At 44.0% G+C, this 144,179-nt stretch overlaps 1 protein-coding gene across 1 annotated transcript; it reads right to left on the reverse strand.

Annotated features, from left to right (window-relative positions):
* Positions 1–17,090: 17,090 nt before the first annotated feature.
* On the reverse strand, positions 17,091–97,754 carry CHRNA9 (cholinergic receptor nicotinic alpha 9 subunit). Its single transcript, XM_069205856.1, has 5 exons — positions 97,520–97,754; positions 89,786–89,931; positions 86,132–86,286; positions 52,406–52,938; positions 17,091–17,743 (listed from the first exon to the last, which is right to left on the reverse strand). The coding sequence occupies exons 1-5, from the start codon at positions 97,752–97,754 to the stop codon at positions 17,157–17,159; spliced, it is 1,656 nt and encodes a 551-aa protein (XP_069061957.1). The 3' UTR covers positions 17,091–17,156.
* Positions 97,755–144,179: the final 46,425 nt, after the last annotated feature.

Below are 144,179 nucleotides of genomic sequence, written 5' to 3' on the forward strand. Positions count from 1 at the left end.
AGTCAATACAGTGCCAGACGGAGAGGGAGAGGTTTGGGACTCTAGCTGATAACCCACATCCAGAATGTTCAGCACCCACTGGTCCGGCGTTGTGAGGCCCCAAGATGCCCAAAACAACCAGAGTCTCCCACCAATTATAAGTAGGACTAGGGGGGGGTGTCAGCGGCATAGTCAGGACCTCTGCAACTCGTTGCCGGGTTCCGAGCAGGATTTCTTCTGAAATTTCACCAGAAAGCATTTTGCCTGAAACTTCCGATTCCCCAAAGAGGCTGGCTGACGTCAAGAAAGCCGACAAAAAGACCTTGAGGCGGACCCCGCAAAAGAAGATTTGGGACGCTGATGTGTGTGAAAGGACAAAGAATGCTTCCACACCTTAAAAACACAATGCAGCTTCTCCTCCAAATCTTGACCAAACAAGCGAGCCCCAGTACAAGGTAAACGCAGGGACATGGAGCGCTGAGCAGCATCTATATTCCAACCTTTTAAGAATAAATGACGTCTGGTCGCAACAGATGCACCATAGGACAGAGCTGACGTCCTCACAGAGTCAAAAGCAATATCCATAGAGTCAAAGAGGTCAAGGCACTGTCCACCGTCCGGCATTGTGGCAAAAAGGGTCTTGAAATACGATAATAAAGACTGTGCCCCATATACCCCATAAATGTCAGCCCTCAAGGCCAGATGGGTCCCTACATAAGCCTTCTTCACAGAAGAATCCACCTTCTTGTCAGCTACATCCTTCACAATGTTCTCCTTAGCCGTGGAAGGCCACCCGACCAGGCTAGCGACAAAGGAATCAACATGTACAGAGTCCGGTAACTTCTCCTCTATATCCTCCAAAGGGTACAGCTTGGCCATAAATCGAGGCACAGCAACACGTTCAGGATTTTTCCACTCTTGTAACAATACACCCATGACATACTAATGAATTGGGAGGGCTGCACAGGGTAGCTTCTTGAACTGATGCAACACCATGTCCCTGGACATACTGGGGACAGCGTCCGCAGGAAATCCCATATTAACCCCAATATGGGCCAGCAAGTCAGGAGGCAACTCTTTAGAAATGTAATTCTCTCTCAGGTCAATGCCCTCTGAAGAGTAATCAGAAAAAGAGCGCAAAATATCCTGACAGAGCTCCTGCACGTTAGAAACACTAGAATCCTTCTTCTGCTTATGAAGTGAAGACATGGTTTCCATAAGAAGTTGTTTCAATTGGTCCTTCTTTTGCACCCAAGCCTTTTTAGGTGGAGGGGGAGAAGGAGATAACGCCAAGGCAGAAGAGGAATAGCCTCTGGAACTCGAAGAACAATGCCTCTATTTAGCAGCATGCTTACTAATCACGACTAGACAGCTTATACTCAAACAAAACAGTCCAAACTGAGGACCAATTTAAAGCACATACACGTGCCACCACACATCTGAAGTACATTCCAGAGGCGACCCCGTCCCCAGGGGAAAATGAAGGCCTGACACAAGCAGGCGTCCACAAGCCGCACTGCTTATGCTCAGTCATCCTCATGAGAGCCTCAGAGAGAGGGCATATCTCTCCTGCTCTCCCCACCCCGTGCCAAAACCCTGAAGGCAAGCGAATTGTCGAGACTTGAGTCCCCACACCGCTCTGGCCAGCAAGCTGCTACACCAGAATGTAAGGAAAAAGCGATGGAACATCTAGGAGGCAACAGGACCAAACGCCGCTGAACAGAGACAGGACCATGGCACAGTTGAAATCGGCATCCACACGGGAGGTCCATCGCTATCCCGCCGAAATATGTTGCTCTCACGACAGCCTTAGGGTCCCCCAGAGCTCAGCAGAGGGGGGTCCCCCTTGACAAGGTGGAGGTGAAACCCCGGCAGCCACCTCAGCGTTGCCTACAAATTGCCATTGAAGACAGGAAACAAAACAGGAAGTGCTCCAGTGCGGTAGGTGTTTTATGCCTAGAATAGAGGGTGGATGGGGCTAGGGAGCATTTACTGTTTTGTTCCCTGTCTGGGAGGGGCTTAACCTCATGTTGTAAGGATTGGGTCGAGCACGAGGGTTGTAGAGGTTCTGAGAGCGTGAATTTTATAATACGTTTATTAATGGTTTTCGTATTAATAACGAGTGATGAACTAATGTGTAAAACGAGAAAACTTTTAAAGTTGTTGTTTCTCTGTTCTTGGCTGAGCAAAATTATATTCATATGCTGTAGTTATTTTCCATGATTCGAAGCTTCAAAATAACAGATGTTTTCAACCTTGTGTAGATTTGTCCACAGCTACCCCTAGCGGGTTGCGGTGACATGTCTTACAAGGTCATATATCAACAGAGCGTTGCATAAGTTGAAATGTTCTATTCTTTGAGAATGTTCCTAGTATCTGGTCTTTCTTCGAGGATTGAAGTTATGTAGCAGAGAAAGTTTCTTCCCGAGAACAAGATATGCGAGAGGCGTATGAGACAATGGAGTTACAGACGAGACGGAAGGAGAGTATATCTACTGAAAGAAAATGTTATAGTTAGCGTAGGTTTGTCAAGTTTAGGTCATCAAATTAGTTGTCGATTGGCTGAAATTAAAACACCCCATAGATTGACCAATCAGGAGTTCATGAGATATTAGTATAAAAATCTGTATAGACTAATTAAGAGGAAGAGATAGCTTGGAGTTTGTTGGGAATGCGTGAAACGTGGGTTTGTTGTTTCTTGAGAGCAGACAAGTGTCGAGATTAGCTGTCGATAGCCCTAAAACTGTTGATGGTGTCCTCAAGTGGAAACTGATCATTTGCTGTTACTACTATTGTGGTAATGTATGTTTTTAAATGTGAATTGTGTCTCTCTTGCTTTTCAGGTACCAACTGCAACTAATAATTATATTGCTGAACATTATTAGTTTTTATATATTGACATCATTGAGTTAAGAGTTTTTCTAAATTTGTGTTTCTAAATTCTTTTCACATGAAGCCCAACATGTAATGCTAATTTGTGGTTAGTTAGGAGAATAATCATCTATTGCTTATGATCTGGTTTGAATTCATTTGATGCTGGACTAAATGTATTCTGTACCATCATTACCAGTTTTTGTGTTATTAATAAGTCTGATTCTTTTAGAGATAATTTGTGTAACTGTATTATTCAAATTGAGATCTATACGCCGTTTCAATGAGCCGCTATTGATTCTATATGCTTATAATTTGTGTTTGAGAGTTATCTTCGTGACCTTAGCATTGTTAATATAGGGAAATAAACGTATGTATTCTTGATACTAAACTGGTGTGATTATTGACTGAAGCTTTATAATATTGAATATTGTTTTTTTGTTATTGATTTATTGGTTCTCACAATTCCCATTGGTGACATCCCCTCAAACCTATGTCGCTTCGATGCATCGTCCTCTAGCGCAGGATCCATTATATAGTATTAATAAAAGTTTTTATCTCGTGGCGCGTTCGCAAGGTAATGCTTGTTTACTTCTGGTCAACTTCTGAAAACCGTTCGTGGCAGATGACTGTCCAGTCCTATTTCACAGCAAGCTCAGCCCTACAATTTATTGAGGTGCACAGAGTATAAATGTGTGTTAAAATGACCAATTATTTAAATAATAGTGCCATAGAATGTTCTGCATTAAGCAACATCCCTTGTTCATTCTTGCTTCATAATTTAGTTAAGCCTGCAGCCTAATTTGGCCCTCCATTACTGTATATTGCTAGTTGACCTCATACACCTCTGGCTTCCAATCAACTCCATATCACCCAACCTGGATCTCTCGTACATGGAGATGACTAATGCCAGGGAGCTCGGGTCTCTCACTCAAACCTTGACGCAAATCTCCATCCAAAAGTAAGAGAGTGATCTAGCCCCTAATCATAGGACATAAAGATATTAATACAACTGAGTCATATATTGTTCTGCTGTATCCCTCATTTCCCACAACCGTGACCATATTTTTATTTATTTTCCTTATTTAATTTACTCGCCTCCACATCCAATTTAGATGTTACAACCAGGGCATCGAACCAATCTATATAGGAAGGGGAAGAAGCTGATACCCATTTCCGACAAATTTCCCTCCTGTCAAAAAGTATTGCATAGAATAACACTGTCCTTATTACTCTATTACATGCTTCACTCTCCTCGAGTATACCAAAAATGACTAAAGGAAGAGTCAGAGAAATACATTGCTTAAGAATACTTGAGATCGTTTTACATATTTTTACCCAAAAAACATATATCACTGGGCATTCAAAAAACAAATGGGTATCAGACGCACTCAGCAAGCCGCATTTTGCACTATTAACTCCCCCCCCCCATCTTAGATAGTTTACCAGGGGAGAAAAAAGCCCTATGCACAGTAAAAAGATGATTCCTCCTCAATGATACACGTTTAATTGCCTCACGTAGCATACGCACTGATGAGCCCAGATTTTGATCTGCAATGCGTGTAACTTCAAGGGCCCGATGACCCCCGCACTGATCTCCGGAACCGACGCCTGTGATGCCAGCAACGCCCCATTCCGGATCTCATTGCAAGGACATTTCAAAGGTACTGTTTGCGGGTCTTCCTGACACCGTAGCCGGCTTGCGATGCCTAAACTGTTGGATTTGTTGTTCATGACGCCGTGATAGCCCCAGATGGAGCTATCAACTTCAAGGACCTGTATTTGTAAGTTAAGTCTTGCAAAATATATATCTTTATTTCTGTCAGTTGGATTTTTCTCGTTTTTGGTCTTGTTTTACATAGATAAATATTAGCTATTTTTCAAAAACTGTTGTGGTGTCCTTTTGTAGTGTTTTCAATGTATTACTGTGTGTTATGTGCAAATGCTTTACACATTGCTTCTGAGATAAGCCTGACTGCTTGTGCCAAGCATCTAAGGGGGTGAGCAGGGGTTATCTGAGCTGGGTATCTCCCTTACCCTGAATAGAATGAGGGTCCCTACTTGGACAGGGTGCAAACTGACTGCCAACTATAGACCCTATTTTCAACACTCCAGAAGTAGGGATACTCTGTACATGTAGAATAGTTGTATTCCTTCTTGTGATTGGAAAGAAAGCTTGTGATAACATAGCAAAGCAACTACTATGGGAGTCCCTGCAGTGGATGGATGTTCCACAGGCTCCTCAATTAATCATCTGATTGCTTGGTAACAACTTTCAAAACAGAGACCCCAACATCATTTCCAGTGAATTATGATGTTAGACAGTATATGTGTGGGGCTGACACTATTTAGTCTCTACATTATTATTGTTGTGAAGCCTATTGAAAACTGTGTTAATGATGCCCATATTCTAGCATGGTTAGCAACACTGGTAATCGTCGGTTACAAGCATCTAGTATCACATATTTCCAATGGACAGTCAAAACATATTTAATAAATACTTCAAAAGTCATGGTTATGGTGTACAACGTTCACAAGGAATTTAATAATTGTCTGTAGAAGCAGATTTTATAATAGATTATATCAGCATTAGGCAATCGCACTTTGTGACAGAAGCCACTCTCAGAAGGTAATATTTTGTGGTCTATGGAAACGGGCTACAGCTTGATTTGCAAGGAAGCAAATGGGAGGCCGCATTTGACCATTGCTGGAGGTATGTAGGGCCCAAGCTTCAAGAGGTGATTGAAAACCGATCAGTGAAAAATATGTTGTATCTGCCCTCATGCACCCTTTATTAGAACTGTGCCTATGAGATATATAATATGCATCACCCAGTTGAGACTGTACCTCCTCTGTGTAAAAGGAAATGAGGCCACAAAATGTGAAGTGCCTTTACAAGATGTACTTTGCGTGAAGGGTGGCTTCTGATGCTGATGCATTCTGATGGCTCTTTCTGAGCTGGAAGCGCGTGAGGGGAAGACACTTACTCCTGAATAGGCAGTGCCTTTCTCCACACAAAGGGCTGATCGTCTGGAGCCAGTGCCGAGGAAGAAAGAATACTTGTGCACTTTAAAGACCCTTCTTTGAAGTCACACCCACTTCAAAGGCACTTTTGGGTATAAGTACTGGTTCTCTGACCCCACCAAATCAGACACTTCTGGACCTACAACTGGATTCTGTCAGAAGAACTGTGGTGCTGCACAAGGACTGTTGCTCTGTTGGACTGCTGATCTGGAAGGACTGCGTTTCTGCTGTGCTGTCCTGCTGCTCTCTGACCTTGCCGAGGAAGAGCTGGACCCTGCCTTCCACTCCAAAGTGATCTCCAAGAACTTGCTGGCTTGCCTCCTGTTGCTTGAGACTCAAGGATATCAAAGTCTCTAGCCCTGCGCTTGGTTCACTGGAAGTGGATCGAGATACTTGCTCCAGCGAGAATCAATGCATTGCCTACTGCAGAAGGTACAACGGACGCATTGCGGCTGTTGCAGGAGTGGAACCAGCACTTTGTCATCACACCGTTGCCACATCAGAACCACAGCATCACTGCAACTGCTGACGGAAGATCAGCACATCTCTTCACAGCATGGAGAAATCTGGTGCATCAGCTTCTGAACCAACACATCAACATCACACCAGAACCACTGCATCACCTCCATCCCTGAAGGAAAATAAACGCATCCTTTCACTGCGTGGAGAAACCCAGCACATCAGATTTGGAACCGATGTATCACAGCACAAGCAGTTCGCCCTCTGAACCATCACATCGCCAGACATGCGTGAGGAAAATCGATGCATCTTGTGACTGTGACCAGGATTAGAGTACTTTGCTCAGCGGGCCCTGCGTGAGTCCAGTAGTCGACCTGCACTCTATCACAGGCAGCCTGAACTCTTGACTTTGTCCTGGTTCAGCGAGGTCTTAAATAACCCCTAAAGCTCCATTTGCTGTGAAGTGGTAGAACTCTTTTATTCTTCTAAAATTCACATCTTGACTTCTACTCATTGGATTTTTGTTATCCCAATCTTGATTTATTTCTTAAATAATAACTTATTTTTCTAAGCCTTAGAGAACAGATACATCGTCAGCACTACATGAGGAAAACAAACGCATCTTGTGACTAGAATTATGGTACTTTGCTTATCTGGCTCTGCATGGGCCCTGTAAACGGCCTGTGCTCTATCGCAGGCAGCTTGAAATCTTGACGCTGTCCTAGTCCAGTGTCACCTTTGGTAACCCCTAAAGCACCTTTTGCTTCCAAGCCCTAGAACTCTTTTATTCTTCTACAATTCAGATCTCGACTTCTCTGATTGGATTTTTGTCATTATGATCTCGATTTATTGATAAAATAACTTATTTTTCTAAACCTGTTTGCCATCTTTTTGTGGTATTTTCATTGTGTTACTGTGTGTTGCGCAAATACTTTAGACATTGCCTTGGTAATTAAGCCTGAGTGCTCTTTGCCAAGGTACCAGAGGGTGAGCACAGGTCATTTTTTAGTGTGTATCTGACTTACCCTGACTATAATGGTGGTCCCTAATTGGACTGGGTGCATACCCCTGGCAACAAGAGACCCCATTTCTACCATTGGTGATCAGCGGTGTATATAGTAATTGTATTTGTGCAATACTATATAGTAGCTCAGTACTCACTACAACTCTATACTAAGACCATTTTGATTATTTTTTTATTCCTCCCTGATTGGCCTTTTGAAGTTTTCTGCTAAATTATGTCTCTCTCTGGAGAAGCAGCACCTGCAGGAATTGAGATTGAACTGGCCAGGTTTGAAGTCTACACTGTGCCTCAGCTGAGAAATTTCTGCAAGAATTGTCAAGTTTCTACAAGAGGCTTCACTATTAAGGTGAAGCTGCAGCAAATGTTGAGAGCCCGCGCAGAGATCCAGGTTACAGGGGATGACAATCTAGAGGAGGAAGAGCTGGAAACTCCTGAGGATTCTGGAGTCAGATGTGGCCCTGGAACTACCTGGTGAGGGGGCCAACAAATGTGCTGGAAGCTGTGGCGATTCCCAAAACAGGGAGCATTGTCTCCTCCAAGAACCAGTTTGCAGAGGGGGTGGCAACAGGAGGGAGGAAAGGAAATTAAAGATGGAGCTTACCAACTTGAAGTTAGAGCAGGAAGAGAAACTTGCCAAACTGAAATTTGAAAAGGAACAGGGACTTGAATAGAAGAGGTTGGCTCTGAAAGAAAAAAACTAACCCAGAAGTTAAACCTCAGAAAGCTGGATATCACAGCACTACAAGTACAATCCAGCAACATCAGTGGTGGCATCATACCTGCAGTGTCCACTGGTGAGTCAAGAGCCTGAATACCCAAGAACTTTGTGTCCAGTAATGTGGTGGGGATGACATAGACTAGTGATTTGCAGCCTATGAAGTGGCTCTGACAGTGCACAAGGTCCCAGAGGAGTTCTTGGGTGGTAGTTTATGGAGGGACATGCACACGGTGGGAAGGGAAACACTTCTCACACTAGAGGTGTGGGACCATACATGTACACTGCAATGAAGGCTATCTTGGTCACCTGGTTTGGGCTGACACATGAGAAGTATCGACAGAAGGTCAAGGCCAGTCACAAGATTTCATCACAGAGCTAGGTGAATGGCTTAGACATTGCTAGCAAGGCACTGAAGGGCTGTGTGAGGGTCAGCAAGATTATACAGGGCTGTACAACTTAATTTTGAAGAAGCACATACTTGATCTTTGTTTTACCAAGCTGTGCTAACACCTGGTGGATAGTAAGCTTTCTGACTCCATGAAGCTTGCTGAGGAGGCGGACATCTGGATTAGCACCAGAGTGTCCAAAAAGGTACCTGATGTGACCTCAAGAAGCGTGGTTCAGGCTACCCCCAGCAGAGGGAGGGGGAGGTTAAGGAAGACCCAGAGAAGTCTTGGGATAAGGGGGATGGAAACTGTTCTCATGCCCTTTCTGAGAAGAAGGAGGGACGTGCTGGTGGGCGGTGGCCTTGGGTGCCCTGTTTACAACCCCAATGCTGTGATTGTTCTCAGCTAGGCCAGAAAGCAGGGGGACTCTGTCTGTCCCACTGGTGGGAGCTCTACAGGAGTGGCCCATGTGGCCTTAGGGCAAGGTAGTCCCCTGAGGCAGGTCATAGAACATGCCATGATCTCCCTCAGCTGGGAGATAGCTCAGAGGGTGAGCTGGTGATCTCTGATGGTAGGAGTCGTGACTTCCACCAGGTGGGAGTGAATGGAGTCCTAGGCAGTGCTCTGAAGGACACCGGGGCTAGCCACACCATGATGGTGGAAAGGCTAGTTTCCCCAGAGCAGTACACCAGACAGGGGCCCGATTCACAAATGTAAACTTTTGGTCTAAACTTAGGGCAAAAATCTAGGTTTACGACTTTGGGAGTTCACAAAGAGCATTTACGAGTACTATCTTTATGTCCGCATTCTATGTCATATGATTCTGAATGGGTTTTTCATAGTTCTCCAGTAGGCAGTCTCTTTTGTTGTTCCTCGCTCTCTGCTGTGCTATTTCCATGGTTCTCTTGTGTTAACCCCCACTTTTCAATTTGTAACTCAAATTGTCTCCAACCGCATCAAAGCTAGGTAAGTCAAAACTATTTTTTCTGTGTATTCTTTAAAATTGTCAATCAATCAATCAGGGTTTGTAAAGTGTGAATATTCACCTGTAGGGTCTCAAGGCGCTGAGGGTGGGGGGAGAGCATCCATGGTTCAGTCTAAGAGCCAGGTCTTGAGGTCCTTCCTGAATTGAGGCAGGGGTGGAGCTTGCCTGAACAATTGTTAATTATTACATGCTATTCTCTCTCATGGTTTTGTACTTTTTATGTGCTGTGGTCAGATAAGCTGTCTTTGCCTCTAGTCCTACTTTATTGCTTCATTTGGGATACTTTTGAAGTGTGGTTGTTACCCTGAAATGGGGCTGCACACTGTACATAGCTCTGGGTTAAGCATTGAAAATAGCGTTGAAAGATTGATAAAGACTAGCATAAGATAACAATTTCACAATTATTTACATGAAAGTGTACTTGAAGGGAAGGGGGGAATTTCTATAAGTAAAGGGAGCATACATTGTATTTAGCTGATTTATGAATAAACTTGGGGGTTCCCAGATGCTCCTTATAGGGCCAGTCAAAAATCAACATGACTGCAGTGCAAGTGGAGGGCATGGCAGGACTGCCCATAAGATGGTTGCCAGACTCTGAAGCTCCCGGAGCCCTGGAGGCTTTGCTGAAGTTACCAATGTTTTCTCCTCCTCACTAATGATAGAAAAGAGCTGCAGCACTTCTGGAATCAACAAGAAGCAGACATGTGAGTTTTTAGACCATTTGACAGAGTTCAAGGACAATTATTTTGGTGCACCGCTGCTCCTCATAACGGACTCTTGTGGCTGCAATTGTGAGCTGTGCTGTGTATTTAGAATGTTCAACAGGGAGGCTACTATAAAAAAAATCATGAATATGAAGAGGATGAAAAATGGAGAAAAGATGTACTACTTTCAGCAACCTGAGGGGCCTCACAACTTATTTCTTTGTACTTACTATGATATAACTTACCTCTGCTATTTGAATGGTCCAGTGCCTTCCTCATTCAGCATCAATTCCTATTGCATTTAATGGACTTATGATGATACCTGAGCAAAACAGCTAAAGGAGCATTTAACAAGTTCCTAGGTGCCTATATGGACCTCGACAATACAGTTGTGCTTATCATTGTTTCCTTGAGGTGTAATGTTTATTAAAATGGTCATAACTAATTTGTAACACTTTCTTCTAATCTTACTTCCTACAACCCAGTTTTTCTAGTTATGGACTGTTCTGTTCTTACAGTTCACAAGGTATTTGCTTCACCTACATCCCACTCTTCTCACAACGAGTCAATAGGTAATATCAACAAATGTCAAAAAAGGAACCAGTATCTCTAACAAAATCTCCTCTCCCACTAACCTCAGAAGATTTAATGGACAAAATCAGGAACTTAAAGCCAGGTGTTGTGCAAACAAATATCACTTTACAGGGGATTGAGGAAAAATTGTATAATCTTGACTCAGAAATCAGAAACGGAACAACGAATCAGCAATGTTCAAGATGTTGTGAAAAAAGTGTTGTCTATGTCTAAAGAACTTTCTATCCTTAATCTACAAACAGAAGATTTGGAAAATCGTAATCAGTGTAATAATCCAGGAATTTATGGAATTCCAGAGGGTATAGCGAGTCAGGATATAGTCTCCTTACTAAAACTAATATCCCCAAGATAGTAGGCCTCAAGGAGCATTCTAACCTAAATATACAGCAAGCTCATGGTGTGGATCCCAGGCTTTCACCAACATCACCTTCGGCCAGACATCACAGAATTATTGTCCTTTTTCTGCAATATTCTAGCCTTAAGAAGGTTCTACCAACAGATAAACAAAGAAAACAAATGTTATGGTCAGGCCAAAGGGTCTTCTTCGCCCAGGACGTGGCTTGAGAGATAGCAAATAGACAGAAGGAATTTCTTGCATTCTACCCAGCAGCTTTGAGAGCTATGAACGTTTGTTATGGCATTGTCCATTCTTGTTATTTCAAGATTACATACAAAGAAAAATCTATCACTTTTGAATCTCCTGACAAGCTTAAACAGTTTATTTATGCACACAAAGGAGAGGAGTTGGACCTTGGGAAAACTTGAACTTTGGAGTTACTCTGTGCTTGTAGTCTACTCCTTCTTTCTGTATGTTGACTTACTGTTTTTTATATTATATTCATGTTTTTTTCTATGGTCATATAGAAAAATATCTATATGACACACAGGAAATGTGCTTTTTAATCATTATGGATTGATGTCCTACATGTCGTTGTTTAGTCCATTTCTGTCTCTCAAATATTGCTTGGACTAAATCTCTCCTTTGTTGGTAAGTGTTTTTGTTTCCCTCAATGACATGTTGGTATTGTTTTTTCATATGTCACAGGTTCTTCTTCCCTTTCGCTTTGCTCATCGTGGCTATGGGGCCCTCTCTTCTGCAGTTTGCTGTCTCTGCATTTCTCCACTTCTCAAATTCAGTGGAGTTTCCTATTTTCATTCTTTCGTATCATAGTTAAAGCTCCTTAGCTTTTTACCATCTCTTTTGCTTTCATCACAGTATGTTCTATTTTCTACCCCTTATATTATCTTCCCACTATTTATATCTATTCTTTACTGTTTGATTTTGTTAAAGGCTGTATTTTTGGTGTTTTCGGTGTTTATTATTATAGTCTATGTTTTTATTTAGTTGCATATATTTTCTTTACTTATATGCAAATATGACAAAGAATATTTGTATTATTTCTTGGAACATTAAAGGGTTACATGTCCCTATCAAGAAACAAATAATTCTTTCCAGACTGCTATGATAAATTGCCTTACTACAGTAAACTCATCTTATAAACAAAGATTGCAACTCTCTTAAAAACAAAGGGGCAAGCATGTTTTTGTTCCTCAGCAAAAAATCCTAAGGATGTGGTTATTATTATAATGTATACATCTCTCAATCCCATAATTGAAAAGGAAGTTAAAGATGAGGAAGGTGGATGCTTATCCTCCAACTCAATATAAATAATATACGATTATCTCTATTAAATGTTTATGGTCCCCTGGGGGTGGATGTTTATTTTTGGGAACAGTTCTCCTCTGTGCTTACACACTGTTCAGATGATAATTTGATTGTTGGAGGAGATTGTAATCAATTTATGGTTTTCTTTTTGGATAAAAGTCCTAAATTTAATTCTGTCCCTACCAGGTTGCAAAAGGCTTTCCAAAAAAACTATACTCTCTAGGGGGTTAATTGATACTTAGGGAGCTTTTAATCTAGATTATTTGAAATACACTTTCTATTCACCTACTCATCATTCCAAATGTAGGATTGATGATGTTTTCTTGACTCACAACTTACTTAGCGTCTTATTCAAAGCCACTATAGGGCCCATTTTGATTTGAAATCACACAACAGTTATTGTCGAGCTGGATTTAATGCCAGCTGTCTCCCAATCTAATAGATGGCGTTTCAATAACAGTTTGTTAGCTAATAAGATTTTTGTGGAAAAGTTTGGATTGTTTTTAAAAGACTTTTTGATAATAATATTTGTTCATAAATTACTTTTAGTATTGTGGGGGATGCTTTAAAAGCAACAACCAGATATTATATTATTGACTATGTTGCTGTTAAAAAAGAGGACTCATACGTAATCTTCCATGTTATTCAAATCCGATGTGGAGCAGTCTGGCTTTGTAAACGGCAGATATATTACTGATAATTCTCTGGCAAACCTTTTAAAAACCTTGAGCTTGACTACTACGACTCCAGTCACGACACTACAGGTAAATGGCTCATTCAGGCAAATTTGTAATTTTATAAAACTTGAGACAAAATATTATGGTGGTCATAACAGAGCAGGTAATCTTTCAGCTAATTGAAAGTAAAGAAGAAGTCAAAAATGTATATCATTCAGGACCATTCGGATACTACCCAGTAAAAAGATTCTGAAAATGAACACTGTTTTAAGGCGTACTATCACCATTTATATACATTGGAGCAGTCGCCTTCTGAGGAGGCATTGGATGCTTTTCTCAATTCCATTTTTAGTCACATGAATCAATCAGTTGGTCCATCATCCTTAGATAGGGATATTACTATACTTGAAATTAAAGCTGCTGTGGCTAAATAACCTAAGGATACGGCTCCTGGCCCAGAAGGTTTCTCAGCAGAATTTTATTTGCATTTTTCACATACTTGATTACTGCATCTATTACCATTATTCAATTGTTTTCTCTCCAAAAATGAAGCCTGTGGTTCCTTTATGGAAGGCCTATTTCTCTTATTAATTTAGCCTGTAAGATCTTTGTGAAAATGTTATTCCTTACAACTTATCGACTATATCCTGGACTTATCCGAGATGGAGCAGTCTGGCTTTGTAAACGGCAGATATATTAATGATAATTCTCTGGCATTACTGGATATCATTCATCTCACTTCAAAAAGTACTTTTCCCATTGCAGCCATTACTTAAGGTGTGGAAAAGGCATTTGATCATGTTAATTGGAACTTTATGTTAAACGCCTTAATATGGCACAGGTTTGGCCATGGTATCTTGAAACTTATTGATTGCTTTATGCCTCCCCTACTACACCGAGTTTTATTGGCTTACAATTCTCATATTTTAATCTTTGAAGAAGCACAAGACTAGGGTGTCCTTTGTCCCCATTATTATTTATTTTATCCTTAGAATATTTTTTAGAAACTCTTTATAGGTCGTCTTTTTTCAGGGCTATAAAAGTGGAAAAACAGAAGTTTAATTTACAACCTATGCCAAGGATATTTTATTTCATGTTTCAGAGCCCAACACCTCCACTCCAACGTTCCTTAAGCTACTCAAAGATTATTTCATGATCTCTGCATACAAACTAAATATTGATAAATAGGAATTCATGTCACTAAATAAATATTGTCTTAAAGAAATGTTCTGCATTTACGTGGAATTCTAAGGGCATCAGATATTTAGGGAATGAATATTCTAATTCTATAAAGGATACAATTCAGCTCAATTTAGTTGCTGTTCTTAACAAATTATCTACCTTTTCTGTGACATGGTCACCCTTATTTCCATCCTGCTGGGGCAGATAGGATGCAATTAAGATGATCACGCTCCCAATCATCATTGTTTATCTTTCAATGCTACCAGTCAAACTGCTTTAGCACTTTTTTTAAAACCATAAACAGTTTGCTCTTCACATTTTTATGGAATAAAAAAGGCATGTATATCATTGTTAGAATTAAGAAAATCTAAGGAATGGGGCAGGGTGAAGTTTCCTAACTATTCCAAATATCTTTCTGCCTTTGCTTTGAAACAAATTTAGCCTGTGGTATCCAGAGAGGATAATGCTCCCTTCACAGTTTGGCATCTTTTGGAATCAATCAATCAATCAGGGCTTATCAAGTGTGGCTACTCCCCAGTAAGGATCTCAAGGTGCTGGGGGAGGGAGGGTCGTGTAGCTTCCATCAGTGAGGTGGTTCTTCAAAAAGCCATGTCTTCATCTCCTTTGTGAAGTTGAGATGGGAGGTAGTCTGTCTGAGGTGTATCGGGAGGGCATTCCAGGCTGTGGCTGCGATGTGGGAGAAAAAACGTCCCCCTGTTCTTGTTTTCCTGATGCGGGGTACTTCAGCGAGAGTGAGCAGGTCTGATCGAAGGGTCCTGTGTGGTATGTGGAAGTTGAGTCGACTGTTCAGGTAGGCTGGTCCGGTGTCATAGAGGGCTTTGTGTGCGTGGATGAGGATCTTGAAGGTGATTCTTATTTCTATTGGAAGCCAGTTAAGTGTTCGCAGGTGTTGAGAGATGTGGCAGTGTTAGGGCAGGTTGAGGACCAGTCTGGCAGCGGCATTCTGGATGTTCTGTAGTTTGCGGGTGAGTTTCTTGTTGACCCCGGCATAGTGCGCATTGCCGTAGTCCAGTCAATTGGTGATGAGGGTGAGTGTGACAGTCTTTCTGTGTTCACGAGGGTTCCATTTGAAGGTCTTGAGTAGGAGGCGTAGGGTGTGGAAGCAGGTGGATGTGACTGAGCTGATTTGGCGGTCCATGTTGAGTCTGGAGTACAGGATGATCCCGAGGTTTTGGGCTTGGTTCGTGGGGGTGGGCGTGTTTCTGAGGGTGGGTGGCCACCATGAGTCATTCAACGCGTCGGGTTGGGGGCCCATGATGAGAACTTCTGTCTTGTTCACGTTGAGTTGGAGGCAGCTGTTTTTCATCCAGTTGGCTTCTGCTCCCATGCCTTCGCGGAAGTTGTGTCTTGCTGTGTTTGGAAGAATTGTCAATTTTTCCATTAACTATTAGACAAGCGGCCTTCATATAACAACAACCCGAGTCTTCCTCTTCTCCTACTCTGGGTAATTCAAGTGTTTTAACCAAACTTGTTGTTGCCATATATTTTCCACCATTGCAGACATTTTAGAATCCCCCATCTGGCAAACAAGTCTATAGGTCTGAGAATGAGTTTTGCAGTCAGCTTTGCCGACTGCCAGACCCATGGTTAGGAGATTGCAGTCGAGGTGGCGGTCTCCCCACCAGCCCTATAATACTTTCCCACTGGGTGATGGGCGGGACCCAGGGTTCTCGCTAGTCAGCATAGTGGGAAAGGAGCAGCAGCATTGCTGCCGGCTCATAATAGAGCCAGAAGCAATGCTGCCGCACACAAGGGGCACCAGCATCCTCAAAATGTGCACTGCTACACAGCAGACAGTGCGCATTTCAAGGGTGCTGGGCAGGGGGGCCACTGCGCTGCCAATGCATTGGCATGGGCAGTTGAGGGCCCCCCCTCCGTAACCCTCTGCACTTGTTCTCCACCAGCCTTTTCATTGCGGTTGAAACACCATGAAAAGGCTGGCGGAGAACAAGGTTGTAATCAGCAAAGAGGCACTGACCTTGGGGAGCTAGTGTTTCTTGTGTGAGAGACATTGGAGTATCATGTGGGGTTGCAAATGTGTGAGTTTGGGACTAGGATCATGGTGTGGTGAGATGTAACCTAGCATATGACAGACTAACAGGTGATTGCATATCTGAACCAGCCACACCTCTACTCATCACCCTTTGATCTGGTTACTCATATGATAAAACCCAGTTTCACATTTTAAAGAGATAGTGTTGGGTACCAAATTTTTTGTCATGCAACAGCCCTGTCTCATCATGAAAACAAAAAATTCAGCATTAAAGTAGCAATATGTCAACAGCAGGGCATACAACAATGGATTAGGTAGCGTGACCCCTAGGTTTAACATGACTTGGAGTGCTGACTTAGGTCGCTAGAAGCAAGTTTTATGCTTTTCCTTTCCAACTTTGTTGCCCCACTTAGCCAATACTCATTCACAAATTGATGTGTATAGGGTACCTGCTGTACTCACTTCTTTAGATGCTGCTCGCTAAACCTAATGCTCCACCTCTACCTCTGTTGGCACTCTATCCCAAGTACTTTCAGAATTTGTCAAATGGCAAAAAGCTGTGAGGCCTTTAAAGTAAACTTTATTCTGTTTTCCCTTGTCAATTTTCTCTGTTCAAAATACTGATAACCTGTAGTTACATGTGGGTCTAAACTGCTGGGTAGTTCTATTGACAACTGCTCCACCTGTCACTTTTAGAAATTCTTGAAGGAGTACCCATGCCTGTTCATACATAATGAGTATCCCATCTTTACAGTTTCTTTATAAGCTTCATACAAAACTAGGTAGAGCTGAAACAATGAGAAGAGCTGAGGTCACCTAGAGCTTTATTTAGCTGAACAGGAACAAAAATGTTCTACGGTCAGTCAAAGGGCATCACGGAGCCTTCCCAATTATTAAAAGACTCATAAAAAATACCATGAGGAAAAACACCCACATGAAAAACCTATCCATCACCTTGGCTACCTTTTTCCACTCAATTCCTTTGATGGTAGTTGCTCTGTGTTCCCTAAAGCAATTTGTGATATATTCAATATTCCTTGTTAATATTTCATAATGCGGGCAGCAGTAACCATCAACCTTTTCTAGGCTTCCACCCTGTGCAATCCCATCCACATGTCCATTTTGCTCCTTCTGAATGACAACATCACAGACACAGTCTTCATTCTTGGGCAGTTGCATCTTCACGCCTTTATAGGACTCATGCCCATTGGATGTTTTTTCGTAAGGTTTCAAGCCGTCACTTTTCAGGTTGCACTCATGCTCTCTTCTGTTGGGTGGGCCTGTACAGTTCTCACCCACATCATACACAAAAAAGATCTTTGACATGTAGTCCAGTATAACCACCCTGGCCCACTGGGGGACAGGTTTTGCTTCTGCCCCGCAGTGGTGTATGTTCATGATAATGATGGTGAGCGCAGTTGATGCAGTGATCATTGTCATTGTTGCTATGTAATATTTACCTGAGAAACATAAATGGAGAAAATTATTGGTCATATTTAGGGACCCTAAAGAAAGCAGTCAGCATGACACAATCAAATGCAGAAATTCTTCTTAAACTTGTTCATAGTACACTATATCACCCTGTACCTTTTGAAGAAATATGCATTTATTAGGAGACTACACTAGGGGTTTACAGTTTGTATTGTTTGTACCACACAGGTTGTGAGTCTAGAAATTATGGAAATTCAGTAAATATTTTAAAGGCAGTACCATTGGTATACACTAGATCATATTGGAATAGGCTTGATGAATGAAAAATTGGTAACCGATTGTGTGTCAGAGGTGAGATTCATGTCTTAAGGTGTTTTTCATTGTTTTTAGTATGTACAAAAGTCATTTTTGGTTAAATTTGACAACGTTTTTTGCTGTTATTTTTTCAGCCCTTAGATGAAGCTGGTCTTTGCGGAACATGGTCGGCTGTTTGGTGTTACGTCTGTTAAAGGGATTCTATTGAACATTGATGAAAGAATTTAAGAAAGGTATGTGTAATAATGGATGTATATATATTTATATTTATACATCGTCCTTGTGTGTGTAGCTGTTCATCAGTGTGCACTTAACCAAGGGGGTATCGGCAAAAGCAGAGATGGCTCACTCTGTATAATTCACTTAATTCCAGCTTTAGAGACCAGACGTCAACACTTTCAGAGGCTTCAGGCACAAAAAAATCTTTATTGGCAAACCGCTGTAATGCATTTCAGTTGCGTTAATGACCTTGCTCAAGCATAGGAATGCCATTTTTCCTTTCCTTTTTAAACGTTCATGTGATATAAGAAAATCATAGATATAAAGAACAGTTTATTTGTTTTTGTATTACACATACCAAATAAAGTGCACAGTGCTTAAATACATTCAGGCAAAGACAGCTTAATACCTCAATTTATATAACACATATTAGATATTGTTGAATATAGGTAAACCAAGCCGCCTACTCCACTCCAACTCAAAAATATATATTGTATGATAAAAATCATAACAAAACTAAAAAGTCAAACAAAGGGAGAGACACCTTCAGTGATGCCTAAATTATTTTACCCATCAGAATTTACAATGCCTCAATTTAAACATAAATTACAAAAAAGCAAGTTCATGTCATATATTTGCTTTTCAATCTGATTTATACTTATCTATCACAGCTTAAAAAATGCAGAAAATAATTGCAATTATATTTGTGCCGCTTTACTGTTTCTGTATCTCTCACGTAGGAAAATCTGAGGTATTTGTCTTCTGCTTGTCCAGTGTACCCGCAAATGAACCCAAAAGTGTCACTTTCTTCAAAAGGTTTCCAGTTTTCATTGCAGTTTCCATCTGAAGGTATCAAAACTTTTTAGACAGGACTACAGATCCTCTGCTGTGTTGAGCCACCCTGGACTCTTAATATCAAGCTCTTAGATGTATTTTGTTTTCAGTTGCCTCAGTATTTTTTCTCTATTCCCTCCTCTAAAATGTCTGGCTACAGAGTCGATCACAAAGTATTGTAGAACCTTCTCATTACCTACATGTACTTCCTCAAAGTGACATACTATCAGGTATGCTTTGTCCTTGTTTTTGACAGCCCTCACATGTTGTAGAAAAGGTTTAATGAACTTTGTATATAGTGCTCCCCAAATACAAGAAGGTGCACATGTATATTAAAATATACATAGCAAAATCTGTTCTGCAGTTATATGCACCAGGTATGTTAATCGCTTTGCTTTGAAATGGCAAGGACAACTCATTCTTATTCATACCATACAGGCAAGCATTGCTTTTCTTTTATTTAATAAACCCATGCCTCTTCCACTCATCTCAGGATTACATTTCACTAGCTCATTTTTCATGGATTTTACTGTTTTATTTGTTATGACCAATTTTTTAGGTACTAATTTCCCAATTGTTGAATCATTTCTGATGGCATTCAACATCGATGCCATCTTGTTTATGAAAATACCTCATATTGCACGTCCAAGTCCTATGCTTATTTCAGGCACTCAGAGCTTACACCACCATTTATAAATTAGATCCACTTGAGTATTTCCTCCGCACCGCTATAGTTTGTAGTCCTGTGCTTTTTCTGATTTTTGAAATGATCTGTGGTCATCACCCATTTCTATCAATTGCAACTCGCACTAGAATGTATACCTCTCATTCTCCAAATTAGTGCCATCTTGAATTATCAATTTTGGGTATTCATACTTCTTAAGTTGCACTATTTTAAATCATAAGATCCGGAATGTAGTACTCCTATATTTAAATTCACTTTAGTATTTCAACAGTGTCTTTCATTCCTTTGTACTAATTAATTGATATAATTAAGGACAACTTTCAAACAGTTACCCAACGAGTCCTCTATCACTTGATATTTTATCCAAACTAGCTCTGCATTTAACTGTATTTCTATAAAAACATAGCATGTCTTGTGATCTTGAAGCACCTTGAAAGTTAAAGTACTCAAATAATGGATCAATTTTGTTTCACACTAAGATAGCAACATTTCACGATAGCCCCTCACCTCAGTATGACAATTTGATCCACTATTGGAAATGCATCTGTGCCACAGAGTGGTTCTGAAACTTTTTCATATTTGCTGAAACCCATTGTTTTTCGCCACATCTTTTAACACTATACAAATTATAAGTCTCAACTGGACTGTAATGTATGTAGCCAACTCTATATAGGTTTCTCATTCCTCTAATTGTCTATGTGATGCCTAGTATGCTTGATGTTTTTTATTTTTTAAATCGCAAACGTAGCATACCTTGTTGTAGATTTTACACAGTAATGCAAATTTCAAAGTGAGCCCTTTTTACTCTGGAGATGGCCAGTTTATAGTTACACTGATAGATATGTCAGGAAGTTCAGTCTGCATGTAATTTTACTTTCTAGCCTTTCAGGGCTATGTTATGATTCATGAGATGGGCTCCTTTTCAGAACATGCTGTGTTGTTAAAAGCTTTAGCAGATTTGACTTCTATTTTGTGATGGAAGCCAAATCATTAAGGGGAATGGTTGCGAGATGGAATAGGTGATCAAGGATGTCTGAAGAGCAATGTGAACTGGGTACGGCTATGTCAGGGAAAACCTGCACAATGTTATTGTCAAGTAGGATCTTGAGATCTTTGGCCCAAGAGGTTGTGTTGCTAAGTGGTTCATCTACCACCTTTGTATTGGATTCAATGGACAAAGACAAATGGACCATAGAATGAAAAGATAAAGGACCAGGGCTAGTATCTAGTGATAATTAAGAAAACAATGAATCCCACTGAACTTAACGATCTAGTGAATGGGTTTTCAAGGAAGCTATTTTAAAGGTTGTTATGGAGTTGGGAATATTGATGGAACCTGACAACTTCCAATTGTGACTGCAGATGTCATTGCTTCACTAAAACTTCAGTGGCCCCAGCACTTCATAAAGCGGTCAATACTACGCCAACTACAGACCATTCTCCCTGCTGCCATTCCTGGCCAACATCTTAAAGAAAATCATCAACAGACAATTCACCGAGAACCTGAACGACCTCCAATTCCTCCACACCGGTCTGGTTTCAGACCCAACCATAACACAGAAACTGCCCTCTTCACTGCCAATGACAACATCCACATGACTCTAGACAGAGGAGACAAGGCAGGCCTTATCCTGCTGGACTTCTATGCAACATTTGACACAGCCACCCACTCTATCCTCATCCAATTCCTACACAACATCAGATTCCAAGAACATGCACTCCAGTGGATCTGCTCTTTCTGACAGGAAGGACCCAGCCGGTCAGCCTTGCACCATACACCTTGGACACCCACGACCTCATCTGCAGGGTTCCAAAAGCATCCTTTTTTTACCTGACCCTCTTCAATGCTTATGTAATCCCTCTAGACAGCATAATTTACGCTCACAATATCAGTGTCCTCTCTTATGCTGACAACACGCAACTCATTGCCATCCTCACAGACAAGACATCCAGTACCCAGATCAAGTTCAATGCCTGTATGACTTAAATCGCCCCCGCTGGATGAAGACCAGCTGTCTACAGCTGAACACTAACAAGACCAAAATCGTGGTGGAACTCCACCTGGAAGCTAACAGAGCTAGGAACGACACCCATCCCCACCACTCATGCCAAAAACCTAGGCATCATCATTGAGAGCAAACTCAACATGACCACTCAAGTCACTGCTGTCACTGTTTCATGCTTCAATATCCTGACAATGCTGAGGAAGTTTTTCAAATGGCTCCCAGTCAGCACCCAGCAAACCATCATGCACACCATAGTCACAAGCCAGCAGGACTATGGGAACACCCTCTATGCCCGGATCAACAAAAAACTCACCAGAAGTCTGCAAACCATTCACTCTTTTCCTCCCATACTGCACTCACATCACACCCCAACTGAAGGAGCGCCACTGGCTTCCCATTCACAAACGAGCCCAATTCAAACTCCTTACCCACACTTTCCAGGCACTAAATAACACTGGCACAGCTTGCCTCAAGAATCGCATCTGCTTTCACAAACCTTCCAGACAACTCCACTCGTCTGGACATGCATACAAAAAAACAAATCCGGTGGCCAAGCCTCCTTCTACATCACTCCAAAAGTGTGGAGAGACATGCTGCTACACATATGAACCTCCTCCTCAATTCTTGAATTTATCAAGAAGCTGAAGATCTAGCTTTTCAAATATTCTGCTAGACCCTAGGAATGCCGAAACTGACACCTGCTCAGTGCCAAGGTACCTTCCCAGGTGATAGTGCACTCTACAAATCAGCATAACATAACAACATAAAAGAAGACTTTAATGCAAGGTGCAGCAACAGGACTACACGAAGAGAACCAGAGGAACACCCCAGGAAAGCCAGTTTAAGAACTACATCTATCCCTAAGAGAGACGTGGGCCAATCTGTCATGTCTGATTGACCTAAAATCTGAGAGGAATCAGAGGCCTCCTCAGTGTTCTGTTATGTTATATATTATGTTATGTTATGTTTGGAGACACTTCAGAATACCACCCACGGGGCAGCACCCAGCATCACTGTTGCAAGAGTTATGGAATTTAGGGACACTTATTAGATCCTCTGTGAATCATGGTATATGTCAGTTGTTCATTAATCAAGCCTAGGGCCACTGCAGGTAACACATATTTAGAGATTGGGCATAGACTGTGACCAATGGAAGCAAGCCCTGCAAAGAAGTTAAAAAGAAGGTCGTGGTGTAAAACTTGAAACACATGCTGATGTGCCCTGCCAAATTGAAAACAACATATGATTGGAAAGCACACTCCTATAAAACACCGAAAAAGAGGATTGGATAGAAGAGACAAAGCTAAAGATGTTGAATACTGGAAAAAGATGAATAACCTATGGTGGGAAGAACAGAGGAAGCACTAAAGGATGAGGGACTGCTTATGACAGCATATTACCACAAAGCGAGACAGAATATTGCCTCTTGAAGTGGTGCTGCATGAGAGTGTGCACTTTTGGATGTTCAAAGGATGTCGGAAAGAAAAACAATTTTCCTGAGTGAGTTGATACCTTGTTTAAGATATTGCTTTTCAAAGGGGACTGAAAACGACATGTTTTGACATGTGCATGCTCTTTAAATAACAACAATTAGGAAGCATAAAGTGGATTGGGATGAGAAGAAACTAAAGAGGAAAAGGGGCAAATACAACAGGCTAAAGGAAAGATAGGGGCAGGAAGGCAAACAAAAAAAAAAGGAAGCAAGATGAAAATTATTCAGTGAAAAACTATCTATCGAAATGGGGTTTTCAAAAATAAAATTGCATGTAACATATATAGTTCGACAAAACAAACTTAACAGAGCAGCTTCATCTTAATGTATTCGTCAAATAAAAAAGTCAGACTCCCATAAAACAGGCTGAACAGGTTGTCTAATTAATTGATCTGCATGGATATATGTCTGTATGACAGGACTGGCTGAAAGGACAATAATACTGGATCTTAAACAGGGTTTTTCAGCAAAGTCCAAAACATATTGGCACAGACTATCTCAAAAGTATATGCATTTGTGGGAGATGTAACTATGATGATGGAAAGGACAGATTTTTGTTTTACCATGCTTTCCAAACTCCCCCCATACTGTATCTGTATTTTTCTTCAATGCCTGTTTCTTTTAAGTGGGAAAGTGAATAGGTTCTAGGTTGATATATCAGCAAATGAGGTATAACTCATTATTATAATTCAATAAATCAGATCTCAGTATTAATACGTGAGAGGTTTAGTTAGCTGCAGATAAAAAGAAAGATCACAGGATACGTGAGAACATTGTTGCAAATAAAAAAAACAAATCACCGACTGTAGAGGCATCTGAGATGTACCTTGGTCGTTTCACTCCAACGTATGGCTGATCATTTTCACTCAATAGTGATTCTGCAAATAGACCTGTATCATTGCAGCAGGATATTACTCAGTTTTCAAAAACTAGGCTGCAGCTAATTCAAAATCTGCAAAATCCAAGCCCCTGAACATCGTTTTACAGAAGTATGTAAATGTAAAGATAATATATTGGTCCCACCCTTGACTAGGGTATTTTAAAGAATAGTAAAAATCTAGAAAGAAGCAGGAAATTATCTACCTTTTCTGACAAAGAATGTATACTTATACAACATAGAATAAACCAATAAAACTAATATTTACTCTAGTCACGTTATTTGGTAGGATAACATATGTGACAGAAATTTGGCATAGTTGCCAACGGATCTATGATGATCCACGAGATACAGCTCAGGGTTCACCCCAGCCCATCCCTCGGAGAATAAAGACAGAGTATATCAGCTAATGATCCCAACATGTATTGTCTCAAAATCTTCATTAGAAAGGAAAACTTGTAAAATCCATTCATGAATTTAAGAACTGTTAGACCTGGCATCCTTGGCGTGGTGTCCCCTGTCTTTTTGCCTCTGCTTCCCATGTTTTGACTGTGTGCTGGATTCTTGTTTTGATATTTTTGGTACTCTAGGCACTTTACCACTGCTGACCAGTGCTAAAGTGCAAGGGATCCTGTGTAAGTTGTATGTGTAATTGGCTTATTCCTGATTGGCATATTTGATTTACTAGTAAGCCCCTAGTAAAGTGCACTAGAGATGCCCAGGGCCTGTAAATCAAATGCTACTATTGGGCATGCAGCACTTTTGCCACCCACCTGAGTAACCCTGTAAACATTGCTCAGACCGGACACTGCAGTGTCTGTGTGTGCAGATTTAAGCTGCCAATTCGACCTGGCAAGTGTACCCACTTGCCAGGCCTAAACCTTCCCTTTTATACATGTACGACACCCCTAAGGTAGGCCCTAGGTAGCCCCATGGGCAGGGTGCAGTGTATGTCAAAGGTGGGACATTTACTGGTGTCTTTTAAATGTCCTAGCAGTGAAATACTGCCAAATTCGGTTTCCACTGTTGCAAAGCCTATCTCTTTCATAGGTTAACATAAGGGCTGCCTTGAAATAACTTTGAAGTGCAAATTCTCTTTGGCAACAGATAGAAGTATGGAGTTTGGTGTCTCTGAACTCACAATTCAAAAATACATCTTTTGGTAAAGTTGTTTTTTAAATTGTTAGTTTGAAAATGCCACTTTTAGAAAGTGGGCATTTTCTTGCTTAAACCATTCTGTGTCTATGCCTGTTTGTGGATTCCTTGTCTGGGTCAGTTTGACAGTTGGGCTGTTTGTGAATCCCCTCTAGACAGTGGGACAAAGGGAGCTGGGGAATAGCATGCATATCCTGATGGGCCATCTGTGTTGGAGTGGAGGGAGGAGTGGTCACTTACACCTGAATGGGCTGTGCCTGCCCTCTCACAATGCAGTCTCCAACCCCCTGGTGTGAGTCTGGAGCCTGCCTGGGGAAAGCAAGATCTTGTGAACAACAAAGAGACTTTCCTTTGAAGTTTGCCAACTTCAAAGGCAGAAAGAGGTATAAGTATTGGACCCAAAACCCCTGAAGATTAGATTTCTTCAAGGTTTCAAGAGGAACCTCTGCCAAGGAGAAGCGCTGAGGAGAAGTGCTGCCCCTACCTGTGACTGTGCTTTGTAGAGCTATCCTGCAGTTGCTGCTTCTGCCTATGAAAGGGGACAAATACTGGACTTTGTTGGGCATTCCTGCTTGAGGAGAATCTCCAAGGGCTTGAGTTGAGCTTCCCTCCTGTTGTTGAAGTCTCAGGACCATCAAAGACTTCCTCTGCCAGCACCTGGACTCTCTGGTGAGACTCCTGCCCTGCCAAGTGGTGCCCTATTCAGTCCCTGGGCCCTTGAGAGGTGAAGCTGTTGGAAAAGGACAGAATTCCACGCACAGACAGCCATGCGGGTACATTTTCTACGCACCATCGCAATTTAATAAATGATACGCAGCCGGCATCGCTGCTAAAATCGATGCTCTGTCTGCATTGCGGCTGGAAAATCGACGCATCACAGCTGGAGAAACGACACACAACACCCGCTTCCGGCTGCTGATAATGACACAAACCCCACGCAGCGCAGTTTCCTGACACCGTGTGACCGGATTTCAAACGCAACATTGCTGGGTGTGAAAAATTGACGCACAGCCTGCCCGGACCCTAGGTGCCCGTCCGGAAATCGACAAATCACTCTCTTGCAAGGGAGGAAAAACGACACATTGCCGACCCGACCGAAACAGAAACGATGCACGGCCTCCCTTGCGAGGAAGGAATCAACGCATTGTTGCCTTTTCCAACGCACGCTCGCCCGTGTGGCTTTATTTTTATGCTAACCAGGTACTTTGTGCTAAATCATCCTTTCCATTGTTTTTTATGGAGTAAGACTCATATTCTTTTGAAAAATTCATATCTTGACTTGAGTATGCTGGATTTTTGGATGCACTTTGGATTTTTGGTCTTGTTTGATTTAGATAAATATTGCCTATTTTTCTAAACTGATGTAGTGTCCATTTCATAGTGTTTTCACTGTATTACTGTGTGTTTTGGTACAAATACTTTACACATTGCTTCTGGGATTAAGCCTTTCAGCTCATGCCAAGCTACCAAGGGGGTGAGCGGGGTTACCCAGGTGTGTTTCTCCTTTACCCTGACTAGATTGAGGGTCCTGTTTGGACAGAGTGCAAACTGTCTGCCGACCAGAGACCCCATTTTTAACAAGAACCACTTCAGACTTTGCAAACAGGTGTCTCATTTGATCGACCCTGTCCCATCTAGTAAAATGACCTAGAATTAGGATGCTGCACCATTGCCCACCATGAACAAATTCTGCATATGTAAGACATGCAAAGCTCATAATAGTGGACTAATTTGTATTGTAAAAAAAGGGGTTCTATCAGAGACGTATTTTGCTACCACCTTCATTTCATTGTTCTCATATAAATAGTATATTTACTTTCCTTGGTGAATCCCAATTAAAGTTCCAAAAATCTAGAGCGTGAAACTCCTAACTCCTAATGTTGTTCTACTTGCTAAAACCCACTGTGCTTTCCAGTGGTAATTACTGTGTTTCAAAGCCTTTTCACGAAGCAAGACTTGAAACCTTAATACATTCAAATCAAACATATGACAGTCAGTAAATAGAAATGTTTCATGAGTGGCATAATTGAGTCTGTGGATCATTTTTATCATGAAGTATGACACTGTATTCTTTCAGGAGACATAGACTTGTGATAATCATTGCCTTGCTGGGTACCGCCCTTACTCTGTACCTGCTGTTCCATCCTTGGCAAGCAGAGCTAGGGCTGGTCTCATGGCATGGGCTAGAGTAACCCTTGAATACAGTATCAGTCTGGTCCCCTCTGACAGGACCTTGTTCCATGCACTTCTACTAAGATGGATTTTCAGAAGGCGATAACATAACTCATTTTCACAAGTTATATGATTTTATGGTGGATTTAAAGGTTAAACTTGCACATTTGCACAAAGGATTTGAAATTATCCTAGGGGAAGGACTTCAATGCAAAAGTTAGGTTGATGCAGCAGCAGGTGCTTCGGGACCCCTGGGGCTCCAAAAATGGGATTGGAATGTTCTTCTCCAAAGGGACTGACGAGGGGATGTTTTATCCCAATTGATCAAGTCTTTTGACCAGGTCATTGTAAAATATGTGACCCCAATTACGGATGTAATCCCACATTGGAGAGAGGTGAGTATTCTCTGTAATTTCTTACATCTTTGTTGCACAGGACATGTTGGATAGGGTAACTGATGTGTCAATTATCCATAGTGTCTTTAGAGACCATAATCCCCTGAGTATAGACCCTTGTTTACCCAGCAGTGGAGGAGTGGGGGGTGCAAAAGAGTGCAGTTAAGACCCAGGGGCTGTATTTGGTTTGGAAAAATGCAGATATGCATGTCCTTTTTGCTAGGATGTGTTTGAATCATCTGCCCTGGTGTTTTAATACCTTGTTACTCTGGCAGAATATAGGGAAAGGGCTACCTCATTTGTTTGGATGAACCAGGAGGTGAACAATTTTTGGACAGAGGCAAATAAGATCAGATCTCTGTGTTCCAATTCCAATTCTGTTGTCTCATCCATCAGCCCGGGTAGGTAATTTCTTAGCAGTGTATAGTTTAAGTGCCAACTATCATTATGAAAAGGTGGAGGTGACATTCCCATTAGACTTGGAATTCACCTGTATTGAAATTCTGGAGGCAATTAATAAGAGGCCCCCAAATAAAGCCTCCAGCCCGAACGGTGTCCCCATGGATTTTTATAAATCTGCTCCTGACCCTTGGCCTCCTCTTCTCTGTAATGCTTTTAAGGCTACGTGAAAAGTGGGCATCCCACAGACCTGACACTCTGATGTTATCGTACCAATTTTCAAGAAGGGCAATCCACAGTCCCCTGGGTGCTATCAACCCATTTCCCTGCTGGATTCAGCTGTTAAAGTGGGAGGATTAAGGATCTGACACACTGTCAGAGGTGCAATATGGGTTAGTGAGGGCCTTAGCACAATGAAACAATGCCTAAACCTCCATCTATTAGTCAGTAAATATACTGTTGCTAGGCAGGGCAACGTCTGCCTGGCCTTCATGGACCTCTTTTTCGCCTTTGACAGCGTAATGAGGTCAAAACTATGGGAAATCTTAACTGACCTTGGAGTCAAGGCTGACCTGGTGCAGTTTTTGATGGCCCTTCATTATGATTTGTCAGCTTCTGTGAGGTTTGGTCCATCTGGTGAACGGACGGGGAGTTTTAAACTTGGGAGTGGGGGTACGGCAGGGTTGTGTTTTGGCCCCTATTTTGTTCCTTCTTTATATTAATGGCCTTAACGCAGTCCTTCTTGAAACAGTTTCAATTTCGGATGCTCTGCTTGTTGGTAGGAAAAAGGTCCCCATATTGCTATAGGCAGACAATGAGGTTCTTTTTATCCCAAATTCCGAGCGGCCTTTACCTGCTGTTCCAGGAATTTGTATTTTTTATGGTGACCCTAAGGGCTGGTCACGAAACAAGCTAAGACCTTCATTATGGTATGTAAGCCTAGAAATTGTAAGTTGCAGAGAATTTGTTTGCATGATCAGCCGGTTACTCAGACCGAGGATTTGTCATATCTGGGCATTGTTATGGATGCCTGGGGTAACTGGGTCCTCTGTTTAGCCAAAGTGAGGCAGAAATTCTTAGGTGCGGTGGGTTTTATTTTTAACTTGGCTAAGCCTATCAGGAAAAAAACACCCCTCCTTTATAGTAGGAAGTGTCTCCTGGCTCTTACTGATGGTGCAGGGATCAGGGGCCATTCCAACATAAGCTCACTTCCGGTGGAACAAAATAGGATGTTAGGCGACTTGTAGGAGTCCCACCTTCATGCCATACTTATATTTTACACCAGGAGTTAGGGATGAATTTCACTGAAGATATTAATAAACTTGCCCCCTTGACTTTGTGGTGCTCCACCTGGGCGGACCCTCATGCCTTGCTAAATAGAGAGATTATCATTGACTTGCCTAAAGGTTGAGAAAGGCATGAACATCCGGTGGCTTGATTCCATCAATACTGATTTCACAAAGTTAGGTAAGGCAGCACATTTTACCAGCCCTTCATCAGTTTGCAAAGCAGATACACTTTAGGTAAAATCTGCATTTAAGGAAATGTTGAAAGCTCTTAGGATATAGAACTAAAAAAAAGGTCTAAAAAAGAGTATGTAGAGGTTCAAACATTTTTTCTTTGGAACTATATCTAAAGTGGATTTATGGCTCATGGGACAGGTTATTACTTACCTGGTCCAGTTTAGGCTTTGTAAGGTGGCATTTTAGTTTTTCTCTTGGCCAATTTGAGCCCTCCAAACTCCTGATATGCCCCTGTGATGAGTCTTCACCGCAAAGTTTGTTGCATTTTGTTCTCTTCTGTAAGTTTTATAATGACCTTACTAAGAGGTTCTCAATCCTGAGTTTACACAACAAAGGGCTCAGATCCTTGAGACTAGCCTTACTGTATCTGCAACAGCTTGATTCCTCTACTAACTGTGCCAGTATATGTTCCTTCCTCAAATGTGCAATTAGCAGTAGAAATTATCTGGTGTTTTAATTGATAGATTAACCTTTTGTCAGATAGTTACAAGTATTTTGCTGAATTTTAAATTGTATTTTTGTTAACATATTTTGCACTTTACATGGTTTAACTGGTCATGCAGTGTATGCCACTTTTTAAACTGTGGCTTTTAATTTTATGCATGTTTTTGTAACTATGGAGCTTGTTTGGCTGTTTATTTTAGCTTTTTTCAATCTGTGCTTATATGGTACATTTTGTGTCTGAAATAAAGCTTTGATTGATTGATTGAGTCAGTTAAATATTCATGATTATCTTGCATGAAGATATTCAGACCACTTATCCTAGGGTGAGCATAGTAGAACAAATATACATGTTATGAGGGCATTCTTTGTTTACATGGTCCTAGTCTTTACACTTGGTTATGGCATAAAGGAAAGGTTGTTATGCTAAACTAATAGGTAGAAATAAGACAGATTATTGGTGTCATTTCTAGAAAAACATGTGGTGTGCCATTCATCAGAGGAGTGGAGGGCAATGCCCTGGCTGGACTATTACCCACCATTTCTAGGAATCTCCTGTAAAGATCTGTATGCCATTCAGGGAGCTGTGGCCACAATAGCTCCCATTTGTGTTTTCCAAAAAAACAAACTCCTAAACTACAAGTTTGTTTTAAAAAAACAAAAGATTAATGACCCAACACTCTTAAAGTTTTATCCTAGGGTGTGTGTGTCATTTTTTGTGTCCTGAAAAGAAAAAAGTACATCAAACCATCTGCTCTAAATTGGGCGCACAGTCTGATGTACTTACACTGATGATCCCAAGTCTGTTTGGCATTCCGGTCTGCCCAGATCTCAATAGAGTTGGCATACTGTCAGTTTAGTGGACAGGGTACACTGCTGTATTTGTGCGGGCACACTTTTGTATTTGTGTCAGAGTACCTTGTCCAGTAAACTCAAAATCTGGTTCTAAATTCATCAAGAGTTTTCCAGATGTATGTATGTATAGAGTATTTATAGAGCGCATTCTGGCCCGAGGGCATTGAAGCGCTAACTAAGGTGAGGCAGTACAATGTCTGTAGGGAGAAAAGTACAGGCTATCGAGGGATCAGCCAGGTCTTAACCCGTTTCCTGAAGATAAAGTAATTGTGCTCTTTCCTGAGATCCAACGGGAGAGAATTCCAAATCCTAGCGGCAGCAATAGTGAAAGCTTTGTCCCCCCACTTCACCTTCTTGGTGCGGGGAACTTGAATTTGAAAGGTGCTGGCAGAACGCAACAGTCGTGTAGATCGGTGCCACTGTAATTTGGTAGTCAAATACTTGGGACCAATCCCGTGCGTGGCTTTGTGAGAGATGCAGAGAGCCTTAAAAGAAATCCGTTGGGCTATTGGAAGCCAATGTAGATTCCTAAGGCTCTCCTTAGCGGATGCTGATCGTGGCAAGTTCAATATTAGTCTAGCAGCTGTGTTCTGCATCAGCTGCAGTTTTTTAAGTGATCCTTTGTCCAAGTTGAGCAAGAGGACATTGCCATAGTCCAATCTGGACAGGACCAAGGCCAGGGTAGCAGTAATTTTCCATTCTTTTAAAATATAGGGGAACATTTTCTTCAATTTCCTCAGAATCCACATACAGGATTTAATGGTCTGGTTGACCTGAGGTTGAAAAGATAAGTGGTCATCAAAAAGAAATCCTAGATTCCTTGAAGTGGAACCAGGTAAAGGCAGAGTGCCACACTCTTTAGGCCACCAGTTAGGGGACCACTGTGCCCTACTTATCCCAAAGCAAAGAACCTCGGTTTTATCACAGTTCAATTTTAGCCAGTTGGCCTTCCTCCAGCTGCTTACCGCCAACATGCAAGCATTAAAATGGGCCGCAACTACCTCCACGTCTTGATTGATAGGAATGATAATTTGAGTGTCATCTGCGTATGAGGTTGGGATGAAGCCAAAGGAGCGTATTAATTCTGCCAGAGGAGCCACATAAACATTAAATAAAGTAGGGCTAAGCGACGAACTCTTAGGAACCCCACAGGGTAGAAGGTAAGAGGAGGATATAAAATCTCCACTGCTTACCGTAGACCACCTGTTAGTGAGAAATGATGCCAACCTAGAACAAATTATATAATGGTGCAATGGGGCATGGGCACCCTATTACTGAAAGACACCTTAGAACTAAACCCAGGCATCAATTATGAAGATCATTGAATTAATCATTGATAATTAGACTTGCCCAAGAACTATGGGCCAGATGTATGACCATTTTATTTGCTACTCGCTGTAAAGAAATGGCTCCCTGTTGCAGTTACCCCCCACTTTTTGCCTGATACTGATGCTGACTTGACTGAGAAGTGTGCTGGGACCCTGCTAACCAGGCCCCAGCACCAGTGTTCTTTCACCTAAAATGTACCATTGTTTCCACAATTGGCACAACCCTGGCACCCAGATAAGTCCCTTGTAACTGGTACCCCTGGTACCAAGGGCCCTGATGCCAGGGAAGGTCTCTAAGGGCTGCAGCATGTCTTATGCCACCCTAGGGACCCCTCACTCAGCACAGACACACTGCTTGCCAGCTTGTGTATGCTGGTGGGGAGAAAATGACTAAGTCGACATGGCACTCCCCTCAGGGTGCCATGCCAACCTCACACTGCCTATGGCATAGGTAAGTCACCCCTCTAACTGGCCTTACAGCCCTAAGGCAGGGTGCACTATACCACAGGTGAGGGCATAGGTGCATGAGCACTATGCCCCTACAGTGTCTAAGCAAAACCTTAGACATTGTAAGTGCAGGGTAGCCATAAGAGAATATGGTCTGGGAGTTTGTCAAAAACGAACTCCACAGCTCCATAATGGCTACACTGAATACTGGGAAGTTTGGTACCAAACTTCTCAGAATAATAAACCCACAGTGATGCCAATGTTGGATTTATAAAAAAAAAGTGCACAGAGGGCATCTTAGAGATACCCCCTGTATTTTACCCAATTGTTCAGTGCAGGACTGACTGGTCTGTGAAAGCCTGCTGCTGAGAGACGAGTTTCTGACCCCATGTGGTGAGAGCCTTTGTGCTCTCTGAGGACAGAAACAAAAGCCTGCTCTGGGTGGAGGTGCTTCACACCCCCCCCCTGCAGGAACTGTAACACCTAGCAGTGAGCCTCAAAGGCTCAGGCTTCATGTTACAATGCCCCAGGGCACTCCAGCTAGTGGAGATGCCCGCCCCCTGGACACAGCCCCCACTTTTGGCGGCAAGTCCAGGAGAGATAATGAGAAAAACAAGGAGGAGTCACTGGCCAGTCAGGACAGCCCCTAAGGTGTCCTGAGCTGAGGTGACTCTGACTTTTAGAAATCCTCCATCTTGATTTTGGAGGATTCCCCCAATAGGAATAGGGATGTGCCCCCCTCCCCTCAGGGAGGAGGCACAAAGAGGGTATAGCCACCCTCAAGGACAGTAGCCATTGGCTACTGCCCTCCCAGACCTAAACACACCCCTAAATTCAGTATTTAGGGGCTCCCCAGAACCTAGGAAACTAGATTCCTGCAACCTAAGAAGAAGAGGACTGCTAAGCTGAAAACCCCTGCAGAGAAGACAGAGACACCAACTGCTTTGGCCCCAGCTCTACCGGCCTGTCTCCCCACTTCTAAAGACACTGCTCCAGCAACGCTTTCCCCAGGGACCAGCGACCTCTGAATCCTCAGAGGACTGCCCTGCTCTAGAAGGACCAAGAACTTCAGAGGACAGCGGCCCTGTTCACCAAAGTGTGGAAAAAGAGATTATAAAATGGACGTGTGGCCCACCATTGTACTCCATTTTATGTTTGTACTACTGCATCGCACGAACGATAATGTGCAACATGGCATGTATTGCCACTAAAACTGCTGCCTTTGCATACAAATTAGCTAGCTAGGGCTACGTGCCAGACGGGAGCGGCAAGAGACTTGTTGATTCAGTCCTCTCTCCCCCATGCCATGGAACACTGACCTGCGGAAAGTGACCTTTTGTTCTGTATAAATGATTAACTAGACAGTTGCTTAACTTTGTAACCACAGGCGCGTCTGTTTCTTATTTTCTTGTTATTTCGCCGGGTATCTGAGACATGAAAATTGATGAGTAGTCATATAAATCTGAGAAGTGGTTCCTAAGGTTATCTGTAATCAGGAAACATCTGTTTTATGCATGCTAGTGATTTATGTCAAAGGGAACAAACCGCGCTCACAGAAATGTCATGTGATGTCTGATTAATTATTAACTCGCACGCATACGAGTAACTAACAAAAGATATATAAACTCGTGATACATGTTAGAGGGCAGACTACTCCTGAACCTGTACGTGACGGAGCTCTCCCTTAACTCGAGTTACTGAATAAAAATCTAATATTCTCCACATCTCGGATCTCGTTTTCCTTCTATAACTATTGCTAATCAGGAAACAAGAGAAGAGGTATTTTTATTTACCACATTATTGGCGCCCGAATAGGGACTCTCCCTTCCCTTCCCCGCCGGATTCGCCGGCTGTGGGTTTTCCCCTATTCAATCTTTCGACGGATATAAGGTGCATCCGGTGGGGTTTTTCCCGCTGATTTCCCTCGAGGACTTGGGGGCGGACCCGGCTAGCGAACGAGAGAGGCGGAGAGGGACGCGAAGAGTCCATACCCGAGCCCTAGTATCAGGAGAAAGGAGGTCCGAGACGTCTGAGATACCCCTCTGGTGAATTCGCACAGCGCCTACCTGGGTTTTCAAGTCCTGCCTCTCGGTGAGTACTGTCAAAAGGTATCAAGACGTTTTTGTGTATGCACAAAACGGTATAGAGATAGAATGTCACTGTTTGCGAAAATGAAATTTAAGGCAAAAGAAAAAAAATTGTTAGAAAAAGCGGTAGAATTACCTCCTAGAGATACGCCTGCTAGATACATGTATAACAAACATGGGATGTCAGCCATTGTTTGGTCAGACCTATGGGAAGATTATACAGCACATTTGGAGGTAGCCCATCGATGGCCAAAAACAGGGAGTTTTGAAATGAAAAATATTCTTAAAGTAGAGGAACAGTTGTTTAAGAAAAATGCTAGACCTAGTCAAATGGAAGCCATCGAATGGTGGAGGAAGGAGGCCCATAGGCGGCAGGAAAAGGAACAAGGGAAAGTAGAGAAAGCACTGAGAATGTCGGAGAGGGAGAAACAAAAATTAATGGAAGAAAAGGGGCAGGAAGCAATGATAGGAGAACAGTTGAGGGAAACCGGGGGTAATATTGCAGGAATATACCCCATTCTACCAAAGATAGACGAGACGCAAACATACGAAGCCAGTAGTAAAAAAATGACGCAACCCCAAGAATGGCCATCCGCCCCTGACGATTCCTTTTTTCGGGAGATAATGGACGTACCTCCCCCATACTTTACGGAAGGGCAACGTATGGTCATGCCAGTCCCTGCCTCAGGATGGCAAGAACAAGTATCGGCAATTCAAGATCTGCCCCCGAAAACTAGCCAGCACCAGAAAGATATGGCTGAGCTAACCGAAAAAACTGCTCACCTCACGGTAGGGGGGGAAAGGGGAGCAGCAAAAATAGAAATAGATAACCCCCCCGATACTACCATGCCCTTTCGACCCACTTAATGACACATACCCTCCTCTCAGTGATGAGGGAGAAAACTTAGCACGCCTCTGGGAAAAGATAGATAAATTGCCATTGATATTGGAGATGACAAATAAAATGGTAGAATTTATGCTGAGAGGAGGCAATGCGGATTGTTATCACAGACATAATGCAGGGAAAAACAAAGAAGCAACAAGGAGCGATCTACCGGTTTTTGGTACATTTGTTCATACAGCATTATAAGGTAAAAGGATTAAGACCCCCAAAGAAAATAGGGGCCCTGGTAACACAAATAGATAAGGATGAGGGAGACGAAATAGAAGACAATGCTTCCACCATCTTGCTCCTGGAATTACTTGACCTTATAGCTGAGGAAAGGTCTAAATTTAAGGAGGATAAAAATTTTACAAAATTAGGGAGGAAAAACCAGTCTCCTGTACGCCACATGTTGGCAACCACTTTATGTTACCACCAGAATGAAAATATGGATTTGTATGAACAAACGAAGGACTCCCTCAGTTGGTTTTATCTTAAAAATGGCCAGTTGATGCAAACAGAGCTGGACTTGGCCAGAATGGCTGTCTTATGGACCTCACGACCCGAACTATTTAACCCAGACATTATAGCACAGATGTATACAGATTTGACGCCTGTGCAGCGTCTGATAGCTAGCCTACACATGACACAATCCCTTATTATTTTGGGTAAACAAATACACCCACATTGGTACCTATTAGAATCCCTTATGGACCACTGCACAACCCCAGGGTTCTTGCGGGATCCCAGCCCCTTTCTCAATGATTATATGGATGCACGACAAGAATACTATGAATCACAAACATCCAGGGTGGACTGTGGCAGTGACACTAGAAAGCTAGTTGAGCTATCTCGAAACTTTCCCATACGCGAAGTGCACCCGCGACTAAAGGTAGACGGTGAATTAGAAAGAGTTTTTGTGTATACCCCTCTTACAAAATTGGAAATATTAAAAATGAAGGAAGTGGTGCCCTCTCACTCTAAGGATCCAGTGGGGTTTTATAAAGAATTGACAGATATTCTTACGATGGGGACATATACCTTGGAAGATTTGACACAGATATTGCAGAAACTGTTGCCCCCCGGTATCTATGAACAATTACGAGGGAAAAATTGGAGGATAGATGCCAATTACGATATGGTCTGGGCCACCCTAGAACAACGTGACCGAGATCGAAAGGCTGGTGCTGACATAGACCCTTTAATAAAAAATGCTCCACAACACATATTGCAGGTTTTGCCTCAATTACTAACTACAAAAAAAGAGGATTGGGATGCCATATCGGCATGTAAACAAAAGATGGGTGAAGACGTGAGTGACTATTACTTGCGATTGGAACAATGTTTTATGGCAAATAGTGGTTTAAAATTGGATAGTGAATCTTTTACCCATCTATTTGTGTCTAAACTGGTCGAGAACTGCCTTCAAAAATTAAAAGAAAGGGTGCAACGTGTAGAAAGCTCTTGGCAAGCTCAAACCCCGTCTCAAGTCTTACGGAAATTACAATATCAGAATAGGATTAGAGCGGGAAAAAAATCGAGTGAAAGAAACAAAATTAAAAGCTCTGGTAGCCCAGACTATTACTCCAAAGAATATCATAAACACCCTGCAGAAGAGGACTGTAACAGGAGGATTGAAAGGAGTGTGCAATTACTGTAAGAAACAGGGCCATTATGTCAAGGATCAGGAGGGGAATGTTACCTGCCCGGTCCTTAAGCATAATTTGGCCACCGGCAAGACAGTCCAACGACCTTCAGTCCCGAGGGCACAAAGACCTTTCGTACCTCCGGGTCCAATACCAAGTGCCAATACCCAGCTGTATGTGTCAGACCCTAATATTGATGATTCGGAATACGCAGATTGGCCCCAACTTTTATAAAGCTGCCCAGGGAGGAGCGAGGATAAATTGCCCCTTATTCCTATACCTGTGGACCAGACTGGTCCATATGTGGACGTTCACCTCCTGGGACAAGATAAAAAGTTTCTGTTGGACACGGGGGCAAGTAAAACTACTATTGATCACGCTGAACTTCCCCAAGCACCCCTGTCAGGAAATAGAAATATCTCCATGGGTTTTTCTGGTCAACCTGTTACTAGTAAAACGTCAGAGCCAGTACCACTCACAGTAGGGCCTCTTACCATCACTACTGACCTCCTATTAACAGACACCTGTCCAGAAAATCTATTGGGAATAAAACAACTAAAAGAACTGGGAGCCATAATAGTGTGCTCCCCCCAGGATGTGCGTCTGTTCCTACGAGATTTTAAGGGTCATTATACTGTTCGAGAATTAGATCCCCGACTTTCCACTCTCCCCGATGAGCTATGGGCCACCAGTCCTACTTCCGTTGGCCGAATGGTCATTACCCCCCATAAAATAATTTTGAAGGAGGGAGCCATTCTACCCCGACTCCGTCAGTACAGGATGCCGCCAAAAGCGGAACGAGACCTTATAGACATTATCGAAGATCTTGTGCAGAGCGGGGTTGTGATAGAAGTTCCCTCGAACACAGTGAACTCCCCTGTACTACCAGTGGCAAAAAGGGTACAGGACGGGGAGACTCCTAATTACAGGCTTGTGGTCGATTTGAGAGAATTAAACAAATGTGTGGTGGCCCAGCATCCAGTCGTACCTGACATATCCACCCTGTTAATTTCCATAGATTGTGAAGCTACTTGTTTCACTGTTATCGACCTTAAGAACGCGTTCTTCAGTGTACCCATACATGAAGACAGTCAATATTTGTTTGGATTTACATTGTCTGGAAGGAGTTTCCGTTTTACCCGAGCTCCTCAAGGTTTTACTGACAGCCCGACCATTTATAGTCAAGCTCTGAAAAGACAACTAGACACAATTCAAATGCCATCTCACACCACATCGCTACAGTACGTAGATGATCTACTCATCACAGCACACTCAGAGAAGGACTGTGAGCAGGCATCCATGATAGTCCTTACATTCCTTGCTGAAAATGGTCACAAAGTCTCACCTAAAAAGTTGAAATTTTGTCGACCACAGGTGACCTACTTAGGCCACCTGTTGTCGAAGGAGGGACGACAGTTGACTAACGAGAGAATACAGCTCATTCAGGATATACCACAACCTAAAACACAAAAACAAGTACGAGAATTTATAGGACTCACGTCGTATTGTAGGCAGTGGATTCCCCAGTTTGCACTCTTATCAAAACCACTTGTACAACTAACAACATTAGAAGCTAGCAAGACACCTCAGCTTCCATGGACTGAGGAACATACATTAGCATTTAATGCATTAAAGAAGGCAATGTGTCAAGCCCCGGTGCTGGCCACCCCTGATTATCAAAAAGATTTCACTTTGTTCGTCACCGAAAACAATGCAACTGCATTATCTGTATTGACACAGGATCAAGGAGGGAAACAAAGACCTTGTGGGTATTTTTCATCCACCTTAGACCCAGTTGCACGGGCTTTGCCTGCATGTTTAAAGGCAGTAGCAGCAACGGCCCAGGCAATTAGACAAAGTGATGTCATCGTGATGGGACATCCACTCATAGTCCGAGTCCCGCATACGGTAGAACTACTACTTAACAGAACTCAAACACAACACTTGACGTTAGCAAGATTGTCAGGATACGAATTGACATTGTTCCAGCCCCATATTCGAATACTTAGATGCAATACGTTGAATCCAGCTAGCCTCTTACCTCTCCCTACAGGGGAGGAAGTCATACACGATTGCTTAGAACAAATAGAACGAGTAACAAAGCCCCGAGCAGACTTGAAAGACATTCCCCTTCCTGAAGCAGAACTTGAGATGTTCGTGGATGGATCATGTAAACGAACAGAGAAAGGAGAATTAAGAGCTGCATACGCCATTACCACAACTTCTGAAGTCTTGGAAAACAAACAAATACCCATCCTCTCGGCACAAGCTGCAGAATTAATAGCAGTCAGTCAAGCTTGTAAAATAGGAAGAGGGAAAAGAGTGAATATCTACACTGATTCCCAATATGCATTTGGGGTGGTGCATAATTTTTGCACACTCTGGAAGGAAAGGGGATACATGACGTCACATGGGACCAAGATACAACACGCACACTTGATCACACAATTATTAGATGATATACATCTGCCAGAACGAATTGCAGTGATTAAGTGCAAAGCACACACAAAAGGAACTGATGAAATCTCTAGAGGAAATTCTTTGGCTGATAAAACAGCCCAAGAAACTATACTACATGACTCACCAGAAGAACGCGCATATCAAAACAGTGAGAGTTTTATAGGTCATATTCAAAACAAAAGAGACCTCACACTTGACGTATTAGATATACAGAGCCGCGCCACAAAAGAGGAGAAAGAAAAATGGGAAAAGGAAGGAGGGGTGCTGACAGATCAGGGGTGGATGACTCCACACAGAGCTGTCTGGTACCTGCCGGATTCGATGGTACAAGTCATCATTGAAACAGTTCATGGGCCGGCTCATTTAGGTGAAAAGGCTATGTTGGATGTGCTACAGCACTTATGGGAGAACAAACATCTACGAACGGCGCCTAAACAGAAAACACGAACTTGTATGATATGCAATATGTATAATATTGGGAAAGGAACAGCAGTGGGGGTAGGGGAATTCCACCCCCCCGAACACCCTTTTGAGGCAATCCAGATGGATTACATCCAGATGGAACGATGCAGTGGGCAGAAATATGTTCTAGTGGTGGTGTGCACTCTGACTCGATGGACAGAAGCATACCCAGTGTCAGACTATACTGCAGTCACCACGGCCAAACAGCTGGTAAAGGAATATTTTCCCCGGTATGGGTTACCACGGGTCATATACTCAGACAATGGTCAACCGTTCTCCTCTGAATTAATGAAACACATGACGCTTCTACTGGGATACCAGTGGAAGTTCCACTGTGTAAGACATCCACAGGCTGCCGGCTTAGTGGAAAGGCACAATCAGACACTGAAAGGGAAAATGGCGAAAATATGCGCTGATAAAGGGGTAGATTGGATCACCGCACTGCCCGTAGCCTTGTTTTACATGAGAATGATCCCACATTCACGAACAAATTTGGCTCCCTATGAAGTGGTGTTCGGAAGACCACCAAACATATGGGGAATGCCTCGAGCAAAAAGTATTACAGATATAGAAATGCCTGTGTTGACTGATTATCTGGCTTCCTTGATGTCTGCACTCCAATCTTGTCGTTCACAGGTGGCTGCAGCTTTTCCTGACCACACAGATCCAAAAGAACACCAGATCAAGCCCGGAGACTGGGTCCATATCCGGAACTTCGACCGCGTCACGAACCTTGAGCCACGCTGGAAAGAACCCAAGCTGGTTTTGCTGACCACCCGGACTGCGGTAAAGGTGGAAGGAAGAAAAGGATGGATTCACGCCAGTCTTTGTAAAAAACATTTTCCACCTTCCACGGACAAAGAGGAACAATCAGTTCCCGTCAACGACATCAACAAACCTATGGTGTTGCCTACAGGAGAAGAAGGAGAAGAGACTTATCGTTCTAAACTGCGGTCTTCCCATCGATCTCAGGCTGTTTAAGTCCTCCGAGCTCGGCTCGTTAGGTGAAGAGGTCTGGGGTCAGGATAAGACCGACAGCAACGCATCTCGAGGACATAAAACATTAGCAGCCCAAAGACCCACAGGAGGAGAGGGCCAAAGATAACAGAGTGGTCAGCATCCAGTTGGAAAGATACGGAAAGATGGAAGACGATTACGCTACCTTAAAGAAGAAAAACAGATGGTTTCTGTGTTCTAGGTTGGGCATAAGCTGTGCCATTTTTTGTGTATTGGGATTGGTTTTAGGCATAATATACCTTCTTGAGACCCAGTTTTATAAAAACGGTAAAAACATTGCTGGATTACCAGAACATATACCCTCCATGACCTCTCTTACAATAGCCCCCGAAGATGAAAGCCATAGAGAGGAAATGAAATACAATACTTTCATCACCCTAATGCATAATACACATGAAATAATAAATAAGGGAGACTGCTGGATTTGTATGCAGTTTCCCGCTTATGTAGATGAGGGCATACCTCTGCTCCAAACATCTTTACCTTTTGAAGCATCCTGTTACGCTTTTCATGTGGCTTTCTTAAAAATAGAATTATTAACCGTTTTTAGCGACCTGATAAAGGGTAGAGCTCCTACTAACTTTAAACAATCCTCCCTATATATATCATATAATAGAGAGGTCCTGGAGAAGAAGGGATGTGCGAATGTAATAATGCCCAATTCCACTTTTCCTTTTTCAGGCATATTTTCCCCAATATTTCAGGAAAAGAATGATACAACTTTTCCACAGATGCTACCCGATCAGACTCCGTATTTAAGGGTAAGAAAAGGAAAAGGAATGAGAAGCATTTGTATCACCAACAATGGTACTCTTCCAATGGGAAACAGTACAGGATGCAACATCACATTTGCATTGCCTGCTGGATGATCTGAACATCCTTTCTATATAGGAGACTCGGTGTATTTCATTTGTGGGACTAGAGCCTATACATGGCTACCACCAAAATGGGGAGGGTGCTGTCACGTGGGTGTCGTGGTACCCGCATTAACAATTAAAAAGACTGCTGAATTTGGTAAGAGGCAATATAAAGGACATAATGAGATTATCAAAAGGAGGAGTGTAGACCAAGGTGATACTCCTTCGGAAATAGCCGGGGATATGCTAGCTGCCTTTATCCCATGGTATGGACCTGCTATAAATTCCAGGAACATAAGGCGACTTTCACGCCTTTTAGAAGCCACTATTGATGAAACGGCAGGGATTCTCCAAAATATTACTATAGAGCTCCAAGCGGTTAGGTTGGTTTCCCTTCAAAACCGCATGGTCCTAGACATGATGCTGGCAGAACAGGGAGGGGTATGTCAGGTGATCGGAGCTTCCTGCTGTACATACGTACCGGACACCTCTACTTCAGTAAAGGAAGCAATTAAGAAATTATATAAAATAAAATTACAGGTTCATCAGGACCTCGGCCTCTGGAATCCCCTCGGCTCCCTATGGGACACCCTGACACAATGGGGGTGGCAAATAGCTATGTTTGTTATTGTTTTTCTCTTGTTGATTTTTGGATGCTGTATTCTTGTGAACTGTGCTCCTCTATGTTGCCAGTGCCTCAGTAAGATGTTGAAACCACCTCCTATGCCCTCTGTTAATGTTTCAAATGCTCTCATAATGAGAGAAGCAATTACCCAACAATTAATGGAAATTGATGTCTCTGATAATTTGCCCCAGCCAACGAGGGATGCTGTGGATGACGATGAAGATCAGGAAACTGTATCATATAGTACCATGCAACCAATATATGAACACATCTGATAACTAACAATGGTGCCCCTCACGGCCAAAGGGCCGAATGTGGAAAAAGAGATTATAAAATGGACGTGTGGCCCACCATTGTACTCCATTTTATGTTTGTACTACTGCATCGCACGAACGATAATGTGCAACATGGCATGTATTGCCACTAAAACTGCTGCCTTTGCATAAAAATGAGCTAGCTAGGGCTACGTGCCAGACGGGAGCGGCAAGAGACTTGTTGATTCAGTCCTCTCTCCCCCATGCCATGGAACACTGACCTGCGGAAAGTGACCTTTTGTTCTGTATAAATGATTAACTAGACAGTTGCTTAACTTTGTAACCACAGGCGCGTCTGTTTCTTATTTTCTTGTTATTTCGCCGGGTATCTGAGACATGAAAATTGATGAGTAGTCATATAAATCTGAGAAGTGGTTTCTAAGGTTATCTGTAATCAGGAAACATCTGTTTTATGCACGCTAGTGATTTATGTCAAAGGGAACAAACCCCGCTCACAGAAATGTCATGTGATGTCTGATTAATTATTAACTCGCACGCATACGAGTAACTAACAAAAGATATATAAACTCGTGATACATGTTAGAGGGCAGACTACTCCTGAACCTGTACGGTGACGGAGCTCTCCCTTAACTCGAGTTACTGAATAAAAATCTAATATTCTCCACATCTCGGATCTCGTTTTCCTTCTATAACTATTGCTAATCAGGAAACAAGAGAAGAGGTATTTTTATTTACCACAAAAGACTGCAACTTTGAAACAAAGCAGCAACTTTGAAACAACTGCGTTTCCCGCCGGAAGCGTGAGCCTTGCTACTCTGCACCCGACGCCCCGGCTCGACTTATGGAGAAACAACACTTCAGGGAGGACTCCCTGACGACTACGAGACTGTGAGTAGCCAGAGTTCCCCCCCTGAGTCCCCACAGCGACGCCTGCAGAGGGAATCCCGAGGCTCCCCCTGACCTCGACTTCCTGCTTCCCAGATCCCGACGCCTGGTAAAGACGCTGCACCCGCAGCCCCCAGGACCTGAAAGATCGGAACTCTAGTGCAGGAGTCACCCCCAGGAGGCCCTCTCCCTTGCCCAGGTGGTGGCTACCCCAAGGAGCCCCCCCCTTGCCTGCCTGCATCGCTGAAGAGACCCCTTGGTCTCCCATTGATTTCCATTGGAAACCCGACGTGTGTTTGCACACTGCACCCGGCCGCCCCCGTGCTGCTGAGGGTGTACTTTCTGTGCTAACTTGTGTCCCCCCCGGTGCCCTACAAAACCCCCCTGGTCTGCCCTCCGAAGACGCGAGTACTTACCTGCTGGCAGACTGGAACCGAGGCACCCCCTTCTCCATTGAAGCCTATGCGTTTTGGGCACCACTTTGAACTCTGCACCTGACCGGCCCTGAGCTACTGGTGTGGTAACTTTGGGGTTGCTCTGAACCCCCAACGGTGGGCTACCTTGGACCCAAACTTTAACCCACATAGGTGGTTTACTTACCTGCAAAAACTAACTAACTCTTACTCCCCCTAGGAACTGTGAAAATTGCACTGTCTAGTTTTAAAATAGCTATATGTGATTTATGTGAAGACTGTATATGCTATTCTGATTATTCAAAGTTCCTAAAGTACCTACCTGCAATACCTTTCATTTAAAGTATTACATGTAAAATTTGAACCTGTGGTTCTTAAAATAAACTAAGAAAAGATATTTTTCTATACAAAAACCTATTGGCCTGGAATTGTCTTTGAGTGTGTGTTCCTCATTTATTGCTTGTGTATGTACAACAAATGCTTAACACTACTCCTTTGATAAGCCTACTGCTCGACCACACTACCACAAAATAGAGCATTGGTATTATCTCTTTTTGCCACTATCTTACCTCTAAGGGGAACCCTTGGACTCTGTGCATACTATTCCTTACTTTGAAATAGTGCATACAGAGCCAACTTCCTACACTCGCAATTTGCGATTTTTTGCGAATTGCAAATTACGAGTCACAAAACAAAATGCACAACAGTGTCTGAGACACTGTTAACGATTCCCCAATGGGTTGCAAGAGACATGCCACATTAATATTCATGAGGCAGGTCGCAATTTGCAACCCATTTAGGAATGGCCACACTCACAGGGATGGTGGCCTGCTTGGGTCAGAAGAACACCATGTCTGTGACTGCTTTTTAATTAAAGCAGTTTTTTTTAATGCAGCCCGTTTTCCTTAAAGGAAAATGGGATGCATTTCAATAATAAAAATGAAACGTTTCAGTTTAAATTTTTAGTGTAGACAGTGGTCCGTGGGACCCCTGTCTGCTATAAACAAATGTTGGTGCCCTTGGGGACCCCTTCTAATTTGCAAATGGGTTACCACCAATTTGAAATTGGTGGTAACTGCAATTGTTTTGCGACCGCATTCACGGTCACAAAACAATCATTCATGGGCCTGCGAGTCACTCTTAGGATGGGACGCCCTTGGAACGCCCCTTCCTAATAGTGAGTCACAATCCCTATGTTGTGAGTCTGTAACAGGTTACAGAATCACAAAATAAGGATGGTACATGCTACAAGGCCATTTTGGAGTCGCAAAAGGCAAATTGTGCCATTTGCAACTGCAAAATAGCTTTGTACACCTGACTTTATGCCAGTTGTGGACACGTTAAAATTGTATGATTCAATGCAATTAAGGAATAGCTCTTGAGTAGCAGGTAATTGCAGTAGGCGTAAAATAAATCTAGTCCTGTTTGTTTATAAGATGTTTTGTTGAAACTGTCTATTATCTAAAGGGTTTAGAAGGGAGAGAACTCTACAGAGAATTAAGTTAAACTAAGACTGATGTAATGGCAAAGACCTCATTTGGTTAACTAGGCATAGTGGCAGAGGGCAGATAGTTTGTACCTGATGCTAAAATAACCCTGAAGATTGGCTTTATTATAAATTTAGTTTTGAGGTGTCCATTTTGCTTTAGGTGAAACAATCATCAACTATTACCCATTTGTTACTCAAGGGGCCTTACTTCACAATCAGTGGCTCAATTCACAGAATGCTTGGAAATAATATTGGAACAGTGTTGCTCTAGAAAAACTCTGATCTTTAGAGCAGATGTAAGACTTTTATGGATACATAAAGGGTCCCAGGAGTACCACAATCTTCCAAATATAGCGATTCAGATGTACTGGTAGAAATTCTGCACGTGTAAGTAAAAGTTGCTGTTATTTTTTCTCAGATGTGTTATGCTGTATTACACATTTATCCAGTGTTTCTTTACTAACATTTATGCTTTCATCCATCTTGGGTTCTTCCTTTCTTTTCCACCACTCTGTGGCTCTTGCCGTGAGTGTTCCATTGTTTTCTCCCTGACAATGATGGACTGCTTAACTGTGAAGATTCCATTGCTTGTCAGTTGGTCCTGAGTCTTAATAAGGTGGTGGTGATGTTCTTCGCTACAAATAAAATTGCTACTGTTCTTCAACGAGTTGCTTCCTTACTGAAGAGGACTTCATTACTGGTGATGAGTCCTGTCAAACTACGCTGGAAACAGCAATTAGCATCACCAACCCTGCAAGCTTGGGTGCACAGACTCAATTTAAAAAGGAATTTTCTGCAAGAGAGACCCGAATGAGCCACAATCAAGTGGGGTGCCCCACAAGTGACTGCGGGAACCCAACTGAAGTGTGCAAAGGGACAGCAAACCACTAAAGAAGAGGACCCAGGAGGTGAATGATGAAGAACATGGCAGCCCTTGCAGATGAGAAGCTTCATGCAGTGTGATTTGGGTGGCTGAGGCCCGGTCCCATTGAGCAGTGTGGACCATCAGTGATCCCCCCAGAGAGTTTGTGGGCCCAGGGCCAGGTTTCCCCTTTATGCATGCACTAGAGGGGGCTGTAGCAGAAGGTAGGAGGGAAGCTGACAAGAAAGCGCTAATGCCTGAGCACAGGGACACCAAATGTGCGGATGCTTACTTAAGAACTGGGATCTCACATACGTAACTGTAAGCCTAATGAAAATTGTGCCCGAATGGACCTGGGCATCCTCTATCACATTTAATATCCCACTCCATTTTTTTGGGGTATCATCAGCATAGACTGCAGAGGGCATGATTGTGTTTGAAAGGGTAAGCGTCCAGTGAAATTAATGCATGCATTTGTTTGTTGAACTCAGTGGAATGCTACCTGTGCTGCAGAAGATTCTGTCCCCTAACCTCCCAGACAATGCAAGCCCCTAAGAGCTGGCTGCAGTGAAACGTTAACCCTGGTTGGCTGCCCCTTGTGCAAGAAGAAGCAGATAGTTAAGGGTGCTCCTGAGGGTATTTGGCAGGCTGTTTACAGCAATATTTAACATGGGGCAGGAATTCGAGCATTGACCATTGGCTTTCCTCTGACTATGAAATTTGCCACAGCCCAGGTGGGTGGAATTAGGGCCAACGGAAGCATGCTGCACTCAGAGAAAGAGAAAAACTGGGAATGGCTCAATGTGGGTGCCCACAAGCTCTTAATTATGTAAAGTCAGAACCTGGTGGGACTGACAAGGTGACTGACAAACTGAACTGGATTTTGGCAGCAATCAACAACATAGGGACAGCGCTTGAAGCTATGATTGATGTGCTGGCAATGGACCTAAACTTGGTGTGAGAAGACCAAGGCAAACTCAGAGAAAAAGTCCAGAAGAATGAAGTAGCATTAACAGGTCTATTCCCACAGACTGCAGATATGGCAAAGCAGATATGGGCTAGACTCACAGCCAGATTGTGCTTTTTGGAGGGTCTTGCATTGTCGGTAATGCAAAAAACATAGATGGATCCAATACAACACTATGTATAAAAAAATTGACTACATATTGAAGTATTCCCACAATTGTTGTTGCCAATGATCACAGTACCACAAGCCCACCAAGGGCCTGACAAGAGGCTGTCTTTCGGACTTCCAGCTGGGCTGAATGTAACAAGGATTTTGAACTACTGTCACTGAGATACCATATTACAAAAGGACAGAAGAGGAGAGATGCTGATGGCAGGCTCTGCCTGAGTGATAATCTTTCCTGACCTTAGTGTGGCTGTACAACTTCATTGAGTTAAAAGAAAGCAGTAGCAGGAGCAGAGAGAAGACCAAATGGATCGCAGATCTGTAGAGAATATGAAACATAGCAAGGAAACCAGAAGACGAACAAGGAGACTGAGACACTGCCTTAAATAATGCATCCTCCTAATCTAAGGCACAGAAATGTTGAATGGCAGCTCTTGAGATAGCAGTGGACATACATACAATTCTCAAGTATCCATCCAACGAGGACTCGGATTAAGAATTTGCGGGCACAGACTTGAGTGATGATTCACTCCAGCAACTGGCAGTGACACTGAAAACATCTCCGGGTATTATATAATATGCCAAGATGTGGAACTCACGATTAGGCAGTAAAACCACTATTACTGCATTGTGAAAGCAGTAATGTAGCACTTATACCACATAACAGCAAGACAATATACTAACAAATTAATACAGTAAGGATCTGGAACCAGGGAACTCGGGATGCAGGGGATGGTTTTGAGGAGGAATCACTAAATGATGATGACATAGCCTCCCTTCACTAACCCAGTAAGTCAACTCCAGGAAACTTGCAGAGACATGCTGGGTCATTGGGATGGCTTCTCCCTCTAGCACATATAAGACTAAGTAAAGGGCGGGATTTGAGCCTACAGATAAGACATGGATGGTGACCGGCTCACTTTGGCCAATGAGGATAACTGCAGTTAAATAATCATAATTCAAAGTTCAAGTTTGAAAATGTGTTGAGTTAAGAGATTAAAGTTATTTGAATAGATGACAGTTTTTACTCTTACTAGGAGTTATAGGGGAGGGATTATGATACCTGAGGTGGGTCCTGCTGAGCAACAAAGGAATGCGTAATCAGATAGAAAGAGCTACCCTCCCAACCCCTGAACCCACGAGATGGGCTTACAGGGCAGTTACCCTGAAACACAGCATGTATTCTCAAAGTAGGTACATATTTCCAATCTACAATATTTGGGGCACAGGATCAGTGAGCAAACAATACAAGATACAGGCACAGCTGAAAAGACACCACACACACACACAGCATTATTACAAGGCATGCATTTAACTAGTAATGAAGAAAGAGAGTACATTGAGGCATAGATGGTGGAGATAAGAGTTAAGCACAACAGTCTTAGCATATTTCAGAGATACAGCAATTTAGGTACAACTTGGGATACCACTGTAAGCTGATGAGATGTGCTTAGATTAGAAGGGACATTATGTATTGATTAGGCACTGCCTAGATGGACACCACATATCACTAGTTAGATAATATGCTCCTAATATAGAGGATCTCTGTAATACAGAGGAAGGTGGCTGATTAAGTGGACATCCATTGGATACTGGGTGGCGAGTTTAACAGCATGTTGGATGCATCCCTTGACTGGTCGCATCCTCCACTACACCAATACAATTGCAGTGTACAATGCTAAAGCACTGCCCATATGGTTGATAGAATGGCCATCAGTAGAATTATGGCAACGTAGGAAAGAGGAGATGAGATAGAACTCCTTGTACTCTGTCCTCCACAGACCTCAAAACAAGTATTTACTGGACATAAGGCAAAAGGTAGCAGACTGGCTGTCTAGAATGACATTGAACTAATTAGAGGGAGAGGAGGAGCAGTTGCTAAAAATATTGCTAACCATAGATGTGGCAGAACTAGTAAGGATGCATAAGAAGGATGTACAATAGAAGAATGCATACTTGGTGATGTCAAATTAAACATTTGGAAGGGCTGACTTAAGAAAGTGTGGGGACTTGTCTGAAGATCTGACAAGTTTCCGGGAAGTCAGGGATGAACTGAGTTTTGGTGATATAGCAATTTGCAGAGGGAACATGGTTTTGCCTCTGCTCCTCTATAAGAAAAATTACAATCTCCCACATGAGGGCCATCTTGGAAAAACGTTTAGCCAAAGAGCAAGGTTAGGCCTCAGTACTGGTTACCAGGAGAGGACTCCACGGTAGAGAAAAAGGTTCAGAATTGTGTCATAAGCTCACTGACTGTAAATATTACCTCTGTAAGAAACCTCCCTCTGTCACCCTTTGAGGTACCATTTCAATCTTCAGAGAAGGTGGTCATATCAATAGCATATCATTTAATATATATCCTGTTGAATTATTTGGGTCTGAATGATAAGATCATTCTTGTTCTAGTAGACTATTAGAATTATTGGATAGTCACATGACCTGTACAGAACAATACCACAATGACAATCATTTACTTTCTGAGTAAAACGTTCATCAATTATGATGTCTAGAGATCCTTATGGTGGATAATGAGGTACAATTTACTTCAGACTACATGAAGGATTTCTTATGGAAAATGTCTCAGAAACACCTCACAAGTACACCATCCCACTGAAGGGCAAATAGGTTCGTAGAAAGAGCTTGAATTGTATAATTATGGAGTGTAGTCAGTTAGTGTGTCTATCAGGAATGCAAGTGAAGATCTTCCCAAAATGTTATGGCCCTGTGGCACTACACCCAACAGAGCAAAATAAGTATCTCCATTGGTAGCTCTCAAGAGTAGGCTCCCACATAACAAAATGGTTATAGCGGGGCTGAGTGGTGGTAACCCTACTTGGATATAGAAGCGATTTCTTATGCACAGAGTGAGTACTATTCAGAAAGAATATAAAGAACGTTTAATTGATTGCAACTTGTGAAGTATCTTAAATGGAAAGTAAGAGACATTGTATAAAGCGAAAAAACCTGCAGTAGATAAAGAAAACAACACCTCCTGGTTTACAACAACCATGTAAATTGTAGAAATGAGATGTTATGTAGTAAAACTGAACACAGACCAGCGTATGAACATAGATTAGGCTGTCCAAAGTTTTTTTGACATTAGAAGATAAAGTCAACCACCAGCCAGGCAATTGTGCCTGCTCACATGACGTGTTCATAGGTCTGTAAAAAACAGGCAAAACCTGGGGTAGCACAAAGGCTATTGTAAATATTTTGTTCAGTTTTTCGGGATAAGAAAGAAGTTATATATTACATTTTACTATGTATTGAGCTTAGTTTTTCCATTTCATCATTCCCACTTACAGCTGGGTACATCCCGGGTTCCCTCTTTCTATCCCAGCTTTCATCCGGTGCTTGCCCTGAGTCTTCCACTGTTTTCAAAATGTTGGAGTGCTTAGCTGAAAGGATTCCATTGCTTGTCTTCAGGACCGGTTCTAGAGCAGTGCGACTGGCGCCCCCACACTGGATGCTGACTTTTGGTGGGGGAGCTATGTCTGCAAGTGTATTATGATCTTAAAACCACCTGCTGCTGGTGTTCCTTGCTGCCAGCTATTTTTAGGCAAAAATAAAAATGTCAAGATAACTCCAGTGATTAATGTTCTTTCTGAAAAGAGAGATCGGAGCTTTGTCTAGTGGACGTTTTGACTAATTGGAAGGTAACGCAGAGGGTTATTATGCCTGCTGCAAAAAACGTGCACCACGCAGATCACAAATTGCATATCATGTAAAAATGTCTGAGTGTCAATGCTTTTGTCAGAAATATCCTTTTGTTACTTGCAGTTTATAAGTTAAAATCCTAATATAGAATAGTAAGCTATTAACTCTCATGAGAGCTGCATGCAAATATCAAGGTATAGATTAGAGCATTATGATTTTTTCCTCAGTCTTTCATTATCTTAATGTTGCATAAAGGATTAATTTGGATAGGAATCAATTCTTATTATTGAAGAGAACCCCCAACCATGGTGTTATATTTTAAATTCTGTGCTTGTGCTTCGCCAGGACAAGAACTCTTAAACTATACAGCCTACCAGTATGGATGACATGTGACTCCTACACCTTGTGGTCCTCTGTCTTATGTAACATTTCTTATACACTGATTTACACATGTAGGATTAATTGTCGCTGTGCTCTGTGTGGTTATGGAGAGTTGAGTGGCTCTGTTAAATGGTGGTAGTGAGGCAATCCATGGTGGAGGTGGCCATTGGGGGGGAGCCTACAATCATTGTCGCACTGGGCGTCACTAGTGCTAAAGCCAGCCCTGCTTGTCTTGATAATGTAATAAACGTGCTTCTCATCCTCTACTAGGTGGATTTTTTCCTTATTCTTTATTCTGTGAATTGAGAAGTTGCGATGGGCCAAGGAGTTCTATGGAAATATTTGTATTTTATGGTGGAACCCAGTTCTAGTTATATCCTGTATATATACCTCATAATAAAGGGATACAATACTTACCAATAAGAGGCACATTTTCTGAAGGCGGCATACTCTCCGCAACCATTAATTGGAAAACAGTCAATGCAAGAAGAACGGTTACACCCAGAGATACCTTTTCTCCTGAGTCTGCTGGCAGGTAGAATCCCAGAGGGGCCAAGAATGAAATCATCACACAAGGGATCAGTAAGTTAAATATATAGAAAATCGATCTCCGTTTTAAAATCAAAGTGAATGTGACATCCGGATAGGGCTCTGAACAACATCCATAGGTGATGACATTCTTGACTGCGGGCATCCCATGCATTTCCCACTCCACATTTTCTACATAGTCAGAAAGATCTCCATGGTCCAATGCATTTATGATGTCTACTTGATTGCCATTGTAGGTCCAGGATCCAAAGGTGAGGTTGCATTGTTGACTGTCAAAGGGGAAATACGACACATCCAAAACACAGGAGCTCTTTGTGATAGAAGGTGTATCCCATGTAATTTTCCCATCGTATCTTAAAACCACGTTTGTATTGACTGGTTCTGAGAATTCGTCATCAGCCCTAAGAAAAGAAAAGAAAAGTTGTATTTAGAAAAAATGAAATAATAACAACTTTGGATCTGGAAACCTGGTTATGTCACTCACACTTGTAAGGTACATAGAATTAAAATGCTTTGACTGACAATTGTTCAAACAACTTTAGATCATTTACGTGAAAATCGTTGGCCATTATCAATATTTTGACAAAAAAACACTATTTATAAATACATATATAAAAACTATGGGGCATATTTAATTGCCCCTAGCGGCATCTTAACGTCGCCATAGTGTCATTTTTTTAACGCTAAGGCGCTAAAGTGGCCTTTTCCCCGCACCATATTTACAAAGTGCTGCTACTCCTGCAGAGTACATCAATACCGTAAAAAAATTACGATATTGCCTCCTACTCTGCGCATGGTGCTCTGTATTTTAAATACACACATGGTGGTGCTGGGTGGGCACTAAGCGGCGCAAGGAAAGTGGCGCTGCACTGGGTGTAGTGCTACTTTTCTTAAATCTGCCCCTATGTATGTATATAGAGAGAAGGAGAAAGAGAGGAATTGGATATGTGCTTGTAAGCAATATGTAAAGCTCGGTCCGGTAGACCCTTTGTAGTTCTTTGGAAAATGCGGGTATGCCCAACGTTCGAACTCTGGGCCTGATGGCACGGACAAGTTATGACCCATGCATCCCCTAAGTTATGACCCATGCATAACAGGCTCACAACAATGTCAGAGACTATCAGGCATAACATATTTATTGTGGTGAATTCTGGCAGCCACAAGCCCCCACACGTACACAAAATCCTCACTGCTACTATATGAGCTTTATTTTAAGCCAGTTTTAGAGCAGAACAAATTAATAATTGCAGAATTCAATTAAACAGTGGCGAGAGCATTACCAAAACATTAAAATTTTATGAAAGTCAGCAAAGTTTTAAATGTGACGCATTTTAAGAATCCCTACATGCTTAATCATTACTCATCGAAGGTTTTGCCATGAGTGTCAGTACCTCCATTGAATCAACGCACATTGGTGCTGGTGCTTCATTTATATTTGTCCATTTTGCGGGCCTGTCTGCAAGACAAGCTGTGTTATATCTGGACCAGAAGAGATGTCATGGGATAAAGAGCCCAGATGGCCTTGGGTGGCTGGACTCGGAGCCGCGCTGCTCTGCTGCTGCCTGCAATGTCGTCGAAATAGCAATCACTTTCTCGCACACAAAGGGATGTGAAAAGCTAATATATTCTTTCAAATGTACTTCTCAAGTCTTTCTTTTGATGAAACTAAGCCTCATGGTTGAGATGTAAGGTTGGATAAATACCCTGAGAATTTTCTTCCATACCAATGTGAAAACCTGCAGCTTTCCAGAACCGTGTATTTAAATGAAATACAATTTTTTTTAACTAGAAGCATACTGTCAAAACACACGATGACGGTATTGCACTTTTTTGTAATCTAATGAAAATAAATGAATCAACTGCAAATGAACGGTGTAAGGGTCCCCTAAAGGAAAAATAAGGCAAACTATATGACAAAGCGTTCTTTGACAGAAAGATGTTGCCCGGCTAGGACGCTTGATAGAGTAACACATTCTTTCTTGTTTGGTCAGGTGATACAAATCCGTATCCTTTGATTCTGAGTTTTGCAGTAAATGGTACGACTTAACGTTAAATGAGTTCTGATCAGTAGACTGTTACTTGTCTCTCACTCTGAAGCATATGTGACAAGTTTGATTGGGTGTCCAAACTTTACTATCAACTTGGATGGGGGAAACTGCCCCCTATCCGCATGTGGTACTGTGATTTTACACTTTTGGTTAAATATATAACACTCTACTGCCCTCCTGGATAGTGACATGCTATAGAAAAACTCCCTCTCTCTCCCTCTCTCTCTCTCTCCCTCTCTCTCTCTCTCTCTATATATATATATATATATATATATGTATTCACTGAAAAAATCAAAGGTTACACGGAAGTTATAGTTGGACTCACATTTTAAACGTATGAAACCATAGAAATTCACCAGTTATAGGTAGAATTACCTCAGGTAACTACGACTCATGCCCTAAGGTAATATAACTCACGCCCGCCATACACAGTTCTTTCATCAAAGATGTTACTGCAAATATTATATTGATATTATCAATGATGTTATCAAAGATGTCATGAGTGCGGTTATTTGTGGGGTCATTAGCAGTGGATGGCTAGCGCATGAGTTATAGTTACCTTAGTGCACAAGTTATAGGGGGTCATTATGACCCTGGCGGAAGGCGGAGAAGCGGCGGTAAGACCGCCAACAGGCTGGCATTTTTTTTTGTATTATGACTATGGTGGTTACCGCCATGGTCATCCGCCGGTTCTCCATTCCGCCCGCCAGGGTGGAGACAACCGCCGGGCTGGAGACCAGGGTCTCCAGCCCGGCGGCCGTCACCATACCACCGCCGGTATTTTGACCCGGCTTACCGCCATGGATTTCATGCAGTTTGAAACCACCCTGGCACTGATAGGGGTCTCCCCCACCCCCCCACCCCCACCCTGATTCCCTCCCCTACCCCCCCCACCACCCCTGCCGCCCCCCAAAGCTGGCAGGACACCCCTCCCCACCCGACCCCCAATATAACAACACTCATACACACACGACACGCACGCAGGCACCACCAACACACATACACGCACACACACCGACATACATGCAAACATCCACACACACAGTCAGACACGTACATCCACTTTTAAACATACACGCACACATCCATACAGACATAACTACAGACATACATGCACTCATTCCCATACACACAACACCCCCGCAAGCATACACGCACTCACACACCCCCTCTACATACACACATGCACACCCCCAAGCACGCACACAACACACAACACCCCCCCACCCCCCTCCCCTCACGGACGATCGACTTACCTGGTCCGACGATCCTCCGGGAGGGGACGGGAGCCATGGGGGCTGCTCCGCCGACACCACAACGCCAACAGAACACCGCCACGCTGAATCACAAGACGTGATTCGCTGGGCGGGGTTCTGTTGGTGTGGCGGTGGAGGTGGAGCAACCTCCACTTCCCCGCCGCCCGCCAGTATGGCTGTTGGCGGCTCTCCGTCCGTAAAAGGACAGAGAGCTGCCATAGGTCATAATAGGCCGAGCGGCAAACCGCCACCACTGGCGGTCTTCCGCACAGCGGTCCCTCGGCGGTCTTGGAAAAAGACCGCCGAGGTCAAAATGACCACCATAGTTTCTTGAGGTAACTCTAACTCTAACTAGTGAATTTTTATGGCTTGGTACGCTTAAAATGTGAGCCTAACTATAACATCCTGTAATCTTTGTTATTTTAAGTAAATTTCTATGGGTTTTTTAATTCTATTTCCTAACTATAACTTCCCTGTAACCTTTGTTTTTTTCAGTGAATTTCTATGTTTTTTTAACATATAGGAATTTTGATTACTATATAAGCACTCAACCTTGCACCATGCACGGCCTTCGCCTGTGCGCAGTGGATGTTGCAAGCTAGACCCTGCGGCCAACCCCCCTAACCACCTAACCCCATGCTGTGCACAGCCCTATTGCCGTGTGTGGCGGAAGTTGGTCGCGGCCTCTCTGAGTGTCAGAATAGGTGTGAGAGGGTTATCTGGGGGTGAGAGTGGCTGTAAGAGTGTTGTCTGGGTGTGAGAGTGCATATATCAGTGTTTTAGTGGGTACTTCAGTGTGTGCCAGGGTCTGTGAGTGGGTGCATAAGGCTGACAGTGGATCTGTGAGTGGGAGAGTTTGAGTGGGTCAGTGAATGGGTGCATGAGGGTCTGACTGAGGCTGTAAGTCATGCATCAGGCTCTGAGTGGGTCTGTGAGTGGGTGCGTAAGTGTCTGAGTGGGTGTGTGAGTGGGAGAAATTGATTGAAAAAGAAAGAGAGAAAGTGAGAGGGAGAGCAAGTTTTTTAGGCTCTGATGTATCATATACTTAGAATGAGATATTCCTGCACAATTTGAAAAGTAAAAATGTATATGTTATTTAAAAAGGGTAAGATCACCTTTCAGTATGATCATTAAAAAAATTTAATTTAAAGAAATTAGGGAAACAAGTTTGGCTGGACTCATACCCTGAACACTCAGGCCCTCATTCTGAGTTTGGCAGTCTTAACTGAAGACCGCCTTGCTGGCGGCTGCCAAAAGACCACCAGTGTCTGCGGTATCCCGACCATCGCATTAAGAGTCAGACTGTTGCCCGCTGAAAAACAGCCACAGATCCGACACTGCCAGGCCGACCGAGGGCGGGAGAGAGGCGGTCCCACCACCAACCCTGCCATGCCGACAACATTCCACCCTCCATATTGCGATCCACAAATCAACACAGCGCACGCAGCAAATCGTTGGCGGTGCGAACCACCCCGCTCCACAAATGACCTCCTCCAGAACCCACCACCACATTAGACAGTACGAATACCCCACACCAGAGACACATATACACATGAGACACACACCACTATAAAACACACCCCCACACATCCCACAATCTTTTGTAAAAGGAAAGAATCACACAGACCTGAGCTACAACTGTTCCATCATATAGCACATATACACCACAAGCACACTCACACATCACACACAGCACAGATCACACAACTGCACGATCAACACTATATACGCACATCACAACTGCACACAAACACCACAACACACCACCACACTATCTGAAGCACCCCACACACCTGATCAAGCACCAAATACTCCACCCTTGTGCACAACACCCCCCAATCCACTTCACTACCACCATGTCCCCTCAAAAGCTCCCACGATTCACAGATGAAGAGTTAAGGGTCATGGCTGATGAAATTGTCAGTGTAGAGCCACAACTGTTCGGAGCACAGGTCCAGCAAACATTCATTGCCAGGAAGATGGAGTTATGTCGGAGGATCATTGACAAGGTTAATTCAGGACCATCCACGCACAAGGGAGGATATCAGGAAGAGGTGGAAAGAACTACAGGGGAAGGTGCGTTCCATGACATCACAACACCAGATTGCCATCAACAAGACTGGCTGTGCCCCCCCCCCCCACATCCTCCCCCAGAGTTCACATCATGGGAGGAGAAGGTTTTGGATGTCCTGCATCCTGAGGGCCTGACTGGAATAATCGGAGGACTGGACTCTGGTAAGTCAACAACACTCCCCTGGCACCAACAACTCCTGTACAGCATGCATACCCACCACCCTATCACACCCCATTTCAACCCACCTCACACTTCCTCCCCCATCCATTCACCCAATGACCTTTCCCTGCATGCCACACCACCCCACAGCCACCATCCCCATCCCTAGTGCACGTACAGCACTCACAATGGCAAGCACTACAAGTGACACAATGCATTACTCCCCACACATGAAAAGCTGCCAGTCCCACTGCACAGTGGAACACCTGCACCTAAAACCATCATGCATGCTGCAAAAACTGGATGCTCCGACTGCATACCACTACGTGGCAATGACAGCAATGCTATCCACATCCCTCCATGGAACATTGAACCATGTAGGAGGGTGCTCATTTTCTTTTAGTCTTAACTCTCTACCTTGTTTAGTCCTTGAATCCAGTTCTCCGGTGGACCCGGGCTGCGAGTGCCGTGTTTCGTGTACCTCCCCCGACTGCCTTACCCTGCCGTGAGGCATCCCAAGATCAGTAGCCCTGCCACCCCGCTGTGTTGGGTGTGGCCTTCATTGTTCTTTCGCTCTCCTTTTCCACCATGCCGCCTTTGGGTTACCGCTTACAGGGGGAGGCAATTGGAGGGTTGTTATTCCTGCGTGTTTGTCTGTTGCCTTCTTATGTAGCCTTTGTAGGTGTTTGAGCTCCACCTCGCCGCCCCTATCCGGAATGAGTGGGTGTCAAATTTGCATGCCGTGAGCCCTGCCCTGGTCAGCGCCCTTTTGAGCACTGCCTTGAACTGGAATGTGCTCAAGCATTCTCCATTCTCGTGTTTGAAAAGTGCCCCGTGCCCCTCTGGCCTCCGCTCTAAAAACTTCTGCACGGTGCACACTGGGCATACTTCACGGTCTTCAAGGCATCTTAGTTCCACTTTCGCCCCTTTTCCAAATTGGTTGGTTTTGGATCTCCTTAGCAGTATCTACATGCACCTTTGGCCTTTCTGCACGTCCTGTCTTTGTATGCACACGCTAGTGTTCCCTGCTTTCGAAGGGGCGACTAGCTCACTTACCCTAAATGCCCCAAAGAATGCCAGTGAGAAAGCTGCTTTGAAAAGAGTGCTTTCAAAATTGTTCAGACATAGGTTGTTTAGCACCCCCACCAGCTGTTTTAGTGTGCTGAATTCAATTGGCCAGCGCCGGGCCTTAGTGGGCCCTTCTAGCCGGCGCCACCCCTTCATTGCTGCCCTTGTGTAATGGGAGTTGTGGGATCTCTGCCTGTTTTTAACTTACTAAAATGTGCCACTGCGGTTAAGTGTGCCTGCGCCAATGACTCTGATTTTTTCTGAGAGAAAGCACATTGTATGAATTTGCTTTTGTGCTTTGTCGTGGTTCACGTAACCCCTCAGACCTGTGACCTCTTGTACTGTTGTCACGTATGCCGCATAGCGTCTTGCTGTCTTTGGTGCTATGGCGTGTTCTATTAGTATTGACAAGTCCCCTCCACCAGCCCCCACAGACTGAGGGGAATGGTGTTTTCTCCCGTTCTGCTCCCGGAGGTAGGCTCCTGAATCTCCCCATCTGGAATCGAGAGAGTGCATCTGCGTTAGTGTTAATTGCGCCTTGCACGTGCCTCGCTCTAATGTCAAGGTTGCTTGCTAGTTGCATTTTTACCATGTATCTCAATAATCTTAACACTAGTGCACGCCCCTTTATTGACCGCATGTACAACCACTTGGTTATCCGACCTATATACAAAGAAAAGGGGAAATGATTAAACACTATAACAATATCCTATAGGTTCCATTGCATTACATCTTAAATCCAACGTCCTATTCCCACCTCTCGTTTTCATTACAACTCTATCAAGAACCAACATTTTTAATTTACTCTCATTTTTATCATGGTTTCCTTAAAATGTCTCTCCACTGGGTATGATTTGTCTTCAGTCACTGTTTAGTATCAAGTAATGAAAAGGTAAAATGTATTCAAGGTTTCTTCACTTGTGGTAAATGCAAAGCTTGTAAATATAGTTCCAACTGTAAGGAGGTACATTTTCCGGGGACAAAGAAACCCTTTAGAAGAAGGAAACATGTTTCATGCTCATCGGATTATTGTATTCATGCTTTAAGATGCCATGCAACAAATTTTATATTGGTAGTACAATACATATGGCAAAAAAACGCATATTGGAACATATGAGAGCTATTAGAAAGGAAGGCAAATCATACCCAGTGGCAAGACATTTTAAGGAATACCATGATAAAAATGAGAGTAACTTACAATTTTTGGTTCTCAATAGAGTTGTAATGAAAACGAGAAGTGGGCATAGGACGTTGGATTTAAGAAAACTGGAATCACGGTTAATTATTAGATGTAATACAAAGGAACCTATGGGATTGAACAAGGATGAGGAATTATCTGTGCATTTATATTGAATAGTCATGAAACTTTAAGATATTTAAATTGGCTTGAAACTGTTATAGTATTAGTTTATAGTTATAGTGTTTAATTGTTTCCCCTTTTCTTTGTTTTCATTGTTGGCAGAAGGCGTTTATGCCTAAATAAGAAGCAAAGGAGTTATTATATTGTTAAGAAAAGTCTGGACTACTTAGAAATGCATAAACAGGAGGAAGATTGGAGATATTAAAAGAGGCGTTTATGCCTAAACAAGAAGCAAAGGAGCTATTATATTGTTAAGAAAAGTCTAGACTACTTAGAAATGCAGAAACAGGAGGAAGATTGGAGATATTAAAAGTAAGGAGAGGTGCATCAAATTGGATACAGCAAAGCACGGAAAATGAAATAAAAAACTAAAAAGTATGTTGTAAGGTTTAGCAGTGGCAACAATTTGTAAGATGGCTGCCACTGTTTCCTGAAGTGTTAGTAGTCCGTTTTTTGTGTTCATGTTTACGGTGTTAGTTATAATGGAAAGGGAAAAGGAGTTTAGAATATCTCTGTGAGCAAGGGAGCAGAGTCTTCTGAAACGCATTAGAGGATTTTATTGACAATTTTGTTTGTGTGCCTGATTAAAGATATCTGGACTGTAGCAAGTAAGTGGCTGCAACATTGTCTTCTTTTTGAGGGAATACTATTGATGATATATATATATATCTATATATATATATATATATATATATATATATATATATATATATATATATATATAGATATATATATATAGATATACATATACACACACACAAATCCAACCAGAGACAATACTCCCAAACCGAGCCCGATACCCGTGGGGGGTGGAGCGTGTGCCAGTGGAGCACACCGGCAATAATGTACACAGTCTAGAAATAGAATAAAATACGCTCACTCAGGTGGCAGGTGAAAAACAAAGAGATGCGTTTCAGCCAACTCTACGGCCTTGATTACATGATTAGCCGGACTGTGTGTATATATATATATATATATATATTTCAAAAGAAGGTTGACCTGTGAACAAGGTCCGGTGTGACCGAAACGCGTCAGGGGATTCCTGTCTTGTTTGTTTGTAATCCCACGAAAGGAATAAAAGTTTAATCATTAATTGCACAACGACGGCGTGCAGTTCTTTTCTCTTGACAAAGTGAAAGAGAAATCCCCTTCTTTTGAAATACGGACGTCCTGCCTTCAATCAGCACCACCGGTGAAATAAGTGCGCCACAACACGCTTGTCAGGACAATTCTCCTCTTTTTATATATATATATATATTTCATATTTTCCTCACAAGGACAAAAGGAAATGATTTGAACGATTGTAATCAATAAAAATCCAGTAGTCAAAACTCCAAATCCAGTATATACAATTATGTACACCAACTACACAAGTCCAGATAGTGCAGCAATCATTGTCTGTGGACCACTGGGCCCAAAATGCATGGGCGAGGCCCACACTAGATACCTGACTGGAAACGGAGAGAACACTGCAGGGGCATCAGATCTAAAGGAAACAGGCACCTCAGGGGGACTCAGGGGGAAGGGGAGGGGAGGCGCCTCAGCTTGATGAACGCACAACACCACTGCTCCATGAGGGGGCTCCATGCCCATTGATGTATTCTGGGGAGTGCAAAGTCACAGTCTCTCAAGTCTTTTTAGTGGGTGGGTTGCCCACTGCTTTATCCTAGGGAGTGCAAAGCCACAGTCTCTCAAGTCTTTTCAGTGGATGGGTTGCACACGGTTTCATCCTGGGGAGTGCAAAGCCACAGTCTTACAAGTCTTTTCAGTGGGTGGGTTGCCCACTGCTTCATCCTGGGGAGTGCAAATCCACAGTCTCTCAAGTCTTTTCAGTGGGTGGGTTGCCCACTGCTTTATCCTGGGGAGTGCAAAGCCACAGTCTCACAAGTCTTTTCAGTGGGTGGGTTGCCCGCTGCTTTATCCTGGGGAGTGCAAAGCCACAGTCTCACATGTCTTTTCAAGTGGGTGGGTTGCCCGCTGCTTTATCCTGGGGAGGTCAAAGCCACAGTCTCTCAAGTCTTTTCAGTGGGTGGGTTGCCCGCTGCTTTATCCTGGGGAGTGCAAAGCCACAGTCTCTCAAGTCTTTTCAGTGGGTGGGTTGCCCACTGCTTCATCCTAGGGAGTGCAACGCCACAGTCTCTCAAGTGGATAACAGTCTCCACTGGTTCTGGAGGGGGCTTTGTGCCCAGAGTGCTTCATCCTGCCAAGGACTGAGGTAGTGGATGTGATACTCCACTGGTTCTGAAGGGGGCCTGGTGCCCAGAGTTCTTCATCCTGCCAAGGACTGAGGTAGTGGATGTATCTCTCTCTACTGGTTCTGGAGGGGGCTTTGTGCCCAGAGTGCTTCATCCTGCCAAGGACTGAGGTAGTGGATGTATCTCTCCACTGGTTCTGGAGGGGGCTTTGTCCCCAGAGTGCTTAATCATGCAAAGGACTGAGGTAGTGGCTGTATCTCTCCACTGGTTCTGGAGGGGGCTTTGTGCTCAGAGTGCTTCATCCTGCCAAGGACTGAGGTAGTGGATGCCTTTCTCCACTGAAAGTGATGCTTCATGGAAGCTGCCCAGGCTCCTGGAGCTCACCACCAGCCTCGGACGACTGACCACTGGGGATGGCAGCCATGTCTGCGGTGGTGCCACTGGCTCAGGATGTCGCGGGGCCGCTGGCGGTGCTTGCGGCGGTGTCAGTCGCGGCGGTGTCAGTCGCGGCGGTGCTTGTGGCGGTGCTGGTGGCGGCGGTGCTGGTTGCGGCCTCTGTGGCGGTGGTGCTGGCTGCGGGCTCTGTTGCAGCGGTGCTGGTGGCGGTGCAGGTGGCGGTCTTCTCCGCCGTACAGATTGGCATCGACGCGGAAAGAAGGTGTGACACTGGTCCCTCAGTCGGTGCCACCATGCTCTCTCCTGACCTGCCCTTCAGTTTCCGGCCTTTCCCCACCTTTGATGATGGCGCAGCTGTCTTGCCACTATCCCCTTTCGTTTTCCCTGACCCCTTGGTGGCAGGTGTTTTCTGCTTCTCCCTCCGGGATGTGGGCAACTTTTTTAGCTTGGCAGGTGGCGGAATGTTCTTGCCCTCTCTCCATGGCACACTGGCAGCCCTGATGGTTGGCGCACTCCAAAAGCCCACAGTTGCTGGCACCACTGTGCCTGGGGATGTGGTGGCTGAGGTGCTGGGTTGAGACCAGGAAAGCCTGGCCCTAGGGGACGGACGGGGGGGAGGTGTAAGGAAGAGGTCAATATTAGCCTGAAAACGTTTTTTAGACACACTGGGACGGGTAGATGGAGGGGTTTGGGAGTGGAGGAAGAGGTAGTAGTTGTAGGAGGTGTACGTCTGCTGAATTTGGGTGAAGGTGCATGGGCTTGAGGCTGTTGTGAGGTGTGTCCCTGCGTTTGTGTACTTTGTGAGGAGGGCTCACTGACACACTGGGAGAGGACACAGGGGATGTGTGAATGGTAGTGGGGGTGGTGAGTGCACATGTGCTGTGTGTGGTGATGGGCGTGCTGGTGATGGAGGTAATGGCTGAAGATGTAGTGCACACAGGTGTGAGTGGAGACGAGACTGGGAGGGAGGAGGGAGACGTGGAGGAGGGGGACACAGTGGAGGCAGTGGATGTTGGTATGTCTGCATGGGTATGATGCTTGTGTGAGTGCCTGTGGGATGTGTGGTGCTTATGTTTGCCTGAGCCACATTTGTGTGTTGAGGTGTGTGCATGCTGGTCTGATGGTGTGCTTGGGATAGGCTAAGGTACAGGTGATTGGGTCTGGGTGGAGGACGTTGGAGGGGGGAGGCTGGACACAGGGACAATGGCTGCCATCATTGCTGAGGCCAGAGCCTGAAATGCTCTCTATTGGGCTGCCTGGCTAGAATGAATGCCCTCCAGGTATGGATATGTTTGTTGCAAATACCTCTCAACACCCTGGATGGCATTCAGAATGGTAGACTGCCCAACAGTGAGGGATCTCAGGAGGTCAATAGCCCCTTCACTGAGGGCAGCAGGGCTGACTGGGGCAGGGCCTGAGGTGCCTTGGGCGAAGGAGATGCCCACCCTCCTGGGTGAGCGGGCATGGGACACACGCTGAGGGGTTGCTGGGAGGGCAGTGCTGGTGGGGGGGTGGCGGCTGTACCTGTCGATGCGGGGGGCACAGAGGGGCCCGCCACCACAAGGGAGCTCCCATCACAGGAGTTGCTGTCACTGCTGTCACCTCGTGTCCCCGCCATGGAGCTCCCCTCGCCCTCCGTCCCACTGGTGGCTTCTGACTCCGTTGTTTCACCCTCCAGGGCCAAGCGGGATGCAGCTCCCTCCTGCTCCGGTGCCACTGCTCCTCCGTCTGATGATGCTATTCCACACAAGAACAGGGAGACCACCAAAAGTGGGGGGGGGAGATAGAAGAAAGACATGTTCAGTGCATGCATTACCCCTACCGTTGGCAGACACTACAGACACAGCAGCCCTCTGCACTATGCCATGCACTTATTGTTCCTAGATTATTCACATGCCCATGGGGTACAATGCCTAAGCCCAATTGCTGCACACATGGAAGTCACAGGAGCTTGACTAGGTGTAGATGGCACTAACCACTAGTGGGGTTGGTGTTCCACTGAACCTGCCTCTCAAGGGACCTTGCCTACCAAGCTCGCCCTGGCCTAGGGGAACACACTGCCCACCTTCCCAACCCAGACACCTCGTAATGCACGCAGAGTCAGATTAATGTAACTGTACTCACCCCTTGTGGCTGCTGTGATGCCCTCAAGCGCCCATCCAACTCCGGATACGCCACCGCCAGGATCCGGAACATCAGGGAGGTCATGGTGCGACGGGCACCCCTCCCACGTTGGGAGGCCATCCCCAGCTGGGCCTCCGCTGTCTTCTTGCTCCAGCGGCGAATGTCCTCCCATCTTTTACGGCAGTGGGTGCTCCGTCTGTGGTGGACCCCCAGGGTCCAGACGTCCTTGGCGATGGCACGCCAAATATAATTCTTATGGTGGGCGGTGACCTAGAGGAATAGTACAGGGGAAAAGGAAGATCTTTACCCGTCCGGACCATCATACTCATTGGCCCGCGTTCCCATCCTTGCCCTGACGCACATACACTCACCGTCCGCTCATGCAGGCCTCAGTCCCCCCACCATGTATCTTCCATCCACACCACTCCAAACAGGCATTGCCTATGCAGCATGGTCACAGTGTACTCACCTGTTTGTCTGGAGGACCATACAGTTGTGTGTACTGGGGGAGGACCCCATCCACTAATTTCTACAACTCCTCCGAAGTGAAGGCAGGGGCCCTTTCCCCAGACACATGAGCCATCGTCGCTTCCAGACTGAGGTCACAGCAGCACTTGCAGTGTAGGTCCTCTCCTGTTGAAGGTCAGGTATCAAGTGAGTGAACAGACAGAAAATGGCGGTCACGTCTGCGGCGGTGCGTACCGTCACCGCCGGCGTACATCGTCATTGGCTCCTCGGACCCATAGGGTCCAATGTTAACCAATGCAGGATTGTGCCGCGGTCTTCGACCGCCTACCACGACGGTGTAGAACGCCAGCGCAGTTACCTCATATCCCCTTGTCCCACCTTACAGGTCAGGCAGCCGCCATTTCAGGGGGCCAAAAGGCATTAATAATAACTGCGTCACACCTATCTAGGCCTTGCATACACACAGTAACAGGCACATTGCGGATTAATAAATGTGTGAAAATGACATTTTGTGATACCTCAGTGTAGGCTGACTCTCTGCTTGCTGTTCTCGTCCATAGGACTCATCCGCTCTGATCAGGTGATGAGATGGCGGCATCCTCCGGTGTACAGACCGCTGGTGGACCTGTCGACAATGGAAGAGAGACACGTAATAGTCACCTACAGACTTGATCGTGCAACAATCCATGAACTGTGTGCACAGTTGGAGCCAGACCTGATGTCAGCTATGCGCCATCCTACAGGGATACCCCCTCTAGTGCAGGTCCTGTCAGTACTCCATTTCCTGGCAAGTGGGTCTTTTCAAACAACAGTGGCCATTGCATCAGAGATGTCCCAGCCAATGTTCTCTAACGTGCTGTCCAGAGTGTTGTCTGCCCTGCTGAAACACATGCGCAGCTACATCGTTTTCCCTCAGGTGGAGGATTTGCCTACAGTGAAAGGTGGCTTCTATGCCCTGGGACATATCCCCAACATCATAGGTGCCATTGATGGTACACATGTGGCATTGGTACCCCCACGCAGGAGTGAACAGGTGTACGGAAACCGGAAAAGCTATCATTCGATGAATGTGCATATGGTGTGTTTGGCCGACCAGTACATCTCCCATGTGAGTGCCAAATGTTCTGGCTCAGTGCATGACGCTTACATTCTGAGGAATAGCAGCATCCCTTATGTGATGGGGCAACTCCAGAGGCACCATGTGTGGCTAATAGGTGAGGATAAGGACCCTATACAGTGTGAATAGGCGTCTGGGTATGGGGTTGTCCCTACGGGTTAGTGTGTGTCTAACAGTTGTCCCTCGAAATTTGCAGGTGACTCTGGGTACCCCAACCTGTCATGGCTACTGACCCCAGTGAGAAATCCCAGGACAAGGGCAGAGGAACGCTACAGTGAGGCACATGGGCGAACTAGGAGGGTGATCGAACTGACCTTTGGCCTCCTGAAGGCCAGGTTCCGGTGCCTCCATATGACAGGTGGTTCTCTCTACTACTCCCCAAAAAAGGTGTGCCAGATCCTCATGGCCTGCTGTATGTTGCACAACCTGGCTTTGCGACGACAGGTGCCTTTTCTGCAGGAGGATGGTCCAGCTGGAGGTCTTATGGCAGCTGTGGAGCCTGTGGACAGTGAAGAAGAGGAGGCAGGAGAAGAGGATATCGACAACAGAAACAACGTTATCCAGCAATACGTCCAGTGAGACACAGGTAAGAAGATGTCACTGCCTCACACATCTCATACTATTGTTTGAGCTATCAGAAGTCTGTCATTTTCACCCAGTGTATGGACCCTGACTTGTCACTTTGACTTTCCATTTAACAGATGTGGGTCCCACTTTGTGCCCTCCGCTATATTTCCTCAAGACCTACAGCTGTGTTTCATCGGTATGTGGACAATTAAATTTACATTGCTATATTCCATAGTTATTGCAATTACACATTAGTGAAAGCACAGACTGAATCCAGATTGTTTTGTGCTTGACGTGTGTTTATTTCTGTGCAAATAAGTGGAGGGGGGTGTAAAATGGGCAGGGGTGATGGTGCAGGAATGGCCATGGCAGAGTCCAGTCTATTTGTTTCACAGGTGCATTGTCCAAAGGGGCATAGGAAGTGGAGCAAGGGCAGTTGATGGATGGACGGGGTGACAAAGTAGGACAGAAGGGTGACATTCAGGGGGGTCTAATTTCCTGGCGGGGTCTTGGCAATGTTCTCTGTCCTGTTCCTGGATCTCAGGGACCATTTGCGGGGTGGCTGTCCATCTGCAGGGGGTGGGGTGCTGGTGTCGTGGTCCTGTGGCGGTGCCTCCTGTCCACTAGCGCCGGCGGAGGTGGAGGGCTGTTCATCATCCAGGCTAGTGTCAGGGGCCCCTTATGGTGCCACAGTGTCCCTCCTGCTGTTGACCAGGTACTTCAGCACCCCTACAATGGTGACCAGGGTGGTGTAAATGGACTTCAGTTCCTCCCTGATCCCCAGATAGTGTTCCTCCTGCAGCCGCTGCGTCTCCTGAAAGTTGGCCAGTACCGTTGCCATCGTCTCCTGGGAATGATGGTACGCTCCCATGATGTTGGAGAGGGCCTCGTGGAGAGTGGGTTCCCTGGGCCTGTCCTCCCCCTGTCACACAGCTGTCCTCCCAGTTCCCCTGTTTTCCTGTTCCTCTGTCCCCTGAACCGTGTGCCCACTGCCACTGCCCCCAGGTCCCTGATTTTCTTGGGGTGGTGGGTTTGCCTGGGTTCCCTGTAGTGGTGGACACACTGCTGCTTAACGTGTCCTGGGGACAGAGGGATGGGCCCGCTGGGTGGGTGCTGTGCTGGTGTTTCCTGAGGGGGGAAGCTCTGTGGTGGCTTGTGCCAGTGTCAGGGGAACCAACTGTCCCGAGGTCCCAGATGGGCCGGGCTGGTCATCTTGATCCAGTTGTGCAGAGATGCTGTCATCACTGTGGGCCTCTTCTGTGGGGGGACTGGATATGTCTGGAACCTCCTGTCCGGTGACGTTGGGTAGGGGTCCTGAAGGGGTGTAAAGGCATGATAATTGCATCTGTGTGTGCCATTGTGTGCAATGGGTGAGTGACCCTGTACTCCAGTGCTTGCATTCTTGTCTAGGTCCTTGTGTGATATTTGGTTTTGGGTCTGTGTGGGTATCTGTAGTGGACATGCTTTGGTGATGGGTGTCCCTGCTTTGGTGTTGCATGCAGGGCTTGGTGTTGGGATGGGTGGGTTGTGATAGTGGGACATATGTGAGGTGTTGGAGTGATGGGGGTGAGGGTGAGGGTATGTGATGGCATGCAGGTAGGGTGGGAGATATAATAGTTAAGAGTTGACTTACCAGAGTCCATTCCTCCTGCTACTCCTGCGAGGTCCTCAGGATGCAGTATAGCCAAGACTTGCTCCTCCCATGTTGTTAGTTGTGGGGGAGGAGGTGGGGGTCCACCGCCAGTCCTCTGTACTGCAATCTGGTGTCTTGAGACCACGGAACGCACCTTCCCCCGTAGGTCGTTCCACCTCTTCCTGATGTCATCCTGTGTTCTTGGATGCTGTCCCACTGCGTTGACCCTGTCGACGATTCTGCGCCATAGCTCCATCTTCCTAGCAATGGAGGTGTGCTGCACCTGTGATCCGAATAGCTGTGGCTCTACCCGGACGATTTCCTCCACCATGACCCTGAGCTCCTCCTCAGAGAACCTGGGGTGTTGTTGTGGCGCCATGATGTGGTGTGGGTTATGTGTGAGGTAGTGTGTGTTGTGATGTGTGAGGGGATGTGTTGTTGTGTGTTGTTTGAGGTTCGTGGGTGTTGTGTGAGTGATGATGTTGTGTGTCTGTGGATGCTAGTGTTGTTTCTGGTGGTGTCTCTCTCTGGCCTTCTTTTGGAATTTTTGGTAGTAAGGGTTTGTGGGTGATGTGTGTGTGTGTTTTATATTGGATTGGGTGTGTGGGAGTGGTGTGTGTATGTGTATCAGGTGTGTGTATTTCAATTTGTCCAATGTGGTTGCGTTTTGTAAATGTGTGTGTATTTTGAGCGCAGCGGTGTGTACCGCCAATGGAATACCGCGGTTGAAAGATCGCCACGTGGATTCGTGGGTCGTGATAGTGTGGGCGTATTCCTGTTGGCGTGACGATGGAGGTTTTGTTTTCGCCAGTTTATCACTGACCTTTGGTGTGGCGGACCTGTATGGGTCTCTGTATCATGGCGGATTCCGAGATGTGGATCGTGATAGCCGTAGCGAATTCCGCTGCCGCAGCGGTGTGTTGACGGTCTTCTGCGCGGTGGTAAGTGGCATTTACCGCCAATGTTGTAATGAGGGCCAATATTTTGTAAAATACCCAACAGTTGTAAGAACTTCAAAACAGAGAGGAAAGAGTGTGTGTGTGTGTGTTTTTGTCTCTGTGGGCATATGAAATTCCTAGGTGGATTCAGACAGTTACTTTATCGTACCCGACTGAAAGCACCTCCACCCAACTATGTACTAGAGGATCTATTTATTATGGGGGTGTAACACCCCAAACAACCTCCATGAAGCTATGCTCTTGACTAAACATTCAACCGTTTGTAATCACAAAGTGCAGATATACCATATAAACGATCTACAGATTCTATGTATCCAGAAAATGTTATTGAAAACAAAGTAGTTTCTTGCAGTTCATTATCTGACAATAGAGTCCTGTGGGTTTATTTGTTTTCCTTCACGTTTTAACTAAGATGTTTATATGTGGCACCATAAACTGATGAATAAATTACATCTGCTACATTTTTTGTTGAAAAAAAGTCTTTGATTTAGAGTTTGGCAGAAGTGTTACTCTGTCACAATGTGACCACTATCCTGTCCGTCTTATTACAAGTGGCAGAGGATATAATGCACTTGTAGTAAAGCAAAGGGGCTATCTGTCACATTTGTGACGAAATTAACTCATCCATCAAACTCTGAACCAGGTCCAAAATAAAATGTAGCCTTGGCTGTATACATGTTGGGATTATCCAGTTTATTACAAAATAGAAATTAATTGTGCCTACGAACTCAGATTTCAATTTTGCTTTGAAAAGAGAGATATTCTAATTATCTGGAAAAGTCCAATTTTCTAGGCTTCTGAGGAACGTTGTATGTTATCTCTAAAAGAACATATGAAGCCTATTTGGAAAATTCTTAGATCATCTGAAGTATTTCTATCATCAATGAGGCACTGCTTCCATCATGGAATGTGGCCTCTTTTAGATACTTCTGCTTACGGATAACATGACGTATTGTGTTCACAGATGCCATATTTAAAGGAGCCATCCAATGAGTAATGTCAATAAATATCAAAACCTCAGCAGAAATCTGTTAAAAAATACAGGACTGAGAACGTAGTATTCAATCAAATCATCGTGCTCACAGTAGTGCATTCTCCCAAAAAAGCACTATTTGGGAAGAAGTAATTTTATGGGAAACATGATGAAGCTGTTCATTTGAACTGAGTCATCTAGGTAAGAGGAATCCAGCTTCCCAACAGTAAAGTCTTCACTAAAGAAGGAAGCTTTGGTAATGCCAATAGATCTGGCATTGGCTGACAACATGTTGGCATTCTCGCTGCTTGTTTTGTTGTGCCCTAGTTTCTGCAAAGCTTTAAGTGTAACCGAAGCTGCAGGACACTTGTCAATCTAAAAAACTGATTAAAAGCTAACATAGTTTTTGGTCTTAAAAGAGGCACATTGCCATAGCACATGGCACTGAACGCAACTACTTTGTATGTGAATACGATCCTTGTGTAAGGACAGAATGTCATCACTTACAGTGGAGTTAATCAATGGCTGAAGTGAGGTGACCATTGCCCATGCTGTATGCTATAATGGGCAGAATATAAATGGGAGTGATACAATAACAGACCATTGAATGAAGAGGATTGGCTGAAAGCCCTGATAAGTAAATACATTTTACATTGTATTTTTTGTAAAATCAAAAGGTATTGGTTAATACCAGACCAAAAGAACACATTTCAAGTACATAACATTGAACAGGTAAAGATCTCAGGTAGCAGAGCTAGACTTGGACTACACAATCTACTGATAAGCAATGACCTTTATGAAAGATTTACAGGTGGTAAGGACATGGATAATGAAGCATTAGGCTGAAAGGTGATACCCAGCCTTCTCAAGGCAGCTGCAGGGTGAAACCTTTCTGGGTTTCATCTTTCTTGTCCAAGCTTTTTTTGTTCCAACTGCTGTGTATAACAGTAGCATGCACATAAACGTCTTCCTTCCATCTAATTTTATGCTTTATAGAGTCAATGGAAACATTAATCTGTGAGCAGTAATTATTTACCAAATGATGTGGGCAAAATAATAACCAGTTTTGAGGCAAACTGTAAAATATCAATGAATAGAATGAATTCGACACTGCCAATTTTACTGAGAAATTACATATCCAAAGAACTATTGTATAATCTCCAAATTAGCTATGAAATCCATTTAAAATTATGTTTTAATATACGAAAATATAATTGTAATGCTAAAGGGGGTTTAAAATCAGTTGACTGATTTTCTTTATACATCCCAAAAGGTATATAAAAATATACATATGACTAACCATACCTTTATTGATGATTGAAATAGCTTAATTGGGCATTAAAGTGGATTTGCTAATTTGCAATATTGCTAGGGTGTTTTCATGTCTGGTACTGAATACACATTTAAGTTAACATCAAAGGAGTCTTTGGGTGGATGTCACTTACAGAGAAGATACTGACAACCTGAATTGGTTGAGGGACCACCAAAATATGTTATACCTCCAAACTGGAATTTGGTGAATAGTTTAAAACTCACAGAAGTATTTATTATGACTCCTTGTTTAACCGATTTACAGTGTTGCGAAAATGGCTCTTGTAGAAACACAGTAATCAAAATGAATTGCTGTATGATGCACTCACTAGCACAGAGAATCTTCAAAAGTTGGTGTGACTATTGCTTACCTTAATGGGGGTCACCTTATCCACAACAGAAAAACCCAATTGGCCTTAGCACGATATATACCAGTGATGTGCAGGTCACTGACATGCACCGCTAAACTAACTTAACAAATCTTACTGGCTTGTACTATAAAGAAGTGTGTGGGCAATATTGTCATAGATCTAGAGGCTAGAAAAAAAAAAGTGCTTTAAAGGGCCAATGGAGAGAGCAAGAGTGTGGTTCCTAATCCAAGTGAACAGCCATAATTCTAGACACAAGTTCTACAGGGTTCCACCGGAGGAATAATCAAGTGATGAACCGCCCAAATAATGAAAATCATGAATTCTAACTTCTAACATTGTGCTGTTGTTTGGAATATTGAGCTAGATGTACCACTTCAAAATGGAAACCATTCAGGTAATTGCAAGAGATTACTAGTTATAGATGCTTCGTTAGTCTTTCTTTGAAACCCTTGCATTACTAGGGCAAGTTACTATAGTGATTACTCTTCTGATCAGAAGGTCAGCTGACCCTTAAGTTATATACATTTATGGTTAACCCATTGGTTGGTCATAGAAACACATTTATCTTGCTTCTAGTGTATTTTATTTAATGAATGTGTGAGTGCCAGGGAGCACCTTATGTGATTAGTACAAACTATGTGGAAATAAAATAAAAATGTCAGAACAAGTGTGACGTCAGTGTAAATCTGTGGATGGATGTAGTTGGTGTTATATTACGGTGTAGGGATACAATAGTTTCATGGTACTGAGTTCATCGTTTTAGTCTTTCATCCCTTTGATTCACCGGCGCGCACACTGACTATGCATACTTGATATTATTCCTCGGCTACCACGCCCCCTCCCCTTCTTCCCATCCCTATTTCCCTCCATAGCAGTTGCGGCCCGTCCTTTCGGGTGGAGGGGCCATGCCCCCTCACCTTTTGCCCCACATGAAGAGTGTCTGTCAGGCTGAACAACGGTCAGCCTGACAGACACTCTTCATTTTCAGACAGCCAGGAGTGAGACATGCGTGATTTGCGCAGACTCCTGGCTGCCTGAGCTGAACTTTGCTGGGCTGAGGAGGTCACAGAGTGGGGTGGGGTCAGCAGTCTCACTGACCCCATCCCACTCTGTGACGAGCCTGGGACTGCTGCCTTCCCTCATTGGCTAACCTAAGGTCCTAAGGTCAGCCAATGAGGGAAGGCAGCAGTCCCAACCCTCCTGGGACCTCCGAGGCTGAAGGTAAGTGTGTGTGTGTGTGATGTTTTCAAATGAATGTTTGGTGCGTACGTGCATGTTTGAATGTTATGAGTGTTGTTAATGGATGTGCGTGCATGCGTGCATGTGTATGTGAAAGAATGAGTGTGTGTGATCTTTTAAAATGAATGTTTGGTGCGTGCGTGCATGTTTGAATGTTATGAGTGTTAATGGATGTGCGTGCGTGTGTGAAAGAATGAGTGTGTGTGTGATGTTTTCAAATGAATGTTTGGTGCGTGCGTGCATGTTTGAATGTTATGAGTGTTGTTAATGGATGTGCGTGCGTGCGTGCGTGTGTGTGTGTGAAAGAATGAGTGTGTATGAACTTTTAAAATGAATGTTTGGTGCGTGCGTGCATGTTTGAATGTTATGAGTGTTGTTAATGGATGTGCCTGCGTGTCTGTGTGTGAAAGAATGAGTGTGTGTGTGTGTGTTTGTGTGTGTGTGTGTGTGTGCTTCCCGCCCACCCCCCTCCCTCCTAAAGCTGCCGGCTGCCACTGCTCCATAGACACCTAATCATGACGAATAAAGACAGGAAAATGAAATCTCTGTCACTGATAGAATCTAGCATGTAACTCTTGACCAACATGCTATTATTTCCGTAAAGCTAGTATATTATCAGATACAAAAATGTGTGCTCTTAGGGCCACATGTATAACGGTTTTTAGTGGTTGCAAAGAGTGAAACACTTTTAATTTATTATTTTGAAAAGCATCTCGGGCTGCATTTAAAAACATTGCTTTATTTAAAAATCAATCACACACATGGTGATCTGCTGACTTCAGCAGGCCACCATCCCTGTGAGTGCAGGCCATTACCAATGGGTCGAAAATTGTGACCTGCCCCATGAATATTGATGAGGCAGGTACATTGCGACCCATTTGGGAATCACAAACAGTGTCTGAGACACTGCTGTACCCTGCATTTTGTGAGTTCCTAACTGTGAGTCTCAAAAAAGTCACAACTAGGAACTCACAAAATGTAGCGATAGCACATGTGGTCCTTAGTCCTCTAATAAAATCAGTTAATATCCCAACTGCCAACACTGACCTATCCATATATGGTTTTGCAAAATCTGGTTTAACATTTATATTCTAATCCTTTCAATTTGCAAGTATGTCATATCTACACACATTGTGAGAAACTAGGGCTGATTGCAGAGGCCCCATAACTTTTTGCCCCCATTTTCCACTTTATGCTGGTGTTTTTCTGACTCTGATGGTGCCCTGGGTACTGCTAACCAGTCCCAGGGCCTGTGCTCTGTGTAAAATGGATATGCAAATTAGGCTAATTATAATTGGCTAAGTTAACCTACCTATAAGTCCCTAGTATATGGTAGGGCATGTAGGTTTAGGGACCACAGCATAGGTGGTGCACACCTAGGTGCATTGCTGAGGTGCCCAGTGTCATTTTAAAAGCAAGCCTGCCTTGCTGGCTGCTTTTAAATTAAAGTTATATGCAAATTCGACTTTGGAATTAAAGGTACTTCCAAAGTCTTAAACTACCTTATTTGTACATATAAGTCACCCCTAAGTTGTGCCCTATGTGCCCCTAGGGCTGGGTGCCATGTAACTATAAGCAGGGACTTTATAAAAATAGATTTATAAGCCCTGGTGATGTAAAAACAGCCAAATTCGTTTTTCCCTCATTGAAGTAAATGGCCTTCATAGGCTAGAATGGGCAGACTTTATTTTAAATTTTAAAGTCTCCTTAAATGTTACATACCAAGAATTTGGTATCAAATTGATTGTTGTAATAAATCCCACAACTTCCAGTTGTTGGATTTAATATAACTTGTCCAGGTAAAAAGTTTAGACTTTACCTAAAAAGTTGCCAAATTCAGCTCTGCATTGTTTTTGCTGCTGTGCTCTGATTGGCCAGCCTGCAGCAGCTTCTGCCAGGCTGCCTTGATGAGGTGTGAAGTGGCCAGACTTCACACAAAGGAATGTGCTTGGGGGAGAGAATCTCCCCTCAGCAGATGGTGAGGCAGGAAGGGGGAGGGCTGCCAAACTGGTCTTCAAAGGCAGAGAAGGACATTTGCAGCACCCAGCAACACCCCCACATCCTGCAACCCCAGACAATTAGGTGCCCCCTTGATTAGATTAGGAGAGGGCAGGAGAGGGGTGTGTTTATGATTTTTAGCCACACCAGTGGGTGGGCTCAGCCAGATGTAACCTCCAAAAATCAGATTCATCCATGTTGGATTTTTAGAGACTGTTGCCTTCTGGGGTGGATTTTTGCCACACTTCCCAGGAAGTGGTCATCACAGGGGGACGACCCTGTCCCTGATTGGAGAACCAGGGCCCCCCTGCTTTTCACCCAGGAGCAAGGATAAAACTGGCAAACCTGCACCCACGCCTCAGATCCCCTCCAGAATTCAACAAGAAAGGAACTAAAGAAGAAGAAGGACTGCCCTGCTGGACCCCTGGCCTGCACTTGGACCCTGCACTCAGAAGGACTGCACCAGCTGCACACTTGGGCTTCACCACAAGAAGGACTTTGCCTGGCTTCAACTGGTTCAAGGAGGGACTCCCTGTTTGCTACAGGTGAAAAATTGCTAACCAGAGTCCCCTGCACCAACTCCTGAAAGAAGCGACCAGCTGACCACTGCCCAGTGGCCAAAAAGGAGTTTGCGCCAGGTGCATTCTGGGAGTTGAAGTCCGCACCCCCAAGGACCATCACAGAACTTCTGGACCCTTGGGGTGAGCTGTGGAGCCCAAAAGAACCTTGAAAGAACATCTGGGTGAAGCCCCAGAAGTTTGGAAAAGATTGGAGATTTTTTTTTAAAAAGCTCCATAAAGTGACCGACCCGACGCGGAAATTCTAGCCGGCTTGCCTCAACCGCGACCCGGCCTGACTTCGTGGTTCGTCCCGGTAAAGAAAAACACCTAAAAAAGAGACTAAGTCCGAACGTAAAAAGTTGACCGGGACCTCCCAGCCATCGTATCCGAGAAGGGCTCCATGGACGTCGGATCAAGATCCAGGTTTACCCCGGTCGAAGGATTTTCATCTCGAAAAAACGACTAAGTCCGAAGGTAAAAATCACCACCGAGGAAACCGACTTCGCGTATCCGGACAAGGGCTCCAGGAGGTCGGATTCAACTGGCAGGTTCGTCCCGGGGAAGAAAAACATCAAAAAAGAGACTAAGTCAGAAGGTAACTTTTTAACCGAGGCCTCCCGCGACTTGTAGCCGAGCAGGGCTCCATCGCGGTCGGCCTGAAAGTTTGACTTTGCCCCGGTCCTGGTGCAACCAGATGACCCGATTGGCGCTTTTTGTTTCTAAGCGCTAGAAAATAATAATACTTTAAAAATTCATATCTCCGGTTCCACTGAACCGATTTTAATCGTTTTTGTGTCATTTTAAAGATAAAAATATAAGCTATTTTTATAAATTGGTTTTGGATTTTTAAACTGTTTCCTGTGTTTTATTTAATTACTGTTTTGTGATATTTGAATGCTTTACACTTTGTCTCCTAAGTTAAGCCTTGACGCTCGATGCCAAGCTACCAAGGGTAGAGCTGGGATTAATTTACTGAGACCTAACTGTACCTATGTGGAGGTTAGTGGCTTGTTGCTAGGTGTAGGTACCTACCTGCCCTACCAATAACCCATTTTCCAACATAATTGGAAGCAGCGACGGGATCCTGTACTTCTGTTCAATATCACATTACACTTTTAGGTAAAACAAATTAAAAATCCTTTAAATTGTCCTAGTGCAAAAATTGTTTTTAATTTCTAATTTGGATTAATTTCAATTATTGAATTTTTGTAATTTTTCTAAATTCTTGTTTCCAATTTTTGCAAAAAGTTTTTGTTGACACAAAACTAGGGAACCGTGGAGCTTGATCTGGCTAGCCTACCCACACTGACAGTAGTCCAGCTTAGGGGGTTGTGTATCGAAAGAGGGTTGCCTGCAACCACTGATCTCAGGAAGCAAATCCTGATCACATCCCTGACAGCATGGGCTGAGGCCCAAGAGGTAGAGTCAGAAGAAGCTCCAGAGGAGGGAGAAAGAAGGGAGGATGCAAGCTCTAACCACTCAGGGGAGGGAAGGCATCTGAGCCTAAGTGAGGATGAGGAAGAACGGTCCTCAGTAAACACAGTCACTAGGGGCAGATCCAAAGCTAGTGGTGGGAAGGGGGTCCTTTCAGGAGGAGAGAACCCATCCATCAGAGAAAGAGAGCTGGAGGCCCAGCTAGCATACATAGCTTTGGAAGCAGAGAAGCTGGCCCTAGAAAAGAAAAAGTGGGCATACAAAGAGAAAAGAGATGGAAGCAGCGATAAAGAAGCTGAGGTGTCCATGGGTGGGGGAGTTTGCCCCAGATTACCCAAGGGGGTAGTTCCTGCTTATGTAGAGGGGGATGACATAGATAAGTGGCTGGGGGCCTTTGAGAGGGCACTCCAAATGAGAAGGGTTAGGCCTCAATACTGGGGTTCCCTTTTGTGGGAGTTGGTCCCCAACTCAGGGAGGGATAGGCTTCTGACCTTAAGGGGGGAGGAGGCAGATTCATACCCTAGTATGAAGAGGTGCTTAGCCAAGAAGTTTGGTCTGACCCCAGAGCAATATAGAATGAAGTTCAGGGACACCCAGAAGGTCAGTACCCAGTCTTGGGTTGACTTTGTGGACATTTCACTAAAGGCACTAGAGGGCTGGATTATTGGTAACAAAGTAGATACTTATGAGGGGTTATACAATCTGATCATGAGAGAGCACATCTTGACCAATTGTATCCAAGAAAGGTTACGCCAGCATCTAGTGGACTCTAAGCAGACCAACCCTAGAGAGCTAGGGGAGGCAGCTGATGAGTGGTTGAGAACCAGGGTGGTTGTCAAGTCCCAGGGGGGAGACTCCAAGAAGGGGGGGACAGGTCCCCAAAAACCTAAGGAGGGAGGTGGTAAGCCCACCACAGAGACTCCCTCTGTACCCCAGAACCCTAAGAAGGAGGAGAGTAAATCCCACTCCCACTCTGACAAGCAGAGACAGGGAGACCCAGGGTTAAAAAAGCTCTTGGACAGTAGGGCTTGCTTTGACTGTCAGCAGACAGGTCACTTCAGAGGAGATGCAGCCTGTCCAAAGAAGGTGGTTAGCACTGGGCTGTCCAGTGTAGCCATAGAGGAGGATTCCTCAGATGATGAAGTCCTCCTAGCATTGTGCTGGGAGACAGGACCAGATGGTAAGCTGGTGATCCCTGAGGGTGGGAGTAGGCACTTCCACCACATTCAAGTGAATGGGATCCCTACCACTGGCCTGAGAGACACCGGTGCCAGTCACACTATAGTGAGTGACCGGTTAGTGACCCCAGACATGTATGTCCCAGGAAAGACAAAGAAAGTCAGGATAGCCACAGGGGAGGTCACCTCCAAACCTGTAGCCATAGTGCCCCTAGAGAGGGAGGGTATCCTTGACTGGATTAGGGTGGTAGTCAGTGCTGACCTTCCCCTAGATTGTATCCTGGGCAATGACCTCCCAGAGGTGAGTCTGGTCACAGATGGGGTGGTCGCCCAGGGCGCCCCCCCAACCCAAAGTCCTGGGGAGTCAGTCCCTACAGTTAGGAGACAGGGGTCCCCAAGAAAAGGAAAGAAGAAAAGAAAGGGTAGGCCACTCTTAAAGAGAGTTCCAGGGAGCCAAGGGCCTTCTGCCCCAGTAAGGGGGGAGCCCAGAGTTGGCACTGGTGAGGCCTCACCTGACCCCAAGGAAATCCTGAGTAGTCAAGCAGCTGTCCAGATGCAAGGTGTTGCCCCTGCACTGACAGAAGGGAGAGTGGAAGGAGGGTGTCTGCCACAGGAGGTGGTAGCCCCCCACTCTAGACAGCAAGAGGGGTGCCAGGACCCCAAAGAAGCCCCTAAAGCAGCTCAGCCACCTGTCAGTGGAGAGCTTAGGGTGTGGTTCTGGGTACTGACAGCTGTCAGTAGCCTCTGCTGGGTGCTAGCCTTCCTGGCAGCACTGTACTTGGCCTGGGAGGCAGACCCCAAGGCCAATAGCAAAGTAGGCCCCCTGACCCTGTTGGTCATGGTGGGGTTGCTCAAGTGTTGGGTGACCTCTTTGGGTAAGCTAGGTGTTGCCCTAGCAAAGTTAGGAGTAGGGGAGGTGGGCACCTCACTACCCAAGTTGGCAGAGAGAGAGGAGGAAGACCCCCCTAGAGGGAAGTTTCAGTTTGAGTTGGGTCCTTTTACTGTTGGGATGGCTTCACTACCCAGAGGGAGTGACCCTGACAGGAGGATATAAGGCAGAGTAGGCCCTGCAAAGGGACAGCCAGTTTTCTTCACTGTCTTCCTCGCCTAACAAGCCAGGAAGACTCTCCCAGGGTTGGGCTGAGTCTCCTGGGCGTGTGGGCTGGGGGGGGGTTGTGTGAGAAACTAGGGCTGATTGCAGAGGCCCCATAACTTTTTGCCCCCATTTTCCACTTTATGCTGGTGTTTTCCTGACTCTGATGGTGCCCTGGGTACTGCTAACCAGTCCCAGGGCCTGTGCTCTGTGTAAAATGGATATGCAAATTAGGCTAATTATAATTGGCTAAGTTAACCTACCTATAAGTCCCTAGTATATGGTAGGGCATGTAGGTTTAGGGACCACAGCATAGGTGGTGCACACCTAGGTGCATTGCTGAGGTGCCCAGTGTCATTTTAAAAGCAAGCCTGCCTTGCTGGCTGCTTTTAAATTAAAGTTATATGCAAATTCGACTTTGGAATTAAAGGTACTTCCAAAGTCTTAAACTACCTTATTTGTACATATAAGTCACCCCTAAGGTGTGCCCTATGTGCCCCTAGGGCTGGGTGCCATGTAACTATAAGCAGGGACTTTATAAAAATAGATTTATAAGCCCTGGTGAGGTAAAAACAGCCAAATTCGTTTTTCCCTCATTGAAGTAAATGGCCTTCATAGGCTAGAATGGGCAGACTTTATTTTAAATTTTAAAGTCTCCTTAAATGTTACATACCAAGAATTTGGTATCAAATTGATTGTTGTAATAAATCCCACAACTTCCAGTTGTTGGATTTAATATAACTTGTCCAGGTAAAAAGTTTAGACTTTACCTAAAAAGTTGCCAAATTCAGCTCTGCATTGTTTTTGCTGCTGTGCTCTGATTGGCCAGCCTGCAGCAGCTTCTGCCAGGCTGCCTTGATGAGGTGTGAAGTGGCCAGACTTCACACAAAGGAATGTGCTTGGGGGAGAGAATCTCCCCTCAGCAGATGGTGAGGCAGGAAGGGGGAGGGCTGCCAAACTGGTCTTCAAAGGCAGAGAAGGACATTTGCAGCACCCAGCAACACCCCCACATCCTGCAACCCCAGACAATTAGGTGCCCCCTTGATTAGATTAGGAGAGGGCAGGAGAGGGGTGTGTTTATGATTTTTAGCCACACCAGTGGGTGGGCTCATCCAGATGTAACCTCCAAAAATCAGATTCATCCATGTTGGATTTTTAGAGACTGTTGCCTTCTGGGATGGATTTTTGCCACACTTCCCAGGAAGTGGTCATCACAGGGGGACGACCCTGTCCCTGATTGGAGAACCAGGGCCCCCCTGCTTTTCACCCAGGAGCAAGGATAAAACTGGCAAACCTGCACCCACGCCTCAGATCCCCTCCAGAATTCAACAAGAAAGGAACTAAAGAAGAAGAAGGACTGCCCTGCTGGACCCCTGGCCTGCACCTGGACCCTGCACTCAGAAGGACTGCACCAGCTGCACACTTGGGCTTCACCACAAGAAGGACTTTGCCTGGCTTCAACTGGTTCAAGGAAGGACTCCCTGTTTGCTACAGGTGAAAAATTGCTAACCAGAGTCCCCTGCACCAACTCCTGAAAGAAGCGACCAGCTGACCACTGCCCAGTGGCCAAAAAGGAGTTTGCGCCAGGTGCATTCTGGGAGTTGAAGTCCGCACCCCCAAGGACCATCACAGAACTTCTGGACCCTTGGGGTGAGCTGTGGAGCCCAAAAGAACCTTGAAAGAACATCTGGGTGAAGCCCCAGAAGTTTGGAAAAGATTGGAGAATTTTTTTAAAAAAGCTCCATAAAGTGACCGACCCGACGCGGAAATTCTAGCCGGCTTGCCTCAACCGCGACCCGGCCTGACTTCGTGGTTCGTCCCGGTAAAGAAAAACATCCAAAAAAAGAGACTAAGTCCGAACGTAAAAAGTTGACCGGGACCTCCCAGCCATTGTATCCGAGAAGGGCTCCATGGACGTCGGATCAAGATCCAGGTTTACCCCGGTCGAAGGATTTTCATCTCGAAAAAACGACTAAGTCCGAAGGTAAAAATCACCACCGAGGAAACCGACTTCGCGTATCCGGACAAGGGCTCCAGGAGGTCGGATTCAACTGGCAGGTTCGTCCCGGGGAAGAAAAACATCAAAAAAGAGACTAAGTCAGAAGGTAACTTTTTAACCGAGGCCTCCCGCGACTTGTAGCCGAGCAGGGCTCCATCGCGGTCGGCCTGAAAGTTTGACTTTGCCCCGGTCCTGGTGCAACCAGATGACCCGATTGGCGCTTTTTGTTTCTAAGCGCTAGAAAATAATAATACTTTAAAAATTCATATCTCCGGTTCCCCTGAACCGATTTTAATCGTTTTTGTGTCATTTTAAAGATAAAAATATAAGCTATTTTTATAAATTGGTTTTGGATTTCTAAACTGTTTCCTGTGTTTTATTTAATTACTGTTTTGTGATATTTGAATGCTTTACACTTTGTCTCCTAAGTTAAGCCTTGACGCTCGATGCCAAGCTACCAAGGGTAGAGCTGGGATTAATTTACTGAGACCTAACTGTACCTATGTGGAGGTTAGTGGCTTGTTGCTAGGTGTAGGTACCTACCTGCCCTACCAATAACCCATTTTCCAACACACATTTTCCCATGATTCTTGGTGTCTTAAAATTCTACCTTTGCATTTCCTCCACTACTGACACATCCTCTTACTCTGAGATTATCTGCATGAATCCACACACTTTCTCATTCTTCTCTGTTTTACAATTCTACCCTTGTGCTTCCTCCTATACTGACACATTCTGCTACACTGAGATAATCTGCTATGTGATGCTATATTAACCTCGTTATGTAAATGATGTCCCAGCATACATCCAATAGCAGCTTTAGGGAGCCTGGGTCTAATAGCTGGTTGACTTATAGCAGAGGGAATCCACATCCTTACTCCTGTTGGCAAATTCACAATAACACTCCTTAAATGTATGGGTGTCACACACACTTCTGGGGCCTGAGTGTTCCCTAGTTCTTCACAGCTGCTCCAGAGGATTTCCAGAGTCCTGCCCCACGCACACAGAGAACGAAGTTTCCCCCACAAGTACCCTGTCATCTGGGCACCACCATGGTTTGGGTTGCCACCGACCAAATTTCAAAGGAAGGGTTGTGTGGCAAAGTTTCTTCACTAGTGATTTGTAACATTTCTGTGCAGCAGGCTGCTTGTGAGCCAAAGTAAGAGTTTTAAGGTGTTATGTAAACATTGGTGGAAAACTCCTAGGGTGAAAGAGGCTCACCTTTGCGAAATCTGCAGAAGCCGTGCTTCGAGACTTAGAGTTTCCCGCTGCTCTGTTGGGGATTTTTTTGGTCAAATGTGCTCCAACCAACACAGTGAGAGGATTTTCTGCAGCAATGTAATGTCAGCTGCGTCTTGTGTCATGGCAGCCAGGACAGCATTTTCTTATCTTGTTTTTCAGAAACAAACACTCAAATAGGATATTTCTTTATAAAAAACAAATGGCACTGACACACATTAATTTGAATCCATAACCATCAGGTCCTCCAAATAGCTCATGGGCAGGCAAAGTCAGTATTGGAAGGACTGAACCTTAATGCGGGCATCTGCAGATGATCAAAAGCCGGCAGCACTATGGCACCAGTCATTTCCAACAGTAGAACCAGTTGAGGCTCAGACGTAGGAAATAAAGCGGTTCCACCTGCTCTGAATGAGGCATGGCAATCGTGATATGGCGGATGTCCAGTTTCCTTCCACTTCTAAATACCCCCTTAAACTTTAAACTGGCTAAGACCAAAAGGCTGTGAAGACCAATTATCACAGTCGAGACATGATCTCTGCATTTAAATTGGGATCTGCTAGGCAGACAGTAACCCAAAAGGTTATTGTAGTAGACCTTATTTATGACTATAGGCCTGATCAAGGTGCTCTGAGAATGGATATTAAAAAAAAGGTATTATGTTTCTAGGCAGTTGATGATGAAAGTTGCAGGTTTTAACATCTTCCAAAATCTGTTTGAGCAAAAGCTTGGTCTTATGTTTCTAGGAAGTTGATGATGAAAGTTGCAGGTTTTAACATCTTCCAAAATCTTTTTGAGCAAAAGTTTGGTCTTATATTTCTAGGAAGTTGATGATGAAAGTTGCAGGTTTTAACATCTTCCAAAATCTGTTTCAGAAAAGGGTTGTGGTTCAGCGTTATGCCTAGATTTTTAACAAAAGAGAATGGGGTAGGACCTACCTAAAGTGAGTCTGGCTACTAAAACAAAATGTTGGCTGGGGAGCCAATGACAATTAGCACAGCCTCCGTTTGACACCCATTTCAAGCCAACGTACTATCCTGCAATCATCTCAAAGCTAAAACAAGTCTGAAATCTCACTATTTGGCTCTCTCGCCACCTGAACAAATGAGCTAATTGTGCATATGAAGTGGTTGCTTTGGGAAGGTTTGCTCTCAATTTGAACAGTTAACTTTAGATGCAATTTGGCTGCTTACACTGTGCTTTCAATTTAGAAGTATAGGTACTGGAATCAGGAACAGTTCTTGGAAGATAGAGAGAAGCTGAGATTGTGCTTTTTTTTTGGGGGGGGGGGGGTTATCCAGGTTTAGATCGTGTGAATGAGATCAATCACTTTACCTATATCCACCTTTATTTGACTCCCACAGCACTGTGATGTTATTATATCTCATGTGCCTTTCCCAGTATTTACAAGGTCGGCTTTACTTTGGTTTAGTGCTCTTTTCCTTGCACAGACGTTTTTGCCACAATTGTTTGACTAAACCCCGCCCTATGATAACCAAGCATCCTTACGGCGTTTCCATCATTTCATTTCGGATTTGTTCAATTATTAAGATTCAGATTTAATATTCCCCATCCCAAGTGTAGTGCTTAAGGTGTACCGGAGGTTGTTGGTGGTGGGCACAGGCACTTTTTGGGGGGACCAAAACATAGGTTTCATCCTCACACTTTAACCCAGGTGAATGGAGAGAAGGTCGGAAATGGGAGAAAGAAGGAAGAAGAGAAATAGCAAAATAAATAAACAGAAAGTGTAGGGTAGTTGAAGAAAGGATAATCAGATGGAATCAATACTAGGTAGCCTGTGAATTTGGTAAAATAGGCATTTGGTGGTAGCATCAATGGCAGGCTCCTAAGAAAGACTTTGAGTTTCTGCTCTTATCTCCAAATTAAACAGTGCTCAAGGAAAGTATGTTTTTGGCTCCCTGAGGGACACGGGGTAAGGGTTTGGGGGCAGGTTTACTGTATAAGGATTCCCTTCTCACAGTGATGCTGTAGTCTGCTGTGTTAAATGTTTTTGAAGACACCCAAAGGGCACTTCCCATCAACCGCTTTCAAAGTGCATAGCAAGACAGTGCAGTCAGGTGCTAAATCAGTAAAATGTGTGAGTATAGGCAATCGCGCTGCCTTACAAGAACTTTTCTGAGAAAATAAATAATTTGGTGTTTGTAGATGTTTGTGGAATAGTCTATGTCCCCTAATTAAGGTAAATTAGGTGGTAGGTATCCACTAATTTATGTTGGTTGCCAGTAGATAATGGTCGATGTTGATGGTTTACAGTCTTGAAGGATGACACACCAAGTTTTCTTTGAGGGCAGAACATGCCCTTCCTATGAAGGGCCTTAAGTGCAGAAGATCTCAAAGTTAATGTGCCACTTAACCTGCAGCAAATGAAGATGGTGCAAAACTGTAGATATATGTTCCATAGCACTGGTTTTCATCATGGCCTCTGCAGTTTTGTTTTCCACCCTTGGTACCCTACCCAGATCCTTTGCTCTGAGAACTGCGATAGACCAATATTGATAGTAAGAATGCACTGATCTGATAATAGTGATACTGTGACATTATAAACTTTTATTCACAAACTACACACCGTGAGAATGTTTTCATCAAATATTATTCTCAACTTATGCAATAAACATGTAATACTTGAATTATGGTGCCAAAGATAATACTGCATCGAACCAACATGACCTACTAGTACCAATTTATGTTTCTATTTATTCATTTTGGGCTACTAATACAGCAAATTAGAAGAATGTAAATTGAAGTGTTACATACTTGTTATACAGGACAATATCTGGTCGCCACACCATGTTGCCGGGAATTCTAATAGAATCAAGGCCATCGTACTCGTCCTTTTCCCACGTGAGGTATACATCATACCAACTTTGGCGAATCCACAAGTAGGCCGTTAAGACCTGGTTCCTCTCATCCTGTAAGAAGTTTAGAGACAACAATAGCTCTACTCTTTTAACTGAAGAAAATTCTCATGACACAAACTGTTCAACAATTGGAAATTGAGTGATTCATTGAATGCAGTGGGGTGGCTCCGGGCCAATAATGGCTGGCATAGACCTTCTGCTCCAACATTCCAATGTTTATCTTTCTGTTTATCCCTGTTTCATGTAGAACATTCTACCCTCAGTATGTGGCATATTCTCATAGTCTTATTGCTCGTCTGCCTCGGTCTATTTCTGCTGTTAAAAGCCCTGTCTCTCGTTATAACAGTTGTATATTAAATGTCATTTTAGAAACAGTGTTATATTGTATTATGTTTCATCACAACATAAGATATTCAATATTTGACATTCATGTTTGGTGAGTATATTTTATTTGGTTTAGCTATTTTCTTTTAGGGACTTGAATGAAGAATGTTGGTACCTTGCATTAATTTGGTGTTCATATTAGTATCTGTGGTTGGGCATGTTGAAAATAAGAAGCGAGGTATAAATATTACTTGTGTGTATTCTACCAGATTTTCAGATTTTAATAACCTGCCAAAATAGGGCCATAATTTGGACTACTACAATATCATTAATTATAAATACATATGTAAGTATAGATTTAAATCCACATGTATATTAATTAGTTACATGCAGAGATGCACATTACATTTTGGTCCTCATTACAGATTATTCTCATTTGATTTACGAACTGAGATGATTTATGCTAGCTAATCACTGAACTATATTTTGAATATTGCTAATTACATTATGTTATTACTTCTCACAATTTACTTTATTTTCACGCATTATCGATGCTGATTTTAGCCTGAGTAACTAAGTACTTTTTGACTTGTGTATTGATTCCTAATTTGGGATAAACCTTTATGGTTCTGCTTTTGAATAATGTCCTATGAAAGTTTTCTTTTTTATCTTAGGGACCCTGTCCTTTAGGACCCATGTGGCCTGATCCTGTGCATCGGCCCTGTAAATTTATTAGTGCCAAACACCGACATAGTCTTGGAAGCCCCTCAATACATTGTGAAGCACTATGCCACTGTAATGCAGCAGTAATGGGCGACATCTGCTCCATCACTTGAGCCAAGCTGCGGGTGTGCATGCACTTGGCTCCATGTGAGCATTGTGCAGCTGCCGAGCCCATAATAAAAAGTGGAGACGTGGGAGACACACAACCCTGCAGGGGGACTTGGCTCCCCCCTATAAGGCAAAGATCCTTTCAGAAGATAGTGGACCAGCCGGTGCAAACATAATTCACAATTGTGTGCAGTCAGATGGAGAGAGCCAGCATTGGTCTTGATTTCAGTTTCTGAGGGAATCACTTCTGGGGAGTAGGATGATTGCCAGGACTCAGTGGCGTAGCGTGGGTTGTCAGCACCCGGGGCAAGGCAAGTAATTTGCGCCCCCTAACCCGGGATAAGGCAAGTAATTTGCGCCCCCTAACCCGTGGATTTAGTCTCTTCCAGGATGTTGCGCCCGGTGCGGCCGGCCCACCCTGCACCCCTCACGCTACGCCACTGCCAGCACTAATAAGCGTCCCCTACTTATAGCAGGCTTCCTTGTTTAATGAGGCTGCTGGCTATCCGAGATGGAGAGTACTGGATACTGGGGTGCGCTTGACATACAGTGTCAACTGGAGACTGCTTCCCTGTGGCCATAGTTCTACCATGGCGAAGCCTACCGTGGACTTGGCACATTCGCACTCCAGGGATTCAGGTAGGTTACACTGGTGAGTGTCTTGGGTCTGTCCTCCATGAATGCTACCTGGGAATTCTCAAAACAGACTGATGTTATCAAGGTGTGTGGGAAGACCTCCAACTCCTCTTGGCTCTTGTCCATACTGTTGAGTAATAGAGAGCCAGAGAGGGCATGACCCACTGTCAGGACACAGACTTCATGGCAAACGATGCACTGAAAGACCAGTAACATGGCAGACGTGCAGGTGGAGATAGTAGGCAGCGAGGACATGAAAATCTGTGAGCATTTGGTCTGAAATAAAATACTAATAAGCTTCTAAATGTAGTGATTCTAGGCTTTGCAAATGTGTGAGTTCACCAGTTAGACCAAGAAGGCGAAGCCGAACCTTCACTTCAGGTGAATTTTGTCAACTTTAAATAAGCACTGAAACAGAGATGATGTGGTTCCACTACGTAAATATGATGTGGAGGGAAACAGAAACGTGTATGCTCGGCTGCCCGTCAACAGGAGGCCCCGTGGGTATAAATAACGATGACACAGCCTCAGCACCACCAAAGGAAGTGATGGGAGCCTACGTAAAGGCCACAGGAAGCAGAAAATCTCGTGTGAATGGACAGACACCTTCAGCTGTTAATTCACGGTCAATGTGGCACAGAAAGGTGCCTGTTAAGGATCAGTTACGATCAGAGGAAATTAAGATTTGTAATAATGTCCGCGGATAGCTACTATATATTCTGCTCGGAATAATGTATTCATTCAGGCGCCCGCGAGATCAGAAACGCTTTTCTTTCCACTAAAGTAAACTCCATGTAAATTCTTTGCACGGCCTTGTGGTGATTTTTGGAGAAGGCATGCAACTTTTGCATTAGCCATCACTCAGACTTCTTAAAAGCCGAATTATCTGGGCCCTATTAATGTACTGCGTAATATGCATAGGTGGGAAACAGAACAGGAATAGTTTGGTAAATGTGTGTTCTCCTGTTTACAAATACATGTACCTGGGAGAGCACAGTTCATGATGATGCTGCTTCTTGTGAGAAGGATGGGATGGGATTCCTTTTAAAAAATACAGGTGAGCACCATTTTGTTAGCTGTAGGAACGTGGAACTGACGTATTATACAGATGCTGTGCTTGCAGAGAGTTTATGATACACGCTAGACAATTCTTTGCAATGTGCTAGATGTATCAATCCGGCACACCACAATTAATCTGGCCAAAAGATTCATATAAAGCTGCCCTCATCAATATTCATGAGGCAGGATGTTGTTTCTAAATCATTGTGATCAGAAGCAAATGCAACGATAGGAGCCTGCAAAGACCTCAATCTCTGCATTTACAATCACAAAATACTACTGGGCAACCACTGTTTCTTTAAAGCGTATGGGCTGCAATGTCAAAAAGAGGCACTTTGAGAAATTGACATGGGGATCACACACCATCCATAGGACAGCGGTCTACTCCTTGATGCTCATAGCTATAATTCACGCAGTGCAAAAATTAAGCTAGATAGATAGATAGATAGATAGATAGATAGATAGATAGATAGATAGATAGATAGATAGATGATTGACAGAGAGATGACAAGCATAAAGACACGTGGAAAGAGTCAAACAGATTTATAGATATTCAGACAGATAGACAGAAGTTTGACAGGTGACTGATAAGCAGACTGACAGTCTCTAAAGTGCATTTTCACTCATATTCCACCACTCGGGCTTTAAGCTTAGAACTGGACTAATGTTTGCAGTAATCGTGGTGTTTCTTGATACTTACCATGTCTTTAATCTGAGAAAGGGTTATCTGCAACGTGACGTTCAGTGCTTTATCTGTGTCCTCCACTGGTCTCAACGCGTTAGAATAAGTTTCAAATAAATCTTTAAACAACATCTGAGCATATTTTCCATGTGCGGCCTCCACGCCTTTACAAAGAAGAGACCACCAATGAGTTTCAATTGTAAATGTACATGAACACATATAGACACACATCTTTCAATCTTTCTCTTTAGATTACATCAAATAATATTAATCACGTGATAGTCTGTTCATTTCTTCAATTTACTACCCAAACAACAACTTTGTCCAACTCTGGCTGGTTTAAAATGTTTTTCAGATGGCTGATGGCTTATAATTCCAGGTTTAAAAAGGAATGCTTTCACGTTTATCAATAAAAGTACTCCGTATTACAGCAGCGAGCTGGGTCGTTAATTGGTTTACAGGTATAGCAACATATAAGATGCAATAGTCACCATAAGAAAATACCTTGATTTAGTTATAATAAAGGGCCAGAATTAAAACCCTGATAATCCCAGGACATTTAAAGAAACAATACAAATGCCTGTGTTCAAGGCTGAGATTCACTGGACAGTTTAAAAGCCATATATTTCGAAAATGAGTAAAAGGTTTTCCAGGCCGGGTTTCAAACTGCTCACTGATTTCTACTTCCAACCCAATAATATTAAAGTTACAAACAGTTGAAAGCCAGTATAGAACAATCTTCTTGCCTGGTCAGACAGGACACCATGTTATTTTTTGATCAGGAAGTCAATTTTCTATTGAAAAAGCAGCTTGAAATTAGAAATTGAGTGATTAACTAAGGAAGGGAGAGGCAGAACTCACCTTTTCCCATTAACTGGGAAAAAACTACAGTGTAGAGATGCTTTTTAGAAATCTTCGTTTCTTCCACAGTAAGGGACAAATATACTTAAAGCCATGTTACAGTAAATAGTCTAAAGTCAGGAATTTTATAAAGCATTGCTATCCAGTACGTACACATATAATGTATCATGATATGTGCATTGTTTTGCTGAGCATAGCACGTTTTATGCCTGGTGCACAGGACCTAAAACGTCTAATTCTGTTTTACTGCAAGCAAGTAAAGGGCCTTCAGGGTGGTTCACATGAAGTCTGATTATTCTGGGTTCAGACACAGCTGCTTGGTTTTGGACTCATCATATCTCTTTAAGGGACACCAGTGAGACAATGAACCAGCAGACTAAATGAAACAATAGAATGCTAGTTAGGGATGTTTCCTGAGCATCACAAGTTAGAAAGTTAGGTTGTCGAGGACAACATTTACATGGAAGTTAAAAGAAATATGTGAGTTTGCAAGAATCTTCAGTTTTTGGTTTTATCTACCAGGAGATGGTCAGATCTCGGAAAGGAAAGTAAGTTCAGAGGTATGTATTCCTGATTGTGCCCCTGCAACCAAGACCCTGGTTTTACACCGGTGCAGGTGCAAATAGCACAGCTTTATCCATAAATGTGTTCCAAGCATTCTGTGATTTCTCACAATCCTCTCATTCTTTCTATGCGCGGGTAAATCCATGAATCATCATTGTATAAATGAAATTTGATTTGGAGTTGTGAGATGACGTGGTAGAGGACAGATGATATTGTCAACAACAACATTTGCTGCTAGTTGAATGAAATGGTGTTATAGCATTGATTTTCATCAGCACTGCTCCCTAAAACCCTTTGTCAATTTTCTTTAGTAAGCCCAGGATGATCTTCTGGATAACTGTGTTGAAGGGAGCAGACATGCCAAGAAGGATTAGGAATTCTAGGTGGCTCTCTTTATATAGCAAAACATGAAGGTTGTGCTAAGGTGGTCAAATGTTATTTTTCATTTATGGGGGAAGGATTCGTTTTCCATCATTCTTTGGGGCTTTCCAGAGACCTTACCTTCTACGACTTTGCTAGGGTATGTGGTGTTTGAATTACAGAGCTACTTTGTGTCAACTGTAGATTCCTGTACAAGAGACTAATGATCAATAATGTATCACACTCTTGAAAAGACTTCCCCCTCCACTTTAAAATAAACAAAGTAATCCCACTGCTAAAATCACTATCCTGCAATGCATCAAGCTTTAGCAAATGGTGCTTTATTACAAATATATATTTATTTATGAAGATAATTAATATTATTGAATGCAAATTAGTATAATGAAAATGCAGACAGCAAACTAAAGGTATAACCAATTGGGCTTTTGTCCATGGTGTAGAATGGAAACAGTCTTCTTATCATTGCTGATGATGCACTTTGAAAGTTGGTCAATTTTGTGCATATCTCCTGATGCTACTCAATCTCTTGGAAAAGTTCCATACCACTAATCATAAAGATTTCATCTAAACTCCATGCCCGTTAGAGATACAAGTGTTAACTGGACTCCACCAATTCTACAATACCCTCACCAAATCTTAATAGAGGACTCTAAATACACTCATTGCTCAATGTCGTGCACAAAGTTAACTGAATTGACCAATTCCATGTTTAGCTATGCAAAGAAAGAAATTCAACAATTTAGTGGTGGGCCACAATATTGGACATATACTACTAATACTAAGTTAATGTATTCTGCTCAGACTCCTCAGTACCTTTTATTTACACCCTCTAAAGATAGAATGTCCCATATAAAATGTGGTTCAAAAAGCAAATGCTCTTTTATTCAATATAAAATCTACACATCTTCATAAAGCCAACATGCATATTGTTCATGATAAGCAAACAATTTCAAGGTGTTAGGAGGAGGGGCTACAGAGAGCTGCGGGCCGCTCTGTTGTCCTTGCTCTGCTCTGCATTTTTGCCCCATCGGGGGCTGTCAGAGGTCCAGAGGTAGGAAGCAGGCCAGGAGGACCGTGATTGCGGGTGCCAAATTAAAAAAGGCAAAGAGGTGAAGATGCATTGCTTCGCCCAGCAGTAAGAGGGTGCTTTGTGGCGGCTGTAGTATTTTGGTTGTCTAGCAGAGCCAGTGCATAAATGCATGTATGCAGCAAGCAAGCGGCAGAGGACAGTAAACAGCGAACAGCAAATAGAAGTGAAACAAAGGGGCAAAAAAGGCAAAGGCAAAGACAAAGGTCAAAGTCAAAGGTCAAGGCTAGTCGTCCTGGCTGCAGTCCAGTACCAAGGTTGTTAATGAGATAATAAGGTGTGGTAGCAGTTTAGCCAATGCAAACCATAGGGTTGTGCTGTGGGATAGCGGAGGCGGCCTGACTAGGTCCAGGTGAAGTTTGCAGGCCCTGTGAGTGCTCCCCCGCCTTTGTGCTCACTAAACACACAACATCACTTAAATGTACTTCTCCCCTCAAGACAGTAATGTTCGCATAACCTGCAGTTCGTAAGATTGCTTAGCATCTGATAAGAATCTGCAACGCCATTGGAGTCAACAATGCGGTCTGGGCACTCTCGTGGGACCCCACAACAGCAAAAGAAACAGACAAGGATGAAAATGGCTAAATCTGCACCAGTGTTTGGAAAGGATGCCCTAATCACAGCTCTTTCAAATATTGATTCGGACTTTGGTCGCAAACCGAAATTGCCATTCAGTAATATGTTACCGAACCACAATTTGTGGTTTGTACATACAGAAAATACTTTTTGTGGTTAGAAACAGCTCAATTCTACAAATTGGACCTTTTACGAGGCTACGTACATCTGGCAGAAGATTCTTAATAAATTTAGGAGGGATAATTCCATCCATAAAAATTGTGTGGATTAAAGAGGTGACAATTGTATAAAACATTTGAAAGTAAAGTTCATGAAAGTGAGATAAACATGGAATTCACCTTGATGGTGTGCCTGGCAGGGGGACTTTGTGGGAGTGACCAACTGGAACAAGCAGTATTTGTAGATAGTGCGGATAGGAATTTAGCTCTTATGGCACACACGACATCACTGCTAAGTGCCAAGATACACAGTGGTGATGGAGGTTGCAAATAATATGGCACTGCACATGCATCCAGTGTTGTTCGGATCCCACCTTTGCAGGGATCACTGCACCTTTTACTTATTGTCTTCTGTGTTCACCAACAAAGGTCCTCTGACTTCAGCCCTAGTATAAAGATATGCTTTCTGCATCGCCACATCCTGTTTCCAGATTACATCCTTTGCTGGTAGCTTACCTGGGAGCACTGCTGATAGCCTGGTGCCACAACCTTTAATGGAATCTAGTATTGAAGGATTCCTTGAAATTAACTTCTGTTTCTGTTTCTTTCTCAAATAGGTACCACCACCATGCACAGATGATCCCTGGATCTGTACCATGATGAATGATTGAATTTACTGGGTGGAGAACTCATTTAAATGACAACATTGGAGATGTGTCTTTCTTTCTGTAAGGAACGAGAGTACCGGTAAGGATGAGGAGCTGAAATATTGTCAGGGAAGGTTCTGCCCAAACCTAGGTTAGACCCTCCATGTACTCTCTTGGATCTTATATCGGAAGACAAGAATCAGCACATAGAGAGCGTTTGAGTGGGAGCATTGAGCATGTTGTCTGTCATGTTTCTAACCTGTATGTTGCCCTAGTTTTCTACCATCAAGATGATTTTCAGGGATGTTATTTTAAGGGGAATGATTAAGACGGCGCTGGCGCCATTGTTACCCTACTGTCCATCAGACAGTCCCAAACCATAATTTTGCAGTACAGCTTAGAACTAACCCAGCAGTGAGAAACAAGGCGCAGTTTGTCTGCGCTCTTGTCTTAACTCCTTTTCAGTACCAACTCATCATTGCTCCTAATACCCAAGGTATCACACATCATAGCCCAACACTGCAGCACCATTCACTGCCTCAGCCTTGCCTGGAGAAGCCTGTTGGGTAGCACTGTGTGAAACTGTCTCAGTATAGTGTATTATTAGGCCATAAATTTCTTGGGCGTGTTTCACCAGTGTGTGAAATATTTCTGTATTTCTCACCCCTGTAGTTCATTTAATGCAAGTACATAGAAAGGATTGGCTCACAAGTGACTGTATGTTATATTTGTGGTGGGGCCCTTGGGGTTCAGTGACTTGATTTTCCATCAGGTGCAATGGTGATGTTAAGGTTTATGAAATGGACTGGAAACTGTTACGTTTAAGTTTAAAGCAGATGTGGGTTCACAAACTTTATTGCAGTTTAAGATATATTAATACAGCCACCACAACAAACGTTGCTCCTTCTGTCCTTCTTTCCGCATTCTGTCCTCAACTCTCCTTGTTGCCTAGTTGCAGTCGTTCACTGTGATGTACCCAAGGATTCATTAGGTACATCACAGTTAAAGACACATCACAACACATCTTCCCCCCAAAAAAATATGCATTTTTTTTTTACTATTACAAAATCCCAAAAGACATATTAAACACAACTACTATGTACATTAACTTTAAATCCTGCAAAAAATATAGAAGTACAGTACCACCCTTACTCACACACATAGGGGGTCATTCTGACCCTGGCGGTCATTGACCGCCAGGGCCAACGACCACGGAAGCACCGCCAACAGGCTGGAGGTGCTTCCTGGCCAATTCTGACCGCGGCGGTAAAGCCGCGGTCAGAAAAGGGAAACCGGCGGTTTCCCGCCGGTTTTCCCCTGGCCAAAGGAATCCTCCATGGCGGCGCTGCAAGCAGCGCCGCCATGGGGATTCCGACCCCCTTCCCGCCAGCCTGTTCCTGGCGGTTTACACCGCCAGGAAGAGGCTGGCGGGAACGGGTGTCGTGGGGCCCCTGGGGGCCCCTGCACTGCCCATGCCACTGGCATGGGCAGTGCAGGGGCCCCGTAACAGGGCCCCAGCAAGATTTTCAGTGTCTGCTTGGCAGACACTGAAAATCACGACGGGTGCCACTGCACCCGTCGCACCTCAGCAAATCCGCCGGCTCCATTCGGAGCCGGCTTCATCTTTGCTGGGGCTTTCCCGCTGGGCCGGCGGGCGATCTTTTGCAGATCGCCCACCGGCCCAGCGGGAAAGTCGGAATGCCCCCCGCGGTCATCTGACCGCGGGCGGTGTTTGGGCGGTTTCCGCCCGGCGGGCGGCGCCTGCCGCCCGCCGGGGTCGGAATGACCCCCATAGTTCTTAAGATATTCTGGCTTCCTTTTCATGCGAACTTCCACAAAATAAAGAAGTACAGTACCACCCTTACTCACACATATAGTCCTTAAGATATTCTGGCTTCCTTTTCATGCGAACTTCCTTGCGTGAAGTAGTGATTTTATGATCTTGATCTATTTCCCTTCCAATTTCCCAATCACCAACAGGTTGATTGGCTTCCATCACTCCAGGATTCTAATTACACCTGGCCAATCTAGACATGCTCCAAACCTCTCCATTTTCCAAAGTTACAACATTTTTCTTTAACTCTTTGATATAAAAATGGTCTCATGAACCTTGACTCCCCTTTAGATGACCACCTTGGTTTCTTCACAAACACCAATTCTCCTAATCTCCAGTTCCTGGCCACCGCACCATGTTCATTATCAAATTGCTCTTTATACTTCTTCTGATGAATAAAAACTCTGCTTTCATCCACATTCTCATTCCTACCATGACATCCTAACCATTTGGGACACAACTTGTATCCCCCATGCGTCCTCTCAAACATTGAAACGGAGATCTGTTAGTCAAAACGTTTGGAGTAGTGTGATGAGCCCACAGCTTAGCCCTCAAAATGCATTTGAACAGTCCTCTGCGTGTAATGGCACAATCCCTTACAACTCCATTCATCTTTTCTACTAGCCCATTCGCTTGCAGAGCATAAAGTGCTGTGCACTGATGTTTGATTGCCAGATCCTCCAGAAATGTTCTCATTTTATCAGAAACAAATTGAACCCCATTGTCAGTGACAATAATTTTGGGAATCTCTTCTGAAACAAATATATCCTTCAGAAATTCTATCACAGTCCTTGTAGTGACTGAACCAACACAACAAGTGGAAACCCATTTTGATTTATAATCCACAAGGACTATCACATACCTCTCATTTGGGATTCAATAAATTGAAAGCTCCTACAATTTCCATTCCTTAATTTGAACCAAGGTTCATCAGGTGTCTCAATGGGAGATAAAGGTGCTGTTCTTACAACTTTAGTTTTGTCACTGTTGGCACATAACCAACAATCCCTCACTAAATTCTCTGCCTCTTTATCAAGCCCAGGCCACCAATTATTTTCCTGTATTCTGGCTTTCAGAATAGGTTCCTTCCTAAATGCCCTTCATGAGCAAGATTCATTATTTTATCCCTTAATCCTTCTGGTGGAATCACATGATCTCCCTTGAAAACTTAATCATCTACGATACTTAACTCATCTCTCACTCCCCTGAATTTTTGTACCTCCACTTTCAAATACTTCTGTTCAGGCCATCCAATTACTATCATGCCCTTAATTTCTGCTAAGACAGTGTCTCTCTCACTCTCCCGACTCCAGTCATCCTGAGATAAAGGTGACTCCATCACCCACATCAGAGAAGTACTCTGATCCATTGCATCATCTCTTTCAACGGGCAACCTGGACAAACAGTCAGCAGTGGCATTTCTCATCCCAGGTAAGTACTCAATTTTGAAGCTGAACTCCTATACACACTCCAGCCACCTCTTAATTCTAGGAGTAGCCCTGTCTGGCCCCTTACAAGTGCAAATTTGCACCAACGGTTTATGATCAGATCTCATAGTAAAAGGTAAACCCCACAAAAAAAACTTGAACTGATGGATAGCCCGTACACAAGCAAGTGCCTCCCACTCAGTGACAGAATGTTTACCTTCCGCTCCCTTCAGAGAACGAGAGGCAAAAACTATCACCTTTTCGTTCCCATTATCCACTTGGATCAAAACTGTACCTAATCCTTTGAGACTAGCATCAGTAGTAAGAATGTTCTTCCTGGCTACATCAAAATGGTTCAAATTTGGCATATTGCCTATCATATTTTTAACGTTCACAAACGCTTCCTCACACTCATCAGACCAGGCAAACTTGCTCCCTTTCTTGAGCAACATCCTTAACGGCGCAACCATACTCACAAAACTTTGAACAAATTTAGAATAATATTCCACTAATCCTAAAAAGGATCGAACACCATCTTTGTCAACTGGAGCAGGTGCTTTGACAATAGATTCAGACAGACTCATCTTGGGTTTGATACCCTCTCCAGAAATGACATGACCCAAATAAGTCACTGTGTTAACCCTGAATTGACATTTCCCTCTTTTTACTGTAAGTCCATTAACTCTCAGCCTCATCAAAACTTCCCTTAAAGTAATGTCATGAGCTGAAACATTATCACCATAAATGAGGATCTCATTCTGAAAAAAAACACATTTCGAACCCCTTCCAAAACTTACTTCATCAATCTCTGGAAACAGGCTGCTGGTGACGCTAATCCAAACGGCAACCTATTGAACCTGAATGCCCCCAATGGTGTTACAAACAACGTCAAATGCCGGGAGTCTTCATGCAGCATTACTTGATGATGAGCTGCTGATAGGTCCAGGATACTAAATATTTTTGCACCCTTATACATGGACAATGTTTCTGCTATGATGGGTAGAGGTTGTCGATCCACCCATATGCGTTGGTTGAAATCCCTCAAGTCAAAACACATTCTGATCTTAGTGCGGTTATCTTTAGGTACTAACACCACTGGGGCCAACCATTCTGAAGATTCAATTTCCTCAATGCCATCCATTTTCTTCAGTATGTCTAATTCCTGCTCCAAAAGGTTTAACGTGAGATCCTGCACCTTCCTTGTTTTGTGAACAACAGACGTAGCGCCACTCTTAACAATTATTTTATGTTAAAAATTCTTGAGAACTCCCAGTCGATCTGTAAACACATCTGGGAACTCCTTGATTACATCCTCACATCACTTACACTTTCTACTAACATAACTTGGCCTATGGCATTAGGATTCAATATAATACCCAATTCCTTCTGGTGTCGCCAACCAAACAAGTTGTCACCTCTTCTGGCCACATAAACCTTTCCCACTGTTTCTCGTCATTTGAAATGAATTTTCATTACGGTCATCAATTAGGTCAATTTTGATTCCTTCAGTTGTATGCCTAGTTTTCCAAAAATGCGCTCCCAATTCTTATCTCCAACCAAGGTATACAGTGATCCAGAGTCTGCCAAAACTGTGACCTCTTTGTCATCAATAGTGATTTGACATTCCGGCATCTTCACACAACCAACATCCACATTATCCTCGTGGATTTCATTTGTTGAATCCTGCAATATACATAATACAGTGTGTTGATGTAAATCTGGTAGTTCAATATTATTCACTTTACTACTCCTGCATACCTTTATGATGTGTCCTTTTTTTCCACAGTCCTTGCACGTTAAATTCCTCGCAAAATAGGTGGGAGTATTCGACAAATGATTTGGGTTACCATATCTGTAGCATTTAGTTTTAAAACTGTCTTTTGTTATCCTTCCTTTAAGTTTTTCCTTGTTTTGTGTACTCTTGACACTAAGGGGCATATTTATACTCTGTTTGCGCCGGAATTGCGTCTTTTTTTTTACGCAATTCCGACGCAAAACTAACTCCATATTTATACTTTGGCGTTAGACGCGTCTAGCGCCAAAGTCCATGGAGTTTGCGTCATTTTTTAGCGTGGACACCTACTTTGCGTTAATGAGATGCAAGGTAGGCGTTCCCGTCTAAAAAATCGACTCCGAGGCATGTGCGCCGTATTTACACTCCTGGGCAAAAATCACGCCCGGGAGTGGGCGGGTCAAAAAAAATGACGTACGGCCGCTTTTGCGCCGTTTTTTAGCGCCTGGACAAGGCAGGCGTTAAGGGACCTGTGGGCTCGGAAGGAGCCCAGAGGTGCCCTCCCATGCCCCCAGGGACATCCCCTGTCACCCTTGCCCAACCCAGGAGGACACCCAAGGCTAGAGGGACCCATCCCAGTGACATTAAGGTAAGTTCCAGTAAGTATTTTTTTTTTGTGGCATAGGGGGGCCTAATTTTTGCCCCCCTACATGCCACTATGCCCAATGACCATGCCCAGGGGACAGAAGTCCCCTGGGTATGGCCATTGGGCAAGGGGGCATGACTCCTGTCTTTGCTAAGACAGGAGTCATTTCTATGGGGGTTGGGAGTCGAAAAAAATGGCGCAAATCGGGTTGAGGCGAAAAATTTGCCTCAGCCTGACTTGCCCCATTTTTTGACGCCCAAGCTCCATATCCCCCTACGCCGGCGCTGCCTGGTGTACGTCGTTTTTTTCCACGCACACCAGGCAGCTCCGGCGGCTAACGCCGGCTAACGTCATTGATTAAATACGGCGCCCGCATGGCGCTTCAGAATGGCGTTAGCCGGCGCTAATTTTTTTGACGCAAAATTGCGTTAGCACAGTTTTGCGTCAAAAAGTATAAATATGGCCCTAAGGGGCATATTTATACTCTGTTTGCGCCGGAATTGCATCGTTTTTTTTGACGCAATTCCGACGCAAAACTAACTCCATATTTATACTTTGGCGTTAGACGCGTCTAGCGCCAAAGTCAATGGAGTTTGCGTCATTTTTTAGCGTGGACACCTACTTTGCGTTAATGAGATGCAAGGTAGGCGTTCCCGTCTAAAAAATCGACTCCGAGGCATGTGCGCCGTATTTACACTCCTGGGCAAAAATCACGCCCGGGAGTGGGCGGGTCAAAAAAAATGACGTACGGCCGCTTTTGCGCCGTTTTTTAGCGCCTGGACAAGGCAGGCGTTAAGGGACCTGTGGGCTCGGAAGGAGCCCAGAGGTGCCTCCCATGCCCCCAGGGACACCCCCTGTCACCCTTGCCCACCCCAGGAGGACACCCAAGGCTAGAGGGACCCATCCCAGGGACATTAAGGTAAGTTCCGGTAAGTATTTTTTTTATATTTTTTTTGTGGCATAGGGGGGCCTAATTTGTGCCCCCCTACATGCCACTATGCCCAATGACCATGCCCAGGGGACAGAAGTCCCCTGGGCATGGCCATTGGGCAAGGGGGCATGACTCCTGTCTTTGCTAAGACAGGAGTCATTTCTATGGGGGTTGGGAGTCGAAAAAAATGGCGCAAATCGGGTTGAGGCGAAAAATTTGCCTCAGCCTGACTTGCCCCATTTTTTGACGCCCAAGCTCCATATCCCCCTACGCCGGCGCTGCCTGGTGTACGTTGTTTTTTTCCACGCACACCAGGCAGCGCCGGCGGCTAACGCCGGCTAATGTCATTGATTAAATACGGCGCCCGCATGGTGCTTCAGAATGGCGTTAGCCGGCGCTAATTTTTTTGACGCAAAACTGCGTTAGCGCAGTTTTGCGTCAAAAAGTATAAATATGGCCCTAAGCATCTCCACCTGGTTGATCAAATCATAATCATCCTCCTGTGTCCTTTCTTGAGACACATTTGTATTAAGAGGTTTTTCTCGCATCTCTCGAACCCAGCTTGTTGTGTGTTCCATTCCTTCCACAATGTCCAGTGCCTCTTTAAAGGTTGGATTCTTTGTCAACAATTTTTCTTGCACTCATGGATTATTGGTGCAACGTATTAACCGGTCTCTAATCAATGAGTCAGTGAGATCTCCAAAATCGCATGTACGTGCCAAACTCTTAAGTGATGCTATGTAATTTCCCATTTTCTCTGTCTTACCTTGAATTCTTGAGAAGAATTTGTGTCTTTCCATCACTACATTTATTACTGGCCCAAAATGTCTTTCTAACATTAACATAGACATTTAAAAAATAACTTGTGGTTCCCCTTCTGCCGTGTCTATGGTAATTTCATCAAGACTTTCATAAATGTTACGACCTTCAATTCCCAAATTATGTGGAAGTACACCTTGTTTCCTCGCTGGAGAAAATTTCTCACCTCCTATTGCTATTATGTATGAGTCCAGCATTTTCCCCCATCTTTTCCAGGGTAGTATAGGTTCCCCTGCATCAGACAGAAATTGTGGAGGTGGCAACATACTCCCTGCTGCCATTCTTTATTTTGTATAAAATAAGGTAAGTACAAAATTAAAATCTAAATGTGAAGCTTTATTTTATTTATTTTGTTTTGCTGTGGTGGCTGTGATCAGTTGTTTTCTCTTTGTTAGAATACATTTTATTTCCTGTCTTCCTTGTTCTTGAATATGAGGTTAGGTAATGCTGTGTCAAGCAGCTTCCAGTCCTCTTTCTATGAACATCGGTGATCTAGGGCCAGATGTAGGTAGGCTTTTGCACCTCGCAAACGGCGAAAAACGCCGTTTGCGAAGTGCAAAAGCCCTCAAGCGATGCAGAAACACATTTTGCGAGTCGGAACCGACTCGCAAAATGTGTTTCCGACTCGCAAATAGGAAGGGGTGTTCCCTTCCTATTTGCGACTCGCACCGCGATTTAAGTTGATTTGTGACCGCGAAAGCGGTCGCAAATCAACTCGCAGTTACCATCCACTTGAAGTGGATGGTAACTCATTCGCAAAGGGGAAGGGGTCCCCAAGGGACCCCTTCGCCTTTGTGAATGCTCACAAACTTATTTTTTCAGAGCAGGCAGTGGTCCTATGGACCACTGCCTACTCTGAAAAAAAACGAAACTAAAGGTTTCGGTTTTTTTTTTAAGTGCAGCTCGTTTTCCTTGAAGGAAAACGGGCTACACTTAAAAAAAAAAAAACTGCTTTGTTGAAAGCAGTCACGAACATGGAGGTCTGCTGACGACAGCAGGCCTCCATGTTTGCGAGTGCCTAGACTCGGTATGGGGCCGCAATTTGCGACCCACCTCATTAATATTAATGAGGTGGGTCTTTGCGACCCCATACCGACTCGCAGAAGGTGTCTGAGACACCTTTCTGCATAACATTTTGCGAGTTGCAAACTGCGAGTCGCTAGTACTCGCAATTTGCAAGTCGCAAAATGTTATTTTGCTACATCTGGCCCCTAGTCCTTTATTTGTTTCTACTTCCTCAAGGATGGCAGTGTAAATAGTCAACAGCAAATGTCGCAAGCAACACATTGAAAGTAAGTGTAAATATACTTGTAGACTTGGCAGTATATTTCAGTTTATGACACTATTCGCTGGTATACACGCGCTACACGCGTGCAGTGTGCATTCTTTAATTGTCGGTATGCGCGCACTAAGCGCATGCAGGGTTCCATCGTTGCCGGCTCCTACACAGCATGTGGCCTAATACAGAAGATCTCACACGTAGTTGAAAGTGTGTGTTACTCCTGTCAAATTTGAAATATAAACGATGTATAAATGATGTCTGAAGAAATAATCAGTGGCTAAGTAAAATGTAAATTCCTCGTTGCCATATGTTAAGTTTGAGTTCAAAGCCGATGTGGGTTCACAAACTTTATTGCAGTTTAAGAATACAGCCACCACAACGAAGGTTGCGTCTTCTGTCCTTCTCTCCGCATTCTATCCTCAACTCCCCTTGTTGCCTAGTTGCAGTCGTTCTCTGTGATTTACCAAAGGATCCATTAGGTACGTCACAGTTAAAGGGGGGCGTGGCCAAGAACCCAAAGATGGGGCACGCTTAATCCCCTTGCTCCGGAGGGGCCTGCAATCATCCGGGTAAAGTGTGCCGTCCCCGGGCCGATCGGTGTCGGGGCTGAGGTGGTAGCCTGGGGGAGGCGGTCTTGGGAGCCGCGGAGCCCCCATCCCGACCCTGAAGCGTGGGTTCCAGCTGAGCCAGCTGAGCGGGTGAAGAGAGGAGCCGGCGGCTCATCCCTCGGCCGGAGCCGAGATCCTGCATGAAGACGCGGGCCGTTGCAGAACCGAAGCAGACGACTGGGTGAGCCGCGGGAGTGCCGGAACGGGTCTGGCTGCTGGAGCCACGAACCAAAAGGGAAAAGGGCCCCCGAAGAGGGTAGGAGCAGCGGGTAGGCCCTGCCGACCTGGGGTCTCGGAAAAGCCCCAACGACCACTAGCGGCCGAGGAGCCCCGAGAGACTGGGCCTCATTGAGCTGTAGGAGACCGGGGCAAGGAGAGCGGACGCGGCCCCGAGTGGGACTGGGGCCGGCCGGCATATACACCAGGCGGACGCCGGGGGCGGCGCTGGTCGTCCGGCTTGGGATATGGCCCCAGAATTGTAGTGAGGCTGGCTTCCCTACTAGCCTGGAATCGACAAGGTACATCACAGTTAAAGACACATCACAACAGAAACCTCTGGAGCGGAACCCTTAGGTCATTTGGCGGATCTTGTGATGCGAATTGGGAATGTATTCACCTCAGTCTGTTCTGAAAGGTATGCAGATTTAATAATTGGCTCCTGTCATAGCCATTCATTTTTGGAAGATGTTTATTGTGTAATAATTTAAGCATTCATTGTAGTAAACCGAAAAGTATGGATGTCTGTGGGGTGTAGGTCAAGGGCCATCTTCGAAGCTGCAGCTTTTGCTGTTTAGAAAATTAGTTTTGATTTTAATTTTGCATTAAAGCCCTGAATGAGTGACCAGGAATTAGGATTTCTGAATTAGATTACAATGTTACTTTATTTTTTTCCTGCTTCCTTTCGGTTTATGGGCTTTCAGGTAGGTTGTCAATTTCTTCCTTGTACTGTCGTTTAACGTGTTGTCTGTCTTGGTCTCTTTCTCACTCTCTCGTCTCTTCTTTTGACTCTCTCGCTACCTCTGTCTATCCAGCTCTCTTCAATCTTCTCACCCTTCCTTTCATACCCTGCACCATGGTGTCTCTTTTTGGATCCCTATTCTAATTCCCTCATAAAGTATTTTTATTCTCTTTTTCTGCTTCCCTGGCTGTGTGGCACACTACACACACTACACTATCTGTTTCCTGGGCTGGCTGCTAACGTAGCCCTTCTCACCTGTCTCCTTGTTTATCAATTTACTACCAGCTTAGTTCACTTTAATTTATTTGTAGGGCACTTGCTCCACAAATGGATCACTAGAGGTGTAAGGAAGTGGCAGTAAATTACTAAAAGAATGATCTGGTTAATAATATTCTAAACAATTTATGGTTGTTGTTCTCACATACATTCAAGAAGAGTAAGTTCCCGGGTTGGGAATGGTTATAACACCTTCACGTCCATCTAAAAACATGAAAAAGTGAAGATAAAAGTGATGTTATAGTTACTCACCATCACCCTTAACATTACGAATGAAACAACAGTGGATATAGTATTATCTATCAGTCTGAATATCTTTTGTAATTAAATGACGTGCTTTTAGGTGTCACTTATTGGTATAAATATTAGGCGAATATAAGCATTGCATTTTGTGTGTGAGTTAAGGTTTGCATGGTTGTTATGTTTGTTGTGTTCACTGTAGTTGTTTCAGTGAATTTATTTTTCTGATCATATACTACAACCACCTTCTTTTAAATTATTCTGTTCCCCATTTTGCATGGCCTTCGGCTGTGTGCAGCAGGAGTTGGCTGCCAGGCCAGGGCCTACATCCATCCTACCATGGGCTGACAGCTCCAATGCTCACAGCCTTCAGCCTATCATCAGGCCATGTGACCAACTTTCCATGGTTGGACTTATCACCCTGGGCACTACTTCTGAGTGCCCAAAAGGGGGCTAGTCCCTTTTATTTATTCATTCATTTATTTTTATATTTTTCTGTGGTTTGCAGACCTTGCAAAACCTTAGATACTCTTGTTGGGGCTCCTCTTGGGTTTACAGACCTAAACCCATGTCCCTACAGTGTTTGTGGGCCTCAAGGCAGGGGTTTTGGACCTCAGAGCCATGCTGGATGTCTGCAAACCCAGTTTTGTGGTCTTCGAACCTGCACTAAAATGTAACTTTTTTCATTAAACCTTAGGGCGGTCGTTTTGGAGGTCCCTCACCCAGCCGAGGGGTCAGAGGATAAGCCCCTGTGCCCCTTTACGGTTCCATCATCTTTTTTACAGGATACACAGAGCAACTCTTGAGTCTTGTAATGGGCCGGCAACATTTTTTCTTTTATGGCCAACCAATCTGAGGCTTTGGGTCTGCAAACCTGGCTTTGGGTTTGCAGACAGGAAATGCACAACAGAGTAAAAAGCATTTGTGTCAGATTTATTTTTTTATTTTTTATTTGGGTCCATAGGCTAAGGTTCGTGGACCATCTGCAGACTACCGGTCAAGATGTAACTGTGACTCAGCTTAAACCCTTTGTGCATATCCTATTGTTTCTATGTACTTGTCGCCTTTTTTCTCTTAGTGCCTGTGTTCTTCAAAAACTCATTCTCCCAAGCCCAGTCTTTCTCAGTGGATTAGTCATATGTCTATTTCTGGATTGGGGGCCAACATTAAGGTTGTGCAGATTCACTCACTATCATTTCACATTCATATGCAAGGCTACTCTATTAGGAGTCTTTACATCCATCTACGCTTAAGCACAGCCTCAGTGTATTGCTGACTCTCTGATATTAGGCACTTTTTTGTCTTTGGCCTTTTCCTGTACGTTGAGTTGGATTTTATTAATTTACTTCCTCAGCTGTACATCGTTACCTCCCGTTTCTAGACACTTACCTCTTCTTTTTCTTACGGCCTGGGTTGTTCAAAATTCTTTATATAGGGTCAAAAACCATCTCATTTGGGGAAAATAGTTCCTTGTGTGTTTCCTTAGGGGATTAGTATGTTCTTTATTTCCAGCTACAGAGCTTTCATGTAGGTTGCACATATTCGCACAGTAGTGTTCCACTTTTATGCGTCAGACTGGAACAAACTATTTAAGGACAGGTGCTGCGCATCATACTGCGGTTCCTCACAAGGTACAGAGATCACTGCTGGGATAGTGGTTATCTCTAAATCTGGCAGACAGGAATTCATCAGAGTGGTGGATGTAATGTCCTCTGTCACCCTGACAGACAAGAGTATCGTTCACCAAACTCTAAACCTGGTCCTAAGAGCCTTAAGAAACTATTTAACACTTATTTTAGTTTCCCGCTTCAAAACTGAGTTCAACCTGATTTCTGCTTAGCACTTTTAATAGTTCTCTTCAGAAAGGACCAACTGAAATTTACTTTTAACCAAATAACCTGCACCATAGTATTTTCTGTCTGACACTACTCAAAGAGTTTTTGCTAGTAGTTCTTGTTAGATGGCTACTATCCCTGAGGGTGACTACATCCTTCCGGATTCTGGAAGGAGGGGGTCACTTCAGCTGTGGACACCTTAGGGGTGGTCTTAGCTGCAGTGTTCACTCCTCCCTGTTTTACCTAATTTTTCCGCTGGACCTGCCATCAAAAGTGGGGCATGGTCTGGGGGAGGGCAACTCCACTACCTGGAATGCCCTGTGGCACTGTAACAGGAGGCCTGAGCCTTTGAGGCTCACCACCAAGTGTTACAGTTCCTGCTGGGTCAGAGGTGTGAAACACCTCCACCCAGAGCAGCCTTTGTTTCTGAACCTAGACTCCTTGGGCTCAGAAGCTTGTCTTTTAGAGGCAGGCTGGCACAGAGTGGTCAGCCCTGCACTAAAGGGTTGTCAAAAATACAAGGGCCTCTGTGTGCTTTTACAAAAAAAACAACACTGGCATCAGTGTGGGTTTATTGTGCTCAGAGGTTTGATACCAAACTTCCCAGACTTTGGTGAAGCCATCATGGAGCTGTGGAGTTCGTAATGATAAACTCCCAGCCCATGTTTTCAATATGGCCACACTGCACTTACAATGCATAAGAATGGACTTAGACACTGTAGAGGCATATTACTCATGCAGCTATGCCCTCACCTGTGCTATAGTGCACCCTGCCTTAGGGCTTGTTAGGCCTGCTAGAGGGGTGACTTATCTATGCCACAGGCAGTGGTCTGTGGACATGGCACCCTGAGAGGGATGCCATGTTGACTTTGCCTTTTTCCTCCCACCAACACACACAACATCCTCCTAAAGATACCCAAATGTCATAAACTGGTGTGGCAGCGTAAGGTAGGATACACGTTACAGTATCACTACCTCAGTATGCCCAGTTGTGCATCCAATTAGAATATTTACCAGATTCTTGTCCAAGTGCACCGGAAGATCATTCTTATGGAAGAGGAAGCCTCACACACATAATAGTGTAATTCTGCAACATCTGCAACCTCTTCCCACCCTGGTAGGACATGGGGCAAGAGGGAGTTCTTAGATACAAACTATTGCATAGAGATGGGATCCAGATCAGTGAAATAAAAATACCTCACAGTTCCCCGGTGAACCACCTTTATTATGTGGGGACCACAGGTAAGATGAAAAACAAGTGAGATAGTCATTGAGAAGTATGACTCACACCATCTCAATAGTCAGGCCCAACTGTTGGTGTACATCTGTGTATACTGAGGTAGTGATACTGTAACTTGCATCCTACCTTACCCTGCCACACAAGTTTGTGCTATTTGCATTTTTTCTTTGACAGTAGAACAGCCCGACACCAAGGCGAGCTTCCTGAAGACTTGTAAAATGAGCAACAAAAGCTGCAAACATGTTGAACTTCAGGGCCGTAATTATAGAGACGACTGTCCTAATGTAAAGACAAAACCTATCTGAAACATGCCATTGTCTCTCTCATAATCTGTTCAGCTACTCTATGTTGACTGCATGACTGCTTATCTTACAATGCTGCTATATGTACTTTAGTCTTTCTACAATGAGGTAACACCGTTTAAACATCAAGATGGCAAAGATTCAGCAACCCTTATTATGTGCACTATATTGTTGTACTGGGCTTGAATGTCCTATTGGAACATTTGAATAAAAGTACAATTTTTAGCAATATCAAATACTTTAGTAAAGCGGTAATATACATATTACAATGTAAAAGTAGGTTTGTCATTTCAGTTCAACAATAAACTGTACAAGGTCTACCATAGATGTTAACTCTACTCTAGGTAAAAAAACACAGGTCTAACTAAGGTGCATACCAGTTAATATTATTATAATGTAAAGATACATTTAAGACATAAATAAAGTGAGCTAAATTCTTCAGTCAAAAATATATGTAGTAGAGATATAATTTTGTGTCGCAGAATGTCTAATAAGTCTAATAAGGGCTATCAATATTAAGAAAATCAATCCAAATGCATTGAAAGGTTTGTGTATCATTTCACATCTTGAACAGGGGTCGCTCAGTGACAGCCAGTTATAACCTGTCAGTGATTCAGGATTCTGTTGTCAAACAGGAGGTAAACTTCCAGTTTTTTTTAATTACTTTTTTTACCACCATTAGGCTTTAGACACCATATCCTTTTTTAGCTTTGTCACACATACACCATTCTACGATATAATTGAAGAGAACTGATTTGGATACACAAATGTCAAAAGAGGATATCAAATGGATTCTTTCAGCTATTTATATTCACCAGCATGTAGGATTTATTAGGTGCACAAAGATGTGCATTTGACTGGCATGTGGGCAGTTGCATTACAAAAACATTTTTTCTGTAGGGCCTAGTTTAAATAGTTTGCTTGATATCCAATAAGACCCCGTTAAAATTTGCTGCTATGTATAAATGGTTTGCACATTAATGCTAGTTGTCTGAGCAGACATGCATTTCTACCACATAGTTGGAGGGATGTCATAGTTTTGCTCCCTTTCTCAATCAGGTCTATATTTCTCATATTGCTGAAGGTTTTAATTTGAATTTGAGGGATTTCCAATTATGTTGCCCTGTAGGACAGGTATGCATGTTCTTCTTCCCTTCAGCTGATGGTGAAATGCTGATCTAGGAAAGAGTATAGTGTCTACTTTGGTGTTTGTCAACTTGTGTCTTTCTGAAGTTTGCAATAATTTGTTACACTTGCTTTTCACCCCCACTTTCTCCAGTAGGACCCATCTGAGGGTTTCTGACAAGTTTTTCAGTAACCACTACAGAGCATGTGATTGTATGAATGCTTAGAGATATTTCCTTAGCTGGGGGAACACAAACCTCCTCTTGAAAATTGAATTTTCGACTTATGTATGCTGATTATATCTTTGGTCTTCAGAGAAGATATACATTCTTCCATAGTTATTTTCAAAATGTGTTTATATTTGATATTTACATAAAATTTGGGAAGATGTTTAGTATTTTAGCTGAACGTGTATCTTTAGTGCAGTTATTGTAGCACACAAACTTTGATGTAGACCTTGCCAAAGCTGAACATCTTGTTTAATATTTTGGTAGATAGTAAACCTTTAAATATAAGGTGAAGTCATACTTACTACATATGGTCTTGCGATGGTGAATTTATTCACCCACATTAGTGTCATCACACACATTTAATATGACATAACCATGACTTTAAAATCAACCGTGTTTTTTTAAAAATATATCAACTATTTTAAAGATACAGTCAGTGATGCATCCTTCATTATCAAGCAGTGCTTTGTAAAAAGCCTACAATGTCCCAGTGGCCATGAGCCCAAATTCCTACCACTAATTGATTGGCCGAACTGTGAGTGGTGCATCTAATTATTATTATTATTATTATTATTATTATTATTATTGTTTTTATTATTAGATATTTGTAGAGCGCATGGCTACCCAGAGGCCTCCCAGCGCTAATGCAGGACCACTGAACAGATAAAGCTGACAGGCTATAAAGGAAAAAGAAAGGTCTTGAGCTTTTTACGAAACTGAAGTTCTGAGTTTTCTGATCGAAGCTCCAGTGGTAAAGAATTCCATAGGTGACCCGCCTTGAAGGCAAACGACCTGCCTCCCCATCTTACTTTATTAAACCAAAGTATATTGATCAAAGAAGCGGAGGAAGATCTGAGTGATCTCTGGGGGTTGTAAGGAGTTATAATATGCCTGAGAAAGGCCGGACCCCTATTGTAGAGTGCACGATGCACATAGCAGGCGGCTTTAAAATTAATGCGCTATTTAATGGGGAGCCAGTGAAAGGAACACAGAGCAGATTTAGCTGAGTGGTGTCTCGGGGTCCCCGTTAGAAGTTGGGCAGCAGCATTCTGCACCACCTGTAGTCTCTTTAGCACATAGGAATGAGAACTGAAGAACAAAACATTCCCATAGTCTAGACGAGACAGTATCAGGGCCTGGACAATGAGCCTTTTAGCTACAAAGGGAAGAAATGTGAAAATCTTCCTACAGGTCCTCAGTAAGTAAAAGCAAGTAGCCGCCAATTTCTTCGAGTGGCATTCCATTGTGAGGCGAGAGTCCAGCCAAAAACCTAGACTCTTTATATTATCTTTGGGCAAGGGGAGGTCACTTAGTCCAGCTGAGACTAAGGCAGGGGGCTTCAAACATGAAAAATTTCCTACGAACATAACCTCTGTTTTTCGCTCATTTAATTTGAGTTTGCTGTTCGCCATCCATTTAGCGACATCGGATAAGCGAGAGTGGCAAAATCTGAGCCGGTCCCAGTAGAAAAAGAAAAAAACAATTGAGTGTCATCAGCATAAGACACAAGAGACAATCCATGGGGCTCTACGATCTTTGCCAGGGGGACCATATAAATATTGAAGAGACTAGGGCTTAATGAAAAACCCTGTGGAACCCCACAGGTCAGCGGCAACGTATCAGAATAATGGGATTGATCCAGGACTTGAAAAGTTCTTTGACTCAGATATGAGGAAAGCCATTTGAGGCAGGTACTTTCAATTCCCATTTGAGACGCTCTGGGAAGAAGAACTTTATGATCTACCATGTCAAAAGCGGCGCTTAGATCTAATAAAATGATTGCTGCATATCTGCCAGCATCCACACATCGTCTAGTGTCTTCAGTGACAGCCAACAAGGCTGTTTCGGTGCTGTGGAGTGGTCTGAATCCCATTTGGGTATTATGTAGAAGATTATGTTCCTCTAGAAAAGCTGAGACCTGAGAGTTTATATGTTTCTCAATTATTTGTGACACAATGGGAAAAAGAGCAATTGGTCTATATTTAGATAGTGAAGCTGTGTCAAGATTGTTTTTTTTTAATAGAGGCTTAACTACTGCATGTTTCCATTGTTGTGGGACATGTAACAATGAGTCAATCAAAATGTTCATTAGCACCAGTGATATAACGGATCCTAGAGCTAAGATAGAAGGGGGGGAAGGGTCCAGAGGAGATCTGGATTTTATGGAGCCCAGATATTTATCTACTAGATCTTTAGTCAGAGGCTGGAAAGCTGAGAGTGAGGCTCAAGGGTGTTGATTGTCAGGATGAAGTAGAAACTCAGCCTCAGTGAGGAAAAGTTGCTTGGAAGTCAGCAATTTTGTTTTGAAAAAACAAGCTAAGTCATTACTATGTGCCTGAGAGCCCTCTACTATGTTCTTGACTGGAGGAAGCTTAGTCATTTCCTCAAAGATAGATAATATCTCTCTAGGAGAGTGTGAGGATCGTTCGATCCTGGAGGTACAATGGGAGGCTTGTGCCGCCTTAATTTACGAATGGAAAGACTGAATCATATTCCTATAATCTCTTTTGAGACCAGGATCGTATGGTTTCCTTCACTTTCTCTCCATCCGCTTACATTCTTTTTTTAAGTCCAACAGATGGGGAGTAAACCAAGATGAATTCTTTTTCCGAAAGGTCTTAACCATGGTTTTAGTGGGTAGAATAATATCTAGGGTTTCCAGAATCCATTTGTCAAAACCATCAGCTGTATAGTGTTGGGGAAGAGTGGAGGAGGCAAACTGGTTCGTTAATGTGTCCATCCAGTCATTCTTCTTCAGCTTTGACCACTGACGTCCCATTAATTTTGCACAAGGCTGATGATTTACAGGAGGTTGGGTGGGGAGAGTAAAAACTATAAAAAAATGGTCCGACCAAATCAAAGGAAGAGGAGCCTGGGCTAGTAGTTTAGGGAGATTACTAAACGCTAGGTCGATTGTATGACCATAAAGGTGAGTGGGGTCAGATATCAGTTGTATTAAATCCAAGGCTGCTAAATCTGTGAGCAAGGTTTTGGCGGGAGCATTGTGAGGTTTCTCTACCTGAATATTGAAATCCCCCAAAATGGTACAATTTTAATATTTACAAGCAAACTCTGCCACACAATCAGGCAGAGCCTGCAAAAACCTACCATGGGGGCCCGAGGACAGTAAATTAAGATACTAGAAAAAGTGAAGGTGGCATCTATTGTCAAAAAGAAGGCCAGGCTTTCATAGTCTTGGATAGAGAGGGGGTGGGAGCGACAGTAAATAGAATTCTTGTAAACTATTCTAACCCCTCCTCCTATTCTCTGAGGTCTATCTAGCTGCTGTAGGGAGTAATTTGAGGGAAGGGACATAATTATATCAGGAGTGGAGTCCTCAGGGAGCCAAGTTTCTGTCCAAAACAGAGCCTCTGGGGCATAGTCATTTAACAATGAATGAATATACAGTTTGTGTGCAGGTAAGGAACGACAGTTAAGCAGCAATAGTCTGATAGTTTGTTCTTTCTTCAGTCTTATATTCACAGGGAATATAGACTGAGGATTTAATTGAGGAGAATCACCAATTGAAGACAAATGGGTTAGAGGGGGGGGTCACTGTGTTGTTATTAAGGGGCATGAGAGATTGCCTAGAATGGCTTAGTCTCTCAGGGGCTAAGCTTATAGCCTTTCCTGGCCCTGGGCCTGGCCAGGTGCGGACGGGCTTGCCTTTGGTGCGCCTTCGGCACACCAGCGGCACACCCGCTGCAAGTCCGCTTCATGGGCCCTTTTATGGGCCCAGGAAGAAGGAAACAACAACTAGCCCACAGACAAAGATGGCAGTTCTGTTTGGCACAATGAACTGGTTGGAAGATGGCCGCCAGAATGAGCAGGCAGTAAACAGTGCACATGTTAAAAAATAGAATTCCCTGAGGGACAAGGTGTCTCTGAACATGGGCACTGGGTTCTCCGGGAGAAATGCGTGTCCAGAATATTTAAAAACAAGCTTTTATAAAGTGCAGAGATTATTTATAAAAACAAATAATTTAAGAGCAAATGCGAGTGTGCTAACTCAAAAAAGCAGAGCTTTACCTCCTATGGATGTCAAGCAGCTATGCCTGCTGGTCAGGTCTGCTGCGCGTCCGCTTCATGGACTCTTTAATGGGCTCAGGAAGCAGGAAACAACAACTAGACCGCACACAAAGATAGCGGTTCTGTTTGGCACAATGAACTGGTTGGAAAATGGCTGCCGGAATGAGCAAGCAGTAAACAGTGCACATGCTAGAAAATCGAATTCCCTGAGAGCCCAGGTGTCTGGCGTCTATTGAAGGTGTTTGTCAGCCCTTAGCTAACTAGTACAAGTCTAGACAAACCGTGTCATTGACTCTCGATTCCTGAGGATCTGCACTGCGTGTGTTGCTAAATTATGCACCTGCTTCTATTCCAGGAGATCTCTTATCAAAAGCACCTGTCTGACTGACTGTGAAGAGATAAAGAAGTATATCTGTGGTTCACTGGAGAGATAACATCACAAATGTTTTAGGGAAACCAAGATTACACTTAGAAGTTAGTGCTGGCAGGAAATTACAATGCTGCAGGCAAGGTTACAGAGTTAGAGGAACGTTTCTGCATTAATCAGGGAGTTATGGATCACGCTGTATAGCAAGAGGAGCGCCACTGGTTCCGGTACGGGGCACCAGCACTTATTTTTGAGCGCTGGTACTTATTTTTCTGCCTCAAACATTTACTGCGAGCAAAAGACACTTATAAGAAAGGCGGAGGAAGACGAAAACGAAAATGCGTCACAATGAGAGAAAGCAGAAAGCTGCAAGGGTATGGCTGTAAATGGATAAAAGGGGCCCAAGAGGGCTTTAGGATTACGCTGCCTCAGTATTCCATGCTCGCACATTTCAATGCAGCATCTGCATGTTGCAGGGGAGAGCTTTAGGAACTGGCACATTTTTATTTACAAATTAACAGTGCTTTAAATGGGCCGGCACTGTCTGATACTGAGTACCGGCACTTTTTTTTATTTTGAGAGGGAGAGTGCCTGCACTTCTCACGAAAATAGAATGCTTTTAATTGGAGAGTACCGCCACTTTGCAGAAACAAGCAGGTAATCTGATACAGAGTACTTGCACTTCTATTTTTCCATGTAAAGCACTGCAAATTAAGCACTGCTGCAGCTTATGTAAAGTATCACGTGGATTCACATCTGTAACCAAATATTCAGACGGTACAAATAAAAGAAAAGTGAAAATAGATGCAAAACAAAAGAGAAAATGTGCTTAAGATGCAAGATAAGTGAACTTTCTTATTTAAGTTGACAAATGTACTATAGGGTATACTTGGTCAAATACCTAACAATAATTCTATCAGTGAGATAAATATATTAATGGTCATAGTACATGGAATATTGGGAATATTACACTGTTTATCAATTGAAGTTTTGCAGACAATAGCAGGTGAAAGTGAGTTTGCAAAAAAGGAACAATGTAGGTATATGCTTTGGTGCTTTGGGGGACTTGGCCGTGAAAAGCATTTGCATTTTTTAATGTGTGCCCCCATACATTCTAGGCTTTGGAATTAGGTAGTTTTGGTGATTTTTTTCTTGATTGACTTTATTAAACATTTTACTGTACTTCACTGAGGGTTGACTTGAAAATACTGTCCTGTGCCATTAGCGAACACGGAGGGCATCAGGAAAGCAGATCGTAGAGCTGTTGCCCAAGAACGCACTACAGCTGAAAATGAAAAGTGAAAGAGACCAAAATGAGGCTCATGGTTCTAGCCAGGGCCGTCACAAGAGGGAAGGGGTTCTGAAGGGGCATAAGGCCCTAGACCATGTGCTTTCCAAGGTACTGATGTTAGGCTGTTTGTGTTGCCAGGCTTTGTGGTGCAGGGCAGCTCAGCAAGTCACCTTGATACGCTGCCCTGCATCACAGTGAAAGGGCAGGAATATGCTGTATTTATCCAATACAGAGCATTCCAGTCCTTTCCCCCTGTGCTGGTGCGCCTTTAACAGCCTAGCGTAAACGCAAGCACCCTTGCACCATTGTGCAACGGTGCCTGCATTGCATGCAGGGTTGTTTCCTCTTTCCAGGCTTTTTCCTCGATATGTGCTTCAGAATGTAGCACACATAGAAAGAAGGAAAAAGAAGGAGAAATAAAGAAATTATTCCTGGTTACGCCTCTCCTGGAGAGGTGTATCTTTTTGGCGCATTCCCAGGTTTGCTAGTTCTTGTAACTCTAGGAATGCATCAAGATCATGACTGTTGCGTGGTGACACCCATACAACACCCATGGAAAGGATTCCTTGGTACAGAGTAATGATGCAGCAATTTGTGCTGTGTTACATTACTCAAGATTTATGAAGCCAGACAGGGCCATGCAAGGTGGCTTTGCATGGCTTCATAAATCTCACTTAAGGTTTGCGTCACTCTTGCACCACGTTGCGTGGTGTAAGAGCGACGCAGACCAGGCCATAAATCTGGTCCTGAGTTTATAGTATTGTGCAACCAGAATTTTGAATCTCCGGTGTGGCCAGCACATGAGCTTTTCTTTCTTCCATGGTTAAATGTTGATTAATGAATTGTGAGCCATTAAACAAAGTAATAGTGACACCTAGCACTGAGGACATTAAAGTCAGGACAAAGAACGTGGCATGAGCTGTGAAGCACTTTAAAAGGCAGTGTGGCAGCATATTTATTCAGCCTGTTAAAATAGCATATAATGAAAGCGCGTAGCAAGCGCCGAACAAAATGGCCACCGGACTTTGAGCCTCCCGACCGGCCTCAGCAATATTTATTTAAGACAACGCATGGATTCTAGATTGTCATCTCTGGAGTTCGGATATCAAAATCGGAAGGTGGCGTTCTTCCGTTGATGCATCTGTTTCATCGCTGGAGGTGGCAATTCTTTAGATAACACCAGGGAAATTCAGTGTCGGAAGGTAACGACCTTTATATGACTTATTTTCATTGCTTTGTGGAGGCTGCTTTTGCTTAAAGAATGTGTCAGGATTCCTGAGGTGAAATACAGTTCGTTTACCGGCCTTCAAATCTATATCTGTGAAGAATTCTAGTATGACATTCGTTTCTAATTGCTTCATGTTACTATTGCTTTTATCTACATTACCTGCAATTGTTCTCATATCAATTTAAAGCACCAAAGCAAAAAGATAGAGACTCCTATTTTTCCCTCTAGTCTAAGATTATTGCCCGCTCCAAGGCTCAAAAGTTAAATTTAGCCCCTAAATCTTTTTCGATTTTAATGGAAGGAGCAATGGCAATTGAAACAGGTTGCTGGTCCTCATCTTCTTGTGCAATTCCCAAGAAGATTTCCACCACATTTAACATAAAAAAGACACAGAATCACCTCTAAAGTCACCATCACTTTTCACCTTGGATGATGTTATGGAGGAACTTAGAGCCTTAAAGCCCTTTGTGGTAGAAATCAACGCCTCGCTCCTAAGTATTCAAGACAAACTATCTTCTCATGATCAACGTATTACTGCAACAGAACAAAGGATTACTGATCTTGTGCAATTCATTCTAAATGTGAACACACTTACTAAGGAAATTGAGACTCTCAAGCGGGCTACTGAGTATTTAGAAAACAGCAGTAGAAGAAATAATCTTCGTGTAATTGGTATCCGGAGAACTCAGAAGGACCAAATATGATCTCATTTTTACAACGGATACTACTTTCTATTGTTCAGCTACAAGACCATGGTATGCTTAATATACAAATGGTGCATCTTCTGGGTTCCAAAATCATCTGCAAATGAGGAAAATGTGAACCCAAGGGGTATCATTATTCTATTTCTTCAACATACTGACTTAATTCGGATTCTTGTAGCAGCTAAAAGCACAAAATGTCTACAATAGTCTGGTCATAATTTCCTCCTTTCTCACGACGTATTTAATGCAACAGCTGCCAGACGAAAACTTAAATCTCAAAATATAAGATACAGCTTACTTCATCCTTGTATCTTTAACATAACATATAAAGAAACATCTTATTCATTTGAGGATCCTGCTAAACTTCGAGATTTCCTCCTTCAGCATTGCCATGAGGACATGGAACTTGGAGCTACAGCAAAATAACACTTAATTTATTGGCATTTACTATACTGAGATTACTTCACACTTCCTTCATGGTGCTTGCTTCTTGATAATATGTATCATTCCATTTATTTAAGTATTTGTTTCTTTTTTGTATTATTTTCCAGTGTCAAAAACTCTGGATTGTTTATCTCCTGTGTCATTTATGTGTCGTGGTCGTCTGTTGATGATCACATATCACTACCTCTGTTATTTCCAGTAAGTCCTCTAGTATGGTATTTTATTTTCCTCATGTTCCTGTATTTTTTTTTACATTTGTTCTATGTGTCTTAAACCCCTGTTTTTTACTGCTTCATATACAACGTGGTTTCTTTTTAATTGTCACTATTACCACTGAGATTTTCTTTTGCCGGGGTCAAGTTCGGTCCCATCTTTTTTGGCTCTCCACACTCTGTATCCTTTGTCTCCTTAAGGTTCTTTCTGCAACTAAGGTGTATTATCTTTATCACCTTATGTTTCTTTCTGCAACTAAGGTTTCTTCCCCCTGAGTTGCCTTCTTTTCTAACATGCTTTTCAAGGGTTATTTACCCTTTCTCTTTCCTTTTCTTTCTTTCTATTATTTGTTCAGGACTTTTTCTTCATTTCCGAAACTTCTGATGTCTGTCTTAAAGGAATTTAGTAATAGTCCTAATGCAAATAGATGATTTCGCATGACACGCTGCTCAGAATTACTTCTTTGAATGTTAAAGGTTTGAAGAACCCAGTTAAACCCCAACGTGTGCTTTCTCACCTCTCTCGCTTACACTGCCATTTGGCACTTCTTCAAGAAACTGACATAACAAATGCAGATTAACATGGGCTTAAGAAGCAATGGGTGGGGGACATATATCTTTCTCCTTCAGTTCAAGGTAAAAATAGAGTAGCAATACTTTTTCATAAAAGACTAAACATTAATTTTGTAAAGCAAGAGACTGACAATGATGGTCGGTAAGTTATTACACAATTTAAAATACATGATATACAGTTATGAACGTCTGTGGGCCACAACTCCAGACCCTAGTTTTTGGAAAACGGTTTCCCAAAAGATTTTAGAACATCGTACTGATAACCTTATTTTAGGAGGTGATTTCAATACTATTTTTGATCCTTTTTTAGATCAAAAATCCACAACCAAATTCATTCTGAACAATGCACATAAAGCCTTCATTCATACAATTAAACATAATGCTCTTTCTGATTCTTGGAGACTAGCCCATCCTTCTCTTCAAGAATACACTTTCTATTCTAATCCCCATGGATCCCAAGCTAGAATAAACATCATACACAATACATTTTACATTCAGTAATAGGCTCCATCTTAATTTCAGACCATGCTCCGGTCTCTACAGATATAGATTTGGGGGACATTCCCCAGAACAGTTCCCCCAAATCTAGATGGAGGTTTAATAATTCTTTGCTTTCAGATGCAATTTTCCGCAGACCCGCATTTAAATAATTTATCCCGGAATACTTTGATAATAATGACACAGGTGACACTTCCTTCCAATTTGTTTGGGATGCTTTTAAGGCTGCCTCCAGAGGTTTCATTATCAATTACATTTCCAATAAACAGAAAACTATAGAAAAACAAGCTTCTATCAGCTTCCATCTTAAGGAATATTAAAGCACTGGAACACAAATTCTATCCTTCCAAAAAACAACAAAAAGGACCTCCAAGAGTTACTTGCTGCTAAGATTCAATTCAACAATGTCACAACAGAAAAGAGATGTGGGACTCTTTTAAAGATTACAATACTATGGAGGCAAGAATAAATCACGTGCTCTTTTAGCTAATTAACATAAAGGGGTAAAGGAAAAGAGTTCTGTCAAATCTATTATCAATTCATCTGGCGATACTCTTTTAAATGATACAGATATTGTGAAAACATTTGCAGAATTTTATAAAAACCTCTACACCCCATCCATGCCCTCTGACAATCTAAGAAGTAACTATTTCTCTATTCCTTCAATGCACAAGCACTCTCAAATTGACTTATCTCTTTTAGATGTTTCATTAAAATTGGATGAATTATATTCAGCAGTCAGAAATCTTCCATCTGGTAAAGCACCAGGTACTGATGGATTTACTGTAGAATTCTACCTCCAATTTTCTAAACTAACTTTCCCTCGATTATTTAAACTAATTAATTATTTCATCACAAATAACAATTCATCTGGTACCTTCACAGAAGCAATGATTTGCGTCATCCCTAAAAAAGAAAGAGAAAGAGACATCTCTCAATGTAGTAACTATCGCCCTATTTCCCTCATAAATACAGACTGTAAAATCTATGCATAGGGATTTGCCATTAGACTAAATACATTTATACCTGATTTAATTGAGGGCGAACAGTCGGGATTTGTTAAAGGCAGGAATATAGTAGATAACTCACGTGTCTTTCTGAACATTCCCAGCAAAGCCCCCAAACTTAAACATTCTTTAGCTGCGATTGTTCTAGATGCTGAAAAAGCATTTGACAGCATCAACTAGAAATTTATGATTCAGGCCCTATGCTGGCATGGCTTTGGTGCAGAATTCATTAAATTAATATCATTATTATACTCTTCTCCTCTCTCTTCTGTATTAGTAAATGGAATTCAATCACCATACTTTTCTTTAAATAGGAGTACACAACAGGGATGCCTATCACCCCCATTGCTTTTCAAATTAGCATTAAAACCTTTTTACATGGACTCAAAAATTTCGACAATTTTTCTGGTTTTCATTATAGAGTTGTCCATGTTAAATGTACCGCTTACGCTGATGATATTTTATTATACATTTCCAAACCAGAATCCTCCCTCCCTTATTCTTTTGATTAATTGCATCAATATTCAAATGTCTCAGGTTACAAACTTAACATAGATAAATCCAAAATAATACCCTTAAATAAATATTGTCTTCAAACTGAATTTGTAGGTACAGATCTGGCATGGAAACCTGATAAAATGAAATGATTGGGAATATTATATCGTAATAACCTTAGAGACTCTATTAAAATCAATATGGACATTATGCTTTCCAAAATTACTGAGCTGCCCCAAAATTGGTCTCCTCTTTTTCTTTCTTGGTGGGGAACACATGATTATATTAAAATGATTTTTCTCCAAAGTACCAATTATTTTTTAATGATGTTGCCTCTTAAAATACCTGGGAAATATTTGAAGTCAATTGATAAGATTTTAACACACTTCTTATGGAATGGGAAATCACCTCATATCTCTCTAAACCGTTTAAAGTTACCTAAGAACTCGGGGAGTTAAATTTCCTAACGTTTCCCTATATCATAAAGCATTTAATATTAAACATTGTCAAGGATGTTTTCTAAATGATTTGCAGTCTCAAATTAAGTTATGGTATCAATTAGAACAAGCTTTAATTTCTCCCCTTCTTCATGAACTTGTATTATATATGTGCAGCCCCCTAAATATTGGATACCTTCATTGCTTTTATTCTTATGCTCTCTATTCCGACCTTATGTCATCACTAACTCTTCTTTTTGAGAAAGCTTTTTACGTAGTCCTATTTGGTACAACAAACATCTTTTGCATAATGGCAAACCACTATTTTGGCGTACTTGGTTACACAAATGTATTGTTATAATCTCCCAACTCCTTCTTCCTGATTGGGTCATTATTCCCATGAGTTCCCTTTCCTCCACTTATAATCTGCCTCCCACATGTATTCAGCAATACCAGATTCTGAAACTCCTTCTTTCACATACTACAACAACGTTTTCTTCTTCCTCTTCACACCAAACTAATTTACAGTCATCCTCAGATCCCATCACAACCTACTTCAAAGCAGCACTTATATATAAAACCCTCATAACTCCTTCAATAGATAGGCCTAAATCTAAAACAGAAAAGCTATGGGAACAAGACCTACTTTCTGACTGGCGTATCTCTTTATTGAAACGAATATAGGATAAAGTACACTCTACTGCACGCCCAGCAAATTTTACTCAGACATTGGCCCTAATAACGAACACGGCGGTAAACACCGCACCGGCAGCGGTAACAACCGCCAACAGTCGTGTAGTCTGGACCTCCAAATAATGAACCACCTTAAACGCAGGCATCCTGAAAACCACTCATCGCCAGCAGAGGAGTGCCAACAACAATGCAGAGCCTGCCCACAGTCTAAAGGAAAGGCCCTACCCACCCATCAAATAATGAAGGACTAGCCCGCCGTCAGTTCCAGGGCGGGAACCACCGCCATGCACAGCCAGGCGGAAACGAACCAAATAAAAGGAAACACTCACCGGAGGCACACACAACACGCTGAAGCAGAAATGGATAAAGAGTTGTAGATCATGCCAGTCCTGCTCCTTGCCATATACCTCCACGACCGAGACCGCCGACGAAGACGACAACGGTAAGTACCACAACCTACTAAACAAGAAAAAAAAGGGCTCAGTTACATACCCACCCACTCCACCGCCCCCTCCACGCACCGACAACCCTTCACAACAGCACAAGGCATACACCCCACAGCAAGAGCTACTTACCCGACACAAGGCACATCCAACCTGCCCAAAGTACACACATGTGCCCAACACCCCCAACCAAAGAAATGGTGAACCACGTATCCTGAGTGTGCCATAAACAACACTGGCCACACATGAATTTTCGTTCAGCTCAATGAGCAATATAAGTGCAACATAAGGCCAATGGCCAGTCCAGTGTATGTAGTAAGATGGGCCAAATTGCCCCCAACTTGACTCCCACAAGTGCAAAGGTACTCCACCTCATAGGGGCAACAATGGGGCATCCAGGCACCTCCGGGAATAGGGGCAGGGGGTGGTGGGGGTGGGGACTTACGGCTGGGAGGGGGGCTTGTCCTTACGTTTGGAAGGTGGAGGGGGCTTGGATCTGGACCTTGAGGCATGTGGAGCAGACTTGGCCTGGGGTGCGGCAGATGTTCCAGGGCCAGCACGGGGTCTCTTTGTCACAGGGGAGGTAGCATGGGAATGGGATGGGCAGACAGGGGCGGGCTGTGACGTGGGAGGAGTGGACAGGGCAATGAGGTGGGCACATTTAGGGATGAGACGGGGTGGGCCAGTGGGTTCGAATAGGTCTGCGCGGGATAGGAAATGTTTGTTAGGGGCAATTGGGGTGGACCTGGAGGAAGGCATGGGAGTGGAAGTAGAGGGAGTGGTTGTGATAGGTGTAGGTGTGTGTCACTTGGGTGCAGGTGACTGGACAGTATGCTGAGGTGAGGTGGATGTGTGATGGATGGGTGTTTTGGTGCGTTTGAGTGTCTTGGGAGGAAGAGGGTTGGACACAGTGGGACAAGACAGGTTGGCAGTGTAAATGTATGTTGAGTGGGTGTCTGCAAGTCTGGTGAGTGTGCTGCATGTGTCAACTAAAGTCGTTTTGGTGAGTGCAGGTGTGGTGTCTGGGGTGCATGAATGGATGTCTGATATTGTGGTGACTGCAAGAATAGGGTCAGCAACATTGAATGAGGGTGCAGTGCCTGTGGGTGTGCAGTGCATGTAGAGGGGACACACAGGGAGGCAGAAGATGCAGACACACTGGGGGAAGTGGATGTTGGTGTGTGTGCCTGTGTATGTTGGCTGTGTGTATGCCTGTGGTGGGAAGTGTGGTACTTGTGTTTTGAAGTGTGCTTCTTGTGCGGTGAGGTGTGTGCCTGCGTGTCAGAATGTGTGCTTTGGACGGGTGAAGGGAGTGGGGTGCTGGAAGGGGTAGAGGTTGTTGGAGGGGGGACGGAATGACCAGGGACACTGGCTGCTGTCTAAGAGGAGGCCAGAGCCTGAAAAGATCTCTGTAGGCCAGACTCGGCACAGTGAATGCCATCCAAATAGGCATTGGTCTGCTGCACCTCTGATGCTAGCCCCTGGATGGCATTGACGATGGTTGTCTGCCCTACAGAGATGGTTCTCAGGAGGTCAATAGCCTCCTCCGTGTGGGCAGCAGGGCTGACTGGGGCATGGGAGGAGGTGCCTGGGGCGAAGGAGACGCCCACCCTTCTGGGTGAGCAGGCACGGGCAACTCGGTGGGGAGCAAATGGGAGGGCGTGATGGTATGGGGGTGGCGGAAGATGGCACAGAATGGGTGGGCCCACTAGGGTCCGCCACCGCCAGGGAGCTCCCATTGGAGGAGGTATCAGAGTCACTACCTCCAGTGGTAGTTGCCTTCCCCGTGGTACTCCCCTCGCCCTCCAACCCACTGGTCCCCTTGCCGTCGGATGACTCTGCCTCCGTGGAACCATAGGCCACTGCATTCTCACTCGCCGGTGCCTCAGCTCCCTCGCCAGATGATGCTGATGTACACAGACAACACAAGAGAATAGGGATGGGGAGAAAAACCGGGAGAGACAATTGTAAATAGCTGAATGGAGGTACATAAGTGGTTCACACATACACCCACCCTGCAACATTCAGACCATGCAGCACCTGCCACTATACACATGGCTATGCCCCTGACTAGTGGCCACAACCCTGCTCTACAGCCATCCCCCACAGCACTGAATGGCCTTAAGTCCTTCAGACCTGACCCTTATAACCTACTCCCCATGGAGGCCATCGTAGATGGACATCAGTCAGAATCCCTATCAATAGGCAGCATACATACGACCGCACACACACACACACACACACATCAAGGAGCCAAAGTATGATTTTTGTACTCATCCCCTTGTGACTGCTGTGCAGCCTTAAGGCGCTCATCCAAGTCTGGGTACGCCACCGCCAGAATGCTTCGCATAAGGGGGGTCAGTGCCCGATGGGCACCACTTCCTCATTGGGAGGACTTCCCCAGCCAGACCTCGCAGATCTTCCTCGCCCAGCGCCGCAGGTCCTCCCACCGCTTCCTGCAATGGGTGCTCCGCCGGTTGTAGACCACCAGGGTCCGCACCTCCCTGGCGATGGCCTGCCAAAGTCCCCTCTTCTGATGGGTGCTGACCTATATGGGACACACAGAAAAAGGAACACAGAGGTCAGACAATAGCCATTACATACAGCTGGCTATACGTCCACTATGGACAGCATAACAGCACACCCACACCTGCAGCATGTCAGGAACCCTGGACTATACAGTGTCACATGTGCACACATGTTTACAGCCATCTACCACAATTACACACATCCATGCCCCCAATCCTCCTACTCACCTGTACCTCTGGCCGACCGTAGAGCTTGGCGAACAGGGGCAGGACCCTGTCCACGAGCATCTCCAATTCCTCGCTGGTGAAGGCTGGGGCCTTTTCCCCTGCCACACGTGCCATTTCCTTGACCAGAGGCACGACACAGCAGCAGACTCAGTGGAGTACCTGCATGCACGAGATTCGGGAGTCAAGTGAAGTTGGGGTGACAAGTTAGAGTACGCACCGCGGCGGTGTGCATCATCACCGCCGGCGGCGATTATGATACACTATGATTACTCATTGACAACCATGTTAACCAATGAATTTGCGCACAGCGGTAAACACCGCCTTATGCTATTACGTCAACCGCTAGCGGTATGAGGTCACTTCCACCACAACACTTCTGGATTACAGTGGGCAGACATTTTGGCCATAACTACGTAGTTGTTAAATCCTCATCTGCCCCATGCATGCCCTATTGTCCCCAAACACCCATAGGCATGAACCAATATACATTTGCTCACCTGAACAGTCCTGATGTATCATTGTGGACATGTTGCCACAGTGTCACACATACTACGCATATGTATCGTCGCCAATCATGCCAGCAGTGCTGAATAGGAAACATTGTGGGCAGATGTATGTGTGTTCCTCACATGTGTGGTATACTCCTCCTAGGTACAGACCCTTGTGGCGAGGGAGGGCCCCATCAGTGTACAGACCACTTGTTGATTTGCGGACCATGGTTGAGCGTCACATCATTATCAATTACAGACTCACTCGTGCTACTATTCATGAACTTTGTGTATTACTGGATCCAGCACTGAGACCGACTAATCGTAATCAGCATGCCATCTCTACTGAAGAGCAGGTGCCCTCTGCTCTCCATTTCCTCGCCACGGGCTCATTTCAAGTGACAGTGGGCATGGGTGCAGGTTTTTCACAGCCAATGTTTAGCATTATACTGTCCAGGTTCCTGAATGCATTTGTACGACACATGCAGTCCTATGTGAGGTTTCCCCAAAGTGTGACCTCCCTGCCATCAAGTCAGACTTCAACATACCCCATGTGATAGGTGCCATTGATGGAACCCACATTGCTCTCATCCCCCCAAGAGTCAGTGAACAGGTGTACAGAAACAGGAAGAACTTTCACTCCATGAGCATTCAACTGGTGTGTACTACAGACCAGTACATCTCACATGTGAATGCCACGTTCCCTGTAGCAGCCCATGATTCCTTTGTGCTAAGGAACAGTAGTGTGCCACACAAGATGGAACAACTACAAGGGGCCAGAGGATGGATCATAGGTAGGTGTGTCTGACACTTATTGCCACATAACAGACAGCCAGGCTGTCTGCCACTGAGAGTTGTCAGTGACAGTCCTGTTTTGTCCCCTTTTTTAGGTGACTCTGGATACCCTAACATGCGTTGGCTCCTGACACCAGTGAGGAGTCCTATGACAGATGCAGAGAGGAATTACAATGAGGCCCATGGACGTACTAGAAGGGTGATAGAGCGTACAATAGATCTCCTGAAGGCTAGATTTCGTTGCCTACATATCTCTGGAGGATCCCTGGCCTATGAGCCTGAAAAGGTGTGTAGAATAGTGGTGGCCTGCTGCATGCTGCACAACGTGGCTGTGAGGAATTCTATCCCCCTCTTGGAGGAGGAGGGTGTTGTATATCCAGAACTGCTTCCTCAGAGAAGGGATGAGAGTGATGGTGATGATGAGGAGGGGGAAGATGTACTTTCCAGGAACCAACTGATACAAATCTACTTCCAGTAACTATGTGGGACTAATCAATGAGATTTCTGTCCGTGCAGCATACTGTCAGTGTGCCTTTTCATCTAGGGAGGTGTTGGGTCACTAGACATTGCCACTGTGACCAGGTCTGCATAGGACATCTAACATTATGGTAAAATTGTTTGACAATTCTGTTGGCACAACCACATGTTATGCGTGGGGTGAAAATCCTGCTACTCAGATAAGAATAAATGATTTACAAGACAATTGCAACCATACTTCAATTTGTTTTGACATAATGACAGGGGACATTGTAATTGGTGAACTGATGTTTTATTTGGTGCAAGGATTACATCGTGCAGTTTACAGTGATGGGAGTGGGCTACTGGTGGTTGTACAATATGGCAACATGGTTGCAGCATTTGTTGGCAGTAGTGGTATGTCCATCTATCCTTTCCAGTGTTTGGTGTTTTTACACAGTTTGGTCGTTGGTTCAGTGGGACACTTGGAGGACAGTTCTTGCCAGAGTAACTTCTTTGAGGGGGCCTTGGTCTTGGCAGGTGTTCCAGTCCCATATCTTGGCCTGAGGGACCGTTTGGGTGCCTGGTGTTGGCCTGTACGGGTTGAGATGCAGGTCTCCTGTGTGTCCTGAGATGGTGGCACTAGTCCAGTTGCTGCTGCTGATGTTGTTGCCCGGTCTGTGTCTTGGCCTGTAGGAGGGGCTTCGTGGTCTGTGGGGCTTCAGGCTGTGTTGGGACAAGGTGCAGCAGTGCACCTGCTATGGTGGCTGTAAAGAAATCGCTGCACCACAGATGCTTCTTTTTCTTCTTTATTCTTCAGATAAGAAATACACATCAGACCCTGGCAGGTCTTATCAACAACTGCCTCCCTTACAATCAAATCATAACATTCCAGTTTCCTCCCAGTTGCTAAGAAGCCCACTAAGATTCCTTTGAATAGAATACAACATATCTCCCTTCTTACAATAACAAAATTATCTAAAAACAACAAGAAAAAAACAATAAATAACATAAAGTAACACAAGAAAACACGTAAACACAACTACTCTGTATAATAATCTTTCATATATTCTGGTTTCTTGAATACTCTCTGTGACCTTCTCACCCCTCTTGACTCCTCGACACCACGGCCACACCCAACCTGCTTCTTCCACTCAGCTACTTCCATTTCACTGCATCTGACAACATCAGCCATATTCCATCTTTTACCGTCGCTTAAAACCACACTATAACACTTCACTCCCCCAACCATTTTTGGTTCTGACCACTTTGACAAACCCTTCCTGCCACCATGCCATACTCTGGTTCGCACCCAGTCCCCAACTGCAACCACACATTTCTTCGGTTTTCCCAATACACTTTCGTCATACTTCTCTTGCACCCCCTCCACTCTAAATGCAAGATTCCTTACACTTACACGTTTTTTACCAGCTTTCCCCATCCAACCAGGAACAGCTTTGGTACACGGTTTCCTTCCCTTCAACAAAACAAACGGGGTTTCTCGCGTCGTCGAATGCGGAGTCGTCCGATAATTCCATAGCATGTTTTTCACTTCAGTCCTCCAACACAAACCAGTCTGAATTGACAGTTGAATATTGTCACACAACACTCTGTTAAACCTTTCTACTAACCCATTCTCTCTTGGATGTGCCACAGCTGTCCTCACATGGTTTACTCCACACAATGTTAAATAGTCCTCAAACTCAAACGAAGTAAATTGTGTCCCATTGTCAGTCACCACCTCCTCGGGATAACCTTCCCTTTTCCAAATTTCCTCGCAAAATTCAATCACCACTCCAGCTTTAGTGTCTTTGACGATACTAACTTCTGGCCATTTGGAGTGGTAATCTACCATAACCATGGCATAAAACTTTCCACCATCACCAAAATCAAACGGGCCACACACATCTATTGCTATCTTTTGCCATGGTTTAACAGGAAAAGGTACAGGAATGACAGGTGTCCTCTCACACATGTGTGTTTTGTCACAACAAGCACAGCTTACACAATTCCTAACAAATCTTTCAACCTCTTTGTCCATGCCTGGCCACCAAAAATCTTCCCTGGCTTTCCTCTTCATACCCGACATACCACCATGTCCCTCATGTAGAATCTCTAAAACAGTCTGCCTCAACTTATGTGGCACTACCAACCTATCACCTCTCCTAAGTAAATTACTCTGTAATGACAACTCAGACCACACACTTTTGAAATTTGAAAACATACTGGTTTCATCACCCAATTCAGACCAACACTTATGCAAATTCCTTATTATTGCCTGAAGTTCAGTATCCTCCTGAACCGCCGCCTTCCAAACTTCCTCACTGATAGCCTTTGTCTTGATGTCTTGCAGGTCAGCCACAACCCATTCTTCCTCTTCTTCTCCACATACATTTTCTAATGGCAACCTCGACAAACAGTCCGCATTTACATTCATTATACCAGGCAAGTATTTTACTGTGAAAGTGTATTCCTGTAACCTATATAACCACTTGGCAATCCTAGAAGAAGCACGACTTGCACCTGCAGTAGTGAAAATGTCCACAAGCGGTTTGTGGTCTGTACGTAATTCAAAACTTCTACCCCACACATAGTTTTTAAAGTACGTGATGCCCCACCAACAAGCAAGAGCTTCTTTTTCTACAGCAGAGTATGTTGTTTCCGCTCCCTTCAATGTATGTGAAGCGAACGCTACCACACATTCCTTTCCATTATGCACTTGCATTAGTACCGCACCCAACCCGTACATGCTTGCATCCGTTGTTATTATAGTGTGATAATGAGCCACAAAAGGGTTTAATTCAACTGCTTCTATAATGTTTTTCTTCAATTTATCAAACGCTTGTTGGCACTCATCCGGCCAGATATATTTTTGATTTTTTTTCATTAACACTCTTAAAGGATATGCTATGTCAGCGAAATTCCTCACAAACTTAGCATAATATTCCGCTAATCCAAGGAATGATCTCAGTTGATCTTTGTTAACTGGACTAGGTGCCCGCTCAATTGCTTCCATAAGATTAACCTTGGGCGTTATACCCTTCCATGAAATAGTATGGCCCAAATACTCAACACTGTGACATGCAAATTTACATTTGCTAGCCTCAACAGTCAAACCTGCATTCTCAAGAATATGGCATACTTTCTCCAGAATGGTATCATGCTCTTGTAAATCCTTTGCCCATACTAGCACATCATCCTGAAAAAACCTCACACCCTTTACACCACCCAGTAGATTTTGCATAACCCTTTGGAAAACAGCTGAGGCAGACGCAAGCCCAAACGGCATGCGCACAAATCTGAAAGGTCCCTCAGGCGTTATAAACAACGTGAGATGCCTGGACTCTGGGTGCAACATTATTTGGTGGTACGCACTGGATAAATCTAGGGTTGAGTACACCTTTCCCCCTTGAATACCACTGAATAGTTCATTAATATTAGGAATAGGATGTCTGTCTACCCAAATATTACTGTTAAGGTCCCTCAAATCTACACACATTCTAATCTTGCCATTAGGTTTGCGGGGCAAAACCACTGGACTCAACCATTCCGACGCTTCAATTCTCTCAATCACACCCAAACTCAATAATCTAGATAATTCAATTTTTAATGCATCTCTCAGAACAACTGGCACACTCCTGACCTTATGTACACTGGGAACAGCCCCACTTTTCAGCACAATGCGATGTTGGAACTTCTGCAAACAACCTAACTCGCTATTGAAAAGATTTGGAAACTTCTTACTCCATTTTTCTGAACTCTCTTCCCCTACTGACAAAACCTGTCTTTCACTATTTGGATCTAACACAATCTTCAGCGTTCTTTGTCCATTCCATCCTAACAAACATCGACCATTTTCAACCACATACACATCACATATTGCCTGTCTTTGATTAAATAACACCTCCCCTTGAAAATATCCCAACACAGAAATTTTGTTGCCTCCATAACCCACCAAATCCACTTCCGCTTTAGCCAATTCGCCACCCTCCACTGCTTTCCACGTTGCTTTGTCAATTATGGTATAAGGTGAACATGAGTCAGCCCACACGTTTATCACCACACCATTTATGCTTATCGCACACTTAGGAGGTTTATAAGCAGTCTCCATGGATAAAACATTAAGCATTAAAAGTTCAAAATGGTTATCCACTTCCTCACCGGAACACAACATCTGACCGTTAGAATACGATTGTTGCCCTTGATTACCATCTTGTAAACAATTTACATTTCTTCTGTTGTAAGTACTTTTTTTCTGATTACACATTTTCGAAAAATGTCCCCTTCTGTCGCACTTGAAACACTTAGCCTCTCTTGCAGGACAATTCATCGAGGATGCCAGATGTTTTATGCTTCCACATTTAAAACATTTCTTTCTTTCATCCATTACAGTCGTATTATTGCTGATTTTCACAGAATTTACAGCTTGTACTAGTGCAGCCTCGGTATCATTTCTACTTAACTCCTTAACATACCTAGATGTGTTTTCAACACGTTTAGCCACTGCTATGGCCTCCTCCAAAGATGGATCTTTTAAATTTAACAACTTTTCCTGAATTTTCAAACAACATGTACGATTTATTAATTGATCTCTAATAATTTCTTCATGCAAGTCTTTAAATCTACACGATTTAGCCAGCGTACGTAACGCACACACAAATTGATCGACCGATTCATGAGACGCTTGGGTCCTAGAAAAAAATTTGTGGCGTTCTACAACAATGCTTACTTTCTTGCTAAAATGCTCCTCCAACACCCCCAACGCCATCATATACACATCGTCCTCACTGTCATTCTCCTCATCCTCAGACCTTCCATCGTTATTCGTTACAAAATTTGCAAATGGCAACGTTTTCAAAATCTTTCTACCTTCCACATCCAAATTGTGTTTTAACAAAGCCAACTTCCTTTTGTCCGTAAAAATGGCACCTCCCAAAGCCTCTAAATATGTTTCAAACGCTTCCCTCCAATCTTCCCATGACATGGTTGGTTCGACAGGCATGCTCAAAAATGTAGGTGGTGGTACAATCGACTGCATGTCTGCTACGTAAGTTATTTAACTATTATGAGCATAAATAATCCCATAAATAATCTAAAAAACTAATAAATTATGACGAGAGAAGAGAAAAAAAAAATTACATAAATAAAGTAGTCACCGTTGTCACCGTCCTCAGGCTGATTGTTTCCGTTGTCACCGTTGAGTAAACTAAAATACAGCACTGCAGAGTTGAAAGTTGAAAGCGCTGCAAAGTTAAAAGTCGAAGGCAATATGTTACAGTTGTTATGTTTTTACTGTTGCTTCGACCTCTTTCTACAAGAGGTTTCCCTTGTTTTGCCGCAAACACCGCTGACGTCACATCCAACTGGGCACCGGTCTCTGGGCAGCGTCCGCGAGACTCTTCAGGTAAGTGCCTCATTCAAAATGCCAACCCAACAGCACAAACTTTTTTCTTCTTTTTTTTTTCTTTAAGAAAGAAAAAAAAACGCGCTACCTCCACAACGCGGTCAACTTGACAAACCGAGTTCGGAATCCATCACAAAATCCACCATTCAATTTATGGTCATTAAGATCACCGCTTTCTCGCACCACCAGTCACAGTACACCGCTGCCAGGGTTGGTCCACGTCTTATTCCTTATGATCCCACCCTCGTCGCCACTGTAAAGAAATCGCTGCACCACAGATGCTTCTTTTTCTTCTTTATTCTTCAGATAAGAAATACACATCCAACCCTGGCAGGTCTTATCAACAACTGCCTCCCTTACAATCTAATCATAACATTCCAGTTTCCTCCCAGTTGCTAAGCAGCCCACTAAGATTCCTTTGAAAAAAATACAACAGTGGCCATTGTGGTATTGTGCAGTTTCCACTGCTCCATGGCCTCTTGGTGTTGTGCTACCTGCATCCTTTGGCTCTGCTCCAGCGTCGACACTATATGGGCCAATCTGTCCTGGGTATGGTGGCATGCTCCCAGAACCTCAGAGATCCTGTCCTGGGCTGCAGCATCCACCCTGTGGTCTCCCCCCTGGGCCACTGATGCACTCCCACTGGGCCTAGCCCCCTGTGCCTGTGTCCCCTGCACAGGTCTGGCGGTACCACTTGTACTGGGGCCATCGTCTTCCTGCCTGTTGGTAGGGGGTGACTGTGGCCTCTGTCCATGTGTTCCACCAGTCTGTGGCCTGGATAAACAGGTGTGGGGACGGTTGCCCTGGGCTGATGTTCTTGCTTGGGTGGTAGGGGTGTCAGTGGTGTCTTGGGTGGGGCTGCTGGATGGTGACAGTCCAGAACTGTGTGAGGGGCCAGGGTGTTCATCAATTTCCAGGGTTCCGTCTTCAGTGTTCTGGGTTGTGCCTCTATCACCCTGTGGAGCACTGCCACTCCTTGTCCTATCCGTCAGGGTGGCATGGGTGGTGGTGCCTGTTGGGGAGAATGGACATGTCTGTGACAAATACATGATCAGATGGGGTGCACAGGTCTGGGCAGTTTTGTGCAGGTTTTTACACTTTGGGGCCATGCAGGGTGCCTTTGTGAGGTTTGCATTGCATTTTGCTTGGGATGTGGAAGTGCATTGTGGGTGGTGTAGTGCCTTTGTGATTCCTTGCAGGGGTAGGTGGCTGTGCACAGGGGAAGGGATGTGGGCCTGTTAGTGGGTTTGTGGGCATGCAGGGTGACTGGGTGTTCTGAATGTGGGCTGGGTGGGGTAGTGGTCCTGGTGGCTGTTGGAGGGGTGGGTTGGTGCATGCATTACAGGTGCGATGGATATTGGGTAATCATAGACGACTTACCCGAGTCATTCCTCCAGTGAGTCCAATGAGTCCCTCAGGGTGCAGGATGGCCTATACCTTTTCCTCCAAATCAGTGTAGTCGGGTGGTGTTGGTGGAGGTCCTCCCACAGTCTTCTGGACTGCAATGTTGTGCCGGGATGCCATGGACCTCACCTTCCCACGCAGGTCATTCCATCTCTTGCAGATATCGTCCCTCGTGCGTGGATGGTGTCCCACTGCAATGACCTTGTTCACTATTGTCTGCCATTGCTCCATCTTCCTGGCGAAGGGTGTGTGCTGGATCTGTGCCCCGAATATTTGTGGCTCAACCTTCAGTATCTCGTCCACGATGGTCCTTAGCTCCCTTTCTGTGAAGCGTGGGTGTTTGGGGGGTGCCATGGTGTGTGTTGTGAATGGTGTCTTGTGTGGATCTAAGTGAAGGTGCGCTTGTGTGGTTGGGTGTACATATCGTGTATTGTGGCGATCGATGTCTGCTTCTGGGGTTCTCTGTATCAGTTGTCCTTATTTCATTGCAAAGGATTGTGGGTGTGTCTGTGAGTGTTTTATAGTGTTTTGGATGTGTGTCAGATGTGTGGGTTTCAAACTTGCCAATGTGTGCATTTCTTACTGCTGGGTCCACTTGCCGGCCGTGTCGGTCTGTACCGTTAATGGTCGTTCGGTTTCCACTGACTGCTGCGGTGATTTGTGCATCATTATTTTGAGGGCGGGTAGTTTGTGTGCTCGGCGGTGGCGGGGTCGGAGGTCCAGCATTTCCACCGACAAGGTCTTGGCGGTGACTGGTGGCACGGAGATTTTTGTCGGTTTCTGATATTGGCATCATTATTTCACGGGTTTCTGTTCACCGCCAAGGGCGGTCTTCTGTTCACCATCGCCACGGCGGTCAAGGGTGTTTACTGCTGTGTTCATAATGAAGGCCTTTATATTATTTTCACAATAGAAAGTTTTATACACCAGCTCACCTTTTTAAACTAAAAACTTTGCAAACTGACACTTTTTGGCATTGTAACTCTAGTTCCGAAACCTATATTCATATGTTTTTTTCATGCTCCAAGGTTACCCAGTTTTGGGAAAATGTTTGGTCTACCATTAGGAAAATCACTGGTTCCCAGGTTCCCTTTTCCATCAATGCACCTTTCTTAGGAAGTGTGCGCAATCTTTGGCTTCAAAACAAAAGGTGTCATAAATGAATAGATATGCTTGTTGCTGTTGCTTATGAGGTGATTACTTCCAACTGGAAGTCTACCGAAAATGTTTCTTATCTGCAGTGGTGGAATTTTGTGTGCCACAATCACCGTCAGGATCGCTGTAACTTACCTTCAACTTTATTAGTGAACAAGAGAGAAAAATATGGGAACCATTAACGTCATTTTTATCAACTACTGCTGAGATCCTTCAGTAGGAATTTTTTAGTTTCAACAGATTACGTTATTCTACAGTTGTATTTTATTAATTATATTGCTTAATATTCCTTCTGATATACAAAAAGCTTTTTGCTTATTGTTTTTATAGTTTCACACTTATACTATGTTTTTATTATATAACTTTGTAGTTCTGGTATTCTCGTCTAAATATAACCAATATTGTATGAATTTTGATACTTATTATATCCAGCTTTTACTTATCTTTCTTCTCTGTATTCCTTTCCTTTCTTTCTCACTCTTTTCCTTAAAAATTTCTTTCTACTTCTACATTCCTATAATTCGTTTAACATACAGTTGTATGTAATATTGAGTACATTTTATTTGTACATGATATATTGGAGTTGTCATGAACAATTGTGTTACAATCACTCAATTTACTCATCGAATTGTCATTCTTGAATATTTGTTCTTTATTCATTTTCACCTTAATAAAAATTATTAAACTTAAAAAGATAGCATATAGTGCTACGCTATTTTCACTTATGACCACTGACTCACCTGTGTGGGTCCAAATTACATACCGGGCTCATCATTCCGGTCGAACTGTGGCGAGCATTTAACAAGGTGCGGCTGGCGCAGACCGGAGCACTGCATCTACATACACAAAATATGTGCAGTCTTCAGCGCATGTGTAAACTCTTACAGGCCCCGCCAGTGCTGAGGGGAGTGCATTATAGAAAGACATGGCTGCATTTCGAAACTACAGCTTTGTCTATCACAGAAGTTAGACCGGCTTCTGTTTAAAGAGGTGAGTACAGTGTGTTAACGCACCCTCCTGCTGGGGGATGTCGCCCTTCATTGGGGTGGCATCAAGGGGGCATACTGACTGTGCACCACCTTTATATGGCACAGTGCGACCCCCTAGAGCTTCTTTGGCCCTGCACCCATGTTGGTAATACGGAGTGGACACAAAGGAAATGCTTTTCCGCATTTCCACAGCATCCCCCACCAAGCATATACAGGAACACCCCTTTGTGTTCGCAACATGTGTGCCCCTCGAAGAAGGGGTCACCAAAGCATGCGTGGCCTCGTCTAAAATGCCAGTGTCCCAGGGGTGCAAGAAGCAGGCGCAAACACTGTGAACAAAGCGAAGTAAGCATCAATACTAGATACATGGAGCAGGTTACTAAACACGGGCCATTTGCAAATGTTATCTATTATCTACTCCATGGGTATGCACAGCTTGTAACGTTTAGTTTTCACCAAAAGAAACATTTAAAAAGAAATACATTATATTTAGAGCGCTTTATAAGGGAAACATCTTTACTCTTGTGCTCTCCCTTTTTAAATTTTTGTGGTTGAAAATAATACTGGGTAATTTAGCAATTTATAGATGCCAGCCAATATACAAATATTGAAAATGTTGGCTTTCGCATTTTGAAAGCATGTTTTACCAAGATTCACTTCGACAGGTGCAGCGTAGGCAGCGGTCGTACGAGCTTCCCTAGCACAAGGAATGGGTGTGGAGAGGTTGATGGACCCAAAAGTGTAAGGTTTGACCTAACTCAAAGAATGGACAGACATCTAGAAACTGTAGCAGGAGTGCATAGTTCCTCGGACATGCAGAACGGTGAGGCTTGAAAGCTTCTCTCACAAACCCAGGACGCTAATGGCACAGCCAATAACAGTTCGCATGTCCTGACCCACACAGTGTGCAGAATGTGCAGCAAAAGTGCAAGATTCCCACACAGTGTGGGAGTGATTGTGTGTGAGAGAGAGTCCTATTTTGTATATTATGGTGCCTTTGTTGGTGTGTGTGTATTTTGGCATGTGTGATGGTGTCAGACGCCATGTGCAGGTGTGCCTATGGTTTGTTATATTGTATTACTGGCATCTGAATAGTGCTTTAGACCTTTATTAAGGCACCTTCGTTTTTTCTCTGGACATCCATTGACAAAGAATGTCGTTTTTTCATGTTTGCTTGATTGTAGCTGACAGTGCTTCAATGCCTGGTTTAGAAATGGTTGGTGTGAGTTATTGTGAAAGTGAAAAAGGCTTGATTGAGGGAGTGGTACGTGTGTGGGGGGGGTTTGTGTGTGTGTGTTTATGAGTTTGTGAGAGACATGGGGGAATATTTATACTCCATTTGCGCTGAATTTGCGTCATTTTTTTACGCAAATTCAGCGCAAAACGAACTCCATATTTATATTTTGACGTTAGACCCGTCTTTACGTCAAAATATTGGAGTTAGCACCATTTTTTAGATACATGAACCTATCTTGCGTCAATGAGATGCAAGGTAGGTGTTGCCATCTAAAAAATTATGCTAACCGCATAGCCCCATATTTATCCCCTCCCTTGCCAAAATGACGCACGGGTGGGAGGAGGGGCTAAAAAATGGTGCAAAATTTACTTTGCACCATTATTTAACGCCTGGGTCAGACCAGGCATTAGCGGACCTGTGGACCCATTCCTCTGTGAAGCAATTTCCATGGTTGAACACCATGTAATGGGTTCACAGTTGCCCTCCGCAAGCCCCAGGAACACTGCCACCCTCACCACAGGGACACCGGGGACGGGGGACTCCATTCCAGGCAAGTAGGGTAAGTATAGGTAAGTAATCTTTTTTTATTTATTTAAGTGGCATCGGGGGCCCAACTTGGTGCTCCCTGCATGGCACAGGGTGCAGTGGTCATGCCCAGGGGACACTGGTCCCCTGTGCTGGCCAATGGGGTGGTGGGCATGACTCCTTTCTTTTGTAAGACATGAGTCATGTGGTATGGATGGTTTTGCGTCAGAAAATGACACTGGCTGGTTAGAGGCATTTTTTTTGCCTCTAACCAGCCTAACGTCATTTTTTGGTTAAAAACCCCTTCTCCTATGCCGCCAGCCCCACCCGGCTAAATTCATTTTTTTTACGCTAGCCCACCCTTTGCACAGGCATGCGCCATTCCATAAACATGGCGCCCGGCTGGTGCTCAGGAATGGCGCAAGCCGCTGCTAAACTTTTTGGTGCAAAACTGCGTGAGTGCAGTTTTGCAACAAAAAGTATAAATATGCCCCATGGTTTGAGAGATGGCGCTCAAATGTGTGATATCAACACGGAGTGGAAAGTGAATCATGGTCTCTCAGTTGGAAAGTCAGCATTGTGTGGCTGGGAGTTTAATGTGGTGTCTCAGTTTAAAGATAACTAAGGGATGTCCTACAAATACCAGCAAAGGAGACAGAACATGGTTTAAGTGTGGCACCTGCAAGAAAGAAAGAACTATACTGGGGATGAAAAATAAGTAGGAAATGATAATGAAGGAAACAATTACATGACAGCAGAAGGTTTCTGGTGGATTAGTAGATGTCCAGTTGGAAGGAGGGAGGCATGAGATTCGATGCGCAGTGAATCCACCATTTATGATTTCCGTGTAACTCATGGGCACCGTAATTTAATTAGAATGGACAAAACCACCGTTTCTATTCACAGTGATACCAATCACCCCAGAACATTTACTCCTCGCTAATCCTAATCCCGTTTATAGTGTACTTTTAAGCAAGTGTTCAAAACAGAATAGAACACTTAGTTAAATAATATGCGTGTAAAATGATGTCATTGCAAATATGATACGTGAAAAATGACGTCAGTGGATCTCATTCATCATCATTCCACTTAAAGCATCCTCACCTTTCAGATTCCAAGCTGCAAGCAGAATCCACACCGAGGCAACCGGGTGGCCATTTCTCCTCATTTTTGCTAAATAAGAAGGCTCTTAAATCCTACGAGTAATCCCTCCGATGGCAACGTGCCAGAGCAGAAAATATTCACCTCCCAGAGCAGAGTGGCGCGGACAGCCGAACTGACATCGGTGGAGTCCTGTCCCGGTCAGAGCTGCTGGCCCACCAGATTGTCTGAGCCTTCCCTCTCCCAGGTGAATGCCTCTCGCAAGTCCCGCGGCTCTGCCGGTCTCTTTTCCTGCAACCCGAGACCGCTTGTAATCTACACATGCTAGAGAGAGCCGATATGTGGTGGCTCGGTGACAATTACAATTGCACATTAGCGTGTCTCACATTTCACGGAGTCCACTTCAAACTGCACCTGTGAAATGTATATCACCCGCATTGCTTTCAGTTAATGTGCTTTCTGTCGGCTGTTGCCCTTGTTCAAAAATATATAGGTAAGTGTACACTAGTAACCTCATTCAAGAGACTGGTGGAACTGCTTTGAAATATCAACAAGCACTGGCAAAGCCAACGGTATTTGCACAATTTTATTTTTTCAGCGCGTCTGGACCTTCTAATGTAATTACTAAATAATGGCTAAAAACTAAATATTTTTTGGGCCTTACCGGGTACGCTTTGCCACTGCTCCTTTGTGTGGATGTGCTCTTTGTGAAACAGCAGAATGCTGTCACTCACAGTAAAGTTAGCCAAAGGCTGACTTGGGCTTAGCAATTGCCCCATTTCTGTATGTTGTAGTGATCAGATGGGAAATGTGAATGACACAACAGCAGACCAATTGGCGAAGAGGGTTGACTGAAAGCTCCTATAAGTAAGCATATGCCTTTCCTTGCCATTTCCATAAATCCATCTGCTGTGGGGTCAGTTTTCTTACTGGAAGGCAGTAGGCCCTTAATATCAGTCTGGTTAACTTGCAGTAGCACCCGTACATTTCTACTTGATGTAACATCTCACGTTTTGCTCCATCATCATCTTATCTTTGGGATCGTCACTAAATTTGACAAAATGATGTATAATCTTGTGAATATTCACTGTACTTTGATAGTAACATTTTAAAAGGATGGACTCCTTTAATATCCATTTCCAATGTTCTTTTTTGATGTTTAGCTTGACAGCACATCTGTTGCCTGACCTTATGTTATCAACAGAAAAAGATATTTGAAAGCGCTACTATGAGCTACTACTTCCACTCCACCAAGATGCTTACCTACTGGACTTGTGAACTTCCCCTCAGGAGGACTGCTTGTATTGCCCATCTTATGTTCAATATGGTAACCCGGAGCTGGATACGGTGACAAGTCAATGATCAAGGCAACAGGCATGAAAGGTCTATTGGTAAAGTTATGTCAGATGCCACAGGTCTGATCAGTTTCTTATGAAAAGTTATGAAAAAGGCAGCAGGCCGGAATTATTATGTATGTCAAGATATGTCTAAGCCAATATTCCATTAGGGATGGCCTGGCTTTATACTGCATCAAACCCTGCAGACAAGTATTTTCTAACATATACTAACACAGATTACCTAATTAGCCTAGTATTTTGCTTACACCCTCAGACTGAGTGTTTTTATTGTTGTTTAGGCCTGACTTGACAGTGTAGCTCTTTGTGAGAACTTGTGCGATCACCAGAAAAAGAGTTGTAAGAGATAGTACTAAGAAAGGGACTCAGGCTCCGCCCAAATGTTGATCATCTCCGCTATAAGCATTTGATTGAAATCTAGTTGTATTAGGCTGCATGAGAATTACTTCTATTGTTACTCGTTACTAATAGGGACATTGATAGTGCAGTCCCCGGTCAAATTCAGTGGGAAGGGGCATTGCATGGTGCAACCCTGAGACCAATACACTAAGGATTTCCACTTTGTGAACTCTGACAAATATTGTAGGAAGGGGTTTTACATTTAACTGATTGCTAAAAACATATCAAGTGGCTTTATATTGGGAACACTGATAAATGCAACAGGAAGGAGCTTTACACTGTGGTCTTCTTCCATGGTGATGGGTTTTACATTGTGGACCCTCTGACAAATGCAGTAGTAAGTGTTTCTATGTTGCGATTTGTCTGACATATATGTTAGCGCGTCAGACCTTGATAAGTAAACATACAAGGGGACGCAAATAGTTAGATGAACATTCTGACTTGCATTTAAGATGTTCCCACCATAGATTCAGTATATGCAGATCAGTAATCAGTAATCAATCAGTAACATCAATAATCAATGATCATAAATAACATTAGTAATCAATAGGAGTCAATAATTATCCCACCCCCTGACCTCGTAGACATGAATAACCATGAATAACAACACCTTTGTGTAAAAGTTAGAATGTATATTTCCCTATATTAACGATGCTAAAGTAATGTAAGTTAATCTCAAAATCACATGATAAACATACAGAAACAACACTGGCTGTCCAAATCTGTGAAAGAAATGCAATCTAATTAAGGCTTGAGCTACTACACATTCTAATTCACAGTGCAAATTAATAGCAAGAATAACTGCACAGACCATATCACATACATTTAGGTCCAGATGTAGGTAGTTAAAAAGTAGCGACTCGCAAATTGCGATTATTTGCGACTCGCAATTTCCGACTCGCTAACTGCAATGCAGGTAGAAAGTGCAAGGAGAATTTGCGACTCGCACACGGAGTCGCACCGCAGATAGCGAGTCCGCTGTTTGCGAGGTCGCTTTTTGCGACCGCGCAAAAAACGGACTCGCAATTTTCGAGTGGGTGTCGCAAATAGCGACTGTGCTGACAATTGAATGCAGATGCTGCAGAACACTCTGGAAAACACTTCAGAACACTCTGGAAAACACTTCCTGGCACATGATGATGACATCCAGCCAGGAAGTTTACAAATACACCTGGGAGGAGGGAGGACCACACCCATTTCAACTTCAGCACAGCAAACAAACAGAGCTCCTGCAACCATGGCTGAAAATCCAAGGAAGAGGAAACTTAAGTTTGCTGAAAAGGAGTTGGAGGTGCTGACTGATGAGTGCTGTCAGCACCATGACGAGCTGTTTGGCAGGTCAGCCCTCACCGTGCCAGAGACAGAGAAGAGAAGACTCTGGCAGGAGATCCAGGACAAAGTCAACTCCCTGGGGGTCAGCCACCGGAGTGTGGAAGAATTGAAGAAAAGGTGGTATGACCTTCGCTCCCGGACCAAGGAGAGGGTGGCAGAGCGGCTCCGGGAGATGAGAGGCACAGGAGGGGGACCATCGACGGTACCACCACCCACACCCCTGGAGGAAAGGGTAGAAGAGACCATAGAGCCTGAGGCTGTAAGCGGGATGGTAGATTTGGACACCTCTGAGCCAGGACCATCAACCGGTGAGTACCATGTGACATGCATGTACCCTCATCAATGCCATACCCCCACCCACCTTGTACACAGGAGCATGCACAACCAAGATAGCTCCATTTCAGAGTAGCAAACACCAGACTGATGCATTATGGGCAATGTAGTCAAGTAGGCAGTTCATAGGCAATAGTTTATTAGGAAGTTGATAATAGATAGTAGACACTGACAGTGTGTTCCCTATGTCCCACAGGTCTCCCACAAGACACCCTCACCAGCCCAAGCAGCCAGGGGCCACTGGTCAGCCAGCACACACAGGAGAGAACAGGACCAGCCACCACTGCTACCTGCACCACCGACACCATGTCCCCTCAGGAAACACCTGTTGCAGTAGTGGTGTGTGAGCCTGCACCAGGTACGAGCCAGAGTGCCATGGGAGACAACACAGGGCCTCCACCGCTTCGCAGGCGACGTGGAACATCAACAGCAGAGCGGCAGGCAGAGTCAGGGCATGCCTCCACATCACCAACCGAGGCCGCACTCCTACGGGGTCAGCGCCAGCAAAACCAAGAATTAAGGAGGATTAGTGGGGCATTGCGGCGCTTTGAACGCAATCATGCCAACAGTATGCAGCAGGTACAATCGGAGTTGCAGGTGATCAGTACCAACACGGGTGACCTTGCACTCTCTATGCGCCAACTAGTGGCAGGACTGCTAACGCAGACTGACAGTGCACGGCGCAGGGACCGCCTGCTGCTGCAACGCCTGGACAGGATGTCCTCCTCTATAGTAAGGCTGGCTGTGAACACAACAGGGCTGTCTAGGTGCACAGTCAGCCTCCAGGTGGACATGGGCCACTTTGCTGGTGACGTGGCACGGGGACTGGGCCGTCTCAGCCATGCAATAGACCTCATGGAGGCACGGCAGGTGGCCAGGGGCACAGGCGACACGCCACAGGACAGTGAGGAGGGCTCCACTGTCAGCAGTGTCTCTGCCGGTGACATAAGGGTGCTTCGCAGTGGAAGCACAAGGCAGAGCACTGCTGACCCCCCTAGTACCAGCCAGGCTGGCCGAGCCCGCCGTAGGGTGTGAGCTCCACACTGTCCTTGGGGTTGGGGCACATGACGTCAATGTGTCCCATGCCAGGTGGACTATTGAAGCCCCTGAACTGTTCCTATTGTACATAGTTTTGTTATTTGCACTTATTAAATCACTTGTTCTTTCCACTTAACACATGGACTCTTTGTTTGTTACATTGGTGAGTATGGTAAAAGTTGGCACGTACCTTCCAAAGTATTGGTTTGCAATGTGTTCCCGTCTCAGTCTGCCTTGATTTGCGATGCTCCTATCCCCATGATGGCGATGTGGTTGCTCTTGCTCTTCATCCTCCAAATCAGGGTCTTCAGGGGTGAGAGGTAGCCCACGTCTGGTGGCAATGTTGTGCAGTATAGCGCATGCAACAACTATTTTAAAAGCTGTTATTGGGGTATACTGGAGGGCACCTCCACTTCGGTGGAGGCATCTGAACCTTGCTTTCAGCAGTCCAAAGGTACGTTCAATTATGTTCCTGGTCCTCTTATGTGCACTGTTGTATCGCCTCTCTGTCTCATTGCTGGGTGTTAAGTACGGAGTTAGTATCCATGGACGTAGTGCATATGCACTGTCACCTGTTTGGCACAAAAAAGTACAATGTTAGCTGGGCATGGATGGTTTGCACATTGACCTGTGTGCATGTCTTCAAGGTGTATTCAGCTCTACCTAGGAGGTATCTGTCTCCAAACTCCCCACGTTCCAGGCGTTGGTGTATCCCACTGTGCCTAAAAATGAGTACTGCCTGGAAATTTGGCAACCATGTCAGTGATGACATAATGGGCGTCACATACCACCTGTATGTTGAGTGAGTGGGTACACTTCCTATTGCAGAACAGATATTCCAGGTTTGCAGGAGGGCATATTTGTATATGTGTCCCATCTACACACCCTATGACATGGAGGAAGTTGGCAATCCTGTAAAATTCCAACTTGGTGCTGTTGATTTCTGCCTCATTCCTGGGTAGGTATATGTATCGGGACATGTGTGTGAGTAAAGCATCTAGGAATGCCCTAAAGAACCGTGATAGTGCACTTTGGGATACCCCACCTGCCACAGCAATGACCCCCTGATAGCTACCCGAGGCCAGGAGGTGCAGTGAGCATAGCACTTGCACATGCGTAGGGATGGCGCAGCCGCGCACAGTCTGGCGTTCTAGCTGTGGTTTGACTAATTCTATTAAATCTAGTATAGCTGCGCTGCTAAGCCTATATTTATCATATATTTCCTCCTCAGTTTGCTGGAAGATTGTCTGCCTTGTTCTGTATATCTTCTCCTGTCTCTGGCTCCTCCTCCTCCTCTGCTGGGCGGCGTGGGCTCTCCTCCTCACTGCTATCAGGTATATCTCCACCATCTTGAGTAACCCAGATGCCTTCTGGGTCCCCTTTTATACTTTGGTAATGGTTACCACCTGCTCTGAGTTAGTGGTAAATTGGAAGTGCAAAATTGGCTTTTTGCGACTAGTCGCAA

Source organism: Pleurodeles waltl, chromosome 1_2 (genome assembly GCF_031143425.1).
Source record: "Pleurodeles waltl isolate 20211129_DDA chromosome 1_2, aPleWal1.hap1.20221129, whole genome shotgun sequence".
Lineage (NCBI taxonomy): Eukaryota > Metazoa > Chordata > Amphibia > Caudata > Salamandridae > Pleurodeles > Pleurodeles waltl.

Excerpts from the sequence above, each read along its gene's own strand:
- CHRNA9 (XM_069205856.1), bottom strand. The coding sequence starts at position 97,754 with ATGTTGCTCAAGAAAGGGAGCAAGTTTGCCTGGTCTGATGAGTGTGAG. Across the intron at positions 86,287-89,785 it reads TTTCTCAGATTAAAGACATG|GATGAGAGGAACCAGGTCTT; the intron begins GTAAGTATCAAG and ends AACTTCTTACAG. Across the intron at positions 52,939-86,131 it reads GATATTGTCCTGTATAACAA|GGCTGATGACGAATTCTCAG; the intron begins GTATGTAACACT and ends TTCTTTTCTTAG.